Consider the following 144,179-nt stretch of genomic DNA (forward strand, 5'->3'; position numbering starts at 1 on the left):
CAATGGGTTGAATGGCCTCCTTCTGCACTGTAAATTCTATGATTCTATGATCCCAGAGGTCTGACTCATTGTTAGTGGAATCCTCCAGTTAATTAGCTTTTTAAACAATTTAGCCAGCACCCAGAAGTTCAACTAATTTTTACGTGAAATAATTTTTTCCTGTATTGTAGCAAATTGTTGGAAACTGCATCTAAAAACTAAAAACACAGCTTCAGACCAGAGTCACACTCACAATCTACTCACCCCTATAATTAACTTCCGAATTACTCTTTCTCTCTTGTTTATCTCCCAGTCAATTTGGTCACATAATCAATTTTACAAGAAATATTTCTGAAAAAGCTAGCTCTTAAAGGGACCTTCATCACAACATGAAACTTGGGCTGGATTCTCTGCAGCCCTGTGCTGAAATCGCGGCCAGCGCAGCGATGGAGAATCCACTTCCATGCCTTAATTGGGCTCTGTGTCGATTCGGCGATTCTCTGGGTCCCGAAAATCGGCCTGACCACGGAGTACGCCGCGCCGCCGGGGGGCCATTGCCAGAGGCCCACCCAGCAATCCTCTGTTCCCGACCGGCAGAGTTCTCGACGGCGTGGAACTAACCACCTATTACTGGTCGGGAAGCTGCCGTGACGGCGGCTGACTCAGTCCGCGGCCGCCCTGGTCGGGGCGGGAGGATCGGAGTCTGGGGGGGGCAATTATAGGCGGTCGGGGATTAGATCTGCGGGGTTAGATGCTCGGGCGCGCAGCTGACGGGGGTGTCTAATGTTTCTGTCTGCCATGGAGTTCGGCGCGGCCGCCATGCGTATGCACGGACTCAGAACCGGAAGTGCGGGGTCCCGTATCCGCAGCTAATGCTGCGAGATTTACTCCAGGTCCCTGCTAGCCCCTGCAGGCCATTGAATTGGGTCAACTTTTTAAATAGGAATCTCTGGAGTAAAACTCCACCGTTTCTACGCTGGCGTGGGAACATAGTCTAATTTTGGGGGAATCCAGCCCCATATGTTTTTCCCACAAAAGCACATACACCATCACATCACCTAGGATAAAACAGTTATTCTCATATGACCTCAGAACGTGCTTCGTCACTTTTTTTTTAAATACATTTTTTGGGGATGTGGACATTGTTGGTAAGCACTGCATCTGTTGCCCATCCCTACTTACCCTTGAGAAAGTGATGGTGCGCTGCCTTCTTGAACCGCTGCAGTAGATCTGCTGGAGGTACACTCACAGTGCTGTTACCGAGGGAGTTCCAAGATTTTAACCCAGCCACAGCGAAGACGATATATTTGGCAAGAATTTGTGCTCTTAGTAGATCAAACCAACCTATACACAAATACACATTAACAGTAAAATTCTGCTTGTGTTTTTATCCTCCAAATTACCTTGATCAACTCCTAGCATTTTTGCATTTTGTTACGATTGTAAACGCTTAAATTCTATCTCAGCAATACAAATATACTACTATTTCTGCTCTACTTGTACATCCCCAAGACTGGCCTCATTCACAAGAAAGGCTGGTGAGGTTATATTTTGGTGCATTTTGTGCTGTGCAGAGCATACTTTAACACTGAATGATGCTTGTCTAATTCAGATACAGATCTTAATTATTTCTAATGGATATAGATTCTAACCTAACATGTGCTACCTATCTCTTCCCCCTTATCCACCTTCCAGTTCTTCCGTATCTAGCAAGCTTTTTACAGTCTCAATCAAGTCCCTCCAGCCCACAGCTGGATAACTGTGGAAAGTCTGGAACTGTTGCAATTAATTCATGTCGAGATGATCAAAACTGACTCTGATTTTCCTGTGTAACTAGGCCATAATTGTGGTACAAGCTGCATTCTTCCAAGGACAAAAGATGTTTTATACTCGTGCAAGAAGACCTGCTGCATAAGTATTTTCTCTGAATGGGAATGAACTGTAGAACTGGAAGTAAAACAAAAATGTGCTTTTATGATTTGACAGCAAAGTGGAGATTGAACGAGGAAGCGCAGTGAATGTCATCTGCCTCGCTAGAAAAATATCTTGACTGAAATAGTGCTCGATGATATAAGTACCAAAGTGCTGAAACCTCACACAATTTAAGGGCTACATAAAGATATTGTGAGCATTCAGCAAAGTGTAAGGAAGTGTCAATAGATGCTTTGCCTCATACAGGCAATTAGAATGTTTTTTGATCAGTCTTTTTTTGACAGTAAAGGTTGAACTTATTTACTTTGCTGCACTGCTCTGCAGACATTTCCTGAACAAGGCACCATACATTTAAAACTGTGGTTTGCTATCGCAAGGGAAGGAAAGAGGGAAACTGCTAGTTCAGGAAATACTTTGATTAAATTATTTACACATGTCTGTCTGCAAGATTCACTACAAAGTTCTAAAAGATATATTTTAGGTGTTTGGCTGTAATAGAAACCAGCAGTACCTTTAGCTATTACATCTGTTTTTCTGAATATGCTTGTATGGATCATAGTTATAAAATATCAGTAGTTCTGCACACGTATCCTGATGATACCGCTGAATCCCCACGTTATGCTTCCTTAGCAAATAGCGCTGAACCAATTTACAGATGTGATATTCCACATCTGGAAATATTTTATAGTTGTAAACAATCTTTATATCTGTAAAAAAATTATGAACATAACTGAAATAAAACCTGACGAGTGAACCAACTAAAAATACTTTTTTTTTAGTTTCTGGTTTAACAGGCACATTTATTAGTCTGTGCGAGCACATGTCCAGTTGGTCAGCACATCAGCTTTTAAGGATCTACCTAACATAACAAGTGCAGGGCCAGCTCATAAAATTTCATTTTGACGTCATCCTGCCCAGCAACACAGAGCATCAAAATCCCTGAAGAAAGATAAGCTCACTTGCTTTGGTTAAGCAAAGTGATAGAACAGGAAAACAATTGAATTCTTTTTAAATATGCATAAAGCATGCCTCTACTCCAGTATTACATTGTATCATATTGACTCTTTTGTATTGTAGTATTTGAGCCATTTTGCTCAGAGCAGAGGAGACTGAGGGGGGGGGGGACATGATTGAGATGTATAAAATTATTATTGGGCAGCACGGTAGCACAAATGGATAGCACTGTGGCTTCACAGTGCCAGGGTCCCAGGTTCCATTCCCTGCTGGGTCACTGTCAGTGAGGAGTCTGCACGTTCTCCCCATGTCTGCATGGGTTTCCTCCAGGTGCTCCGGTTTCCTCCCACAGTCCAAAGATGTGCAGGTTAGGTGGATTGGCCGTGCTAAATTGCCCTTAGTGTCCAAAACGGTTAGGAAGGGTTATTGGGTTACGGGCATCGGGCTTAAATGGGTCGGTGCAGACTCGATGGGCCGAATGACCTCCTTCTGCACTGTATGTTTTATGTTCTATTAGGGGCATAGATGAAGTAGATATGATAAAACTTTTCCTCTTGGCCGAGGGATCAATGACCGTGGACCATGGGGCATATAGTTAAGGTAAGAGCAAGGGGTTTAGAGGGGATGTAAGGGAAAACCTTTTCACCCAGTGTCTGAAACTCACTGCCTGAAAGAGTGATGGAGGCAGAGACCCTATAAAATTTAAGAAGTATTTAGATGTGCACTTGCAATGCCAGGGATACAAGACGATGGGTGAAGTGCTGAAGATAGGGATTAGACTAGTTAGGTAGCTGCTTTTTACCAGTCCACACGCGATGGGCCAAAGGGCCTTTCTGTACGGTTGACCTCTATGACTCTAAAGGCTTGGGAAAAGAGGGACAAATGAATCAATAATAAATAAATGTTACAAATAAATGTGAAAGCCAAGAATGTGTTATCTCACCACATAAAGTCAAGTTATAGAGACTGAACTAAGCAAGACTGATGATAACATTATTCTGTGTATTCATTTGCTGTGAGATAAAACAGCTTAGTGGTTCAAATTATGCATACATTTGCCAAATATTTTCTCAGTTGATCTTTGGGAATATTAGAAATATGCTTCTACTTTGGCAGAGGTGCCTGATTTTCCTTCCCATTGACATAAATATTGAGATGCATTATGTAACGCCACGGGCAAGTGCACAGTCAATTCCAGCCCCGCGTGCCCTGGAGTCACAATACAAATGAATGAATCAATAATCCTGATAAAAATTCCTGAAGTCTTTGGCCTTTGGCTGACCAATAATGACATTAGAAAATAGAACATAGAACAGTACAGCACAGCCCTCGATGTTGTGCCGAGCCTTGTCCGAAACCAAGATCAAGCTATCCAGTCCCTGTCATTCTGGTGTGCTCCATGTGCCTATCCAATAACCGCATGACCAGGTTTGTAAGTAGAAGCACAATTACTGTTTATTTACAACAAGAATGATGACGGAATATGCAGTAAACACAATTGGATAACGACAAGCTAACCTACTACCCCCTTTAACTGTCCCACCCTCGACCCACACACACAAAACAAATGCAGAGGAGGGAAGGGGTAAAAATAATAAACATGAAGGTCAAAGATAAGAGTCTTTTCTTCAATTGGTGGTTCTTTAGCAAACTTTCCTCACAGCACGCTCGCTGATTAAAGTCTCTTGTTCACAGCTGGTAATAGAATCATAGAATTTACAGTGCAGAAGGAGGCCGCTCAGCCCATCGAGTCTGCACCGGCTCTTGGAAAGAGCACTAAACCCACACCTCCACCCTATCCCCGTAACCCAATAACCCACCTAACCTTTTTGAACATTGAAGGCAATTTAGCATGGCTAATCCACCTAACCTGCACGTCTTTGGACTGTGGGGGGGAAACCGGAACACCCGGAGGAAACCAGTGCAGACACGGGGCGAACATGCAGACTCCGCACAGACAGTGACCTAAGTCAGGAATTCAGCCTGGGACACTGGAGCTGTGAAGCAACTGTGCTAACCACTGTGCTGCCATGGTCTTCCTTTCAGAGTCATTTATTCAGAGTCCCAGAAGGTTAGAAAATCTAGTACTCACTGGTAGCAGTCTGGATTCTCACAAAATAAGGTTAAGTGTTGACGCTGTCGTGAAAACCGTGTTTCACGATGGCGTCATCGGTCCACAGGTGGTGCAATTCAATCGCTTCCAAGGGACTAGCACAGTGCATCGTGAAACGCACGATGGACCGGCTGGCAATTTGCCGTTTCGGTTATTGACTCGACGCTGCGGCTGTACTTAATAATTCTCAATCCCACACACAGTGTCGCAGGCAAGATGGCCACCAGGTGAGCTGCTCTGCGATTCCGGGACGCCGAACGCGAGAGCCTCCTGGACGCTGTGGAGGAGAGGAGGCTGGTGATGTATCCTGGGCTGGGACGGACGTCAGCAGGCACTATCATTCGCCATGCCTGGGCAGAGGTAGCAGCCACCGCCAGCGCCGTTGGGGTGGTGGTCTGGACTGCAGATCAGTGCAGGAAAACACTGCACGACCTCCTCAGGGCAGCCAGGGTGAGTACCCAGCACTGTGCCCCTGGCACCAAGCACCCTACCCTTCACACACATGTTTCCCGCCCACACCCCTCCCCTCCCGCCCCCCAGGGGGACGGTCCCACCCACACCATAACCGACATGGCTGCACCCACCCATGCCAGCCGCAATGGTCGTGTGCCTGTGTACCAATGCTATCAGAGACCCAACGCCTGGGCTGCATGCGTCGGACCATCTGACACTGTTGTTGTTTGTGTATGCACTCCCCCCACCCCCCAGGACACATAACTGCCGGGAGCGGGTGAAGAAGCGAGGGGGACCGGTACACCATCACCGTGCCCGAGCAGAGGGCACGAACATTGTCGGTGGGCCGGAGGAGTGGGAGGTCGCCGATGCGGAGGTCAGATGCGGAAGACACGAAGTGAGACCCCCCTGCCTGGTTGTGAGTCCTCACGTCAGATGTGTGACCACCCCACTCCCCGCATCCCAAACCCCTCACCCTGAACCCCAACCCCCTCACCCCGCACTCCAACCCCCTCACCCCACACCCCAACCCCTCTCACCCCACACCCCAACCCCCCTCCCCCAACACCCCTCACCCCACACTCCAACCCCCCTCACCCCGCACCCCAACCCCCCTCACCCCGCATCCAAACCCCCCTCACCCCAACCCCCCTAACCCCGCACCCCAACCCCCCTCACCCCGCACCCCAACCCCCCTCACCCCGCATCCCAACGCCTCTCACCCCACACCCCAACCACCCTCACCCCACACTCAAACCCCCTCACCCCACACTCCAACCCCCCTCACCCTGCTCCCCAACCCCCCTCACCCCACACCCCAACCCCCCTCACCCCGCACCCCAACCCCCCTCACCCCACACCCCAACCCCCCTCACCCCGCACGCCAACCCCCCTCACCCCACACCCCAACCCCCCTCACCCCGCACTCCACCCCCCTCACCCTGCACTCCAACCCCCCTCACCCCATACTCCAACCCCCCTCACCCCATACGCCAACACCCCTCACCCCGCACCCCAACCCCCCTCACCCCGCATCCCAACCACCCTCACCCTGCACCCCAACCACCCTCACCCCACACCCCAACCCCCCTCACCCCACACTCAAACCCCCTCACCCCACACTCCAACCCCCCTCACCCCGCTCCCCAACCCCCCTCACCCCACACCCCAACCCCCTTCACCCCGCACCCCAACCCCCCTCACCCCACACCCCAACCCCCCTCACCCCGCACGCCAACCCCCCTCACCCCACACCCCAACCCCCCTCACCCCGCACTCCACCCCCTCACCCTGCACTCCAACCCCCCTCACCCCATACTCCAACCCCCCTCACCCCATACGCCAACACCCCTCACCCCGCACCCCAACCCCCCTCACCCCGCATCCCAACCACCCTCACCCTGCACCCCAACCACCCTCACCCCACACCCCAACCCCCCTCACCCCAACCCCCCTCACCATGCCCCCAACCCCCTCACCCTGCACCCCAACCCCCCTCACCCCACACCCCAACCTCCCTCACCCCATACCCCAAAGACCTCACCACCTCAAGCCTCACCCCCATCCGGCTGTCTAACCATACACGCTGTCTTGTGTGTTACAGGACCAGCCAGCGATGGGTCTGGCCCATCCGGGGAACTTGCCCCCAGCCAGTGCCAGGGCTGGTGCCCCCAGGAACCCAAGCACCGATGGGGAGAGCAGCCGCAAGACCAGTCCACCGCCTGAGACGGGCCAGGAGACCACGACCCAGGGGACAGACACACAGGGGACAGACACACGCAGGGGACAGACACACAGGGGACTGACACACAGGGGACAGACACACGCAGGGGACAGACACACAGGGGACTGACACACAGGGGACTGACACACAGGGGATCATGTCCCAGGGGACAGACACACAGGGGACAGACACACAGGGGACAGACACACAAGGGACTAACACACAGGGGACAGACACACAGGGGACAGACACACAGGGGACAGACACACAGGGAGAGACACACAGGGGACAGACACACAGGGGATAGACACACAGGGAGAGACACACAGGGGACAGACACACAGGGGACAGACACACAGGGGACAGACACACAGGGAACAGACACACAGGGGACAGACACAGGGAACAGACACACAGGGGACTGACACACAGGGGACAGACACACAGGGAACAGACACACAGGGAGAGACACACAGGGGACTGACACACAGGGGACTAACACACAGGGGACAGACACACAGAGGACTAACACACAGGGGACAGACACACAGGGAGAGACACACAGGGGACAGACACAGGGGACAAACACACAGGGGACAGACACACAGGGAGAGACACACAGGGGACCACGTCCCAGGGGACAGACACACAGAGGACCACGTCCCAGGGGACAGACACACAGGGGACTAACACTCAGGGGACTAACACGCAGGGGACAGACACACAGGGGACTAACACGCAGGGGACTAACACGCAGGGGACTAACACACAGGGGACTGACACACACAGGGGACAGACAGACAGGGGACTGACACACAGGGGACTAACACGCAGGGGACTGACACACAGGGGACTGACACACAGGGGACTGACACACAGGGGACCACGTCCCAGGGGACAGACACACAGGGGACTAACACGCAGGGGAGAGACACACAGGGGACAGACACACAGGGGACTAACACACAGGGGACTGACACGCAGGGGACTAACACGCAGGGGACTAACACACAGGGGACTAACACACAGGGGACAGACACACAGGGGACAGACACACAGGGGACTAACACACTTGCTAAACACAAGCGGCTTCAACACTGCGTTACTCGCCCACTATATCAGCCAATGCTCGATCATCGCAAATTGCAAAATCTGTCAGTATGAATTAGGCAGGAAAAATCTAAATTGTATCAAATTAAGGGATAAATTGAATGGAGTGGAACACAGTGGTGGTTGATGGGAAATGCTCTGACTGGTGTCCAGTTACTAGTGGTGTGCCACAAGGATCTGTTTTGGGGCCGTTGCTGTTTGTCATTTTTATAAATGACCTGGAGGAGGGCGTAGAAGGATGGGTGAGTAAATTTGCAGATGGCACTAAAGTCGGTGCAGTTGTGGACAGTGCAGAAGGATGTTACAAGTTACAGAGTGTCATAGATACGCTGCAGAGCTGGGCTGACAGGTGGCAAATGGAGTTTAATGCAGAAAAGTGTGAGGTGATTCATTTTGGAAGGAATAACAGGAAGGCAGAGTACTGGGCTAATGGTAAGATTCTTGGTAGTGTGGACGAGCAGAGAGATCTCGGTGTCCATGTCCATAGATCCCTGAAAGTTGCCACCCAGGTTGAGAGGGTTGTTAAGAAGGCGTACGGTGTGTTAGCTTTTATTGGTAGAGGAATTGAGTTTTGGAGCAATGAGGTCATGTTGCAGTTGTACAAAACTCTGGTGCGGCCGCATTTGGAGTATTGCGTGCAGTTCTGATCACCACATTATAGGAAGGATGTGGTAGCATTGGAAAAGGTACAGAGGAGATTTACAAGAATGTTGCCTGGTATGGAGGGAAGATCATATGAGGAAAGGCTGAAGGACTTGAGGCTGTTTTCGTTAGAGAGAAGAAGGTTAATGGGGGACTTAATTGAGGCATACAAGATGATCAGTGGATTAGATAGGGTGGACATCGAGGGCCTTTTTCCTCGGATGGTGATGTCCAGCACGAGGGGACATAGCTTTAAATTGAGGGGAGATAGATATAGGACAGATGTCAGAGGTAGGTTCTTTACTCAGAGAGTAGTAAGGGTGTGGAATGCCCTGCCTGCAACAGTAGTGGACTCGCCAACACTAAACGCATTCAAATGGTCATTGGATAGGCATATGGACGATAAGGGAATAGTGTAGAGGGACTTTAGAAAGGTTTCACAGGACGGTGCAACATCGTGGGCCGAAGGGCCTGTACTGTGCTGTTATGTTCTATGTTCTATGTTCTATAGCTAGATATGAGAAGTATATTCGTGAAAATTCCACCCATTAAATGGGAGTTTGGTTGACACTTTGAAATTGATGGCATTGATTCATCCACATTCTTATACATAGCTCCTGAGTTTCATTTCCATTGACTCCCATGGAAATTAAAATTGAGGCAGATGTTTAATGGGTGGCTCGATTAACATAGTCCGATTTGTACGTTCGGCAAAAGTCTAAATTATCCCAACACTTTGCACTCCTACAAAGGATGATCCCTTGTGTGATCAGAAGGCCTGTTATTAGCTGAATAATGACTTTGTCCTCAATGATACAAAGATGCAATAGATATTCCAGCATTATCATGTCGTACATCAATGAACCATTATTATTGTTATTATTATAATTGAGAGATTACCAGGTGCCTGACTTTGTCTGAAAAGTCTATTGCTCTGCCCATATTTTTTCCACCCATATCTTCAACATCTGAACGACTGGTGATCTGTTTTGAATTTGCAGAGATTATAATTACTTCGATCAGGCACCAAATGCACTTGATTTCATACTACAGATTAAAGGCTATTTTAAAACATACTTTAATTACACCAGCAAGCTTCTTTTCTGATTGGGTATCAGTAATACGTTACTTCAGAATGAGTTACTTCTGTTTTCTTACCTTTTGAATATAAGGCATTTTCAAATTTATAATGTGATGTTTATGTTGAATCCTGAACTGTCTTTGTTAATTTGGAACACTTCTGACCCTTTGGGATATTAATATGTCTTGTGAGGTCTATCTTGTCTAAATGAGATTGCTCGATCATTGCAAATTGCAAAAACTGTCAGTATGAATTAGGCAGGAAAAATTTAAATTGTATCAAATTAAGGGATAAATTGAATGGAGTGGAACATAGCTAGATATGAGAAGTATATAAAGTGATAGTCATAAGAAGTTAATTAGAGGCTTTTAAAAAATTAATTTCCAGGATGTGGGCGTCACTGGTTAGGCAAGCAGGTATTGCACATCCCTAGTTGCCCGTCAGAAGGTAGTGGTGTGTTGCCTTCTTGCTGCTGCAGTCCTTCAGGTGTAGGTACACCCACTGTGCTGTTAGGGAAGGAGTTCCAGGATTTTGCCCCAGCGACAGTGAAGGGACGGCAATATATTTCCAAGTCAGGGTGGTGAGTGACTTGGAGGGGAGCCTCCAGGGGGTGGGGTTCCCAGATATCTGCTGCTCTTGTCCTTCTAGATGGTAGCGATCGTGGGTTTGGAAGGTGCTGTCTGAGGAACCTTAGTGAGTTACTGCAGTGCATCTTGTAGATGGTACACACAGCTGGCACTGTTTGTCGGTGATGGAGGGTTTGAATGTTTGTTGAAGGAGGACTAATCAAGCGGGCTGTTTTGATCTGGATGGTAACAAGCTTCTTGAGTGTTTTTGGAGCTGCACTCATCCTGGCAAGTGGAGAATATTCCATTACACCCCTTTTTTTAAAGAACTTTAGAGTACCCAATTCATTTTTTTCCAATGAAGGGGCAATTTAGCATGGCCAATCCACCTAGCCTGCACATCTTCGGGTTGTGGGGCTAAAACTCACGCAAACACAGTGAGAATGTGCAAACTCCACACGGACAGTGTCCCAGAGCCGGGACCTCGGACCTCGGCTCTGTGAGACAGCAGTGCTAACCACTGTGCCACCGTGCTGCCCTCCATTACACTCCTGACGTGCCTTGTAGGCAATGGACGGGCTTTGGGGGGTCAGGAGATTAATACTCGCTGTAGGATTCCTAGCCTTTGACCTGCCTTGGTAGCCACAGTATTAATATGGCTGGTCCAGTTCAGTTTCTGATCAATGTTGATTGTGGGAAATTCAGCGATGGTAATGTCATTGAAAATGAAGGGGCGATGGTTAGATCCTCTCCTGTAGGAGATGGTCATTGTCTGGTACTTGTGTGGCGCGAATGTAACTTGCCACTTGTCAGCCCAAGCCTGGATATTGTCCAGGTTTTGATGCATTTGGACATGGACTGCTTCATTATCTGAGGAAACGCGAATGGTGCTGAACATTGTGCAATAATCCACAAACATCCCCACTTCTGACCTTATGATAGAAGGCAGGTCATTGAAGAACCAGCTGAAGGTGGTTGGGCCTGGGACACTATTCTGAGGAACTTCTGCAATGATGTTCTGGAGCTGAGATGATTGACTTCCAACCACCACAACCATCTTTTGTGCCAGTTATTACTCCAACCAATGGAGATGTTTCCCCCTGGTTCCCATTGACTCCAGTTTTGCTAGGGCTCCTTGATGCAATACTCGGTCAAATGCTTCCTTGATGTCAAAGGCAGTCACTCTTACCTCACTCACCAGGCTACACAAATGTGTATGTATCGAAAATATAGATAAGTGGTCAACAGTGAGGTTGATTGTCTTAGGTTACAGGAAGATATAGTCGGGCTGGCCAAATGGGCAGTTAAGTGGCAGATGGAATTTAACCCTTAAATGTGTGAGTAACTTTGGAATGAGTAATTAAAAATTTTTTTTTTAAATTTTTTAATTTTTATTTTTTTATAAATTTAGAGTACCCAATTATTTCTTCCAATTAAGGGGCAATTTAACGTGGCCAATCCACCTAACCTGCACAACTTTTGGGTTGTGGGGGTGAAACCCACGCAGACACGGGGAGAATGTGCAAACTCCTCACAGACAGTGACCCAGGGCCAGGATTCGAACCCAGGTCCTCAGCGCCGTAGGCAGCAATGCTAACCACTGTGCCACCGTGCTGCCCTTGGAATGAGTAATTTGACAATGAATGGCATGACACTGGGAAGTTCTAAGGAACAAAGGGGCCTTGGCGTGATTGTCCATAGATCTCTGAAGGCGGGTAGGCAGGTTAATAAGGTGGTGAAAAAGGCACATGGGAGACTTGCTTTTATCACAGAGGCATAGTTTCCAAAAGCAGGAAAATCATGCTGGAGTTTTATAGATCTTTGATGAGGCCACAGCTGGAGTACTGTGTGCAATTCTGGTCGCCACATTATAGGAGGAATGTGATTGCACTGGAGGGAGTGCAGATGCAATTCACCAGGATATTGCCTGGGATGAACATTTAAGTTATGAAGAGAGGTTAGATAGGGTTGGATTGTTTTCGCTGGAGCAGAGAAGATTGAGGGACTACCTGATTGAGGTGTACAACATAAGGAGGGGTTTGGACAGGGTGTATTTGGAGCAATTGTTCCCTTCGTTGAAAGGTCAGTTACAAGGGGACACAAGTTCAAGGTGAGAGGCAGGAGGTTTAGGGGATTTGAGGAAAATCCTTTTTACCCAGAGGGTGATGATGATCTGGAACGTACTGCCTGGGAGGGTGGTAGAGGCAGGTTGCCTCACATCTTTTTAAAAAGTACCTGGATGAGCACTTGACACACCAAAACATTCAAGGCTATGGGCCAAGTGCTGGCAAATGGATAAGGTAGGTAGGTCAGGTGTTTTCCATGTGCTGTTGCAGACTCAATGGGCCGAAGACCCTCCTCTGCACTGTATTTTCTGTGATACTGTGATGTTCAAAGACCACCCTAATTTATAGGTCGACTTACACTCATCAACTGTAATTCTGTGCAATTAGAAATAGTATGAGCAAATTACATACAATCAGTACAACTTAGTAATGCTGGAATGTAACTAATTTTGTGGGGGACTTTAGACTTTGCAACAGTACGAAAATATTTCATTGTGTTGACATGAGGGCCAGTTCCAACAGAAGAGTGATAGTGCTCTCATACTGGTGCATTATTGCTGAAAAAAGAGTCATGCTGTTGAAGTTTTCCATCTTGCAATCATTAGGAAACATTTCAGAGGGAGCAATAATTTCTACTGCGTGAGAAAAGGGTGCTGATTGGCTGCCAGCTCTGATTGGTCATAACATTGCCGTAGAGAATGCACGAGGGAACCATTGACCCTCATGGTTTAGTTCAATTCAAAAAAGGCACAAAGCCTGGAGATGTTCCTTTCAGTCTGCAGAACAGGGTATGTGAATGAATGTCAGTGATTTGTAGCAAGGCTATGTGAGCCACGCTGCAAGCTTGACTGATAATCTTAATTTGGTTGTCACTGTAATTTTTAGCACCCTGGGATTGTTCAGCAAATCACTGAACTAGTAATCCAGATGTTATGGGGACAAATCCCTGTTGTGTTGGCTTGTGTAGGCTTGAGAGATGAACGAACACTTCCAACACAGATGAAGGTTCAACTCAATTTTATTAACTACTTCTAACTAACTAACACACGATGACTGTGGGTCTAAATAATGCTAACTTGAACGAGAGACCTAAGCCTTGTCCGAACCAGTTGATTCTCTTAGCATGTGGTATGAGTCTGTGCTGGGCTGGATGAGTTCTTGTTACATTGAGAGGCAGCACCCAGAATGAGCGGGAACCGTGGTGCCCTCTGCCTTTATAGTGTGTGTATTCTAACTGGTAATTGGCTGCGGTGTTTGTACATGTTGATTGGTCCCTGTGTGTGTCCATCAGTGTGTGTCTGCACCATGATATATTGGTATATATTATGACAATCCCAACATGGTAGCTGGTGGAATTTAAACATAGTGGGCGCGATTCAGTGGATTCAAGTCAAAGTCCACTAAATGGCCTGCGCATTTTGCCATTTTTTTTAGAGGGATTTCCTGATGGCAAGCTGGAAGCTCATCAACGGGAAAGGGTCTTTGAAGATTGGGGTGCCAATTGAAAGGCTTCTCTGATCTTTCCCACCCCATTGTTAAACCCCCCTCGTTCTTTTGATCACCCCCTTCACCCCACCCACCCGCCAACCATGGGCCACGTGGGTAGTCACTTGCGTGCACAGCAAGATGCAGTGCAGGTCAGTGCCTGTACACTCTGTTCCTGGAGGGGTCACCCCGACCCCAGGAATCTCCCCTGGTTTTCTCCCTTTAGCCCCCACTACTCGCTCCTGGCCTTGTCACCCGCCCCCAGACAGCCCTGCAAGCAGCCCCCAAGGTCACCCCTCTGAGAACATGTCCTACCTCCTCTCTCCCTCAGCAGCGAAAGCGCCGTACCCGATTTTTAAAACCACAAGCCAGTAATTCCTCCTGGCAGACGCAGAGCATTGCGGAGGCCCTGGAGAATCCTGGGGACAGGCCTGTTAGTGACATGCCTACTGCGTTTACTCTACGTGCGGATTAGAATGCATTGACTCCGCTGTTGAGGTATTGGAATATAACGGGGGCGATTCTCCAAAATGGAGACCAAGTGTTTGCGCTGTCGTTTGCGCGAAGAGGGCACGGGGACGACCGATTCTGTCCCCCACAGGGGGCCAGCACGGCGCTGGAGTGGTTCACGCCGCTCCAGCCTCCCTTCCTGGCGCCAAATGGGCGCCGTGCCAACCTGTGCATGCATGGGGGACTTCTTCAGTGCGCTGGCCCCGACTAAATATGGGGTGTTCAGGGGCCGGCCGCACAACAAAGTCGGCCGGGGGGGGGGGGGGGGGGGCCGATCAATGAGCCTCGATCGCGGGCCAGACCCCAGCGGGGGACCCCCCAGTGAAGGAGCCCTTTTCCCCGTCTCACAGGCCGCCGTCGACCCTTCGCACAGAGCTCCCGCCGGCAGCGACCAAGGTTGAACAGCGCCAGCGGGACACTGTCGTACCCACAAGGCCGCTCGGCCCATTCGGGCTGGAGAATCGGCGGCCCCGTCGATTACAGCGATTCTCAGCACCTCGGAGAATCGCGTGCCGGCATTGGGGCATCGTGGCACGGTTGCGGCGATTCTCCGGCCCAGCGTGGGGCTCGGAGAATTGCCCCCATGATTCCATCGGGCGCCCTGCGTCAGCCACAAGTTTACCTCACACGCGATTCCCCACCCAATCGGGTTTTGCAATTTCGGCGAGGCTGGACGGAGAATTTGTCAGGTTTACCGACAAGAGCCTGAGGTTCAATTTCCACTCTAACCAAAAGATAAAGAGGCACTTTTTTCAACTATGCACAGACATGCTCGCCTGATGGAAAATTCTCCTTTTCCTAAGCTGCTCAAGGGAAAAAGGGAAACTTATTGAAAAGCAGCTCCATTAATGATTCCACCATCAGCTTGGGGAAGGCACCTGGGAAAATGGGAAATATGCCACATGAAACACACCGCACGCACTGGAGAGCAGACACCACACACTGGAGAGCAGACACCACGCACTGGAGAGCAGACACCACGCACTGGAGAGCAGACACCACACACTGGAGAGCAGACACCACGCACTGGAGAGCAGACACCACGCACTGGAGAGCAGACACCACGCACTGGAGAGCAGACACCACGCACTGGAGAGCAGACACCACGCACTGGAGAGCAGACACCACGCACTGGAGAGCAGACACCACACACTGGAGAGCAGACACCACGCACTGGAGAGCAGGCACCATGCACTGGAGAGCAGACACCATGCACTGGAGAGCAGGCACCATGCACTGGAGAGCAAACACCACACACTGGAGAGCAGACACCATGCACTGGAGAGCAGACACCACGCACTGGAGAGCAGACACCACGCACTGGAGAGCAGACACCACGCACTGGAGAGCAGACACCACGCACTGGAGAGCAGACACCACACACTGGAGAGCAGGCACCACACTCTGGAGAGCAGACACCACACACTGGAGAGCAGACACCACGCACTGGAGAGCAGACACCACGCACTGGAGAGCAGACACCACGCACTGGAGAGCAGACACCACGCACTGGAGAGCAGACACCACGCACTGGAGAGCAGACACCACACACTGGAGAGCAGACACCACACACTGGAGAGCAGACACCACGCACTGGAGAGCAGACACCACACACTGGAGAGCAGACACCACACACTGGAGAGCAGACACCACGCACTGGAGAGCAGACACCACACACTGGAGAGCAGACACCACACACTGGAGAGCAGACACCACGCACTGGAGAGCAGACACCACACACTGGAGAGCAGACACCACGCACTAGAGAGCAGACACCACACACTGGAGAGCAGACACTACGCACTGGAGAGCAGACACCACACACTGGAGAGCAGACACCACACACTGGAGAGCAGACACCACGCACTGGAGAGCAGACACCACGCACTGGAGAGCAGACACCACGCACTGGAGAGCAGACACCACGCACTGGAGAGCAGACACCACGCACTGGAGAGCAGACACCACGCACTGGAGAGCAGACACCACGCACTGGAGAGCAGACACCACACACTGGAGAGCAGACACCACGCACTGGAGAGCAGACACCACACACTGGAGAGCAGGCACCACGCACTGGAGAGCAAACACCACGCACTGGAGAGCAGACACCACACACTGGAGAGCAGACACCACGCACTGGAGAGCAGACACCACACACTGGAGAGCAGGCACCACACAATTGAGAGCAGACACCACACACACACTAGAGAGCAGACACCACACACTCTGGAGAGCAGACACTACACACTAGAGAGCAGACACCACACTCTGGAGAGCAGACACCACACACTAGAGAACAGACACCACGCACTAGAGAGCAGCCACCACACACAGACTAGAGAGCAGCCACCACGCACACACTGGAGAGCAGACACCACACACTGGAGAGGAGAGACCACACACACACTGGGAGAGGTGCAACCCCACACACTGGAGAGCAGAGTCCACACACAATCACTTTCTGTACTTCACATGTAAAATAATGTCTTACTTGGAATTAGGAACATATGGGACAAGGTTACTAATCTACACAAGTATATGTTTATTAAGATATGTAGTATGAGTGCTTTTTGGTAAATTCCAAAATATATTTTAAAGGGACAGAGGCGTTGATAAAGAATTTCTTGCACAGAAACAGATTAGACACCCTAACAACTCAATGCTCCACACATGTATCCCTGCCTATCATTATCCTTCTCTTCAGGTCACCTTCATATACTTACCCATTTCAAACTTAAATACATCGATGGTACTCATCTCAGTCATGTAACACTTCATGTGTTACTCTCTGCAAATTAGATCTCTCCCACTTTCAAACTTATGTTAGCTGATATTTCTGATGAGTCTAAAAGTGCATTGAATAATCTGTTGGCCACAAATATAGTATTTTAATTTCCATTTCTTGAAGACACACCCATGTTTTACAGAAAGATTAAGATATTCAAAGCATAATTTGGAAATCAATGCTGTTTATGTATGTAAACTGCTGATTGATGGAAGTGGATTGCACTTGCCATCTAAGGGCCTTGCGCCTATTCATCAGCCCTGTTGACTAATAATCCAGAAAGGTGTAATTGACCAGCCATTGACCAATCACAATAACCGAACAGGCCTAAAGAAGCGTGACTCTTTTTATTAGAAAGCACTAGATTCAGTGAACTCTCGGGGTCGTATTTTCGGTCTGGGACCTGTAACCAGGCATAATTTGAAGGTGATGGACATATAGCGATCCATATCCTGCTATCTCGTGGGTATCTGGCCAACTTCTCCCGATCACTTTACTGGTGGTTCCAACTTTTACAATTGGTAACGAAAGGGACAATGCTGGAAAATCTCAGCAAGTCTGGCAGCATCAGTAGGGAGAGAAAAGAGCTAACGTTTCGAGTCCGATGACTCTTTGTCTCTCCCTACAGATGCTGCCAGACTTGCTGAGATTTTCCAGCATTGTCCCTTTCGTTTCAGATTCCAGCATCCGCAGTAATTTGCTTTTATTTTTTACGATTGGTAATTTGGTTACAGTTTGTCTCTGTTTGGGGAAGACCACGGGATGGCCTTAAATCACCACTCAATGGAAATAGAGGCTCTGTAATGCTGATGGTGAGTCCAAGACCCAGTCACTAGGGGCTGCATTCTCCACACCCCGGCGCTTTCAGCAACTGGGCGGAGAATACTTTTTCCCGCATGAAAGCGGGATCGGAGCCAGTTCCGCCATTCTCCGCCTCCCGAAAAGCGTCGTACTCGGTGTACATCGCGCCGAGTATCCACCGGCTCAGGCCATTTCCTGAGGCCCATCCTGCTATTCTCTGTCCCCGACCGCCCGAATTCCAACAGCGTATTTCTAATGTGCCATTCGGAAAACTCGCAAGACAGCTGCGGACTCAGTCCGGGGCCGCCACAGTCAGGGGCAGGCCGATCGGAGGGCAGGGGACGCCTCATTCGGGACTGGGGGCTATGTGTGGGGGTGATCCGGGTCGGACGAGCGGCACTATTTCGGTAGTCCAGGTCCGCTGGCTGAGTCCGCCATGGAGCACGGCGCGGCCACTGGAGGCCGCCGCCGTGCACATGCGCGGTCTCTGACCCGGAAGTGTGGGAGGCCGTATTGGCAGCTGGAGCTGCGAGCTCCACGACAGCTGCCTGCTAGCCCCCTGCAAGGCCGTGAATCTGTGGCTTTTTGACACCAGTTTTTCTGGCATTCACGATGACGTGGGGACATAGTCCTGAAAATGGAGAATCCTGCCCATGATACCTGAGCGTCTGCATGTATGCACCAAGACTTCACATGATTTTGTGCTGCAGGATGCAAACACAAATTCCAGTCTTAGATTGACCAGCTTTTACTCTGGGAATTTGTCCTATTCTCCCCTATCTGCAGGAAAAGGACAGCAATTCAAACAAATGCAACAGGTGTATCACGCAGGAATTAATTCTGAAACTGGTCATGATAAATTATAGTTAATTTGGTTAATCTGAACCAATTTTGGTTAATCTAATAGTTATGAAACCTTGCAAGATTTCTTAAATCATTGAATGGCATTCAGGTCAATCACATATTCTGGGGTAACTGGTAATCAAATGACACTTTTCATATAATTATATTGTGTCTTAGTCAACATTGGTGTTAATATTTAAACATATATGGCTGCTATGGTATCCATGTTGCTTGAAATGAATGAATAAAACCAGTATCAGATTGTTCTGTAACCTGGAAGCACTTTTGTTTTTGTTCTGCCTTATGAAGTCAAATTTTGACTGAAAAAAACCCACTGAAAGCCACAGTAAAAGTCACCTACGTGACCATTCCACTTTTTAGCTTGTACAATGGAGAAAACAATTGAGGGAGGGAGCACATTCATACATCCCTCATCTCTCATTTACAGAATAATAACATCAATTCACCATTACTGTACTTTAACCAGGATTGTGGTCATCTTTTATAGTCTCTTTTATGCTTAAATATACAATATGTAGTGAATAAATGTTGTGTGATCAGTCACCTGGCTGACTCACCAAAAACTATGCCACTTTATACTGCAGGTAAATAAAATAAAGGAAACACATTTATATTTATTGGAAAACCAGCTTTTCTGTACTCTGAGGTATATAACATGGCAGTGTAACATACAACATACTTACCCAACCTTATATTAACACTGCAATGAAGTTCCTGTGAAAAGCCCCTAGTTGCTACATTCCGACGCCTGTTCAGGAGAATTCCGAATGTCCAAATTACCCAACAGCAAGTCTTTCGGGACTTGTGGGAAGAAGGAGGAGTACATAGATTTACATAGAATTTACAGTGCAGAAGGAGGCCATTTGGCCCATCGAGTCTGCACCGGCTCTTGGAAAGAGCACCCTACCCCCTACCCAAGTACATAGAGGAAAATCCACGTAGACACAGGGAGAATGTGCAGACTCCACACAGGCAGTGACCCAAGCCGGGAATCAAACCTGGGATCCGGGGGCTGTAAAGCAACAGTGCTACCCACTGTCCTACCATGCTGCCACATAAAGATGCTTCTCGTAAGCTGAGTGTTAAAGTACCTTGTTGAGAGTAGAACGACACCGGGCTGGATTCTCTGATTTTGCGGCTATGTCCGGAGGAAACGTCTGGTCGAATGACCAAAAGGTCTGCGCCGCCCCACACCAATTCTCCGCCCGGTGGGGGGCTAGCAGCCGCGTGATGTAAAGTCCCCAGCTTTACCTGCAGATACAGATGGAGAATGACCGGGCCCGAGGGCGCGCACGCGCACGGCGGCGACCTGCGGCGGCCACGTTGTACAACATGGCGCCAGCCGCGTGCGGATCCTGCACCCCCCCCCCACCAGTCATCCCAGCCCCCGCCAAAGCCCCCCCTGCCAGCGGAGCTGCTTCCCCCTCCCAACTGTGGCGGTGCTGCACACAGTCCGCAGCCGCCATGCGAGGTCCTCGAAAATGTAGAGGACACGCGACCGACACCATCGGGAAGTCTGCCCATCGAGGGACGAGCATTGGGGGAGAACCTCAGGTGACGTCCTGAGACCGTCCGAATGGCGTGCGGCGTACTCAGCGATGACACCATTTTTGAGGGGGCGAAGCAGCCGAAGAACAGCACCGAATGCGATTTCGGCGTATAATGCGCGATCAATAACTACTGAAACGAAGGAGTAGTCCGAATTGAAGGCTTTAATCAACGAGATGTTACCCCAGCAGCTCGAGTACAGAAAGAAGGTTGGCTGCTGGGAAACACGGGTTCTTATTGGGTGGAGCTACCTTACATCCCGACCAATGAAATGCAAACACTTGGGCCAATGAACAGTGAGCCTTCTCCACCAATGGTAGCTCACACTCCCAGGTACCGTAGTACCTCTAGTCATACTACCACAGCGTAAAAATGGATTCTCCGGCCAATCGGCGAACACGAGCGCGGCGTCGTCAATCGAGAATTCAGTCCACCATCGATAAATGATCATACCCTGCCTCGGATTGGCCAGAAGCTTCGAGGTGGGACCTCCAGACCCTGAAGGGCAGGAATTCCAACTCCAGGCTATTCATAACCAAATAGCTGTGGAATGACTGGGTGGGATGGGGACCACAGTTTCCCATATAAGTCAGGATTTTCTGGGAAGTGGGTGAGTCATCATCATAAGTGGGCAGTGGGACTGTAGCGGCAATCTTTCTGGAGGACCTTCTCTAAGGCCGTTGCCAGGCTTGCCATCGCAATAAGGACAATGGTGGACAGGGTATGATCTCCAAATTGACCAACCCTAAACAGTTACCTGAAAACACCTCACACCGACAATACTGACAGCATTTTCTTCCGCTCCCCTAAGACTGAACCCTCTGTGGCTTGAAATGAATCAAAACCTTTGTTTGACGAACTGTTATTTTACTCCATTACATAAAGACAAAGGTGAAACAGAATTATTCCTTGTCAAAATACCAGTTAAAGTGTCCTTGAGACACACCTGGCGGCAGTTCAAGCTGTTCCGCTCAGCAACCGATCTAATAAAATGTGCTGATGTGTAGAGTTATGGGAAGCCCTTCAGCTAATGCTGTTCATACCTGGGCAGGGGATTACTGGAGCACAGCAATTTGTTTGAGATTTAGTCTGTCAGATCATCCAGCAAGAGCTTTGGACCACCCTAATCTTACAGAGGGAATGAAGACGCATGTTGACAGGACCAAATTTAATCTAATTTCTTCTGGATTTAATCTTCTGCACAATATAACCTGCATGCGTGTTGCTGGTAACATTTCTTCCGTTAAGGTTGTAAATATTCAGACTGTTTTTGTCATGATATTCCTGTCTCATTTCAAGTGAAATACTGAGAAAAGCTCACAAGGTAAGTTCAGATGAAAAAGGCTCTTCAGCCAAATTGATCTTACATCTTATTCTGACTATTACCTCAGAAAGGAATGGGGCCATTCAGCCCATCTAAGATCACTCCCACTAGCATTATAACTCTCCAAATTTAAAAGCAGGCGACTATTTCTCTCTTCAACACTCATTTGTAGCTGGATAGCCTTACAGAACTCCTATGCTTAGTAACTCAAGTAGCTAAGCACTTAACTTCTGACCAGAGGCTATGAGTTCAAGTCCCGGGGCTGCTTCCCACTGTTCCTCACTCGGGAATGGAAGTATTATCGGTTCAGATTTTGGTTGTTTGAATCATCAGACACGTCATATTGGAGGTAGGGATCAGGTTGCAATCATTTCGTATCACCTGAAGCAAATGTTTGATTATAGACAACCATCAACATTAATTCTGGGAAAGTCTATGGCTCAAAATACACTTTTCTCCCAGAAGATAGAGGGTGGGATTCTCCGACCCTCTGCCCCAAGGTTGCGCTCGATGCGGGGGCGGAGAATTACCCCAAATAGGCTCCCACGCTGACACGCGATCCTACAGCGACCGGGGAATCGCCGCCAGTCCCACGCGCGCGGGGGCGTAACTGCAGGGCTCCGAGGGCAGCCGGAGCAGCGGGACGCATGCCAGGGCCCTGCTGGCCCTCTTGAAGATGGAGAATCATCCCAAACTTTCCAGGAAAAAGTCCGGAGTGATTCCCTCACGTTTTCCGGCGGGCGTGGGGACTTAGTCCCCAGAAAGGAGAATCCCGCCCAAAGGGCGCGATTCTCCCGAGTTACGAAAAATCGGGAAGCTGGCGTCAAAAACGGGCGCGTTTGACGCCAGCCTCCGCCCCCCCAACCGGGAACCGATTCTGCTCCCCGGTCGGGGCTAGCATCGCGCGGCCGTGAACTCAGGCATCGCGGGCTTAACGAATTTCGTTAAGCCCGCGAGCCAAAGTTAGCGACGGCTGACGCGTCAGATGACGTCAGCCGCGCATGCGCGGATTGGACGTCTCCAACCCACGTATGCGCGGATGACGTCATCACGCATATGCGTGAAACCCGCGCATGCGCGGGCCGGTATGCCCCTCAGCCGCCCCGCGAATGGATCCAGCGGGGCAGCGGAGGGAGAAAGAGTGCGCGGGGTAAGTACCCGCTGCCCGCGATCGGTGCCCACCGATCGCGGGCCCATGGCACCACGGCCGTGCCAATCGGTGCCATGGTTCCCGAGAACTGGACTTTACGGCCGTTTTTACGAACGGTCAGAGCAGGTGTGTTTTACGCTTGTAAAAACGTCCGTAAAGACCTTGGAAATCGGCCCATCGGCCAGGAGAGAATCGCTGCTCGCCGTAAAAAAAACGGCGGGCAGCGATTCGTGTCGGGAGGCGGGCGTGGGGGGGGGGGGAGAGAATAGCGGGAGGGCGTCGGACCAGCGTGTCCGTAAAAATTTACGCCGCCCGCTATTCTCCGATTTTTCGTAAGTCGGGAGAATCGCGCCCAGAGTCTTTGTGATGTGAAAGAGGAAATGTGAGGAAGAGAAGAGGCAAACCAAAGCTTAGCAGTTTTTATTCATTACAATTTTGTTGTCGCCTAAAATTAGTGAAACTGGAAGTCTAGCTACAAAATAATCTGGTTCACACATTGCATTGGTAAGTGATAACCATCAGAAAAGCAACTCCCAGTTGCCTTTAAACAAATTATTCATTGAGCAAATGCAATGGTTTATTCATTTAACTTGTGTCAGAAGAGATCCATACCAAGTAGCCAGCCCAGCAGAGTTTCCAACATGGGATGATGATGGGCAAGGGGATCCCTGAGAGGCATCTCCCTTTGGCACTGCCTTGAATTGGCCAGAAGCTTCAAGGTGGGACCTCCAGTCCCTGAAGAGCAGGAATTCCACCTGCAGGCTATTCATAACCAAATGACTGTGGAATGATTGGGTGGGATGGGGACCACAGTGTCCCATATAAGTCAGGATTTTCTAGGAAGTGGGTAAGTCATCATCATAAGTGTGGCCTGGTCCCACAAGGTGGGCGTTGGGACTGTAGTGGCAATCTTTCTAGAGGAGACTCTCTAAGGCCGTTGCCAGGCTTGCCATTGTGTTAAGGACAATGGTGGACTGTCCACATTGCCTGAGCAGTCCCATCAGATGGCCACAAACTCCAAAGCCTCAGCAGTATTACTGGGAAAGGTGGTTGATGCTGAGGCAGTCAGGGGAATGAGAGGCTGCTTCCAATTTGCGTTGCACTCACAGGGGAGGAAGACACATCAGCGGCTGGATTCTCTGATTTTGAGACTAAGAGCTGACGCCGTTGTGGTCTTTTATACGAGGAAAACTGGCGTCAAAAGGCCACCGATTCCCCGTTTTGCTGGGGGTTAGCAGGGAGCCGTTGTAGTGCTTGCAGTTCTAGCTGCCGATTCAGCCCCCAGCACTTCCAGGTCAGAGGCCGCGCATGCGCATGGCGGCGGCCCGCAGCGGCCGCGCCGTGCTCCATGGTGGACTCAGTCCACGGACCTGGATCTCCAAAGTAGTGCCCCTCATTGGCTCCTTGCGCGCCCCTGACCGCCCACCCACATTGCCCCCAGCACCGAATGAAGCCCCTCCTGCCGCCGATCGGCCCTCCCCCGACTGTGGCAGCCTCAGACTGAGTCCGCAGCCATCATGTGAGGATCCCGGTGTGAGCACACGTAAGATACGCCATCAGGAACTTGGCCGGTCGGCAATGGAGCATCGTGGCACGGGCTTCAGGCAATGGCCTGAGACAGTGGATACTCAGTGCGGGATAATCCATGAGTACGCCGATTTTCGGGAAGCGGAGAATTGACAAAAAGGCGCCGCTGCCAATTTCGGTGCCAAAATGGATTCTCCGCTCCGTCACCGAACGCAAATTCGCCGTTGGGGAGCGGAGAATTGAGCCCCATGTTTTCTGCCAGGGATAAGCACGCAGAACCCGCCATCCAGAAGGGAGACCCCCTCCACTGTTGGCATTAGGGCCCTGGGGTGGTAATGCTGCCAACAGCCCTCTCTTTGGGCCTTATAGCCTCCAGCTCTGATGACTCCCTACCACACACCCGGTGGACTGCCGAGAGACTGTCCCATGCAGTGGGACCCGCTCTGACAGCAGCATTTGTATGTTTCTCAACATTTGCCTGCACCATCGCCTCTTCATAGCTGGGAGTCAGTAAAAGCTCACCCTACACCAGTGGAGTTTAACTAGGAAATAGTGGCCCCACCCTGGTTACAAACCTGGGAGTGAGGCCGCCTCCCAGTGGTTGGGAAGCCCCAAAACCATTTCTACAGCCAATAATTGGTTCAAAGCGAGACTTCCAACCCTAAACAAACATCTAGCAACTCTCTACTCTCAGAAGTGCCTCCTGGAGCACTGATCAGTAAAGGGACTATAGATGTTTCGAGAGCCGAATTGGAAGATGAATTAGAGGTTTTGCTGGAAGCAGGCTGGCAGGCTACATTGAGGGGGTTTTATGGGGAGGAAGAACGTGGGATAGGTAGTACTGTGCTGGTGCGGGGTGGGGTGGGGATAGGGATGGGGGGGGTGAAAGTGTGAACAAACAGGACAGACCACCTATAGCCTCCAACACGCGCCACGTGGCTTGGGGCGGGCTGCCTAACTCCTCGCCCCACCCCTACTAGTAAAGTACCAGAGGCAAAAGTCAGCCAAGTGTGTAATGCCCCTGCCGTATTGTCCAATTGGACGTCCAACACTCCCCGCCCCATCGCTGTACACTGGGCCTGGGCGCAGGTGGCAGACACCATGATACATTAAGAACAAAATTATGTAGCATTGCTGTTGGCTTTCATTTCTGCTGCTCTAGATTAAGTTGCAGTAATGTAGTGCAAACAGCATAAACATTCTAGGTAGATTCATGTGGCAGTAAATCTCCTTGTTCAAAAGATGCTGTAAAATTAATTATATTACACAAGATCGTATTGGAAATAAATGGAAGGCTGTCGATAAACTATAGGATTAGGATTAGGATTAGGGTTCTTTCTGTCCCCGAGAGTATTCAATATAACTGGAATATTAAACTGTTTAAAGCATCTTAGTTTTCAAGGGAACAGAATATTGGGAGCGTAGTAACTGTCACTAATTTAGGATATTAATTTCACATAAACCATGGACAAGAAAGCCATATTATTCTGATTCTGGACTTCCCACTGGGAGAGCAAAGCTGCATCTAATCCACAAATAATGAAACCATCATTGTGCAAGTTTACCAGCTCACTCAAAAAGAAATGTTATTAAAATAGCACAATTAGATTGACTGGTGAACAGACATTAATCTCACATTGAGTGCCTCAACTTTTGGCGACACTTAGATTTCAGAATGTCGCTTCTTTTTCAGAAACAAAAAGCATTTCAAGAATTAAACTTGATTGCTAAAGCCTCTGGGAGGGAGAGTTTCACTTTTTAAAATTTAATTTGTGTGCTTCAATGTACAACATTCATGGGAATACTCGATCAATAGATTTGTTTGCAAGCAAACGGCAAAAGAAAATTTCCTCAGTGCGAAAGGCACAATGATTTGGTAAACCATGGACAAGAAAGCCGTATTATTCTGATTCTGGTCGGCACGATGGCACAGTGGTTAGCACTGCTGCCTCACAGCTTCAGAGACCGGGTTCAATTCTGGCCTTGGGTGACTGTCCGTGTGGAGTTTGCACTTTCCCCCCGTGTCTGCGTGGCTTTTGATGTGTTGGGTAAGCTGGGTCTGCAAGGACTGCGTTTACTGCAGCAGTGAGAGAGACAGGCTTCCAACACTTGAAGAAATGCAACTTGATTTTATTGATCTCTTAACTATCATACAAACTTTAACTGTGGGTTGACATTATGCTGACTTGACTGGAGACCTGAGGCTAAGCTGACCAGACTATCTTACTACCACATGGTGGATGTTCTAGTTGCTGCTCACGGGCTCTGACTGTCTCAGAGGCTGGATCCCAAGAGAGCGGGAAAACTAGTGCCCTCTGGCTTTAAAGTGGCCGTGTTCTGTCTGGTGATTGGCTGCTGTGTTCTGTGTGCTCATTGGTCATCCTGTGTGTCAATCACTGCCTGTCTGTGCACCATCATATACCTGTGTGTATATTATGACAGGTTTCCTCTGGGTGCTCCTGTTTCCTCCCACAGTCCAAAGATGTACAGTTTAGGTGGATTGGCCATGATAAATTGCCCCTTCGTGTACAAACGGTTGGGTGGGGTTACTGGGTTACAGCGATAGGGTGGAGGTGTCGGCTTAGATAGGGTGCTCTTTCCAAGATCCGATAGGCCGAATGGCCTCCTTCTGCACTGTAAATTCTACGATTCTACGAAATGCATCTGCAATACGTTTTTTTTTGGATTTCACAACACTGAATGCACATGGAAGCTTTTCATCTAATACGATCATGTAACTTGCATCACAACATCGCATAACCTCTTTCTGCCATATTGAGCCGGGATTCTCTGTTGCGAGTCCGGCTCGCTCCTGTTACTGCGAGGACTGAGAATTTAGCATTCAGCCAAATCTCTATTCCCGGCAGCAGATCAAAGTCATTGGGCAGGATTCTCCGTTGGTCGACACCTGAATCGGGAAAGGTGATTGGGCGGAGAATCGGTCGTGAGGCCATAATCGTGGCCAGCAGAATGCCATGCTCCGGTGCCTTGACAGCAGCGTCAATGCATTCCACTCCGCGCATACAGTAAACGTCATCTGCATATCATTCGCAGGCCTGACCCAGTATTCGCCAGGTCCTCCACGATGCTCCATCTCCACCGGGAGGAATTACTGATGGCATGCTTCACTTGTGGTTTCAAAATTTGGGAAACAGGCACCGTGGCCAATGAGGGAGACAGAGTAGGTAGGACATGGAGAAGTGCGACCATGGGCTGCCGGTTCTGCCGCTGGCTGAGCAGGGGAGGGCAATGCAACATATCTGCCAGATCATGGCGCACCTGGCACCATTATGGTATGGGGAGGACCCCTACTCCTGGAGGCTGTCAAGGTGATGGTCGCCCTGAACCTTTACAACACAGCGAGTGGGGACCAATCTGGGATCTCACAGACCTCATTGCACAGGTGCATCCATACCGTCACAGAGACCCTTTATGCCCGGTCTGCTCAATACATCCACTGCAATGTGGACGGAGCCCAATGTGGTTCGCCGCCATTGCCAACATGCCCCGGATCCATGGGGTGATTAATGGGATGCAGGTCCTCTACAAGCAACAGCCCATGATGGGCTAGTCTTCACAAATCGATGAACATACAGCTGATATGTGACCATGAGATGCACATCACAAATAAAATGTTTAATCAATCAATTTTTAATTGCATCAAAGAATAACCAGGGCCACCATTCTGGTTTATTTAATGATGTCGCCATGAAGAACAGAGGAGAAGGCCATTCAGCCCAGTGAGCCTATTCCACCATTCAATAAAACATGGCGGATTATCCACTTCAATGGCTTTTCCCCACGGAGAAGATCCTACAAGAGACCTGGACTTAATTTCGGTAACAAAGCCAATCAAGTGGTTGAAGTATCAGTGAAGAAGCATTTTGCAGACAGCGATCATAACTCCATTAAATTCAAGATTGGTACGGAAAAGGAGAAGGATGGGCATGAGATCAATGTTCTAATCTGGGGGAAGGCTAATTTTAATAAGATCAGAAATGATTTGCCCAGAGTGGATTGGGAGCAGACAGTGACTGAACAGTGGGGTGTATTCAAGAAGGAAATAGGGAGAGTGCAGGGCCAACATGTTCCAATCAAGAAAAATGGGGAACATCAACTCCAGTGAACCCTGGATATCGAGGGGTATGCAGCATTGGATAAGGAGAAAAAGGGAGGCTTATAGCAGATATCGAGGGCTCAAAACAACAGAAGCCAAAAGGTGTATAGAATGTGCAAGAGGGAACTTAAAAGGGAAATTAGGAGGGCAAAAAGGGGCATAATCGGATACTGGCAGGTAAAATAAAGGAAAATCCCAAGTTGTTTTACAAGTACATTAAGGGTAAAAGGATAACTGGGGAAAAAGTAGGGCCCATTAAGGACCACAGTGGTAATTTGTGTGTGGAGCCGGGGGATGTAGGTCGGGTTCTAAATGAATACTTTGAGTCAGTGTTCAGTCTTGAGAGCGATGGTGTAGGTACAGAAATCAGGGAGAAGGACTGTGATCAAATTGAAGAGATTAACATAGATTCTGAGTGGTCTGGCAGGCTTAAAAGTAGACAAATGTACAGGGCCTATTGAAGTGTATCCCAGGCTGTTGAGTGAGGCAAGAAATCAAATAGCAGGGGCGCTGGCAATAATTTTCAGTTCATCTCTGGCCACAGGCGAGATGCTGGAGGACTGGAAGATAGCCAATGTGGTACCATTATTCAAGAAGGGAGGAAGGGATGAACTAGGAAACTACAGGCTCGCCAGTCTAACCTCAGTGCTGGAGAAACGATTGGAAGCAATTCTGAGAGACAGAATTAATCTTAATTTGGAGAGGCAGGGATTAATCAGGAAAAGTCAGCATGGTTGTTAAGGGGAAATCATGTCGGACCAACTTGATTGAATTTTTCGAGGTGTGCAGATGAGGGAAGTGCATTTGACGTAGTCTACTTGGACTTCAGCAACGCTTTTGATAATATCTCACATAGGAGGCTGAGAGAAAAAGTAAGAGCCCATGAGATCCAAGGAAATTTGGCAAATTGCCTGAGAATTGACTGAGTGACAGGAAGCAGGGGGTGATGGTCAAGGGGTGTTTTTCTGACTGGAAACTATGTCCAGTGTGGTCCTGCAAGGATGTGTTTTGGGGCTCCAGCTGTTTGTGGTTTATAGAAATAATTTTTGTGCACACACTGCTGCCACTGCATGTCAGTGATGGAGAGAATGAATAGTGAAGGAGGTGAATGAGGTGCCAATCAAGCGAGCTGCTTTGTCATGAATGGTGTGGAGCTTGTTGAGTGTTGTTGGGGCTGCACTCAACCAGGCATGTGGAGAGTATTCCATCACACTCCTAATTTGTGCTTTGTAGAGAGGCTTTTGTGAGCCAGGAAGCGAGTTACTTGCTGTAGCATTTATATGGTTGATCTCAGGATGTTGATCGTGGGGCTTCGGTGATGATAATGTGACTGAATATCAGGGGGCGATGGTTGGATTCTCTCTTGTTGATGGCCATTGCCTATCACTTGTGTGGCACAAATGTAACTAATCATGCATCTTGTGTCTTACAGGACGTGCTGGTGCTGGGGCGGGTCCATCTGGCAACCCCACCCCCAGCCAGTGCCACAGACGGACACCCCATCCCCCCCCACCCCCACACCCCCCCCGCCCCCCTGGAACCGAGCAGCTACGAGAGCAGCTCAGACACCAACTCTCTGCCCGAGACCTAGGAGACCCCGAAGCTTGAGTCGGAGGATGATAGTGATTTTTCGTTACAGCTGTCTCCAATACCCTCCACCTTCCCAGAGAATCTCACCTTAGTTGGGCACTTTAGTGAAGCGGCTCCTGTAAGACCATCCGACACAGGAGCAGAATTAGGCCACTCAGCCCATCGGGTCTGCTCCGCCATTCAATCATGGCTGATATTTTTCTCGATCTCCATTCTCCTGCTTTCTCCCCATAATCCCAGATCCCCTTATTAATCAAGAACCTATCTATCTCTGACTTAATGACACTCAGTGATTTGGCCTCCATAGCATTCTGCGGCAAAGAGTTCCACAGATTCACCACCCTCTAGCTGAAGAAATTCCTCCTCATCTCTGTTTTAAAGGATCGTCCCTTTAGTCTGAGATTGTTGTGGTGATTGTATATCAGTGAAGATGCAATACAACTGAGCAAGCACTAGAGGGAGCATGGCAGAGCTATAAATACAGAGGAACAGGAAGTGAGGACACACTTCACAGAAGAGGGAATTGGTAGCAGGACATAGGCAAGCAGCATCGAGGTAACTGTAAGTTAAGCACTGAAGACAGAACAAACTCACAATAAAGCATCTACTTCAACTTTGAGACTATGAAAGTCTGCCAAGCTCACATAATCAAGAAGAAGACAATGTAAATCTACCCACTGCATGCGAAAACAGTGACAAGGTGATCACACTCGACATACAGGAGGTGCAGGATCACAGCGAGACTGACAGTTCTCAGCTCGTCTGTACAGAAGCACAGAGTAGGGCCACCCAAGAGTCCAGAGAGACCACATCAATAGAAACCATGAAAATTTTGACTCCAGAAGAGGAGCGCCAAGAGTCCAGAGAGATCACGTCAATAGAAACCATGAAAATTTTGACTCCAGAAGAGGAGCACCAAGAGTCCAGAGAGATCACGTCAATAGAAACCATGAAGGTTTTGACTCCAGAAGAGGAGTGCCAAGAGTCCAGAGAGACCACGTCAATAGAAATCGTGAAGATTTTGACTCCAGAAGAGGAGCACCAAGACCAACAAGAAAATGAAATTGTTAAGAATTTGACTCTACAAGAGGAGCACCAAGGAAGCAAAGAGGAGGAATCAAATCCACCACAAATGACTGATGTCACCAGCATCAATGCAACATCAGATCATTCTCGAGATGAAACGTTCAATGTAACAGATTCCACAAAGGACACTCGCACCAATAACTGTGACAATGACTCAAATTATCCACACGGGACACTCATTGAGCACAACAAGAAAAACAAAAACTACAGGAAGCACAGCAGAAACAAGAACAACAACAGCAAGAACAAGAACAAAAGCTACACGAAGCGCGATAAGAACAACAAAAATCGCAAGAAGCACTGCAGAAACAAGAACAGCAAAAACAAAAACTACAAGCACAACAACAAAAACTCCAAGAAGAACAACAAAGACAACAAGAAGCATAACAAAGACAAAAACAAGCACGACAAGAACCAAGACAGAAACGACAAAAACAGCAACAAGAACGATAACGAAAACAACAAAGACAGAAACAACAACAATGAAACTACGACTTGTACAAAATGGTACAACTCTGCACAGGAAGGACAATGCCACAGCACACTGCAAAACAATGACAAGACTACAAACATGCCATGGGATGACAACAAATCTCACAAACTCACATTTGCTCCAGAACAAGCAAGCACACCAGCTTTCAAGGCAGATGACACACTAAATCGATACCACAATCACAGAACAAAGTCCATGTCAGTCAACATCAGTGGTTCGACCATTCAAACACCTCGAGATGACATATTGGTTACTTAAAATAGCAAGAACATCGACAACATTCACAACAGAGTTGCAATAGCAATATCACCACGTCAACAACGAAAAATAAAAAACCCAATGAACAAATTAATCAAGTTTGGACTCATAAATGCTTTTATGAAGATTGGACTCATAAATATAAATTGGCTTTGTAAAATATGCAATAGCACCATCACTTGTATAGATACACATATCGTAAGTCATCTAATGGTTTGGACAATTTTCTTTAACAATGTACAGAAAATATGTGAAGAAAAAAGGGGGGATGTAGTGATTGTATATCAGTGTAGATGCAATACAACTGAGCAAGCACTAGAGGGAGCACAGGATAGCTATAAATACAGAGGAACAGGAAGCGAGGACACACTTCACAGAAGGGGGAATTGGTAGCAGGACATAGGCAAGCAGCATCGAGGTAACTGTAAGTTAAGCACTGAAGACAGAACAAACTCACAATTAAGCATCTACTTCAACTTTGAGACTACAAGCTTTATTAAGACACAGGGATCAACACAATTGTGTCCTCTGGTTTTAGTTTTTCCTGCAAGTGGAAACATCCTCTCCACGTCCACTCTATCCAGGCCTCGCAGTATCCTGTACGTTTCAATAAGAACCCCTCTCATCCTTCTAAACTCCAATGAGTACAGACCCAGAGTCCTCAACCGTTCCTCACACGACAAGCTCTTCATTCCAGGGATTATTCTTGTGAACCTTCTCTGAACTCTTTCCATAGCCAGCACATCCTTCCTTTGATATGGGACACTATCTCACCTCATAGCTGATCCAGTACAGCAGGTGGAGGTAGGAGCTATGGAGGAAGCGGACGGCTGGAGGGTGGGCCAACCCCAGGGACTAGCTGCCGTCCAGATGGGTTTTGGCCTTCTGGAACGGACAGTCCCATTAATCGTGGAGGCAGGTTTTTTACACAGAGGGTGGTGAGTGCCTGGAACGCGTTGCCAGGGGACGTTGTGGAAGCAGATTCATTAATGGCATTCAAAAGGCATCTTGATAAGTACATGACACTGTGAGGCAGCAGTGCTAACCACCGTGGCATCATGCTTTATGTGTGCTTTATAAGGACAGGATGGGAATAGAGAGGTACGGCACCAAAATGCTGAGGGTTTTGGCCAAGGGTAGTATCATGACCGGCACATGCTTGGATTGGCCGGAGGGCTGTTCCTGTGCTGTATTGTTCTTTGTTCTTTGTAACTAGTTATAGAAAATACTTAAACATTTATATATTAATAGAGCTATCAACTTCAAATGTAAAAATAAGAGTAATATTTACATTTTGTTGGACGCAGAATGAGCGCACAGTTCTCACAGTCAATCTTTGTGCAACCAACACGCAACTCACTTCATAGAATCATAGAACCCCTACAGTAAAGAAGGAGGCCATTCATCCCATCGAGCCTGCACCGACCCACCTAAAGAGCATCCTACCCAGGCCAATCCTCGTAACCCCGTTTTGGAGCAATCCACCTAACTGCAATCTTTGGACTGTGGGAGGAAACCAACACCCGGAGGGAACCCACGCAGACATGGGGAGAATGTGCAAACTCCACACAGAGAGTCACCTGAGGTTGGAATTGAACCCCGGGTATCTGACGCTGTGAGGCAGCAGTGCTAACCACCGTGGCACCATGCTTTATGTGTGTATCACTCTAGTTATTCTGGTAGGAAAAAAACTACATGGACAGAAACCAGTGCAATTTGGCAAACCCTGCGCATGGGCAATGGTCATCAAAATGGCTCATGGGCCACACTCAGAACTCAGATAGGCCACATGTGGTCCTCAGGCCATAGGATACCCATAATTGCTGTAAATTATGTAATAATTCCTTCAAGATTATCTATTGCCTATGTATATTCATACCTTTTAATGTATTTTCCCAATGCACCTCAGCCAATTTGCCCCTCAGAACTTCATAACTTCCTTTGTTCACGTTTAATACCCTGGCTTCAGATTTGAACTGTCTGACTTTCAAACAGAATGGAAAATTCTATCATATGATGGCCACTCATCCTTAAAGTTTCTCCTACCACAGGATTATTAATTAGCCATTTCTTGCCACATAATACGAGAACTAATATCACCTGCACTCTGATCGGTTCCTCAAAGTGCAGCTCTAGAAACCCATCCTGAGCACATTCCTCCACAGCATTAGTGGTCATCACTTTGACCAGTCTATATGCAGATTGATACTATATTACACATGCTACATGTTTCTCTAATATCCTGGTTAATACCATGCCCCACACCACAGCTACTGTACTCCGACCAATGTTTTATTCCCCATGCTATTTCCTAGCTCCACCCAAACAGATTCCACATTTTATTCTTCCAACTGGAGATAAAAAACATAACATAAGCACATAAGAACTAGGAGCAGGAGTGAGATACGTGGCCCCTCGAGCCTGTTCCACCATTCAATAAGGCCATGGCAGATCTTTTCGTGGACTCGGCTACACTTCTCAAAAACAGCTTCGTCCCCTCAAAAACAGCGGGCGGAATTCTCCGCTCCCGGGAAAAATCGGGAGGGCCGTCGTGAATTCGGCGAGTTTCACGACGGCCTCGGAGGCCGCTCCTCACCCCCTATTCTCCCCTCCCGGTGGGGCTAGGAGCGGCGCTCCGTTACTCTCTGCCACAGGGGCCTCGCGCCAAGAATGACGAGGCCGGCATGCCTAATGACGTTAGCCGCGCATATGCAGGTTGGCCGGCTCCAACCCGCGCATGCGCGGCTGACGTCATGACGCTGACGACATGAACCCGCGCATGCGCGGTGACCGTCTTTCCCCTCAGCCGCCCCGCAAGACGTGGTGACTTGATCTTGCGGGGCGGCGGAGGGGAAATAGTGCGTCCGATTTGGACGCCGGCCCAACGATCGGTGGGCACCGATCGCGGGCCTGTCCCCTCCCGAGCACAGTCGTGGTGCTCTTTCCTTGCTAGGCCACCTACAAGCCCCAAACGGGCTTCTCACTCCCGTTTCATGACGGCAGCGACCAGGTGTGTTTGCCGCCGTCGTGAAACGGCCGCGAACGGCAGGCCGCTCGGCCCATCCGGGTCGGAGCATCGCCGTTCGCCGTGAGAAACGGTGAGCGGCGATTCTTCCGAGCCGGGGGGGGGGGGGGGGGGGGGGGGCAGAATCGCGGGGGGTGCTGGGGGGCGTGAAATTTGTTGGGGGCCCTCCGGCGATTCTCCCACCCGGCGTGGGGAGCAGAGAATCACGCCAGCTTCTTCCCCACTGTTAGCAGACTCCCAAACGACCCTCTTATGGACTGACCTGATTAACTCTACACCCCTGTATGTTTTGTCGTTACTTTAAGTACCTTGTGTTGCCCTATTATTGGTGCATTGGTGGTCATCTTCTGGGATTCTATAGATTCTGGAACTGTCCCTGCAGATTGGATGGTAGCTCACGTCACTCTGATATTCAAAAAGGAAGGTAGAGAGAAAGCAGGGAGTTATAGACCGGTAAGCTTAACATCGGTAGTGGGGAAAATGCTTGAATCCATTATCAAGAACTTTATAGCGGAACATTTAGAAAGCAGTGGCAGGATTAGTCAGAGTAAGCATAGAATTATGAAGGGAAAATCATGCTTGACAAATCTGTTGGAATTCTTTGAAAATGTAACCAGTACAGTTGACAAGGAGGAGTCAGTCGATGTGATATATTTGCACTTTCCGAAGGCGTTTGACAAAGTCCCGCATAAGAGATTATTGTGTAAATTTAAAGTGCATGGGTGTAGTAATCCACGGGAGGCAGGAGTTCCGTCACCACACCAATATTTATTTACAATAACGATATTACAGGAGCAGCTACAAACAGTGCTGCTAGCAGTCCAGTCAACTTAAGACTGGCTCACAAAGCCTACACAGGTGCTTATATGGACCCCCTCCATGAGCTATCATTGAGGGAGCTCATACTCCAATTGGCCAACCAATAAAGCCAATTGGAATTCATTACAATGGGATTGGGGGAAATGTATTGAGGTGAATAGAAAACTGGTTGGCAGAGAGGAAACAAAGAGTAGGGATTAATGGGTCCTTTTCAAATTGGCAGGCAGTAACCAGTGGGGTACCACAGGGATCGGTGCTGGGACACCAGCTATTCACAATATATATTTTTCATGATTTTGATGAAGGAACAAAATGTAATATCTCAAAGTTTCCAGATGATACCAAGTTAAGTGGGAGGCTGAATTGTGACGAGGATGCAGGGATCCTACAGCATGATCTGGACAGGTTGGGCGAGTGGGCAAACCAATGGCAGATGCAGTATAATTTGGATAAGTGTGAAGTTATTCACTTTGGAAGCAAAAACAGGAAGGCAGATCACTACCTGAATGGTTATAAATGGGAGAGGGGAGTGTGCAGTGAGACCTGGGTGTCCTTGTGCACCAGTCATTGAAGGCAAGCATGCAGGTGCAGCAGGCGGTAAAGAAGGCTAATGATATGTTGGCCTTCATTGCGAAAGGCTTTGAGTATAGAAGCTGGGATGTGTTGCTGCAATTATACAGGGCCTTGTGAGGCCACACCTGGATTATTGTATGCCGTTTTGGTCTCCTTCTCTGAGGAAGGATGTTCTTGCTCTCAAGGGAGTGCAGCGAAGGTTTACCAGATTGATTTCAGGGATGGCGGGACTGTCATATGAGGAGAGATTGACTAGGTTGATTGTTCTCGCTGGAGTTCAGAAAAATTAGACTTATAAAATTTTAACGGGACTAGACAGATTAGATGCAGGGAAGTTGTTACCAATGATGGGTGTGTCTAGAACCAGGGGTCACAGTCTGAGGATTCAGGGTAAACCATTTCGGACAGAGATAAGGAGACATTTCTTCACACTAAGAGTGGTGAGCCTGTGGAATTCATTACCACAGGAAGTAGTTGATGCTAAAACTTTGAATATATTCAAGAGGCGACTGGATATAGCGCTTGGGAAGAATGGGATCAAAGGCTATGGGGAGAAAGCATGATTAAGCTATTGAGTTGGATGATCAGCCATAATTGTGATGAATGGTGGAACAGGCTCAAAGGGCCAAAAGGTCTCTTCCTGCTCCTATCTTCTATGTATCTATTTATCTATGTATTATGGATTATGTATTTCTTTTATTTTATTTTAATGTACTTAATTATCTGTTGAGCTGCTTGCAGAAAAATTACTTTTCACTGTACATCGGTACACGTGACAATAAACAAATCCCAATCCAATCCACTTACCCGTCCGCTCACCATGACCTTTTATTCCTTTACTGTTCAAAAATCCATCTACCTTTGCCTCAAAAACATTTAACGAAGTCGCCTCAACTGCTTCACAGGACAGGGAATTCCACAGATTCACTTTGGGTGAAGAAGTTCCTCCTCGTCTCAGTCCTAAATCTGTTTCCCTTTATTTTGAGGCTATGCCCCCTACTTCTAGTTTCACCCACCAGTGGAAACAACCTCAATGCTTCTATCCTATCTATTCCCTTCATAATTTTATATGTATCGATCAGACCGTCTCTCATTCTTCAAAATTCCAATGAGTATAGCCCTAGTTTGCTCAGTCTCTCCTCATAAACTAATCCTCTCAGCTCCGGAATCAACCTAGTGAATCTACTCTGCACACCCTCCAGTGCCAGTACCTCCTTTCTCAAGTAAGGCGACTTACTGTGCACAGTACCCAGGTGTGGCCTCACCAGCACCCTATACAGCTGCAACATAACCTCTCTGCTTTTAAATTCCATCCCTCTAGTAATGAAGGATAAAATTCCATTTGCCTTCTTAATTACCTGCTGCACCTGTAAACCAACATTTTTGCGATTCATTCACAAGGACACCCGGGTCCCTCTGCACAGCAGCATGCTGCAATTATTTACCATTTAAATACTAGTCTATTTTGCTGTTATTCCTACCAAAATGGATGACCTCACATTTATCAACATTGAACTCCATCTGCCAGACCCTTGCCCACTCACTTAAACTATCCATATCCCTCGCTGACTTTCAGTGTCTTCTGCACGCACTTGGCTCTACCATTCATCTTAGTGTCATCTGTGAACTTTGACACATTACACATGGTCCAGATCATCTATGTAAATTGTAAACAATTTCAGACTCACTAGCCACTGATCAGCAACCAGGAAACCACCCATTTATCCCCTCTCTTTGCTTTCTGTCAGTTAACCAATTCTCTATCCATGCTAATACATTACCTGTAACGCCATGCACCTTTACCTTATGCAGCAACATTTGTGGGGAGCTTGTTGAATTCCTTCTGGAAATCCACATACACCACATCCCTGCTGTCCACCGCGCTCTTAATGTCCTCAAAGAATTCCACTAAATTAGTCAAACATGACCTGCCTTTCATGAACCCATGCTGCACCTGCCCAGTGGGACAATTTCTATCCAGATGTCTCACTATTTCTTCCTTGATGAAAGATTCAAGCATTTTCCCACTACAGAAGTTAAGCTAACTGGCCTATAGCTACCTGGCTTTTGTCTACTTCCTTTTTTAAACAGCGGCGTCACATTTGTTGTTTTCCAATCTGCCGGAACCATCCCAGAGTCCAGCGAAATTTGGTAAATTACCACGAGTACATTTGTTACTTGCCACCTCTTTTGGTACCCTGGGATGCATTTCATCAGGGCCAGGAGACTTGTCTACCTTTAGCCCCATTAGCTTTCCCAACACTACCTCCTGAGTGATCATGATTATTTCTAGGTCCTCACCTGCAATTATTGCCACGTTATTTCTGCCTTCCACTGTGAAGACAACACAAAATAGCTGTTCAATGCCTCAGCCACTTTTTCCTCATTTCCCATCATTAAATCCCCCTTCACATCCTTTAAAGAACCAATGTTTACCTTCGCTATTCTTTTTCATTTTATATATTTGTAGAAACTTTTGCTATCTGTTTTTATATTCTGAGTTAGTTTACTCTCATAATTTATCTAACTTTTCTTTATAGCTTTCTTCGTGGCTTTCTGTTGACCTTAAAAGATTTACCAATCCTCTAGTTTCCCACTAATCTTTGCCACTTTGTATGCCTTTTCTTTCAATTTGATACCCTCCTTTATTTCCTCAGATATGCATGGCTGATTATCCCTCTTCCTACAGTCCTTCCTTTTTACTGGTATATACCATTTTTGAGCACTGTGAAAACTCTCTTTGAAAGTCTGCCACTGTTCCTCAATTATCCCATTACAAAGTCTTTGTCTCCAATCTATCCTAGCCAACTCCTCTCTCATCCCATTGTAGACTCCCCCGTCCCCGGGGAGGTGGGGGGGGGGGGGGGCCTCCGATGTGGCCTGGCCCGCGATCGGGACCTACCGGTCGGTGGGCCGGCCTCACTATCTTCTGCCCTCCTTTCTTCCGCGCCGGCGCCTGTACTCCTGCGCCATGTTGGCTCGGGGCCGGCGCCGGACCCACTGCACATGCGCGCATCCCCTCGGCGCCCATTCCACGGACAGATCAGCAACTGGAGCGGCGTGAACCGCTCCAGCGCCCTGCTGGCCCACTGTAGGGGCCAGAATTGCTGATCCTGGGGCCGTGTTGATGCCGTCGAGAAACGCGACGGTGTTTCCAACGGCGTCAACACTTAGCCTCAGGATCAGAGAATCCCGCCCATGTCTCTGTAATGGCCACTATATAGTCATCTGCGACAATTTGTGCCGACAACTCATTTATCTTGTTTTGAATGCTACGAGCATTCAGGTAAAGTGCCTTTATGCTAGTTTTTATACCTTCCTTTTGAATCCTAACTCCTCCATTGAGAACATCTCCTGAGTTCTTCTTCTCTTTATCTTTTTTCATTACTTTCAAAGTAGTTGAACCCACCTTCCCATGTGCTAACCTCCTGCTTTGCTTCCCATTAACCATTTTCCTTCCCGTAGTGTTATTCATCCCTTACTAATGATGTACTGATCCCTGTGCTTATTGGTGCAACATCACTTTTTTTTCATTTTTGCCAGTCCTTCCTAAATGTTGAATACCGATGAATATTCAGTTTCCAATCTTGGTCACCCTGCAGCCATGTTTCCATAAAGGTAGTCAGATCACACCTCCTTTTGTGCCTTTAAATCATCCACCTCGTTGTGAATGTTTAGGTAGAGCGCCCTTAACTTTGTCTTATTGACATTATTCCACATTCTTAGCCTAGTTGATGTTCATGTTCATTTTGCCTGCCTCCCAATTTTGCTTGCTGTTTTTCTACTTCCTGTAACTAGTTCCTTCCAATTATGAGAACTCCAAAGATTCCCATGCCCGGCAGCTCTAACAAATCTTCCTGTGAGTCCCGGTCAGGTGCAATCCATCCATCTCGTACAGGTTCCACCTGCCCCAGAACCAATGCCTCAGGAATCCGATGCCCTCCCTCTGACACCAATTCTTCAAATACATGTTCAATTGTTCAGTCCTCCTATTCCTATGCTCGTTGCTTGTGGCACTGTGAGTCATCCTGAGACTATTGCTTTTGAAGTCTTGTTTTTTAAATTTCCTTCCTAACTCCCTAAAATCTACTTTTAGTCTATCATCTCTCTTCATGCGCATATCATTGGCATCAAAGTGGACAATGACCTCTGGCTGCTCATCTTCCTCCAGAAGGATGTCCTGCAGTCGTTCCGTGATGGCACCAGGAAGGCAACATATCATCTTGGAGTCACATTTGCAGCCACAGAAACACCTGTCTGATCCCCTGACTATCAAATACCCTCTGACTATTGCTTTTCCACTCTTCTTCCTTCCCTCCTGTGCAGTTGAACCGCATGTGGTGCAATGGTCTTGGCTGTGGCTGTTCACCCCTGAGGAACCATAGCCCTCACCTCTGTCCAAATGAAAATCCAATTAGCAAGCAAGATAGATTCAGAAGAGTCCTGCACTACCTGTCTCCTTCTCTTAGGCTGCCCAGCATGGACGCATGCCTACGTGCTTCTAATGTGTGGTGTGACCACCTCCCTAAACATGCTTATCCATGTAGTTCTTTGCCTGACAGATATACTAGTGACTCCAGCTATTGCTCATGTTCTGAAAACCAGAGTTCAAGCTTCTGTAGCTGGTGACACTTCCTGCAGATGTGTTTGTCCAGGGCACATGGTGCTTCCATGATATCCCACATACTTTAGGGTGTGCTTTCCATTCAGCCAAACTGATCTGCCATATCGCAACTTTATTTAATCCAATTGGAACAAGTCAAATAATTTACCAATTGCTCCCCAACCAACTTCTTCCCCTGCAGCAAAATAAGAGCCAACTGCTGGAGGCTGAAATAAATATAAAACAAAGGAGCACATCCCTCACCAAACTCCCTCACTCACTAAACTCCCAACTTGACACTGTGCAGACCCAACGGCACAGTGGAAGCTTTGTTTTTATAGTTTCTGAAAAGAAAAGTCAGCTACAGAATGAAAGTATCGCTTAGAATTCCCTCACTCACTACATCAACATCTCTCAGTACAAACAAAGCACTGAGGAAGCCCTGCTTTTATAATTTCTGAAAAACAACAGATACTTTTGAAAATCAGTTTAAACTAGCAACCTAATTAATTAACAGCAGCTGCTTTCAGAGAGCTTACCTATCATTGCTTGAAGCTGGAATAAACTTAACTTCTTTGAACTTACTTGTGACAATAAACGGTGATTATTGTTATTATTAAGGAGTCATTTTTAATCGATTGCTAAATTAAAGAAATAATATTAAACTTTAGACTGAAATTGACTTTTAAAACTCGCTCATTCACCAAACTCAGTAACTACAAAACACAGTAAATGTATAGCCTATTAACATTACATAACTTGATAAAGTTTACTTAATATTCACAATCTCACATTCTTTCAAAGTATAGAAAATAAACCTCACCTGAGGTGACATAAACATTCACCTGAGGAAGGAGCAGACTAGGGAGTTATGCTGCAATTGTATAAGGTGTTAGTGAGGCCACACCTGGAGTATTGTGTTCAGTTTTGGTCTCCTTACTTGAGAAAGGAGTTACTGGCACTGGAGGGTGTGCAGAGGAGATTCACTAGGTTAATCCCAGAGCTGAAGGGGTTGGATTATGAGGAGAGATTGAGTAGACTGGGACTGTACTCGTTGGAATTTAGAAGGATGAGGGGGGATCTTATAGAAACATTTAAAATTATGAAGGGAATAGATAGGATAGATGCGGGCAGGTTATTTCCACTGGCGGGTGAAAGCAGAACTGGGGGCATAGCCTCAAAATAAGGGGAAGTAGATTTAGGACTGAGTTTAGAAGGAACTTCTTCACCCAAAGGGTTGTGAATCTATGGAATTCCTTGCCCAGTGAAGCAGTTGAGGCTCCTTCATTACATGTTTTTAAGGTAAAGATAGATAGTTTTTTGAAGAATAAAGGGATTAAGGGTTATGGTGTTCGGGCTGGAAAGTGGAGCTGAGTCTACAAAAGATCAGCCATGATCTCATTGAATGGTGGAGCAGGCTCGAGGGGCCAGATGGCCTACTCCTGCTCCTAGTTCTTATGTTCTTATGTTCTTATGTTTGAAACAAACGTGTTGGACTTTAACCTGGTGTTGTAAGACTTCTTACTGTGCTCACCCCAGTCCAACGGCGGCATCTCCACGTCATAGAAAATAAAAGGAATGGGGCTGGATTCTTCGATCACTGACATCAAAATCGCGTTTGGCAACGCGGCGGAGAATCCCGAATGACAACAGAATCGGGGGCGGTGCCGCTTTTGTGATGCTCCGCCCCCTAAAAAGCAGCAGTATGCTGCACGTGGCATCCACGGCTTCAGGCCATTGCCTGAGGCCCGCACCGCGGTGCTCCGTCCCTGACCGGCGAGTTCCCGATGGCGTGGGACACATGTGGTCTCATCCGTCGGGAACTCAGCGTGGCTGCTGCAGACTCATTCCAACGCTGCCACAGTTGGGGAACAGCATTCCACAGGCACGGGGGGCATTATTTGGATCTGGAGGCACTGTGATGGGGGGGCGACCCAGGGCGAGCAAAATGGCCGAAGAGGGGGTCTAATTTTGCGGTCCAGGGTCCACGGGATGCGTCCGCCATGAGGCATGGCGTGACCGCTGCAGGCCACCGCCATGCGTATGCGCGGCCCCGAACCTGTCAATGCTCCAGGCCATATCGGCAGCTATAGCTGGGAGCTCTACGCAACCTGGTGGCTAGCTCCCCACCCCCCCCGCCCCCCCCGGTGTAGGGAATCGGTGGCTGTTTTGCGCCTGTTTTCCTGGCGAAAACCACCACCGTTTTCATGCCAGAATTTAAAAGAGAAGTGGTGGGTGAAATCCCGGCCAATTGGTGACGCTGGTGTAACAACTGACGCGAGCGATGCCGGCGTCAATGGGTCCCCAGGCCCAGTCATTTACCCCTTCCCTGGGGCTAGAATGGCGCCGTAGTGCTGTGCGCATGTGCGCCACGGCCGGCATGGGTCTGCGCAAGCGTGCCACGGCCGTCTCCGCAGCGGTCCCTCTCCTCCTGTGAACCTGATTGGAGTGAGATCATGAGGATCAAGCAAGGTCCCCTTCGCATTAAAGGTAAGTGAACATGGCATGGGTCCTGAAGGTCGACCGTGTGGCAAGACCATGGGCTAGATTGTCCGTTTGGGAGATTAAGGCTGGGATTCTCCAAGCCCGCGCCAGGTTGGAGAATTGCCGGGGGGGGGGGGGGGGGGGTGCGACAATCCCGCCACACCACTCCGATGCCAGCCCGCTGATTTTCCGGCGACTGGAGAATCGGCAGCAATCGCGCCAGCACGGTCGCCGCAGCGCCAGTCGGGAGCCGTTGAAAGCGGCCCCTGTGCCGATTCTCCGCGCTCGACGGGCACCATGGCGGAGCCCTACAAGGGCCCGGCGGGGAGAAACATAGGCATCCCAGAATGAGCGCACCCGCTGATTGGTAGCCCCCGATCGCGGGCCTGGCCACCGTGGAGGCCCCCACCGGAGTCGGATCACCCCGCCCCCCACCAGAACGGACTCCGCAGCCAGAAAGCCGAGGTCCGGCCGGGTAGGACTATATATAAACCACTTCGGCGGAACTCGGCGGGCACCACAGCCCGTCGAGTGTGGAGAATCTTCATCATTTTGAGAATGGAAAATCCAACTTCAAACATGTAGATCATCATGAAGGGTAATAGCAACAACATGCTTGTTTTACTCAGCAGTGGATACTCCTAGGAGATGCTACTCCAGAATGCTGACAGCCTCATGGGCTTTAAGTGGGTTTTTAATGTGCTGTCACAGATGAGGTACAGCTGTGTAGTCTTTTAATTTGGAGTCAGCTGTAAGTTATTAACTGACATTAGGGTCTCAATCCTCAAAAGGAGTTTTTCACCCACCACTTCTCTTTTAAATTCTGAAACTTCTCCTCTCATTTGTCAGTACTTCCCTTCATATAACAAATATGGGGCGGGATTCTCCGTCCCACCAGCCCCATTTTGTGGCATCGTGCGCCCCAGCCGGCAGTGGGATTTTCCGCTCTCACAGCCAGCCAATGGGGCTTCCCATGTGGCCACCCCAAGCCATCAGGAAACCCGTGATGATGGGTGCACTTTGGCAAAGTGAACTATCCTGCAGAGAATCCTGCAGATGGGCTTTCCATCCTTCGTTACATTGGCACAATTAATAAAACCATACCTCAAGAAATCATCTTTATACTACTTTGTTTCTGAGTTAAGTTTCTTCGTTGTAGGCTGCTATCCAGAGGCCCTGGAGCTCTGTACAGAGCTTCTACTAGCACTGCTCTGTCCTACTCTGGATTCTCCTGCAGGATTCTCCAGCACATTCTAATGTGAGATCCTGGCCAATAGGTGCACTGCCTATTTGTCTGTGGCCATCTCTTCCCTGTAACAAAATGATCCAACTTCACAGCTCCCTTGCCTTGCTTACTCGCAGATAGAAAATTGAAGAAGCTCTCCTCCATGAATTTGTGGTGAAAGGACATACATCCAGGATGCTTGATGTCATGTTCATGTGCAGGACGCTTAACCTGCTCACTGCTTATGGTTGGAAGACTGCACATAGCCTAATTTCAGTCTCATTCAAAAGCCAGTAGTGGCCGCCATTCTCAATTTCAATGCCAGTAGCGGCCATTGGGTGCTTCTCCCACAATTGGGACCACTGCGGGAACACTGTGATTGAGCATTCTGTGACCCAACATCCACCGCGACCCACTCGTGGGTCATGACCTGCACTTTGAAAACCCCTGGTCTAAATCGTGATCAACAGTTACTCTGGTAGTGTCATGGACATCAAAGTAAGGGTTCCTGGTGGGTACCATCAGTCAGGGCTGTAAAAAGTAGCTCTTATCTCCTTTTTTCATTCTGTCAGACTCCTCAAAGCTCTTTAATCCTACTACACTCAGGTGTGAATAATTGTCGATCTTCAAGTTTTACTTAGTTCACCTCATATGAAACTGAAGAGCAGTTCACACTCAGAAAAGTGTGTGGGTCCTGAAACATTCCACATGAAATACTGAAGACCTGTGTAACAGAACTAACCAGAACCCTAGACAAGCTACTCCTGTAGAGTTATGATAGCAGTAATGTGGATGATTATCACATAATGTTTCATTGACAAAAGACAGTATTAATTTAACCAGGACAGCTAGTGCCCTTTCAGCCTCCTTGCAGGCAATAGTGTGATGGAGGAAGATATCAGTAATGCCCACTCACCAATAACCTGCGGAGCCACCAAGTTCCACACCTGGTCACTGTTTAAAAGCAGACATGGACACAGGAAGTGTACACTAAAGGAGAGATGGGTGTAACTTTCATCAACAGCATGGCATCAATCGATAAGTATGGCTCCAAGGAGCCTGAGCAAAGTTAATGTGATTGGAAACACTCAAGTGGCTGGTGACAGCTGAATACATGGCCATGGTTACCTGAGGTCAATTTTTGCAGGACATTGAAGCAGGGATTCTTCAGAGCAGTGTCCTTGGCCCAACCACCATATGCTGCTTTATCAGTGACCTCATCAGATGTGATGCTGCTCGCTGATCATCTCACAGTGTTCAAAATCATATTCAATTTGTAATGAAGTACCTCATTATGTTATTATTATTATTCATTCTCATAAGGATATCACTGGAAAGGCACATGGTATGTTGGCCTTCGTAGCGAGAGGATTTGAGTATAGGAATAGGGATGTCTTACTGCAATTGTATAGGGCATTGGTGAGGTCACACCTGGAGTATTGTGTGCAGTTCTGCTGGTGTCCTTATCTGAGGGAAGGATGTTCTTGCTATGGAGAAAGTGCAGTGAAGGTTTACCAGGCTGATTCCTGGGATGGTGAGACTGTTACTTGAGGAGAAACTAAGTCAGTTAGGAATATATTTATTGGAGTTTAGAAGGGTGAGAGGGGATCTCGTAAAATCTTACAAATTTCTAACAGGTTTAGACAGAGGCCGGAATTCTCTGTTAGTGCGATTCTCTTTTGCTGCTGGCAATGCACCGCCGCCCAGCGGCATGGAGTTGTTACAATGGGAAACCCTACTGACAAGCGGGGGAAAGATAGAATCCCGCTGCCAGTGAACAGCCCACGGCTGAGAAATACGAGGCTGGGGAGACCGGAGTATCCTGCCCAGAGTAGATACAGAAAGAATGTTCCCAATGGTGGGGGATGTGGTGGTATGACGAGGAGGTTTACGGTACCTCAGAGTAGTGCTGCCATTGGTGCAGAGAACTCGCTGCCCATTGGCTCAGGCAGGTCATGTGATTGCTCGCCGATTGGCCGAGAGGCCGGTAGCCCCTCCTACGAGGCGGGGTATAAGAACCCGTACCATGCGGCAGTCGGCCTTTCTCTGTAAGTCGACTGCCGGGCACACAACTAGTTCATTAAAGCCTGATATTTGGAACTTTCATCACGACTCGAGTCCAATTGATGGTACATCAGGGGAGTCCAGAATTAAGGGCCATAGTTTGAGGATAAGAGGTTTCCCTTTAAGGTTTGAGGTGGGGGGAAATTTCTTCACCCTGAGAGTGGTGAATCTGTGGAATTCGCTATCGTAGAAAGTAGTTGAGGCCAAAGCGTTGTGTAATATTAAGAAGGAATTCAATATTGCTCTTGGGGCCAAAGGGATCAAAGGATATGCGAGACGGCTGGATCAACCATGATCATAATCAATGGCGGAGCAGGCTTGAAGGGCCAAATGGCCTCCTCCTGCTTCTATTTTCTATAGATGTATCTGTGTATGAAAGGCCGTTAGTTATTGCTGACCTTCTGGTTTGATGCAAGTCCATGGCTTGCTTGGTTACTTCAGAGAGCAGCTAGAGTCAACCATGCTGATGTAGAACTGGAGTCACATATAAACAAGACTGGGTAGAACTGCTGACTACATCTGCGGGAAGTGCACCCAACTCCAGCTCCTCGAGAACCGTGTTAGGGACCTGGAGCTGGAGCTGGATGAACTTTGGATCATTCGGGAGGCGGAGGGGGTTATTGAGAGGAGTTATGGGGAGGTAGTCGCACCTCAGGTAAAAGAAGAAGGTAGATGGGTTACCGTCAGGGGAGGGAGAGGGAACCGGCAGGCAGTGCAGGGATCCCCTGTGGCCGTTCCCCTCTATAACAAGTATACCGTTTTGGATACTGTTGCGGGGGACGACTTACCAGGGCTAAGCAATGGGGCACAGGTCTCTGGCACAGAGTCTGTCCCTGTTGCTCAGAAGGGAAGGGAGAAGAGGAACAGAGCACTTGTCATTGGGGACTCAATAGTTAGAGGAACAGACAGGAGGTTCTGTGGGAATGAAAGAGACTCACGGTTGGTGTGTTGCCTCCCAGGTGCCAGGGTTCGTGATGTCTCTGATCGTGTTTTTGGGATCCTTAAGGGGGAGGGGGAGCAGCCCCAAGTCGTGGTCCATGTAGCTGCCAACGACATAGGTAGGAAGAGAGATGGGGATTTCAGACAGAAATTCAGGGAGCTAGGGTGGAAGCTGAGAGCTAGAACAAACAGAGTTGTTATCTCTGGGTTGTTACCCGTGCCACGTGCTAGCGAAGTGAGAAATAAGGAGAGAGAGGAGTTGAACACGTGGCTACAGGGATGGTGCAGGAGGGAGGGTTTTGGTTTCCTGGATAATTGGGGCTCATTCTGGGGTAGGTCTGACCTCTACAAACAGGATGGTCTTCACCTGAATCAGAGGGGTACCAATATCCTGGGGGGGGAGATTTGCTAGTGATCTTCGGGGGGGGGGGGGGGGTTAAACTAATTCAGCAGGGGGTGGGAACCTAAATTGTAGTCCCAGTGTACAGGATGTTGAGAGTAGTGAGGTCAATGATAGGGTTAAAAGTTCGAAAGAGGGCACCGGCAAGCAAGACGCTGGTTTGAAGTGTGTCTACTTCAACGCCAGGAGCATCCGGAATAAGGTGGGTGAGCTTGCAGCATGGGTTGGTACCTGGGATCTCGATGTTGTGGCGATTTCGGAGACATGGGTAGAGCAGGGACAGGAATGGTTGTTGCAGGTTCCAGGATTTAGATGTTTCTGTAAGAACAGAGAAGATGGTAAAAGAGGGGGGGGGTGTGGCATTGTTAATCAAGGAAAGTATTACGGCAGTAGAAAGGACGTTTGAGGACTCGTCTACTGAGGTAGTATGGGCCGAGGTTAGGAACAGGAGAGGAGAGGTCACCCTGTTGGGAGTTGTCTATAGACCTCCGAATAGTTCCAGAGATATAGAGGAAAGGATTGCAAAGAATGACAGGTTATGGGGGACTTTAACTTTCCAAATATTGACTGGAAACACTATAGTTCGAGTACTATAGGTGGGTCAGTTTTTGTGCAGTGTGTGGAGGAGGGTTTTCTGACACAGTGTGTAGACAGGCCAACAAGGGGCGAGGCCACATTGGATTTGGTACTGGGCAATGAACCCGGCCAGGTGTTAGATTTAGATGTAGGTGAGCACTTTGGTGATAGTGATCACATTTCGGTTATGTTTACTTTAGCAATGGGCAGGGATAGGTATATACCGCAAGGCAAGAATTATAGCTGGGGGAAAGGCAATTATGATGCTATTCGGCAAGATTTAGGATGTATAGTATGGGGAAGGAAACTGCAGGGAATGGGTACAATCGAAATGTGGAGCTTTTTCAAGGAACAGCTACTGCGTGTCCTTGATAAGTATGCACCTGTCAGGCAGGGAGGACGCTGTCGAACAAGGGAACCGTGGTTTACTAAGGACGTTGAAGCACTTGTCAAGAGGAAGAAGAAGGCTTATGTTAGGATGAGACATGAAGGCTCAGTTAGGGCACTTGAGAGTTACAAGTTAGCCAGGAAGGACCTAAAGGGAGAGTTAAGAAGAGCGAGGAGAGGACACGAAATGTCGTTGGCGGATTGGATCAAGGAAAACCCTAAGGCTTTCTATAGGTATATCAGGAACAAAAGAATGACTAGAGTAAGAATAGGGCCAATCAAGGATAGTAGTGGAAAGTTGTGTGTGGAATCAGAGGAGATAGGGGAAGCGTTAAATGGATATTTTTCGTCAGTGTTTACACTGGAGAAAGACAATGTTGTCGAGGAGAATACTCAGGTTCAGTCGACCAGGCTAGATGGAATTGAGGTTCACAAGGAGGAGGTGTTAGCAATTTTGGAAAGTGTAAAAATAGATAAGTCCTCTGGGCCAGATGGGATTTATCCTAGGATTCTTTGGGAAGCCAGGGAGGAGATTGCAGAGCCTTTGTCCTTGATCTTTATGTCGTCTTTGTCGACAGGAATAGTGCCGGAAGACTGGAGGATAGAAAATGTTGTTCCCTTGTTCAAGAAGGGGTGTAGAGACAACCCTGGTAATTATAGACCCGTGAGCCTTACTTCGGTAGTGGGTAAAATGTTGGAAAAGGTTATAAGAGATAGGGTTTATAATCATCTTGAAAAGAACAAGTTGATTAGCGATAGTCAACACGGTTTTGTGAAGGGCAGGTCATGCCTCACAAACGTTATTGAGTTTTTTGAGAAGGTGACCAAACAGGTGGATGAGGGTAAAGTGGCTAATGTGGTGTATATGGATTTCAGTAAGGCGTTTGATAATGTTCTCCACGGTAGGCTATTGCAGAAAATAAGGAAATATGGGATTGAAGGTGATTTAGCGGTTTGGATCAGTAATTGGCTAGCTGAAAGAAGACAGAGGGTGGTGGTTGATGGCAAATGTTCATCCTGGAGTTCAGTTACTAGTGGTGTACGGCAAGGATCTGTTTTGGGGCCACTGCTGTTTGTCATTTTTATAAATGACCTGGAAGAGGGTGTAGAAGGATGGGTTAGTAAATTTGCAGATGACACGAAGGTCGGTGGAGTTGTGGATAGTGCTGAAGGATGTTATAGGATACAGAGGGACATAGATAAGCTGCAGAGCTGGGCTGAGAGGTGGCAGATGGAGTTTAATGCGGAAAAGTGTGAGGTGGTTCACTTTGGAAGGAGTAACAGGAATGCAGAGTACTGGGCGAATGGCAAGATTCTTGGTAGTGTAGATGAACAGAGAGATCTCGGCATCCAGGTACATAAATCCCTGAAAGTTGCCACCCAGGTTAATAGGGCTGTTAAGAAGGCATATGGTGTGCTAGCCTTTATCAGTAGGGGGATTGAGTTTCGGAGCCACAAGGTCATGCTGCAGCTGTACATAACTCTGGTGCGGCCGCTCTTGGAGTACTGCGTGCAGTTCTGGTCACCACATTATAGGAAGGATGTGGAAGCTTTGGAAAGGGTTTAGAGGAGATTTACTAGGATGTTGCCTGGTATGGAGGGAAGGTCTTACAAGGAAAGGCTCAGGGACTTGAAGTTATTTTCGTTAGCGAGGAGAAGGCTGAGAGGTGACTTAATAGAGACATATAAGATAGTCAGAGGGTTAGATAGGATGGACAGTGAGAGTCTCTTTCCTCGGGTGGTGATGATCAACACGAGGGGACATGGCTTTAAATTGAGGGGTGGTAGATATAGGACAGATGTCAGAGGCAGTTTCTTTACTCAGAGAGTAGTAGGGGTGTGGAACGACCTGCCTGCAACAGTAGTAGACTCGCCAACTTTAAGGGCATTTAAGTGGTCACTGGATAGACATATGGATGAAAATGGAATAGTGTAGGTCAGATAGGCTTCAGATGGTTTCACAGGTCGGCGCAACATCGAGGGCCGAAGGGCCCGTAGTGCGCTGTAGTGTTCTATGTTCTATGTTCTAGAACGTTCGGCCAAGATTTTGTGTTTTCATGTACCTCCTTGAAATTACACAATGTTTTGGCTTCAGCTACTTTCCATGGTTCTCTGGGTGAAGAATTTTCTCATTTCTTGTCTAAGTGTTAACTCAGGCTGCTGCACTGCCAGTTATTCACTGCCAGTATATATGTAACACTTAAGAGAAAAAAAATCAAGGCGGCAAGTCCAACACTGACTCTTGACAGATCGGGGTGCCCTTTTTAAAACGTATCCTGATGTCAGAACCATAAAAATAGATAAAAGTAACCTCCCCCAACCAGGGACACCCCACCCATCACCACAGAACCCCCCAGCCCCCCCAAATGGAACCCTCCCCAACACGGACCACCTTCCCCCATGGACAGGAAGCCCCCGGCACCTCCCCCACAGAGATCCCTGGCAATGCCCGCTGGCACTGCTCTCCGCTGCATGGAGGGACCCTGTCACAGCACTGGCTGTGAGGGTGGGGGATGGGGGCATGGAGACAATCAGGCAGGGAAACCATGCCCACCAAAAAGCCGCTTTGGGTCTTCCACTCAATTCTATGCCCCTCCTCAGCTGCAATATGTGTATTTACAAGTGTCAGATCGAGGGACCTAGCATTCATGAGTTCAAATTGAAATTTGTGAAATTGAATTCACTAAATCAGGTAAAATAAAAAACTTCCCACAAAAACTTCTGGGCACTGTTAAAAAAAGACTCAACTGATGTTCTTCATAGAAGGACTGTCCCCTCTACTTAGATAGGCCGACACTATGACTCCAGTTTCATACTGTGTGGTTGACACTTCGGAATCCTCCCAAGCTCCTGCCAATGGTTCAATGGTGGGTGGGCCGGGGTGGGGGTGGGGGTGCAGAATTTGATGAGACGTCCAATAACTGGCTTCATACCGACATGAATATACAGCAAGATCTTTTGCTGGTGCCCACCATGGCCCAGGAAACACTGATGGTCAGCGTGAGACTCATTTGCATCCCGCTAATGGATGCAGATGAAGACCTGACTACCCACCCCTGATTCTGTACAGCGTCAGCGGAAAAACACATTTTTGCAAAACAGATTTGGAACAACGTGGCTTGCAGATGTTAGGTCTCACCTGAACAATGGGTGGGGCTGAATCCGTAGTTCAGGATGGAGACCACCAGCAACCCTGAACCAGAAAAAACACAGCAATGGGCGTGGGGGTGGGGGTGGGGGAGGAGAATCTGAGGTGGAACATTCAGATTTGGTTCTGGGGGAGTTTGTTAAGTAATGGGTTAAGAGACATTCCAATTAGTTGTCTCATTTATGTTAAGTATCCAATAATTGACACTGATTATGTAAAGGGGCTTCAGGTGGCCTTTGTGTCAAGTGATGTGATGTTAGAGTTTTGTGCAGAGTCCGTTGAAGTAAATCAAAGGTGTTTGTGGAAACGGAGCAAAACATTTGACTATTTATATAACAGCAGCTAAACTTATAACAAATGGTAGCATAGGATGGTTGATGTGCAAATGTGAAGGGTTGAAAGATACAACTTTTCCAGACCAAACCAAGGAGTGGGTGAGAAGAAAAAAAACCCAAAGATATATAGCTGAACGTAGGATAAAGATGGCTGGATATGACTACCCCCCCATATTTCCTGAAAGGGGATCGTACGACCAATGGAAGGGTGCAGTAGTTATGTAGTTATGTGGACTAAGGTAACTGCTTTGGGAAAGAGAAAATAAGGTATTGTTTATTTGTACGGCTACAAACAGGTTCCAAGACTACAGGAGATCGGGACCCAGAAATTATGAAGTCAGAAACCCAGTTAGAACCTACAATAGGAAGATGAGCCCCAGAATTGCCCGGGGGTATGATAAATCAATGTTTTCGATGTGACTCTCAATACCATTATGCTTTCAACTGTCCAACACGCTGTAATAGAATGTTTGAAGCGACACATGACATGGAAGAGTCATAAGAAAAGAGATAGTGACCAGAAAGAAGGCATTGTCCTATTAACAAACAGTTTTACGCCGGTAATGAGGGTGTTGGTTGCAGAATCCATCAATTGTGCTGTATTGGACAGTGATTGCAAATCTACTGTGCGTGGAATTGACTGGTTAAAATGTTACCTGGACTACTTGAATGCTGGAAATCGTAACAAGGTTAAGGAATTTAAAAACTCCACAAGTTTCAGGTTTGGGGATGATAATACTCTGAAGTCGCTGAAAAGAGTGGTGATCCCTTGCAATATTGCCGGAGTGAATCATTTCATTCGCATGGATGTTGTGTCAAGTGAGATACCTTTGCTTCTGAGCAGACCGTCGATGAAGAAAGCGCACATGAAACTGGATATGGAACAGGATAAGGCAACAGTTTTTGGAAAGACGGTGGACTTACAATTTACACAGTTGGGACACTATTGTATTCAATTACTAACAAATAATATTTCAAGTACAGTTGTTAAGGATGTGTTAATGGCAGTTGAAAATGGGACTTGAGCTGATAAAAAGCTTGTTGTATTAAAACTGCATAGGCAATTTACGCATCCGTCTCCAAGGAGGCTGAAAAATTTATTAAAGGATGCAGGGGTAAGGGATGAACTAAGCTAATAGAACAGGTTAGTGATCGCTGTGAAGTTTGTAGGAAGTACAGAAGGACACCAGCACGACCGATAGTAACCCTACCTTTGGCCAGGGATTTTAACGACATTGTGGCCATGGACCTTAAGATCTGGGATAAAGCCAATAATATATTTATTTTGCATTTTGTAGATTTAGCAACCAGATTTAGTCAATCAACGATTGTACGAAGTAAAGAAAAGAAAGTAATTCTGGATCAAATTGTGGAAAAATGGATAGGGACAGGAATGGGCGCACCGACAAAATTCCTTATGGAGAATGGGGGAGAATTTGCTAATGTTGAGTTTAGGGATATGTGTGAAAAGATGAATATCAGAGTTCTGAATACGGCTGCAGAAAGCCCATTTAGTAATAGTGTGTGTGAAAGAAACCATGTGGTTATAGATTTTGGTAGGAAAAATTTGAATGCAGATTACAGGGTCAACGGCAGGGTACTGAGGAATGTGAAGGAACAGAGAGATCTTGGAGTTCATGTCCACAGATCTCTGAAGGTTGCCACTCAAGTGGATAGAGCCGTGAAGAAGGCTTATAGTGTGTTAGCATTTATTAACAGGGGGCTTGAGTTTAAGAGCCACGGGGTGATGCTGCATGACCCTGGTGAGACCACATTCGGAGTATTGTGCGCAGTTCTGGTCACCTCATTATCGGAAGGATGTGGAAGCATTGAAAACGGTGCCAAGGAGATTTACCAGGATGCTGCCTGGTACGCAGGATAGGTCTTATGAGGAAAGGTTGAGGGAGCTAGGAATTTTCTCTTTGGAGCGGAGGAGGATGAGAGGCGACTTAATAGAGGTGTACAAGATGATGAGGGGGATAGATAGAGTGGACGTTCAGAGACTATTTCCTCGGGTGGATGTAGCTGTTACAATGGGGCATAACTATAAGATTCAGGGTGGGAGATATAGGAGGGATATGGTAGGTTCTTTACTCAGAGAGTGGTTAGGGTGTGGCATGGACTGCCTGCTGTGATAGTGGAGTCGGACACTTTAGGAACTTGCAAGCGGTTATTGGATAGGCACATGGAGCACACCAGAATGACAGGGAGTGGGATAGATTGATCTTGGTTTTGGACAATGCTCAGCACAACATCGAGGGCCGAAGGGCCTGTTCTGTGCTGTACTGTTCTATGACATGCTCCGGAAGATTTTGGCAGTTAGACCAAACTGCAAGCTAAATTCAGCTTTAGCACGGGCGGTACATGCAAAGAATTCATTGTAGATGGTTGGGGGCTATAGTCCTTATCAATTAGTGTTTGGTAGATATCCAAAAATTCCGTCCATTTTGGATGACCAGCCTCCAGGTTGGGAAGGAACTACAATTAGCTCTGCCTTTGCTGAGCATTTAAATGCATTACATAGCAGTAGAAAAGCTTTTTTGGAAGCAGAAGTCTCCAAAAGAATTTGCAGAGCTTTGAGGCATAATGTACAGCCAACAAATACTGTTTTTCAGCAAGGAGACGTGGTATACTATCAGAGAGACAATTTTAATGAATGGAAAGGCCAAGGGAAGACCATTGGCATAGATGGCAAAACAATTATTTTGCAACATGGCAATCAAACTGTCAGGGTACATTCATCAAGGATAATGGGTACAGATTACAAATTTTCAAATTTAGACAGAGCTGACAGACATGGCGAGGAACCACGGTCATCTGGTACGCACGTGTTACAGAACTATGCGGACCAGTTAACTGATATAGACAGGGTTTCTGTAGAGGAACACAACACTTCTGATGATTTAGAACACGCTATTTTTCCGAAAGACAACTGCCAAAAGTTGGCACAAAAGTGACATATGTGCCTGAAGGGTCTAGTCAATGGAAGGATGCAACTGTTATTAGTAGAGCAGGGAAGGCCACTGGAAAGTATAAACATTGGCTGAATGTACAGCATTCAGGGGAGAGAGTCAAGACAATGGCTCTCTCCCCTGGGCTGAGAGGTGGCAAATGGAGTTTAATGTGGAGAAGTGTGAGGTGATTCACTTTGGAAAGAATAACAGGAATGCGGAATATTTGGCTAATGGTAAAATTCTTGGTAGTGTGGATGAGCAGAGGGATCTCGGTGTCCATGTACATAGATCCCTGAAAGTTGCCACCCAGGTTGATAGGGTTGTGAAGAAGGCCTAAGGCTTAGGCACTTGAAACTCATAGTTTATAGTGATGAGTCCTATGAAATTTATGTGATGAGATTTCAAGTGCAGGAGGTTTTATAATTTTCCTTTTGGGGAACAATGGTAAATGTTTCCCTCTTGTGTGGGAAACAAAGAAAATAAGGACAGTAGTCAAAAGCACTTTGGCTGCTGAGACGTTAAGCCTTGTAGAGGCGGTGGATATGGCCTTTTGTATGTCTCAGATAGTGACAGAAATTTTGTGATTAGGGGATTTGGGGTAATATACCTATTGAATGTCGCATTGACAATAAATTCCTGTGGGAAAATGTGCACTCTGCAAAAAGTGTCAATGAAAAAAGGTTAAGGATAGACATTGCAAGTTTTAAGCAAATGTTGGACAGAGGGGAAATAGCAAAAATTAAATGGGTTGACAGTAGTTATCAATTGTCAGAATGTTTTACAAAAAGAGGGGCTAGCTCACTGAAACTTTTAGATATTGTTAATGAAGGGCTATGAATGTTAATGTTTCTGTGACTGTTTTTTTCCCAAAAATGAAACAAAAAGCGGGGAAATTGCGTGTGTGTTTTTGAGTTTCTTGTAATTTTGTTTTCACCTAATTATTTTTTTTCTCCAAGGAAGGGGAGACTGTTAAGTAATGGGTTAAGAGACATTCCAATTAGTTGTCTCACTTATGTTAAGTATCCAATAATCGACACTTATTATGTAAAGGGGCTTCAGGTGGCCTTTGTGTCAGGTGATGTGACGTTAGAGCTTTGTGCAGAGTTTGCTGAAGTAAATTAAAGGTGTTTGTGGAAACAGGCCGCAACTAAACGTATAACAGAGGTCCATCTTCAAACCTCTGAAAGTTTCTGGAGATCCAACTTCTTTCTCAGGAGATCTATCTTCAGCCTCAGAGCGCTTCCGAAAAGACCCATCTTCATTTTCAGGAGGTCCACCTTCTTTTTTCAATAGTGGGTCAATGACGTTGGGCATTTTTCAATATGGTACTCGGATCAGGTGGCAGTCTCCATAGTGAGAACTCCCTGCGGGATTATCTGTCGGCGGAATCCTCTGCTTCTCCGGCAGTGCACCCTCACCCGTGGGTTTCCCAATGGCGTGGGTTGGTCACAATGGGAAATCTCATTGGCCGGCTGCCGAAATGGAAGATCCCACTGCTGGCAGGGGCACGCCGCGCCGGAAAATGGGGCTGGCGGAACGGAGAATCCTGCCCTCCATTTTTCCACCTCCACCATGGGACTTAATCCCCAGGTGGGAGAATCCACCCTTAGTGCCCTCAGATATGTGGGAAAAAATGCAATCTGATCGGTGTAACCTACACCGCAAAGACCACAATATATTATTTCTACTTATGTGTCCATGAGATCTGGCGTTGCTGACAAAGACAGCATTTATTGACCATCCACAATACATTACACATTTTGTGTTAGATTCACCCTTCACAGTGGCACTCACTGAATTCACCTAATTTTCTCAATAAATAAGAAATAATTGGGCATGGCTTCACCCTCACCCCCACATCCTTGGGCATTGCCTCGGAGAAGCATGCTTGGGGCAAGCCCAAAACATGTGGGTGTGATTGGCCAGGTCCCTCTGGTACCGTTCACATTTGTCCTCCACCTCCTGGAAGAACCTGCTCATTCGGGTTCTGGTCAGGTGCGCTCTGTGCACCACTTTGAGCTGCATTAGGCTTAGCCTTGTGCAGGAGGAGGTGGAGTTTGCCCTGCTCAGTGTTACGCTCCAGAGACCCCACCCTACCTCTGTCCCCGGTTCGTCCTCCCATTTTTGTCTGGTCTCATCCAGTGGTGTTCGAGGTCTGTCCAGTAGTTGTCCTTATATTTTCCCACATAGTCCCCCCTTCTCGCTGCTTGTGCCTTTCAGGTCCTCTAGTAGTGTGTTTTCTGGGGCCCCGGTGTATCCTACTCTCTCTTTGCGGAGGAAGTGTTTTATTTGGAGGTGTCTCAATTCCTGTCCTTTTGCTAGATTCCACTTGCTCGTCAGTTTGTCCAGTGTAGCCAGTCTGCACATGGGGAGTTACACATGGGGAAGGGGGCCAACGCCCTTGCTTTCGCTTCCCTAATCGCACGCCGGAGAATCCTGCTTGGCTAGCGATCAGCAGCACCAAGGAAGGTGAGGAAACCACTAGAAAAGAGGAAGGTTGCTGAAGCCAAAGTGGGGGGAGGGGGGGGGGGGTAATTATAAACCGATCCAGAGGGCAACGAAATGTACATAAGAGCTACTTAAATGAAGGGTAAAATAAACCTCTCTGTAAAATAAAGTTAATTAGGGTGGGTAAGAAAAATGTAATGTACATACACAAGAACTGTTTATAAATATGAGAAAAGCCAATGAAAGGATTTTCAAAAAATATAAGAAATAATTTCCTCCACTCCTATCAGTACTGTTCAAGACCCAGTTGCCATCTTTGCAAAGTTGTCGAGTTCCTGCCAAAAAGCGGCAGTGGACATATGTTAAATCAAGAACCCAACAATCTGGAAAAATGGCAACAGCACAGTTCATTTATATTGTTAAAAAGCTAACTAATAAAAAAGGTACAGTTACCATAAGTACAATCACAGATGTTAATGTGCTTGAAATTACAGCAGTAAAGATTGCCAGTATATACCCAGAATGTGCATGGATGCTGTTTGTTATTTTATGTGGTGGGGCTCTGCTCCTCTTCTAAGTGCCCAAATTGTTTCAGCTGTGCAGAACTTGGGGTCCTGCAGAGTCCGACATGGCCCTGTTTGAAACAATGGAATCTTTCAGTCTGGACATAACTTATGGGTCTCACCTGGTGGCTGGAGAACCAGCTGGCTCACCTCCATTGGGGAAGGCCTGCTGTAATTAAGTGTCCATTAGGTTTGCATTGGCCTACCACTGGATTTAGGTAGGATCCAGGGGATCAATAACCCACCCCAGTCGATAGCTGCTGGTCAATCGGAGGCTGTAACCTCTCCATTGCCCAGCAGCACCACTGGGAGCAGTGGCCCCTGCACGAGACATGGAACGACGAGGCGTGTGTGGGACCCAGGCCCCAAGCGAGTGAGAGTGGGATGAGGGTCACTGGGAGGTGATCTCTGGCAGGGGGTTGGGATAGTCGAAAAAAAGAGTGGAGCGTGGTTCTCAGCGGGCACCCACCCCCCGCCACTCCCCCTCCTGATGCTGGGTCCCTTAATCTGGCATTGAATGCCTTTGAGCAAGCATTTGCCTTTCAGGCTTCCCACATGATGATTCCCGTGCCTGCTGCTGCCACCCTTAAGTGGCCATTAATTACACACTTAAGGGCCGCAATTAGCATCTGGGCCGGAAGGCCATTCACCTGCCTTCCTGCCCCGGAAGTAATCATGCAGAAGTGGGAGGGCGCCATGCCCCCACACTGCACCTTCCCGTCCGATTGAATGTCCTACTGACTCCCACTTGTCACTGAGGTTGGGCATTAAATTCGTCCAATATTTCTACAATGCAAGCATTTTATTCACATTCCTTCAGAGGTTATGTTAAACGCTGCAGTGTTACCATTGTAATTTATTGTTCATCAGAGCAGTAAATTTTTATTTAAGAAACGCAATGGTCTTTGTTGAACATCATTTATTTATTGTTGCAACCGAAAATCTCAATAGGATTGCCACAGAATGAACAGAATACGAATGGTACAACAATGCCCTCTAATGGATAGTGACAAATAGTGACAAGGAAATTCAGGCCAGATCTAAATATTACTGCACCTGCAGTAACTTTAGCAATGAAGTCCCCTTACAGTTGTCCATTTGCGTGATCGATAGCAGTGCAGGGTGTTTGGTATGTGCTGTTACTGAGGAGAAGGTGGTGGTTATTTTATGCAATGGCAAATCACCATCAAAGTTCTGCTACATTATTTCAATGCTTGGGTCACAGTGCAAATTGTAGATCAATAAGCTCAGACGGTTCAGAAAAGACCAGTTTCAAGTCCAAAGCTGAGATGGTGACACTTGTGTGAGTGAGGCCTGAGGAGTGACAATGTGGAGAAAGTTGGTCGTGCAAACAGGTTAATGGTTTTTTCAGGCACACCGGTATTGATGCAGTGGGAACATGCTCAAAACACAGCCATAAACATTGGGCTGTATTCTCCACAGTCCTGCGCCACAATCGCGGCCGGCGCGGGGGCGGAGAATCCACTTTCACGACGTAAACGGGCAGGCGCCAGTTCGGCAATTCTCCTGGCCCCGAAAATCGGCGTGTCTGCGGAGTACTCCGCGCGGCCGGGAGCCCATTGCCAGAGGCCCGCCTGGCAATCCTCCGCTCTCGACAGGCCGAGTTCCAGCGTGGAACGAACACCTATTGCTGGTCAGGATGCTGGCGTGGTGGCTGCGGACTCAGTTCGCGGCTGTCCTGGTCGGGGGCGGGGGGATTGGATGCCAGGGGAGCCTTTTAGGCGGCTGAGGATTAGATCTGCGTGGTTAGATGCTCGGGCGAGCGGCTGATCGGCGGGGGGGCGGGGGGGAGGTCTAATTTCTCGGTGTGGCTCCACGGTTCGAGTCTGCAATCGAACTCGGTGTGGCCTCTGGAAGTCACCGCCGTTCGCATGCAGGGACTCCGAACCGGAACTGCGGGGGCCCGTATCCGCAGCTAAAGCTGCAAGATTTACTCTGGGTCCCTGCTAGCCCCCTGCAGGGCACTGAATTAGTCCAACTTTTTTCTTGGAATTTTGGGAGTCAAACTCCACCGTTTTTACTCTGGCGTGGGCGGGATTCTCCGACCCTCCGCGCCAAAATCGCGATCGGCACGGGGCGGAGAATTACCCAAAATAGGCTCGCACACCTGTACGCGATTCTCCGGCGACCGGAGAATCACCACCAGTTGTACGCATGCAATAGACACGGCGCTGGTTGGGGGCAGTTGAAAGCGGCCGAGTGCCCACCAGCGTGGGTCACATGTGGTCCCACATGGCGGGACCCCGGCGTTCTGGCCAGCTTGGTGGGGGGGCGTGGAGATCCGACTCCGGGGGGGGCCCTCCATGGTGGTCAAGCCCACGATCAATGGCTACCGATTGGCAGCCGCGCTCATTCCCGGGGGGGGGGCTATATTCCTCTGCGCCGGGCCCCTGTAGGGCTCCGGCATGTCGTGCGGGGGCCAGCGTGAAGATGGCTGCCACGCACATGCGCGGACCCGCGGCCAGCCGCCGTGCGCATGCGTGACCGCGCGGACATAACTGCAGGGCCCGCCGGCAGCTGGAGCTGCGGGACGCACACCAGGGCTCTGCTAGACCCCTTGAAGACGGAGAATAACCCCAGACTTTCTAGGAAAAAGTCCGGAGTGATTCCCGCCCGTTTTCGGCAGGCTGGGGACTTAGTCCCCAGAAGGTAGAATCCCGCCCACAGTCTCATTTTGGGAGAATCCAAATACCGTGCACGCCGAATAGTAAGAGGCCTACCCGCAGCTGGGTTAATGACAGTGATGCTGGGATGAGGTCATTATTTGGCTATCTAAGGCCTTCAATAGGCGGTTGACCGGGGGCCTTCCCGCCCTTAACTTAATTGTGCTGGGGGAACAGGAAGATGTGGAATTCCGGTACCTCACCAGCCTGCCTAATTGTATGCTCTTCCCACCTCCAAGCTCACCATATGCGAGAGCAGAAGATTCCACCCTGGGAGTCAACGTTTATCAGTAAACAGATGGGTGGTAGCTGGTCGACTCCATACTGGAGGTAGACCGTAAATACTCCGAGGCTCCGACCGTAGAGCTCCTAGCGGAGAGGAAAAAGCTACCAATGGACTTTGACCTGCTCGCCACGAGGAAGGCAGTGCACCAACTCCACCAGGCACGGGGGACCCTACACAGGCACGGGCACATCAGCTGTGAAAGCAGGCAGTCACTAGAGAGATCGCACAAATCAGAGGCATCAGAGGCACATTAGAAATAGACCCAGAAAAGGTCAAAAAAACCTTCGAGGCCTTTTACCGAGGGCCGTACTCCTCGGAACCCCCAGCAGGGGAATCGGGGATGAAACGGTTCCTCAATGGACTGGATATGCCAGTCGTGGGGGAGGACAGAAAACGGGGCTTGGGAGAGATCATGGACAGTATTAGCTTCATGCAGGCGGGGAAGGCGCCGGGACCAGACGGATTCCCGGCGGACTTCTACAAACAATTTGCGACAGCACTGGCCCCGCACCTGCTGGAGATGTTCACAGACTTGCTAGCTAGGGGCACACTGCCACCTACATTAGCATAGGCCTCAATCTCGCTGATACTTAAGAAAGACAAAGACCCAACGGAATGTGGATGATACAGACCCATCTCACTACTAAATGTAGACGCCAAAATACTGTCCAAAATCCTAGCCAAAAGGCTGGAGAGCTGCATTCCAGAGGTTGTCGCAGAGGACCAGATGGGCTTTGACAAAGGTAGACAGCTAACATCGAACACTAGGCGCCTGCTGAATGTGATAATGACTCCACCCGGGGAGAGAACACCAGAGGTGATCGTCTCCCTGGACGCAGAAAAGGCCTTCGACAGAGTCGACTGGCAGGACTTCATAGAGGTACTGGAGCATTTCAGGCTCGGATCAGGGTTCACCTCCTGGGTGAAACTCCTATACAACGCTCGCATGGCGAGCATATGGACAAACACCAACTCCCAGTACTTCCAGCTGCACTGGGGCATCAGGCAGGGATGCCCACTGTCCCCACTGTTGTTCACCCTGGTGATTGAAACACTAGTGATCATGTTCAGAACAGCAAAGAACTGGAGGGAGATCCAAAGGGGCGACAGTGAGCACAGAGTCCCGCTCCATGCAGATGACCTGCTCCTCTACATCTTGGACCCACAAAGCAGCATGGAAGGAATCATCATGCTTCTGAAAGAGTTCGGTGCCTTCTTGGGCTACAAACTCAACATGAACAAAAGTGAGATCTTCCCGGTGAACCCACAAGGGGGAGGGGCAGCACTGGTGGGACTGCCGTTTAAACAAGCTCGACGCAAATTCCGCTACCTGAGGATCTAAAACGCTCATGACTGGACAGGGATCCACAAATGGAACCTGACCAGTCTGACAGAGGAAGTCAAAAAGGACCTGGAAAGATGGAACACACACCCACTCTCCCTCATGGGGAGAGTGCAGATGATCAAAATGAACATACTGCCAAGGTACCTCTTCCTACTTAGATCCACTCTGATCTACATCCCCAAGGCCTTTTTCAAAGCACTAGACAAACTAATCATGGTGTTCATATGGGCAGAAGAATGCTAGGATCCCAAAGAAAGTCCTAAAGAAAACAAAGTTCAGGGGAGGGCTAGCCCTCCTAAACCTACAATTCTACCACTGGGCAGCGACAGCAGAATGAGTAAGGGGATGGATTAAGGAGCCAGAAGTACTTCTGGTGTTGTAAGTACTCTTTTTCGTTTAAAAAATACGGAAGAATACACAAGACATGTATACAGGAATACTGCAATTGTCTCTCCAGTACCTCGGTGTATATACACTTCCCCAGTTTTTACTCCCCCCCCCCCCCCCGTCGAAGTCAATATTTTTCCCGCTTCTGGACTGTGATAGAAAGATTCAACAACGCTCGTTAAGAAAACAAAACAAGGCTTTATTTGCAAATTACAACTGCATGCAGAAATGGCTGAAACTTGGAGTCAGGGAGCAGTCAATACAAACTGCTGTTTCCTTCCCAAGTTCCGCGCTGTTACAGAGAATAAGCTCAATATTTATACATTTTCAGAATCATGATTACGTAACTACAGCTTGGTCAGGAATTCGATCAGAAGTAAAAACATAAGCAATATCATAAAACAGGCATCACCTTGCTGACCTTTGAGGACTCGGGGTCTCATACCATTATCTTGTCTTTTGATCGCATGTTTAAGAATCAGAGGATACTTGTTTAAGAATCGGTGGAGACTAGCTCTGGTCCTATCTTGTCGTATTTAGACTGCTTTGGGTTATGACGAGTTGGTCTTATCAGAGTTTACAGAGCCCAGGCAGCTTTGGAACAACTTGACCTTCTCTGATCTTATTTGTGCTTTAGGTCATGCAAAGTCAGTTTTTATTTCATTGTACCCAGTAATTGACCTGTTTTCCCATCATGCCATTATTTACTTCGTACAACATCACACCCCCATACCTTGCTTAGTTTTTTACTTTATATTTAGGTGATTTTGCTAATTATATAGCATTGTTGTTTTTATTTATCTTGTTTGTATCATCTTCTCATTTTTTTTCTCTTCTTTGTGTGCACCACAGTATTTACATACTAAGTTCGAAAAACCCATTAAAAAACATTTATATTTTAAAAAAAGATGAATGGTGAGCACTTGTGACGTGGTCTCGAACATCGTGCAGGGAGCAGAGTATTGGATACGATTAACGTTATGGAGATGGAATATGGAAGGTTGGCAAGGTCAGTATTGAAATAGCCAAGTGTGGAGGTGGCAAAGGCGTAGATAATGGTATAAGCAACAGGTGAGCTGAGATGGGGTTAAGGAGGACAGCATTACCAAGGTGGAAATAGACTGATGGTGGTGGATATGGAAATTGCAACAAAGCTCCAAGCTAAACACAATGCTGAAATTCTAAGTAGTGTGATTCTAAGGCCGAGATTGTCAGATCTCGACCCTTGCTGCCTTGCAGCAAAAGAGGGTAGAGAATTTGGCATCCCAGCCCTTCACTTCCAGTGGGACTGGAGAATCCCAGCTGCAAACAAGGTCGGATTATCCCAGCCAAAGGTACTTTTAAGCGATTTATATTTGTATTGGTAATTTAATGTAACGTTTCTGTGTCTGTACGGGTAAAACCTATAGTTAGATTCATATTGGACAAAAGTGTTGGTGTGTGTGGGGGTTGGCTAAGTTCCAATTGTGCTTCTATTGTGCTGAGAGTGAAGAGTTAATAAACAAGCAGTGGTTGCTTAGTAACCGGGACAATTTGATTGCAATTGGAGATTTGCAGCGGGATTCTCCCTTCTGGGGACTAAGTCCCCATGCCGGCACGAGAACCGGCGCCAACCACTCCGGCATCAACAGCCCCTGAAATTGCAGAATTCTCCGCACTTTCGGGGGATAGATGCACGGCGGAGGGGCTGGCGCTGTTCTAGCCGGTGGCGAAGGGACTGCCGAGTTCGCACATGCGCCAAAGGGCCGGCTTGATCTTGTGCATGCGCGGAACCGCAGGCATGGGTCTGCGCGCCGGCCGGCGTATTTTGGCTCATGGCGGAGCCCTGAAGGAGCCGGCACGGAAGGAAGAAGTGCCCCCATGGAACAGGCCCGTCCACAGATCGGTGGGCCCTGATCACGGGCCAGGCCATGGTGGGGGCCCCCCCGGGGTTGGATTCCCCCATGTCCCTCCTGTTGCTCGTTATGCTTTCCCTTAATTTGCTCTGTTTTAATTACCTTTGCTCAAGCGTCACCAGGCATCTTTCTGATACCACCACAATGTTCAAAACCGAATACTGATCAATGACTCGATACACCAGTTAGTAAGTTTGAAACCAATACACATTTATTTATTTACATAGTCAATTATTACTCATGCATAAACTCTACTCGCTAAACTACAACTACTACTAAAAGCCTATACTTAGCTTCGAGTGGCCCACTCAGTCAGAGGAACAATGGCCGTTGTCCGGTTCTGATACTGCTGGCTTCGAACTGGTATAGAATAGTAGCTTGGAGCGCCTATCTCGTAGTGTGCGTTGACCTTAGACTTACTTGGCTGGTGCTTGGCAGCCTCTCATTGCTGAGAGCCAACTGCCAAGCTGAAGGTGACGAAGAAGAGTAAGAGAGCGAACTGACCTTGGGGGCTCTGTTTATAGCCCCCAGGGGTTTCGCGCCCTTCTGGGCGGAACCCCGGACTTGGTCCCAATTAATTGGACCATGTCCCAATAGTTTGTATCGATTCTCTCCAATAAAGGGGTCATTCCCCAATCGCTGGGCGGGCTCTAGGTAACCGTTGGCCTGCCTTTGTTTTAGCTTCCACTGGCGGCGAGAGTCTGTCCTGGTACCGATTGTTTCAATGCTTCTTTTTGTCCCCGGAGATAGCTCATTACTATGCTAATGGCTTGTAGTTTCAGTTCTATATGGGTTCTGCAAGTTCCAATCCACAGGAAACCTTGCACCTGCTTGTTTTTCTAGTGCTGTCCATTTTTCCCTGCACTCTTTGCGAGTATCCATTTTGGAATCGGGACGTGGCCACCCCAGGTGGCTACACTCCGAGGACTGCCCCCGGCGACTTACTGCCAGTTCCCGCCGTGTGAGACCATGTATAACCCACGCCAGCGAGACTGGCCAAAAACGGATGGCCGCTCGGCCCATCGGGGCCTGGAGAATTACCGGGGTGGTCGCTGACAACGGCCCTCGCTGGCGTGCATCCCGCCCGAAAAACGGCAGCGGAGAATACGGCAGCCGGTATCGGGGCGGGGGGGTGGGATTTGCGCCGCCCCCGGCGATTCTCCGACTGGTGGGGGGGTGGGGGGTCGGAGAATCCCGCCCATGTAGTCAGAGAGAAAGCATCTTTAACAGTTCTGCTAGAAGACAAATCTCTCACAGACTGAAGAAAACCATACAATGGAAGAATGGTGAAGAGAACAGATTCCAGACATCTAGGGATGGATTCTCCGATTCTGGGGCTATGCCCCCTGTCGGCTTGGGAACGGTGGCGTTTTACCCCAGGAAAACTGGTGCAAAATGGCCACCGATTCCCGTATTGCTGCCGGCTAGCAGGACGGCAGCATAGAGCACCCGGCTCTAGCTGTCGATATGCCGAGAGCCCCCGGAAAATTGCTGGGTCCGTGGCAACGCATCGCATGGCAGCGGCCGCGCTGTGCTACATGGTGGCGGCCGCTTGTCGATCCAGCCTACGAAATAGTCGTCCCGTTCGGCTGGCTTGTGCGCCCCGGACCACCCCCCCACAGTGACCCCAGCCCCAAATAATGTCCCCAATGCCCGTGGATCGGCTACCCCTCTAGCCCTCACTCCGTAGCAGGAATGGGAAGTCTATCTCACGCAGCCCTTCCTTCCCGCAGTCGATCCTTTTCCCTCAGTTGCGTCTCTTGGAGGAAGACTATGTTGGCTTTTAAACTTCTCAGCTGGGCAAAAACTCTGGATCTTTTCACTGGGCCGTTAAGTACCCTAATGTTCCAGGGAACAATGCTGGTGGGGGGGGGGGGGTTTCTGTCCCCCACTTCCTGCAGGATATTTACCTTGTGGATGTGCCCCTGCACTCTGAGATTTCCCTTTGTTAGGGGGCCATCCAAATTGACTGCGGTTGCCATTCTCACCATGAGGCCGGGCCCCTGCACTCCTGGGTTTCCCTTTGTCCTGGGATCACCCAACATGGCTGCCAACTGTGTGTATGGCACGTGGTTGAGCCCCTGTACTCTGGGGTTTCCATTCATTTAGGGACCTTCCAAAGTGGCTGCTAACAGTGCCATCTCGTTCCATCAACCCGAACCTGACCTGCTGAAGCCAGTCTAGCCCTACCCTTCCTTATCATTATGCTCCCTCCATGGTCCCCCCTTCCCCTTTCTACCCTCCTATGCCCTCTCTGTGCCCCCCATTCACCCCTACCTTTCCCACCCCTGTCCCTGTGGTTTTGTGGTCATTGTCTCAAGGTGAATCAAACGACTGTTACGATCCGAGTTGATGTTGTAACTGGATGGGAAGATCCCAGAATGGAACTCTGACTCAAAAGACTCTCCGTCCCAGACTTCCAGTGATGGCGATGTGCTGAGCAGTTGCACATCCCGGTGTCTGAGCTCCAGAATATAGTAAAATATGCACTTTTGGATGAATTACCATAGAATTTTTATCATAGAATTTTTACAGTGGGGATCTACCAGGAAGCATATATACCGTATTTGTAAATAAATCAAAGTTTTTTATTTTACTCGGTCCTTACGCCCCATGTCCTTATTAAAGTGACCCCCCAATGGGGTTGCGAGATTACATTTTGGAGTTGCAAGCTCTGAGGCTGCAATGTTTGTCATGGAGCTCCGACCAATTGTTAACCGCTGTGAGTGCTCTTTAAATATTCACAACTTTTTAAATGATAGGTGTGGCCTAACAGACCAATATTTGAGGACTGATTCCTGCTCCCAAAGAACGAGTGCAAAGGTAAGCATTTCTTATGCAGTTTAAACAGTCTCCCACTTGCACAGCAGCTCTGCCCCCACCCCACCCCCACACCTACCTCCTCCCCCCACCCAGCTCACAGTCTGGAGTCACAACCATTTTCAAGCCTCAAATTGGGAAAAGGTTTGGGAACTATGATAATCAGTCAGACTCACGACATGGCTCATTAATGCTTGCTAGAATTATCATACATTTTTATGCAGGTTCCTTATAAGAACATAAGAATTAGGAGCAGGAGTAGGCCATTGATGCACTATCAATTACGACGAGACGACAGTAGAGTGTAATCGAGGTTTATTATGCAGAGATGTGGAGCCTCCTGCAGCCGAAATGGCTGCAGCTCGGAGAGCCCACACATTTATACACCGCCTACTGGGCGGAGCCAGCAGGCAGGGATCTACCCCATACCTGTACTGCAGGGCCTTACCGTAACACACCTCATATGCGGTACATACAATACAATACAACAGTGGTGACTACCACATTCACCCCCTGTTAAAAAAGAGTCCGGCGGAGCTGGTGGAATGCTCTTTACATGTAGTCGTTTAAAATTTTAGGACCATTTCATAAATTCAGACGATAGGGTGCCTTGATCCGCCGTTGCGAGCACCATAGTCTCGGTGGTGATTCAGGCATCGGTTCGGTCGCCGGTGACTCCGGGAGCGTGTCGACCTCATCTTCATCCACGGGTGGGACCAGGGGGAGGATGGATCGTCCTGGAGTGGGGGCTGTGGTGGGGTGTTCTGAGGGGAGAGAGTGTGGCACCGGGGCAGAGGGGGCATGTGTGGGGACCCAGCTGGTGCCAGGTCCCTGAGGGAGACCGTGTCTTGGCGGCCGTCGGGGTACGGCAGGTAGGCGTACTGTGGTTTCACATGAGGAAGCTGTACCCTCTCAACCAACGGGTCCGCCTTGTGGAGCCACACGTGCTTGCGGAGGATAACAGGTCCTGGAGCTGCCGGCCACGTTGGGAGCGAAACCCCGGAGGTGAACTTCCTGGGGAAGGCAAAGAGACGTTCATGGGGGGTTTCGTTAGTCACCGTGCAAAGTAGCGACTGAATGGAGTGGAGGGCGTTGGGGAGGACCTCCTGCCAGTGGGAGGCCGGGAGATTTCTGGACCGTAGGGCCAGTTGGATGGCCTTCCAGATCGTCCCATTCTCCCGCTCAACCTGCCCATTTCCCCGGGGGTTGTAGCTGGTTGTCCAGCTCGAGGTGATGCCCTTGCTGAGCAGGTACTGGCGCAGCTCCTCGCTCATAAATGAGGATCCCCGGTTGCTGTGGATGTAGGCGGGGAAACCGAACAGACCGAAGATGGTGTTGAGGGCTTTGATGATGGTGGAAGATGAATGGGAATCTGGAATATTCGTTGATCACGTTAAGAAAGTACGTGGTGCGGTCGGTGGAGGGGAGGGGCCCTTTGAAATCCATGCTGAGGCGTTCAAAGGGGCGGGAGGCCTTCACCAGTTGTGCTCAATCTGGCGGTTTGCACTCTGCACAGACCTGCCTTTATGAAATGATAAAAACGGGTGACTCCTGGGTGATAGAGATCGTCGTGCAGGGTCCGGAGTCGGTCCACTTGTGCGCTGGCACATGTACCTCGGGATAGGGCATCGGAGGGCTCGTTGAGCTTACCGGGGCGATACAAAATCTCGTAATTGTAGGTGGAGAACTCGATCCTCCCACTCAAGATTTTATCATTTTTGATCTTACCCCGCTTTGTGTTATTGAACATGAAGGCAACCGACCGTTGGTCAGTGAGGAGAGTGAATCTCCTGCCGGCCAGGTAATGCCTCCAATGTCGGACAGCTTCTGCTATGGCCTGGGCCTCCTTCTCGACGGAGGAGTGCCGGATTTCGGAGGCATGGAGGGTGCGGGAGAAGAATGTCACGGGTCTGTCTGCCTGGTTGAGGGTGGCGGCCAGAGCGACGTCTGATGCATCGCTCTCGACTTGAAAGGGGAGGGTCTCGTCGACCGTGTGCATCGCGGCCTTGGCGATGTTGGCCTTGATACGGTCGAAGGCCTGGTGAGCCTCGGCCGTCAGTGGGAAAACAGTGGAGTGGATGAGTGGGCGGACCTTGTCCGTATGGTTAGGGACCCACTGGGAGTAGTACAAGAAGAAGCCCAGGCATCGTTTGAGGGCCTTGGGGCAGTGGGGGAGTGGGAGTTCCATGAGGGGGCACATGCGATCGGGGTGGGGCCCTAGGACTCAGTTTTGAACCACATAGCCGAGGATGGCTAATCGGTTCATGCTGAACAAGCACTTCTCCTTGTTGTAGATTAGGTTGAGGAGTTTGGCGATGTGGAGGAATTTGGAAAGGTTAGCGTCGTGGTCCTGCTGGTCGTGGCCACAGATGGTGACGTTATCCAGGTACAGGAAAGTGGCCCGCAGTCCGTACCGGTCAACCATTCGGTCCATCTCTCATTGGAAGACCGAGACCCCGTTAGTGACGCCGAAGGGAACTCGAAGGAAATGGTAAAGGCGACCGTCCGCTTCAAACGCGGTGTACGGGTGGTCCGCATTGCAAACGGGGAGCTGGTGTTAGGCAGATTTCGGGTCCACTGTCGAGAAGACCCGGTACTGTGCAATCTGATTGACCGTATCAGATATGCATGGGAGGGGGTACACGTCGAGCTGCGTGTACTGATTGATGGTCTGACTGCAGTCGACGACCATCCTGTTTTTCTCCCCAGTTTTCACAACTACCACTTGGGCTCTCCAGGTGCTGTTCCTGGCCTTGATGATACCTTCCCGCAGCAGCCGCTGGACCTCAGACCTGATGAAGGTCCTGTCCTGGGGACTGTACCGTCTGCTCCTGATAGCGACAGGTTTGCAATCCGAGGTGAGGTTTGCAAAAAGGGAAGGCGGGTCGACCTTAAGGGTCGTGAGACCGCAGACAGTAAGGGGTGGTAGGTGCCTGCCAAATTTCAGGGTTCGGCTCTGGAGGTTGCATTGGAAGTCCAGGTCGAATAGCAGGTCAGCGCAGAGGTTGGGGAGGACGTAGAGCCGGAAGCCACTGAACTCTACGTCCTGGATGGTGAGGGTAGCAGTGCAGTACCCCCGGATCGCCACGGAGTGGGATCCGGAGGCCAGGGTGATCTTTTGGTTAATGGGGTGTACCGCGAGGGAGCAGTGCCTTACCGTATCAGGGTGGATGAAGCTCTCAGTGCTCCCGGAGTCCGGAAGGCAGGATGTCTTGTGCTCGTCAACATGTACTGTCGTCAACGCGGTCGCGAGGTTGCGTGGTCGGGACTGGTCAATCGTGATGGAGACGAGACGCGGCTGATCGGCGGTGGTTGCAGGCAATGATCGGCCAGATGAGGTGCCTGACGATCAGGGGTCCTGAGGTGGGGAAGATGGCAGCACCCACGGGCCGCACGTGTCATGAGGGGGGCAAGTTGGCGGCGCCCACAGGCCGCACGTGTTGTGAGGCGAGGAAAATGGCGGCGCCCACGGAACATACGGGGGGGGGGCCGGTGCAGGAACAATAGAGGCGACACAGCAGCAAAATGTCCTTTCTTCCCGCAGGCTTTGCAGAGCGCGCTCCGTGCTGGGCAGCGCTGTCGGGGGTGTTTTATCTGTCCACAGAAGTAGCACCTGGGTCCCCCAGGGTTGGTTGTCTGCCGCGCAGTGCAGGCCTGGGGTTGGCTGGGAGCGGCTGCTGGTGGGATCCACGATGGGAATCATTATCATTTTTGATCTTACTACACGATGGGGTGTCCACAATGCACAGGAGGGGTGGGCCGAGCGATCGGGGGCTTGTGCCTGGACATTGCGGGAGGCGACTGTCAGTGAAATCGCTAGCTTCTTGGTTGCCGTGAGTTTGAGGGTAGCCCCTTCTAAGAGGCGCTGGCGGATGTAAGCGGAACCAATGCCAGTGACGAATGCATCTTGAATTAAAAGTTCAGAATGTTCAACGGCCAAACGGCAGAAATCTTCCACAGACTCACAGGGGAATTGATGCCGTGTGGAGAGGAGGTGCCTGGCATCGAGCTTGTTGGTCTGCTGAGTGTAGTTCACCTTCAGTAGCGCCATGGCCTCAGTGTAGGTCGGTGCATCCCGGATGAGGGGAAAGATGTCGGAGCTCAGCCGCGTGTAAAGGATCTGGATCTTCTGTGCCTCTGTGGGTGGTTCAGTCGCAGATACAATGTATGCCTCAAAGCAAGCTAGCCAATGTGCGAAGGCCAACTTGGCATTGTCTGCTTGATGGTGCAGCTGCAGGCGATCAGGCTTTATGCGGAGATCCATCGTTTTAAATTTTCTGCGTAAAAAATGGATCCACTATCAATTACGCTGAGAGTAGAGAGTAATCGAGGGTTATTACGCAGAGATGTGTAGCCTCCCACAGCTGCTGCCGAAATGGCTGCAGCTCGGAGAGCCCACAAATTTATACTCCGCCCATATAGATATTGTTTCTCTGTCGGGCAATTGTGTTGGGATTGTTTTCCATTTGAATATGTATGTATGAGCGGAGGGGAGGGTGGGGAGGGAACAATAGGTGGGAGAATGTCTGGCACCAGGGGCGAGGGCCACCAAGCTAGCTGGGCGGGCTAGCTTACGGATGCGTAGTGGGGGGTGAGCAGATGTTAGGCTTATCAAAGGGGTTGACTTATATTGTGCTGTTACTGGCGGGACTTTTGCTGAGGGACAGAGAGGAGGTCAGGGGCGAAGGCTGCCTGGGGGCGGGCTGGTGGAGGCGTGGGGTGTGGGCTGGAGGCTGGCCCAAGAGAAGGGATGGCTGATCGGCAAAAGGGGGGGTGGGGCGATGAGCCCCCCAAACTAGACTGATCACCTGGAATGTACGAGGGCTAAATGGGCCGGTCAAGGGGGCACGCGTGTTCGAGCATTTGAGAGGACTGAAGGCGGATGTGGTAATGCTGCAGGAGATGCACCTCAGAGTAGTTGACTAGATTAGATTACGGAAAGGTTGGGTCGGACATGTTTTTCACTCGGGACTGGACTCGAAGACTAGAGGGGTCATGATTCTGATCAACAAGTGAGTGGTGTTTGAAGTGGGAAGAATAGTTCGGATGTGGGAGGCCGGTACATTATGGTCAGTGGGAAATTGAAGGGGGTGCAAGTAGTGCTAGTAAAATTGGGTTGATGATGAGTTTATAAAAAGGATGCAGGGGAAGATACCGGACCTGGATTTGCATAAGCTGGTCATGGGAGGGGACTTCAACACAGTTATTGACAATGGTTTAGACCGGTCAAGCTCAAAAACGGGCAGGGTGTCAGCAATGGCAAGAGAACTAAAAGGGTTCATGGAGCAGATAGGGGGGGTGGACCCATGGAGATTTGGGCAGCCGAGAGTGAAGGAGTTCTCCTACTCACACGTGCATAAAGTGTACTCCCGGATTGATTTCTTTATTCTGAGCAGGGCCTTACTGACGGGGGTGGTGGACACGGGGTACTCGGCGATCACAATCTCAGACCAGGCTCCGCATTGGGTTGACCTACAGGTTAGTAAAGACAGTAACCGGCGCCCAAACTGGAGGTTAGACGTGGGACTTTTAGCGGACGAGGAGGTGTAGGGCGGTTGAGGAAATGTATTCAGAACTACCTGGAGGTCAATGACACGGGAGAAATTACGGCAGCGGTGGTCTGGGAGGCATTGAAGGTCTAAGTTTAGCTTAGAGTAGGGGGTTAATAAAGGTGGGACATGTAAGGGAGGAAGCAGGCTTTTGCACTATGTTTATAGATTCATTGTTTATTCTGTTGTTGTAAAACCAAAAATACTTCAATAAAATATTTCTTAAAAAAATGTTTTTAAAAAAGGACATAAAGAAGCTTCCATTAGATAAGTAATGAAGAGAAGGAAGATTATTTTGTGATGCTATTTAAGGTTTTTTTTAAAAACGTGACACAAACAACATAGAGCTGGTCAGTCAGCTGTCAGAATGGCAGATGACCTCAGCATAAGACAAGATGGATAGGAGACTCGCTCGAGGCATAATGGAAGCAGTCCCCTTTCATGACTTGCAAATCCCTCATGTAACTGACAGGCCTGTAAAAGAGACGGCAAGAGCGGGTTTAATCTAATCTAATTCCAGCAAATCCTGCTTGACCTGTCATGCTTATTCCCTCTGAGGGGAGCACAGGTGCACTTTGTGCCTATCAAGGTGTGGATACCTGTGGTTGCAGTTTTAGAAAATCCTCCTTTAATGAAGAGAGCAGTGGGTCAGGGAAGGAAAGCACATTCTTCTACTGCTTTGCTTCAACAAGTGCAAATGTTAATACCTCAAGTCTATGGCACCCGCTTAATAATTCTATCAACAATGAATAACAACCTGACGGCTTTTCACAAACTTTGTTCAAATTCCTTGATTAATGTCAATGTATTTAACTGTAAAGTTTCATTCAACTTATTTTGAAAAAGGGAAGCAATGGATTCATCACATATCCTAGCCACGGTAAATTCCTCTTCGCCTCAATGATCCCTTTGCCACAAAACCTTGTTTCCAATACTGAGCAGGAATTTGCACTGACATGCATGGGCTCTGTCACAAAGCCTCTGCAACATGTTTAACTACCCTGTAAAGTTTGAGAAGAAGTAACCTACGTAAAGTTCTTTAATTTTTCTTTTTTAAACTTTGTTTATTCAAAATTAAAATTACACACTGCTATATCTTGGGGACTGAATTGGCTCTGACAAAGCGCATAGCAAAGTTCAATTTAAATACCTCAATTACATCAATGTTAACACAGCTTACTGTAACAACAAACTAAGCAAGCGAGCTGAGGACTGGGGTATTTAAAGTTAATGATCTAAGTTAACCAATTCAAGCACAATGCAATCATGCGTTTTGACCAGTGAAATTGCAAGACACCAGGTCAGCTGATGAGCTCTTGGCCACATTAAATTGCATGTGTAATGAAGATGTTATTTTACATTCTAATATGTAAAAACTCAATAATCTAATTGGAATTGTGAAAGGATGGAGACCCAACATGGACTGTGTCCATGAGTATATTGTGATGACCAGTATACAGGAGGTGACGTGTTGGTAGTGCAGGAGTTCGCCCTGCAAGGCTACACACTCAGCTATGAAAGAGCTGCTAAAGAACTTTAAGTAAACCATTTTAAATTAATAGTCCTTGGTCGAGGGGCTGGTTTAGCACAGGGCTAAATCGCTGGCTTTTAAAGCAGGCCAATGCAAGCCAGCAGCACGGTTCAATTCCTGTCCAAGCCTCCCTGAACAGGCGCCGGAATGTGGTGACTAGGGTCTGTGTGACAGTCCGCCTGGTGAGGCTCACTGTGCTGAGCACCTTGGCCATCTCTGCCCAGGCCCCGTTGACCTCCATGGGTGGTAGCCTCCTGTCCACCCTGGGGAAGAGGTTGTCCTGCCTCCCCTGCACCTCATCCAACATCCTCTCAAGCTCCATGTCTGCAAAGCATGGTGCTGCCCTTCGTGGAGCCACCTTCTTGGCTGTAAACAGAGTGCATGGGGAGTAGAATGCTTTTTAGCAGCTCCAGCTTGTCAAGCTTGCCAGTGCCAATTCTGCCCTCAGCGAATCCAATGCCGATGGGAATTAGAATTGCTCTAGATTCATGTGGGCAGAGTGCTGGCCCATTAGCATGTCCTGAGTTGCTCCAGAAACAGTGCTCAGTCCCGGCATCAACACTTACTCTCCCAAACTGAGGGCGCGATTCTCCGCACTCACGACGGGTCGGAGAATAGCGGGCGTCGCAATTTTTTACGGCGACGCTGGTCCGACGCCCTCCCGCTATTCTCCGAACCCCGCACAAAATCCGAGTCGCCATTCCCGCCAAACGCCTCCATTACGCCCCCGACACGACCAGAATCGCTACAAATTGCCCCCCCCCCCGCTATTCACCGGCCTGGATGGGCCAAAGTCCCGACTTAATCGCGCACTGTTTACACGGCTTCAAACACACCTACTTTTTAAGTTCGTCAACCAGTCGTGCTGGCTGACGACTGCTTCCAGGAGGTTAGCGCACCGCTCAGTGCACCGCTCAGCGTACCGCTCAGCGCACCGCTCAGCGCACCGCTCGAGTCTGGCCACAACGGGGAAGGCATCCCTGAGAATGGGGAGGGGGGGTCCAGAGCGGGGGAGAGTGGGGGAGATGGAGGAGGGAGTGGGGGAGACGGAGAGGGCAGTGGGGGAGACGGAGAGGGTTGTGGGGGAGACGGAGAGGGGGGGGAGGGGGGAGATGGAGGGGGGGGGAGTGGGGGAGATGGAGGGGGGGAGTGGGGGAGACGGAGGGGGGGAAGTGGGGGAGACGGAGGGGGGGGAGTGGGGGAGATGGAGGGGGGGGAGTGGGGGAGACGGAGAGGGGAGTGGGGGAGATGGAGGGGGGGAGTGGGGGAGACGGAGGGGGGAGTGGGGGAGACGGAGGGGGGGGAGTGGGGGAGATGGAGGGGGGGGGAGTGGGGGATGCGGGGTGAGAGGGGGGAGGTGGGGGAGATGGAGAGGGCAGTGGGGGAGATGGAGGGGGGGAGTGGGAGTGGGAGTGGGGGGGGGGTTAGGTAGAGAGTGAGCGAGTGAGCCGTCCAACACCGTAACAAAATGTCTGCCAGCATGCCATGGCGTGCCAGTCACGAGGACACGGCCGCTGGTTCCCCTGTGGCTTACGGCCACAGGCCACTGACGCACCCGTGAGGAGGACATAGTTTACTGGCCGTTGGATGCAGAAAGTGACCAGGGGTTAGGCTGCCCGCGTGTCAGCAGCGCGTCCAGGCCACCGGGACACACAGGTATCCCGTGGCTGGCGGCTGCCGAGTTGTCGACTAACCTCCGTCTAACATGTCCCGTTTCTCTGCCCCCACCACCCTTCTGTAGGTTAGCACAATGTATGTGAACAGAACGGCTATGTTCTGCGCAGTGGTTGGGGCCGCTGCACTGCATTTGGAGATGCAGCAGCATCCACACCCACAACCCACAGTGGATGCAGGGCCAGCTGCAGCAACAGAGGGAAGGGCCGAGGAGTTGCCAGTCGTCGAGCAGCATGGGGGGGGGGGAGGAGGAGGAAGAGGAGACAGTGAGGGTGCAGCCACGGTGCCAGAGGCGACGACCAAGGCCGAGGGTGTACCGTGCCCGGATCTCTTTCCTAACAATGACGGACATCACCTGCTGGAGGAGACTCCGGCTGCGTAGGCGGACGGTGATACATATCTGTCACCTCATGGCGCACCTCGCCCCACGTGGAACGGGGGGAGGACACGTGATTCCGGTTGCCATCAAGGTGACGGTCGCTCTTAAACTCTATGCTACCGGCTCCTTCCAGTCTCCGAGCGGGAACGTCTCTGGGATCTCCCAGTCATCGGTGCACAGGTGTATCCGGGATGTGACCGACGCCCTCTATGCCATCGCGGACCACTACATCACCTTTCCCGAGGACCAAGCAAGTCAAGACTCACGAGCTTGTGGATTTGCCAGCGTGGCCGGGATACCGAGGGTGCAGGGGGCAATCGATTGTGTTCACGTCCCCATGCACCCGCCTGCAGGGGACAGGGACGTGTTCACAAACAGAAGGGGACATACTCCATGAATATCCAGGTGGTATGCGACCCCCACATGAGGATCATGAATGTCTGTGCAAGGTTCCCAGGGAGTGTGCATGACTCCTACATACTGGCGCAGTTGTTCATCCCTGCGATGTTTGAGCGACGTCCCCCTCGGCTGAGGGGCTGGTTGCTAGGCGACAGGGGTTATCCGCTGAGGTCTTGGCTGATGATGCCTATACGGAGGCCTCAGACCAATGCGGAAACACGATACAACGAGGCCCATGCAGCAACCAGGGGTGTGGTGGAGCACTGCCTTGGCCTCCTGAAGATGAGATTCAGGTGCGTGGACCGCTCCGGAGGGGCCCTGCAGTACCAGGCCGACAGGGTCGCTCGCATTGTTGTGGTCTGCTGTGCGCTGCGCAACATCGCGATGCAGAGGGGAGATGACCTGCTGCAGGAGGCGGAGGGAGAAGCCAGTGGCGGAGGGAGAAGCCAGTGGCAGTGGTGTCAGCACAGAGGAGGAGGAGGAGAGGGAGGAGGAGGAGGAGGAGGAGGCTGGCGGAGTGGCAGGCGCAGCACGCAGACACGACCCAGGTGCTGGTGATGTCCAGGAGGCGGCACGACAGACCCGGCGAGGACGGCGGGCACGCGACGCCTTGGTGGCAGCACGGTTCACGCGTCGCATGCGACGTCCCCGCTGAACACCAAACCACCACCTGCATCGCTAGTCGTGCAGAGGGTCAACACACAACTGCCACCACCACAACCCCCCCCCCCCCCCCCCCCCCCCCCCCCCCCCCCCTCAGTGTACACTGCTCCACTTAGACATCACCCTTACCACTGGGTCCAGACGGTATGGCACAACATTGATGGCTGTGTCAGCGGGTGTGATCAGTGCCATGTGGAATGATGACAGCCCGCTCTGCGAAGAGCTGTGAGCTCAGAATCGTTAGAGAGAGTCTGACCCATGGCAATAGCTGAACCATCCACCTTGGTGGCCGCTGAGATCGTCACTGACACTCCATCACGTGCCCGCGTGGGCTAGCTGTGGGAGGGGTTGGGGGGGGAGGAGGGGCAGGGACTGCACACCCGGCACCGAAGTTTCGCCGCTCGTCAACCCCAGCGACACTCGGTCACCATCACAAATCCTGTGGCTGTGGAACAATCACACGGTATTACAAGTAAGGTGGAACAGTGCGTTTAATGTTAACAATTATTTACAGGTGCCCTAGCCCCTACAACTAAACTGTGCCCTTCACCCGTGCCAACTTACTCAGTGTCTATCTTAGTTGCCTTACGGGCCCTAACACCACGTCTACGTGACTCCCCAGATGATACAGCAGGAGTGGAGGAGGATTGCTGCGAATCGCCCCCCTCGACTAGTTTCTCCTTGGCTAAGCGTTTCCTGGGGCGACCCGGCCTTGATGGGCCAGGCTGCTCTGCGGGCATCTCGGGTGACATTGTGCCACCCTGCTCTGCCTGCTGCCCACCCGATGCACCAGGGATGGGACGGGGGGAGGCCGAGAATTCCGGGACGTCCCGTGATGGACTTAATGGGACGGGCCCCGAAACCTCCTCCTCCCTTGGGGAGCCCGGTGGCCCCCGGGCCTCACTTTGGGACAGAGGTGCGAGCGGGGAGGTGCCCCGTCGCACCACCGACACCTGACGCTGCCAGTCCTGGAGGCCTGCAACGGTATCGACCAGGATCCGAAGGTTTGCAGACACGGAGTCCAGGGAGTTAGACATTCCCGCCAGGGACTGTGCGACCTCAACCTGTGTGTGCACGACGCCATCCAGCACATGTGTCAGGCGGTTGATGCTCTCGGCGATTGACTGCTGCGACTGGGCAATGACCTGGTGAGACTGGGCCAAAGCCTGCAGGGCGCCAGCAATGTCGTTTTGCCTCTGGCACATTGCTGCCTGTGAGAGGGCAACCCTGTCCAGGGCCGAGGATGACGTGTGCACATTAACCCCAACGCCTTGCATCACCTGACCCATTGCCTCCACCGCGGATGCCATCCGTGCGGTGTCGGACTGGGTCACTGCCAAGAGCGGCACCACTCCCTGCTCGTGGACGCGGTTCGACTCCTCTAACAGCGTCTGCAGAGTCTGGAAGACAGCCCTCATCCCATCATTGTTTCCCTGGGTTTTTTAGAATTAGAACAGTACAGTACAGAACAGGCCCTTCGGCCTTCGATGTTGTGCCGAGCAATGATCACCCTACTCAAGCCCACGTATCCACCCTATACCAGTAACCCACCAACCCCCATTAACCTTATTTTTTAGGACACTAAGGGCAATTTAGCCTGGCCAATCCACCTAACCCGCGCATCTTTGGACTGTGGGAGGAAACCGGAGCACCCGGAGGAAACCCACGCACACACGGGGAGGACGTGCAGACTCCGCACAGACAGTGACCCAGCCGGGAACCGAACCTGGGACCCTGGAGCTGTGAAGCATTGATGTTAACCACCATGCTACCGTGCTGCCCTCTGTCGTGCGGTTTCTTGAGGCATCGGCTGTGCGGGTGGGTTGAGAAACTCCAGGAACTCCGAAAACGTCTGGGAGCCAGCTGCATGCTGGGCCTGGTCTGGCCTCCGCGAGTCCGGGCCCTCGGTTGCTCCAACCTCCACCTGCTGTACCTGCTCAGCTGTGATGTGCGAACCAGACTGTGACCCAGGAGACTCATCACTAAATAGGCCCACCGGGGTGAGTGTCTCTGGGATGGTGGATGGTGTGGGAGATAGCTGTGCCGCAAGCCCGATGTTGTCGCAATTTAGCGCCTCCTCTATGGTGTGGGGCCGCTCAGAGTCCGGAGGGTTATCGCTGGCCATTTCCGTGGCTTGTGGTATCTCCACCCTCTGGGCGTCCTGATCCGCAGATTGGGTTGGGGAGGACGGGACTCCCCGCTGATCGGGCACCCTCTGTCGTGCGGCCCCGGGTGAGGTGGCGGCAGATGCCTGGGTCCGTCTGCAGCCAGACGGCCCTGGTCGTTCAGCATCACGTCCTAGGGAAGAGAATGAGACGGGTTATTTAGATTTGCTCGGCAGGCCGCTGGACGGTCCCAGTGGGCAGCGTGTGAAGGGACAGAGGATGGGGGAGGTATCCCAGTGGGCAGGGTGTGTGAAGGGACAGAGGATGGGGGAGGTGTCCCAGTGGGCAGGGTGTGTGAAGGGACAGAGGATGGGGGAGGTATCCCAGTGGGCAGGGTGTGTGAAGGGACAGAGGATGGGGGAGGTGTCCAAGTGGGCAGGGTGTGTGAAGGGACAGAGGATGGGGGAGGTGTCCAAGTGGGCAGGGTGTGTGAAGGGACAGAGGATGGGGGAGGGGTGGGTGTTTGTCAAGGAGGGTTGTCTCACTTGTTGCAGCTCCGCCAACCTCGCATAGCGTGACATCCCTGGTGGCAGATCCCCCAACAAGGTCCAGTGCCCTCTGCTCAAAGGTGGTGAGGGGGTGCAGGTTGGGCGAACCCCCTCCAGTCTGGTGCCGCTCATGGGTGTTGTGAGCGGACTTGGCCTGTTGGGGGAGGGTACATAGGTAGATCATTACAATACGGCAGGTATCAGCAGTCCGTTCAGATACTGGCACAGTTTGGGGGTTAAGTTGTCATTAGATGATTGCATCTCTCCACGGGGGCCAGAGCGCTGTGTCTGTGACAACTTTGTGAACCACCCTCAAATAACTCTGCCCCAATCCCCCTCCACCTCCCCCCCCCCCATGCCAGGGGGGGAGGTGGGTGATTAAGTAAAGGGGGGGGGAGGGATGGTTGTGACCAGGGGGCACCTTCTTGGCACTTACCCTGGCAGCCCTGGTGAGGTCGTGAAGCTTTTTTCGGCACTGCTCTGCAGAGCGAGGGGTCTGCCCCACAGCACTGACGGCAGCAGCCACCTCACTGGCAGGTTGGCGATGCCCTCTCCGCGGGCGGATGATGCCCCCCTCTGCTCGACAGCATCGAGCAGCGTATCCACATCGGCCTCCACATAACGAGGTGCAGCTCTCCTGGGCTCCGACATCATGGCCGACAGATTCTGTGCTCGCCCGCGCCTTTTTACGGCGTTGGGCGGTGTCACGTGGGCGTGATCGTGTCATCGCCGCGTTCCGTCGTCATCGCGCACGTGATTGACGCGGCCGCGTTACTAGCCCATTTCCCGGAAGTGAATACGTCGGGAAATGGATCCTTCCTGACCGTTGTAAAACGCGCCCGTTTTTTACGACAATTTCGCGATTTTTCGCGGGTGCGGAGAATCGCCCCCCTGAGAATTTCACCCTTTGCGTGTGGACCTGCAACATATGCGTACAACCCTCAATGAATACATTGTGTTGGTCTTCTTAATGCACAATGCAGGTGTGGACATCAGGGTGGAGGACTGTGAAGTATTAAAGATAATTAAAAGAGAGTGAGAGAGGGAGAGGGAGATATCAGCAGTTTTAGCAGCCTTAAAAGTGGGTAAATCCACAGGTCTGGATGATGTGTATCCTCGGTTGTTGAGGGATCAAGGGCAGGATCAGGAGCAGTAATTTTCAGATTTTCTCTGGCTACAGGTGAAATGCCAGAGGACTGGAGGGCTGCTAGCATTGCCCCGTTATTATAAAAAGGAAGTAGAGATAGACCAGGAAATTATAGAGCAGTCAGTCTAATCTTGGTGGTGATGAAGGTATGAAAAAGAATTCTGAGGGACTGAATATATCTGCAGTTGGATACATACGGATTAACCAGGGATGGTCAGCAGGGATTTGTCAAGGGAAGGTTATATTTGACAAATTTAATGGATGTTTTTGAGGAGGTAATCAGGAGTGTTGATGAGGGTAATGCATTTGATGTGGCTAATATCGACTTTACAAAGAACAAAGAAAAGTACAGCACAGGAACAGGCCCTTCGGCCCTCCAAGCCCGTGCCGACCATGCTGCCCGACTAAACTACAATCTTCTACACTTCCTGGGTCCGTATCCCTCTATTCCCATCCTATTCATGTATTTATCAAGATGCCCCTTAAATGTCACCATCGTCCCTGCTTCCACCACCTCATCCGGCAGCGAGTTCCAGGCACCCACTACCCTCTGTGTAAAAAACTTGCCTCGTACATCTACTCTAAACCTTGCCCCTTGCACCTTAAACCTATGCCCCCTTGTAATTGACCCCTCTATCATCGGGAAAAGCCTCTGACGATCCACTCTGTCTATGCCCCTCATAATTTTGTAGACTGTCTACATATTGTTTTAAGAAGCCCTCCTGGATGCTCCTTACAAACTCTACCCTGTCTAAGCCCCCAGCACTAATGAGTCCCAGTTAATATTGGGGAAGTTGAAATCTCCCATCACTACAACCCTGTTGTTTTTACTCTTTTCCAAAATCTGTCTGCCTATCTGCTCCTCTATCTCCCGCTGGCTGTTGGGAGGCCTGTAATAAACCCCCAACATTGTGACTGCACCCTTCTTATTCCTGATCTCTACCCATATAGACTCGCTGCCCTCTGAGGTGTCTTCCCGTAGTACAGCTGTGATATTCTCCCTAACCAGTAGAGCAACTCCGCCACCCCTTTTACATCCCCCTCTATCCCGCCTGTTATTCATCTGTTGTTTTGTATATATTTGACTCACAGTTAATGTTAATAAATTGTTGATAGCTTTAGCTACAAATGTTCTTGTAATATAAATCAGACCATCCAACAAGAACATTACAGGGTCATGAGCTGAGGATGAAGCGGTCCATCCAGACCATGTGTGCCACCATCGTGCAGGTCTACACAGGCATGAGCTCATCCATAAAAAGAATAGTCACCCTCAGGCAGAGTGGTTTCATCAGCAGCAGAAATCCAAGATGCATTTAAGGGGGCCAAATCAAACCCTGAGTCCAGTAAAGATTTCAGAGAAACAGTTAGTTGGTGTGGCCACTGTATGGAGTGAAAATGTCCAGTCTTGCACCAGGAGACCTAAATTGCATAGATTTCCAAAATATGGCTGCCATAATGGCCAGTTTCCAGCAAGTTACCTCAGACAGTGAACGTTACAGGATACTGCAAGGCCTGGATAGAGTGGATGTGGAGATTATGTTTCCACTTGTAGGAAAAACTAGAACCAGAGGACACAATCACAGACTAAAGGGACGATCCTTTAAAACAGAGATAAGGAGAAATTTCTTCAGCCAGAGGGTGGTGAATCTGTGGAACTATTTGCTGAAGTTCAAGATTCCTGAAGGAATTTATGTTTTTGTCCGTGACAATGGTTGGATTGATGGGAATAGAATGAAGTTTTGGAACAATCATGGGTGCGATTTATCGGCTAGGTTGCTCCTCACTTGGTGTCAAGACGAGGCTGTCGAATCTCGCAGGAAGCCACTGGCGAGATTTGCAACGTTCGAAATGACTCGCCAGATTTAACGGAGTCTTGCGAAACGTCATGGTCTGAATTTCGCCCTCACTGAAGCATATCTGATGGTTCATTTAAATATGCGTTAGTGGGATTCTCACGGTGCCTGTGACCTAACAGCCACAACTGGGAGACGCTGCCGGGGTGCCATTTAGTACTCGTTTCCACAAGCATGGATCAGTTGTAATGGCATCTCGGGGGTCTCAGAAGACATTAGAGACCCCCGGGTGGTTGGGGACAGGGTAGGGTGAACCCTGGCACTCCCTCTGGCACCCGGGCACCATGGCACTGCCGGTCTGGCACCCTGGCAGTGTCAGCTGGGCACCCTGGAATTGCCAGCCTGGGACTGTCAGGCTGGAATAGGCATTGCCAAGCTGGCAGGGGCATTGTCAGGGTGCTAGGGCGGCAGTGCCAGGGTGCCTGAGTGTTATGTTGGCACAGCCAGGGATCAGGCCCGGGGAGCCTTACCAGGTGGAGGGGAAGGTGAGGCGTTGTTCCGAGGGGGTGATCATAAATGGGTTGGGGTGAGGGTTGCAGCCAGACAAAACGGCATTCATTCTGGGAGGCGCATTTCCTGCTGGCGAGCTTCAGCGCACCAGTAGGAAATGACTCTAATTGCAGCCTGGGAGGCCAAAGAAAATGGCTAAATGCCGTTAAATAGCAAGATGTTTCTCGACCGTGCAGCCGTCGAGTAACACCCCGCTAAACATGTCCACAACTGGACACAGATTTCTTTTTTCCGGTTAAATCGAGGCCGTTGTGTGTGATAGATGTCCTCATGGCCTTTGTAAAGAAAGCAGCTTACAAATGTGGGATATGCTCAGATCCCAAAGGGAAGAACAATAGCAACACAATGGCAGAGTAGACCCTGAAGGAGATGTTTAATAACACTCACTAAAGCTACATTAAAGTGAGAAAATAATACTCTAGGATAAGGAAGCACCATCTAAAGAAGTTAAAGATGGGTATAAAATTTATCGACAAAGTATTTTCGTATTCTTGGCTGAGTGCTCAAACACCGAACAGGCAGAATATACACTTTCTGTGCCATAAATGAAAAAGATGGCGCCGAAATTTAAAGCCAACAAAAATGACGGAAGAATAATGAGGAAGAACTTAGAATTTGAGGGAAAGCTAGCAAAACAGATCGTAACAGTTTTGACGAGTATTTGAAATGTGAAAAGAGAAACTAAAGTGAGCATTGGCTCTTTAGAGAGTGAGTAAGCAGAATTAATAACAGGAAATAAGGAAATTACAGAAGCATTGAACATTTTGGCTGAGATTCTCTGTTGTGCATCCTCCCCCTGTCACAAGAACTTAGAATTTGACGCTCAACCAGATCTCCCATGCACTGCAGTGGAACCAGATTATTCTGCTGCTGTAAATGGACGGAGAATCCTCCCCCTTTATCTGTAGAAGACACAAATAACACCCGATGGCCTTAAAACAAGTGGCTACTGAGATAGTAAATGCGTTTGTTGTAATTTTCCAAAATTCCCTAAATCTGAAAGGGTCCCATTTGCTTGAAAAATAGTTAATGTAACTCCTTTCTTCAAATTAGTAGGGAGACTGAAAGCGGGAAACTACAGGCCAGTTAGCTAACATCTGTTATAGAGAAAATGCTAGAATATATTATTAAAGAGGTTAGACCAGGATACCTAGACAACTTAATAAAATCAGGCAGAGACAACTTAGTTTCGGGAAAAGGACTCATACTTGACTAATTTATTAGACATCTTTAAGGAAGTAATAAGCAAGGTGGACAAAGGGGAACCTGTAGATTTGCTGTACTTAGATTTCCAAAATGCATCTCCAAGAGCTCATGGTGCAAGGGGTAACATATTAGCATGGATAGAGGCTTGATGAGCCACCAGGAAGCAGTGAGTAGGCATAAGTGGAACATTTTAAGGTTGGCAAGCCGTAACTAGTATACTGCCACAGGGATTAGTGCCGGTGCCTCAACGATGAACATATACCAATGACTTAGGTGAAAGGATTAGATGTATGATTACTGAATTTGCTGATGACACAAAGATAGGCAGGAGAGTAAGTTGTGAAAAGGACATAAGGAATCTAAAAATTGATATAATTTAGACGAGGTTAAAAATTGGGTAGATGGAGTATGATGTGAACTTGTGCACTTTGGCGATATAGAAACGCAGTAAACTATTGAAATGGAGAGAGATTGCAGAACACAGGGACCTGGGTGTCTTGGTACATGAATCACAAAAATTGATATGTGGGCACATCAAGTGATTAGGAAGGCAAATAGAATGCTGGCATTTATTGTAAGAGGAATAAAATATAAAAGTAGAGAGGTTTCACTGTGGTTGTAAAGAGCATTGGTCAGAATACATCTGGAGTATTGTGTACAGCTTTCACAGATCACAGAATTTACAGTGCAGAAAGAGGCCATTCGGCCCATTGAGTCTGCACCGGCCCTTGGAAAGAGCACCCTACCTAAGCCAACACATCCACCCTATGCCTGTAACCCAGTAACCCCACCCAACCTTTTTGAACACTAAGGGAAATTTAGCATGGCCAATCCACCTAACCTGCACATCTTTGGACTGTGGGAGGAAACCGGAACACCTGGAGGAAACCCACGCAGACACGGGGAGGAAGTGCAAACTCCACACAGACACCCATGTAACTACCAGCTGAAAAGACGCAGCAATGTAACAGCATACTATCCAGAGCCTAACCCAGTTTCGAATTATCTGGATAACAAAACCACAATAGAGTCTAACAAATGTAATTAGATGAAAAGTATGAACGAGTGTGTATGTGTTATTTTTAATTTTCTTAACATTTGGATGTTGTGTAATTCATATTTCATTTCCCGTGAGGTGGAGGTGTCATGATGATGTGACATATGCATGTGGAATATTAATCTTTAATTTCATTATGTGGAGATGCCGGTTGGCTGGTGATTGTCTGGTCAAGTATATATCTAACTTGTTTAAAAGGGATTTATAAATGCAAATATGGCTGCCATAGATCACCTGACATATCTGCCTTTTCAGGTTGGCCAGTTCCTGGAATTTTACAATTTGGATTACAATTAGCACAAGCCAAGACAACCTCTCATGGAATTTCTCACCTGTCGTGTTGTTGATAGTGAGAAAGAAAATTGTAGACTGCAGGAAGATATCTATGGACAAGTTGTCAGAAAATTATAAATGTAATTCAGCCTGACTATGTGTGAGGTGATGCATTTGGTGGGACAAGGAAGGCAATGGAATACACAATAAATGGAATATGCTGAGATGTGTAGAATAACAATAGAGGTGCACGTCCACAGATCTCTGAATGTGTTCAACAGGTAGATAAGGTGATTAGGAAGACACACACATACCATCTTTTGGTTAATTTAGAACGGTGTCAAGCACAAGTTCGATCATAGCTATAACATTGCATATAGTTCTGCTCACCACATTATAGGAAGGATAATATTCCACTGGAGTGGGGACAGATGATATTAATTATGCATTTTAGCTATGGTGAAATATTGGATAGACTAGGTTGCTTGCTTTGGAATATAGACCACTGATGCCAAGTTTTATTGAGGTTAAATTATCCAAGACCTAAATCTAGTGGATAGGAATGACTTAGCTAAGGGGTGACTAAATAGGGGCATAAATTTAAAATAACTGATAAAAGATGAAAGGGGAGTTGAGGAGACTCTTCCTCATCCAGAGGATGGTGGACATCTGGAGCTCAATTTTTGATAGGGTGTTTGGGACATAAATCCTTATTACATTTTTAAAAAATACTTGGAAATGCACTTGAAGTCGGCAGGCTATGGGCCAAGATTTAGAAACAGGGGTTAGGCTGGATAATTCCTTTTTGACCGGTGTAGACACAGTGGGGATGGGATCTTTACTAAATTGTCTGGGCTAAAGATTCATTAGTGATGTTAATTGGATATGCGGGTTTGATTCATGACCTGGCTGCTAGTTCCGTCACCTCATTGCCATGTAACTCCTACACTCTATGCTGCTGGCTGAGTCTGTGCTCAGCAGGGGGTTGGGTAACATTGTACATGGTGCCACCAGACCTCTGTTTTTAAAGATGGCCTGTCCCTCTTAGTGTATGGAATAAGCGTGTTGTGATTTGAAACATACAAAATAGAACACCAGGTCAGAGGGAGAGTTCCCTTGTGGCCAACATGGCAATGAAGGCATCTGTGGTGAAAGGCACCCGTGGACAGGAGAAGATTGTTTTTAGTGTCACTGTACACCAGGAGAGCCTCAAGGACCAACCACAGAAGGGAATGGGAGCAATCAGCCAGGGAGATCAATTCATAGTATCTGGTCCTATTGAGCTGATAACAATGAAACAAACAGTCCAATACTTCATGCTCAATGTCAGGAAATGCATTTTAACATGGTATTTCCATGTAAACCAGTGGGGCTGGTTTGGCTCAGTAGGCTAGATAGCTGGTTTGTGATTCAGGACAAGGCCAGCAGCATGGGTTCAATTCCCATACCTGCTGAGAATTCTGAATTCTCCCTCTGTCATAATATCCACTCATGTATATAATGAGGTGCAGACAGGCAGTGATTGACCAGTAAGAATACAACAAAGTACAGCCAATCACCAGACAGGACACAACCACTATAAAGCCAGAGGACACTAGGTTTCCCGCTCTCTCTGGACCCAGCCACTGAGACAGTCAGAGTCCACGAGCTAGCAAGTGCAAACACCATGCAGTAGCTAGTAAGTCTGGTCAGGCTACTACAAGGTTCCCCGTCAGTTCAGTATAGTGTCGACCCACAGCTGAATATGTTAATCAGTTCTTTCATTGAATAAAACAGTATTGGATCTTCTCCAGTGTTAGACGTCTGTTTCTAGCTTCCCTGCATCGAGTCCACATCGTCCACATCGGACCAACCTGCCTAACATATCACCCTCCATGTCCCCAAACAGGCGCCAGAATGTGGCAACTAGGGGCTTTTCACAGTAACTTCATTGCAGTATTAATGTAAGCCTACTTGTGACAATAAAGATTATTTTCTTTTCTTTTTCCTGCACACAATACAACCAGCATCACTTTTTCTGTTTCTAAATTAATGGGTAGCATTTGTAACAAAATTCTTGCCCACCCACTGCCAATGTTATTGCAGCCATCAGAAATCCGAGGATCAGAATATTGAAAATGTTTTTTGTGGGTACTTGTGCATGTCTAGATCCACTCAGCGCCTGTGCAGAGAGTAAGTTTCCAGTGCTGCTTTGCTATTGCGATCTTCAAAGACCTCCAGGAAAAAGAACAAAAGCCAGTTTCCTCCTTCCATCCATGTCAGCAATAGAATCCATTGCCATGATCAGTTACATAGAACATAGAACATACAGTGCAGAAGGAGGCCATTCGGCCCATCAAGTCTGCACTGACCCACATTAAACCCTCACTTCTACCCTATCTCTGTAACCCAATAACCCCTCCTAACCTTTTTTGGACACTAAGGGCAATTTATCATGGCCAATCCACCTAACCTGCACGTCTTTGGACTGTGGGAGGAAACCGGAGCACCCCAAGGAAACCCATGCACACATGGGGAGACCGTGCAGACTCTTCACAGACAGTGACCCAGCGGGGAATCAAACATAGACAAACCCAGCTGCTGAATATTTAAATACTCCCTTCTCCTCCCTCCATATCACCAGTAATGTTGAACGTCGTGGTCTTACAGGCATCCAGTATGCTTTGGGCATTATTAAGCCAAATACACAAGGCGCGATTCTCCGCTCCCCACGCCGGGTGGGAGAATTGCGGGAGGGCCCCCCGACTAATTTCACGACCCCATGGCGCCCCCCGCGATTCTCCCACCCCCCGCTCGGAAGAATCGGCGCTCGCCGTTTTTCACGGCGACCGGCGATTCTCCGACCCGGATGGGCCGAGCGGCCTGCCGTTCGCGACCGTTTCACGACGGTGGCAACCACACCTGGTCGCTGCCATCATGAAATCGCCGTGAGATGCCCATTATGGGGCTTGTAGGGGGCCTGGTGGGGAATGAGCACCACGACTGTGCTCGGGAGCGGACAGGCCCGCGATCGGTGCCCACCGATCGTCGGGCAGGCGTCTCAATCGGACACACTATTTCCCCTCCGCCGCCTCGCAAGATCAAGCTGCCACGTCTTGTGGGGTTGCTGAGGGGAAAGACGGCCATCGCGCACGCGCGGGTTCGAGCTGTCAGCCGTCGTGACGTCAGACGTGCATGCGCGGGTTGGAGCCGGCCAACCTGTGCATGCGCGGCTGACGTCACTTAGGCGCTGCCGTCGCGTCATTCTCGGCGCGCCACCCGGCGGCCGGAAGTTACGGAGCGCCGCTCCTAGCCCCGTCGGGAGGGGAGAAAGGGGGTGAGGAGCGGCCTCCGAGGCCGTCGTGAAACTCGACCGAGTTCACGACCGCCTTCTCGATTTTTCCCGGGAGCGGAGAATTCCGCCCAGTACTGTTTCACATACTCTGTGATACTACGTACCTTGATATTAAGTAAAATGCTTATTTATTCTCTGCGAAGATTCTGTGGGAACCAAATCAGTTGAAGCTAATCTGGTATTTGCAACTCTGGAAAACTGATAGTTTGCTTTCGATCTTAAAGAGGTTATCCAAAGGTTATTCTCCTCTCCCCTTTGTCACCTGACTATTCCCGGCTACCAGACCATTCCTGCTTTTGGCTAACACTGCAGGAAACTATTCATTAATCTAGTGCTGATGGCAATGTGAATGTGTAACTCCTTATCTAAATCCTGTGACATCCCTCAAGCACTGGATATGAATCCTTTGGCAGGTAGATTTTGGTGACAGCTTCAATAACTGTAATTCATCTTGTCATACAGCCAAATGGTACATTTGATATTAGTTGCAAATACTGACAAAAGGCCTCTTGGATGAAGACCAAGTGATGGTTGGAGCCAACTGATGTTTTTGTGAGCAGGGTAAATCGTTCAATTCCAGATCAAAATAGGCATTATCTCTAGTTGGAGAATCAGCTAACTGTTTATGACTCTTAAGAACAGTGAAGAAGCATTGTTTGTGATGGGGCCTATGGTTTCAGAGTTTATATATTTTTTGAGACAGTTCCTAACATAGGAAATGAAACTGGCCCTTCCAGTTTCTCTGGAAACTAAGATTGAAATTGAGATTGCAAATCAAAACTTCTGGGGGTACTGAAACTGGTTGAAACCAGATAAAAGGGCAGCGAGCCATCAAGATCAAATGATGATTTTAGCAGGCAGGCAGGCTGAAGAAGAGAGAGGCTGCAGGTCCACAAGCATGTATGTATGTGTGTGTGTGTATATATTATATATATATGTTAGGTGGATTGGCCATGCCAAATTGCCCATAGTGTCCTAAAAAGTAAGGTTTGGGGGGGGGGGGGGTTTGTTGGGTTACGGTATAGGGTGGATACGTGGGTTTGAGTAGGGTGATCATTGCTCGGCACAACATTGAGGGCCGAAGGGCCTGTTCTGTGCTGTACTGTTCTATGTTCTATGTTCTATGTGTATCTGTGCCATCAAGACTGCTGTAGGCAGAGTTGAAGAGGTTCTGCAGACATGTGCCATTTTGGTGAAAATGGAACTCGGGTTGGGAGTGTGCTGCTGTCGTTTGGAGACCAGGCTGAATCATGGACGAAGATGAGCTGGATTTTTTTGTGAGAGTTTGAAGGATTTGGGGGCTGAGATTGGAAACATTGGGTGGGATTCACCCGTACCCGCAGGGCGGGGGGTCCCGGCGGGACGGAGTGGCGTGAACCACTCCGGCGTCGGGACACCCCAAAGGTGCGGAATCCACTGCACCTTCAGGGGCTAGGCCAGCCCCGGAGTGGTTGGCGCCCCGCCGGCCGGCGGAGTAGGGACTTGGCGCCACACCAACCAGCGCCAAAGGGCCTCAGCCGGCCGGCGCGAGTCGGCGCATGCGCGGGAGCGCCAGGGTGTGCTAGCGTCATCCCATGCATGCGTGGGAGGGTTTGCCTCCACATCGGCCATCGCGGAGGACCACAGCGGCTGATGTGGAGGAATAGAGTGCCCCCATGGCACAGGCCCGCCTGAAGATTGGTGAGCCCCGACCATGGGCCAGGCCACCATGGGGGCACCTCCCGGGGCCAGATCCCCCTGCGACCCCCCAGGATCCCCGAAGCCCGCCCGCGCCACCAGGTCCCGCCGGTAAGGGACCTACTCTGATTTACGCCGGAAGGACCGGCTACAGGCGGGCGGGACTTCGGCCCATCATGGGCCGATTTTTGGGGGGCGGGAGTATTGGGAGGACGGTGGGGGCGGGATTCATGCCGACCCCCGGCGATTCTCTCACCCGGCAGGGGGGGTCGGAGAAGCCTGTCCATTATATGAGTGGACTGCCAAGTAAACTCACAAGATCTGTCTTAGCTGTACCTGCCATTTAAGCTGCAATTTATAGTTTTGAACCAACCACAGTTTTCCTGTTAATTCATGTTTAATTTATCTTGATTTTGGGTGGAGTAAATTATTTAAAAAGTGACATTTTTCCATCTGTTTTGTCCATTGGGGTCATTTTGGAAATTAGATTCTTTCACACGATTGGTCTCCAGGGTGACCATAACACCTAGAATGACCAAAGGTTTTTCTTTTTACTCCATAACTAATCATCATTGAGCTAACAGAAGTCACCAGTGAGGTGAATACTGTGTTTTAGGGTATTTATTAAATATTACTGGCAACATCCAAAGAACACAAAAATGAACAGTGAAACATCGCGAAGAGCAACACTTACGCCTTGAAGAAGAATCACCTGAAGTGTTTCAAAGCTATTGAGTTATGTCTTACCATCAGGAGGTATAAGCCCAAGTTGGCTGTGAGGTTTTAAACTTTTTGTCACACTCTAGGTTAGCTGGACCTGGACGTGTTCCACGTTGCTTGCAAGGAGAGAGGATAGATTGTGTTTTCCAAAAGACAGGTAGGGTATGCTACTCACCTGTAATCTGACATCTGCGGTCGCTTCCTACTGCCTCACTTTCATCAATCAAACACTGAGTGATACATGCATTCACTGTGTTACTGCCGGCAGTGCATATGGATGCATATTCACATCACAGCAACATGCTGTTACAACGTATTGTTTCGTACAAACCAAAACTATGAATCAAAAATAGAACAATATATTTTGAGATTTACCTGTATTGCGATCGAGTGGAAACTATACCATGTTGTTAAAGGAATAAATTCCAAACTCTGGATACTGTTTTCACATTTAATATGGTTAATAGTCAAGAGATATTCTAAATTTTGTACTGAAGTGAAATAGCTCAGATTGCCAGTTTGCCAGAAATGTCAGCTATTCTTACTGTGACACTCTTCACATGAAAAGTTCTGGGAAGTAATTGAAACCACCTGCACAGTCTTGGATATTTTCCATTCTGTGGCACAGATGAAATGGTACTTTGTTAAATCTTAGTGTGCTTAAACTGCTAAATTATATTTTTCTTGCAATTATAATCAGATATGTGGTGTAGAGAAACCACTACACTTCACAATTTGATTGCCATATTATGTAAATAGGAGCAAGCTTTAGAGAGTTTAGATAATTGTATGCTTTCTCAGTTGATAAAGATAATTTGCCTAAGTGCATGTAGTTTAACAAGGGCTTATTTCTACATTAACCCATGCATTTTTCCTGGTAACGGTTGAGTGCTCAATTCAGGGAACGGGTAGCAAAGTGGTTTGGAGGAAATAAGCCTGATCTAAATGTTTGTGAGGTATCGATAAGATAGGTGACACTCATCAAGGTGATATCATCGTTTGATACACGAACTAACCACCGTAATGAAAATATTAGCTAAACCTTCCTCGAGGCCAATTTCAATCTTGCAAGTTATTTACTGTAATCTGCTCTATGTAAATATTTAAATAGTTTCTTGTTGTACACCATCAAAATTTTGCAAAACAACTTTGTCACTTCAATGTATTTTAAATATTTTCATTGTAGCTGAAAAATCCTTACTGTTGCAAATTAAAACAAAATATACTCATTCATGGGATGTGGGCATCATCGGCTATGCCACATTTATTACTCATCCCTAATTGCCCTTGAGAATGTGGTGCTGAGTTGCCTTCTTGAACTACTGTAATCTATGTGTTGTGGAACACCCATGGTGCTGGTAGGAAGCAAGTTCCAAATGTTTGGCACAGCGACAGTGAAGGACCAACAATTTGGCTCCTATAGAATATAGAATCAGAAGTATATGGTGAGAATTCCCGCAGACTGCACAGAATCAGAATTTTTAAAGTGCAGAGGAGGCTATTCGGCCCATTTAGTCAGCATTGGGTCTCTTAAAGAGTATTCAGCCTATAGTCCCACTCTCCTGCTTTGTCCCCATAACCTTGCACATTCTTTATATTAAAGAAAGATAGAAACATAGAAAATGTTTGCACTTATGGTCTTCAAACCTGCTGCGCCATTCATTATCATCCTGGCTGATCATCAAGTTCAATACCCTGATCCCACCTTCCCCCCATATCCATTGATTCCATTAGCCCCAAGAGCTATGAAAATGAAATGAAAATCGCTTATTGTCACGAGTAGGCTTCAATGAAGTTACTGTGAAAAGCTCCTAGTCGCCACATTCCGGCACCTGTCCGGGGAGTCTGGTACGGGAATTGAACCGTGCTGCTGGCCTGCCTTGGTCTGCTTTAAAAACCAGCGATTTAGCCCAGTGTGCTAAACCAGTCCCTATATCTAATTCCTTCATGAAATTACACAGTGTTTTGGCCTCAACGACCTTTTGTGGTAGTGAATTCCACAGATTCACCACTCTCTGGGTGAAGAAATGTAACCTCATCTCAGTCCTAAAAGATATACCCCTTATCCTCAAACTATGACCCCTAGTTCTCGACTTCCCCACCATCGGGAACTATTTTTGAGTCTATCCTGTCTAATCATGTTCAGATATTCAGATAGCAATCTAATTTCCCTTTGAATATCTTGATCAAACCTGCCTCCACCACCCTCTCAGGAAGGTTTTTCCAGACTTCAACCATCCGCTGGGTTAAAAAAAGTTTCCCTCACATCACTTCCGCTCTCTTTGCCTTTTATTTTGAATGTGTGCCCTTTAGTTCTTGACTCTCTTGAGATGGAATGGTTTCTCATTACTTACTCCATCCATGTCCCTGTGGACCTTGAATACCTCCATCAAGTCTTCTCTCAGCCTTCTTTTCTCCAAGGAAAACAGATCCAACCTCTCCAATCTACCCTCATCGCTACAGTTTTTTATCCCTGGAATTATTCTTGTGAATCTCCTCTGTACTCCCTCCAATGCCTTCACGCCCTTCCTCAAGTGTGGCACCCAAACTGGACACAGTACACAGATGAGGCCTAACTAGTGTCTTTTACAAGTTCAACATGACCTCCTTACTCTTGTATTTAATGCCCTCATTAATAAACCTAGGGTACCACCTGCTTTATTAACTGTCCCCTCATCATTATACTGCGACCATATGACATTTGTATATGCACACGGTCCCTTTGTTCCTGCACCTCCTTTAGAATTTCTCCCTTTATTTGTCTCTGTCCCTCCACATTCTTTCTGCAAAAATGAATCACCTCACATTTCTCTACATTGAACTTCATCTGCCACTTATCTGCCTAAAATACAATTAAAAAAAAAGTAATTTAGAGTATCCAATTCATTTTTTCCAATTAAGGGGCAATTTAGCGTGGCCAATTCACCTACCCTGCACATCTTTTGGGTTGTGGGGGCGAAACCCACGCAGACACGGGGAGAATGTGCAAACTCCACACTGACAGTGACCCAGAGCCGGGATCAAACCTGGGACCTTGGCGCCGTGAGGCAACCGTGCTAACCACTTGCTGCCCTCTAATCTATAAATACGTCGGTCAAAGTACATTACTGTGGATGCTGGAATCTGAAAAAATAAGTCAGAAAATACTGGACAATCTTAGCAGGTCTGACAGCATCTGTGGAGAGAGAAGCGAGCTAACATTTCCAATCTGGATTTCCAGCCCCGCTGCCGCCGGCCTAGTCCCTGAAGGTGTGGAGGATTCCGCACCTTCCGGGCAGCCTGACACCGGAGTGGTGCACGGCACTACTCAGGACAATCCCGGCTTTAATTTCCCAATTTTCCACACCCCTCACTGATGACGTAGATTCAAACCCACAAAGGGTGAGAACATCATTTTAATAGATCTACATGCATCTTAATCTCATCAACCAGTCCCCTTCCACATGGTCCCCCTCACTGAATATTCAAATATCGCCAATGTGACGACACATCGGTAAGGGTTACAACAGATTTGAAAAAGATGAATCAGCCAAGGGGATTCATGGTGGCACATAGGTAAATATAGCCCCCGGTGTGGTTTATAGCTGCCTGGGCAGTGCCCTGGAGCTGCTCCTGGCTCAGGTTGGCATTGCCAGGTTGGCAGTGCTAACCTGTGCCAGGACAGTGACAAAGTGGATCCGCTGGGGTCCCTATTTGGGGTGGGGTTTGCATTATGTTTGTTGGGACGGAGGAGCCCCTAATGCTGTACTCATGATGGGAGCAGGACTAGGGGCGCTAGGAGGAGCCCAGATGTTTGCGGAGGTTGGGGGTGTGGTGGGGGAGTCCATCATGTACATGATGCTGCCTAACCTGGTTAGCATTCCCACTGTTTCCTATCTTTAATTGTGCTCTCAATTATTTTGTTCTATTACATTACCACTGATCAATATGAAACTAATCAGTCTAATCAGTTCTTCGAGAAGGTGACAAAACAGGTGGATGAGGGTAAAGCAGTTGATGTGGTGTATATGGATTTCAGTAAAGCGTTTGATAAGGTTCCCCACGGTAGGCTATTGCAGAAAATACAGAGGCATGGGATTCAGGGTGATTTAGCAGTTTGGATCAGAAATTGGCTAGCTGATAGAAGACAAAGAGTGGTGGTTGATGGGAAATGCTCTGACTGGTGTCCAGTTACTAGTGGTGTGCCACAAGCATCTGTTTTGGGGCCGTTGCTGTTTGTCATTTTTATAAATGACCTGGAGGAGGGCGTAGAAGGATGGGTGAGTAAATTTGCAGATGACACTAAAGTCGGTGGAGTTGTGGACAGTGCAGAAGGATGTTACAAGTTACAGAGGGACATAGATAAGCTGCAGAGCTGGGCTGACAGGTGGCAAATGGAGTTTAATGCAGAAAAGTGTGAGGTGATTCATTTTGGAAGGAATAACAGGAAGGCAGAGTACTGGGCTAATGGTAAGATTCTTGGTAGTGTGGACGAGCAGAGAGATCTCGGTGTCCATGTCCATAGATCCCTGAAAGTTGCCACCCAGGTTGAGAGGGTTGTTAAGAAGGCGTACAGTGTGTTAGCTTTTATTGGTAGAGGAATTGAGTTTCGGAGCCATGAGGTCATGTTGCAGTTGTACAAAACTCTGGTGCGGCCGCATTTGGAGTATTGCGTGCAGTTCTGGTCACCACATTATAGGAAGGATGTGGAAGCATTGGAAAGGGTACAGAGGAGATTTACAAGAATGTTGCCTGGTATGGAGGGAAGATCATATGAGGAAAGGCTGAAGGACTTGAGGCTGTTTTCATTAGAGAGAAGAAGGTTAAGAGGGGACTTAATTGAGGCATACAAGATGATCAGAGGATTAGATAGGGTGGACATCGAGAGTCTTTTTCCTCGGATGGTGATGTCCAGCACGAGGGGACATAGCTTTAAATTAAGGGGAGATAGATATAGGACAGATTTCAGAGGTAGGTTCTTTACTCAGAGAGTAGTAAGGGCGTGGAATGCCCTGCCTACAACAGTAGTGGACTCGCCAACACTAAACGCATTCAAATGGTCATTGGATAGGCATATGGACAATAAGGGAATAGTGTAGAGGGACTTTAGAAGGGTTTCACAGGACGGTGCAACATCGTGGGCCAAAGGGCCTGTACTGCGCTGTAATGTTCTATATTCTATGTAATGTTCAGTCTGTTGTATTTTTTGAAAAGGGGTTTCCAACCAACTTTGTAGCTTGGGCGGGATTCTCCCGTCTCCCAGCCACGTGTTCCTCGATGGCGTGCCTTGCCGGCAATGGGATTCTCCATTCCCACCACCTGCCAATGGGATTTCCCCATTTTAGCCATGCCACACCGCCTGGAACCTTTGAGCATGAGTGCGCTGCTGGTGGAATGCCTCATCCCTGAGACCATTCTGGAAAATCTCCTCCCCAACCTCTCAAGGAACCTCGCATCAGTTTTAAATTGTGGTGAACAAACGGGAGGCAATACACAAGTAGTGACTTAGCAAGATCTTTATCCAAGTTCAGCATAACTTCCCTGCTTTGCCGAAGAATAAATTTGGTTTGCGAACAACTCTCTCGTATGCCTTGTCACCTACAAAGATCCCTTGCACATGAAACGTTGGGACATTCTCCTGCACAGTATTTAAAACTGTGCCATTGATTTTATATTGCCTCTCCCTATCAGTTCTGCCAAAATGTATTACCTCATATTTCCGGCTCGATGTTTGCTGGTTTTTAGCTCTTCAAGCCTCTGAGCCAAGTAAAATCAAATTTACTGGGGCTGATCATAATTTCGATCAGTGATTGGAGTACACTCCACCGCCCACCAACAATTGCTATCTCTTTTTTTTTAATTTAGAGTACCCAATTCATTTTTTCCAATTAAGGGGCAATTTATTGTGGCCAATCCACCCAGCCTGCATATCTTTGGGTTGTGGGGGCGAAACCCACGCAAACATGGGGAGAATGTGCAAACTCCACATGGACAGTGACCCAGAGCCGGGATCGAACCTGGGACCTCGGCGCCGTGAGGCAACAAGGCTAACCCACAGCGCCACCATGCTGCCCCTAACAATTGTTATCTCTTTGTGACTACAGACAATGTAAGATGCTAGCCTTAAGTACACGCTGTTCAGCCTGATATGCCAGTTTTGACGATAAATTGGTCAACTGCAGCGCAGAACTAACCAACAAATCTGAGCATGAGACAGGGAACTGGAGTATTTTTTTAAAACACAGAAAGATACTCCAAATGTGCCTGGGTGTGCACCTATTCCAGGAATCCATAGAAGGGCAATTTGGGGTGTGATAAGTCAGTGAACGGCGTGATTTGTATGTATACCAATAACCACCATTATAAGTCCAGATTTTGCAGTTACTATCCGTTTATTATTGAGTTTTGCTGAGTGAGGCATGGAAAGAAGCTGCAAATACAAATTTGCCTGAACTTTATTACCTTTAGGCAGAACAAGTTCAACTGAGCATTTTTTGATTGAGATTCAAATTTTTTTTTCTAACCTATAAAATAAAGTCAGAAACGGAGGCTTATTTTCATATTGCCCATAAGCCAGAGTGGGCCTCTCCTATCAGGAGCAGTTTGGATTTTGTAGGGTTGGACCAAATGAAATAAAGACATTAATTGAAAGCTGTTTGCACACCTCTCATGCCAATACAGTTCTGGGCATCTGGAGTTTAGAGTTCAATTTTCCTATTGACGGCAGTTGGAAGTAGTTATTTGGCAGAAATTATTCAAATTAGCTTTCACCGAGAGTGATAAAACTGGAAAGACAGATATTATAAATGTCATATTCTCTACAGCAGAAGTGATCAAGATCTGTCAATGGAGTTCCACAACAATTGGCCTGAAGACACATGGTGAGTTAATAGTAAAACCAACGAACCTCCAGGTTTCCTTGCACTGTAGCAGTACTGCCAGTGGGGAATATAAAGTCTGTTTTATTTTTGCTGTTGAACTTGACTTCCTTGAGTGATACAACTGCCATGACAGCCGGCAATCTTCATAGGATCAGAGAATTCCTACAGTGCAGAAGGAGGCCATTTGGCCCATCAAGTCTGCACCAACCCCTGGAAAGAGCAGCCTACCTAGGCTCACGCTCTCACCCTATCCCCATAACCCAGTAACCCCATTTAACCTTTGGATACCAAGGGGCAATCCGCCTAACCTGCACATCCTTTACTTAGAGAGAGATGGATTTTAATTGCATTCAGAATAAAGTGAAAACAATTGAAAAGAACTCACCTTAACAAAGAGGCGGAATTACTTGGTGTCAATATTATGGATGTAATTTTGTGGCCACTTTGCAGCCAGGGCAGGACAGGACAGTAAAATACAGCGAGTTGTACAAACGTTCCTTTGCTTTGGTGGAACTGTAAATTCCCACTGGTGGGCGGGGCCATAACATTCTGCCCCATGTGTGCAGTTGGATTGAGAAAACTGGCCATGGTAATATGTAAAGTAGGTACATTAGAATATTTAATATATCAATACAATTTCAGGATAGTGGTTTTATACATATATCAACAGAGTTGGCAGATTACTCATAGCTAGCTCCCAGGGAAAATTAAATCCATGGATTGTCTTTTTCCCATTGTAAATTACACTTTGCCATGTTCTTAGCAGCCTGACCCTGCAATGGATTGGTAAAGGCATGCCCCTCTTTCTATGCTGATCAGTTGTTTGTGACAGGAAGATAGATTTAATTTATTTAGCGCCTTTCATGACCTCAGGAGATTACAAAATGCTTTACAACCAATGAGGGGTCTTGGAAGTACTGTGGGTGTTGTAATATAGGAAATTTTCAGTCAGAATTTTGAGATCCCATAAATAGTGGCAAGATAACCAGACCATCTGTATTAATGATGCTGATTGAAGGATACTATACCAATATTTTTCAAAGAGTCCAGTGTGGTCTTTTACATCCATCTGAGTGGGCAGGTAGAGTCTCAACTTAATATCTTATCTGCAGGACTGCATCACCAACAGTGCCATAATCCCTCAGCGCTGCACGGAAGTGTAAACCTAGCTTTTATCCTCAAGTATCTTGGGTGATACCTGAACTCATAGCCCTCTCATTCAGTGGTGGGAGTGCTGTCACAGAGCTAAAAGCACAATACCAGGGCTTCAGCTTTTAGGGGCATGTAAGTGAAATAACCCCATTTTTCATTCATTTAAATTAATCAACATAAAACTGGTTGCATTCCACCAAACGCATGTATTCTCTCTGCCTAATTTTCCTCTATGTGCTCTACCTTTATTTAGACAAACAACAAGGATAACAAAGAAAGTTATTTCCCACAACATAGGCTGACAGATGTGAAGATGAGTATCAGGATTGTTTTGCTGTATTTTTGCATGGTGTCTTCCATTATTCTGGTCGGCGGAGGTGGAAAATTAGGTTGTGAGAATTGAGAAAAGCATCATGAACATCTAATAGTGAAATTACTCTCCGCATTTCTAATGGTTCCCTTATTGTATAAATTCCCTGCCTATATTTGATCTGGGCATGTTTTCAGGCTTAAGGATGCTTGTCAGCTCAAATGTAACTAAGAGGATAATGATGTGTTTGTTGTCCAATTCTACACCGTTATCATGTCTGGTATGCCATTATTGTCGGCAGTACACTTCAACGATGCAAATTGATCCGGCAGCACAAAATTCATCAATTGCTTCAGCAGCTAAACCAGTCTGCTTATTCCAATTGTTCAGGTGGCTATTAAAGAACTCATGGCACCATTTCAAAAAATGCCGGGAGTTCTCCTGCTGGTTATCCCTTCCACAACCGTCGCTCTCAGAAAATAGATAAACTGTTCATTCATCTAATTGCTATTTGTGGGTGCTGTAGCTTTCAAATCATTGTTGAGTTTGCCGAAGTAAAAAATTGCCACTGTTCCAAAAGAGTAATTTACATTTATGTTTAAGAACTATAGAAGTGGAAGTTTTAATATACATTAATTCGATTAGATTTTTTAAAATGCCAGTTTATTTGGTAATCTAATGTTATCATTGTGTGTCTTTAGGGATAACAGAATCATTCCTATTCTGTGAAGTGCGAATTTCCACAATGTGTTCTTGCAAAAATTATACTACAAGGCCCACTGTAATGTTACTTGACTAGTAGTTCAGGCTAATTCTCTGGGGACATGAGTTCAGGTTTGACCATGGCAACTGGTGTAATTTAAATTCAATTAATAAAACCGGGAATGGAAAACTATTCTCAGTAAAGGTGACCATGAAACTTTACATTGATTGTCCTAAAAACCATCTGGTTCACTAATGTCCTTTAGGGGAGAAAATCTGGCTCCTTGCAGACCCATGACAATGTGGTTGACTCTTAACTGATCTCTCAAATAGTATAGCAAGCCACTCAGTTCAAGGGATAGGCAAGAAATGCTGGCCCAGCCAGCTACACCCACATCTCATGAAAGAATAACAAAACTAAAATAGTGTGTTAAGAATTGGGGAAACTTAAGACTATAAAGTTAAATTGGAATAAAATAAAATAAAAAAGGAATTGAAGGGCAAATATCTGCAGGGTTTTTGAAATGTGAATTAGCATATCAGTGAGAAAAGCAAGTGACTAGGGGCAAACAATGGGGTATAGAAGAGGTAACTTCAAAGTGGAGTGATAGAAAATTGGCACCTATATGCTAAAAGCCAGGTCCACAGGGTGTGTAACATCAAGGCGAAAGAGTGATATATATGTAGCACAATAACTGGAGAAAGACACAGTAGCACCTGGAATCACAGCAACACCCAGCTGCAGAAACATAGGGGGCGATTCTCCCAAATGGAGCCCAAGTGTTTGTGCCGTCGTGAACGCCGTCGCGTGTCACGACGACGCAAAACGGGCCATGGGATGATCGATTCTGTCCCCCACAGTGGGCTAGAACGGCACTGGAGTGCTTCACGCCGCTCCAGCCTCCCTTCCCGGTGCCAAATTCGCACCGTGCCAACCCACGCATGCGTAGTTGGGCCACGCCAACCTGCGCATGCGCGGGGGACCTTTTAGCGCACCGGCCCCGACTCTACATGGCGTTGGTGTTCAGGGCCGGCCGCGCCAGAAAGTAGGTCCGGGGGTGGGGGGGGGGGGGTAGAGGCTGCCCCCCCCCGGGGACGGAGCCCTCCTTCCCCCCCCCCACAGGCCGCCACACCCCCCCCCCCCCCCCCCCCCCCCCCCACCGACCAGGGGTGAATGGCGGCGGCGGGACTCTCTCGCATCTGAACGCCTGCTCGGCCCATCAGGGCTGGAGAATCGGCGGCCTCGAACGCGCCGCCGCAAATGGCGGCGATTCTCCGCAACTCGGAGAATTGGACACCGGCGTTGGGGCATCGTGGAACGGTTGTGCCGATTCTCCAGCCCGGCGTGGGGCTCGGAGAATTGCCTCCATATTCTCAAAACAAGTTATTGCTAAACGGATAGCCAGTTAAGATCCAAAACTCGAACTAACAAGATTTCGCCTTCACTGAAATTGAAGACAGTTTTCCCAAACGTGGCCAAATAACCTGTGCATAGAACATAGAACATTACAGCGCAGTACAGGCCCTTCGGCCCTCGATGTTGCACCGTCCTGTGAAACCACTCTAAAGCCCATCTACACTATTCCCTTATTGTCCATATGTCTATCCAATGACCATTTGAATGCCCTTAGTGTTGGCGAGTCCACTACTGTTGCAGGCAGGGCATTCCACGCCCTTACTATTCTCTGAGTAAAGAACCTACCTCTGACATCTGTCCAATATCTATCTCCCCTCAATTTAAAGCTATGTCCCCTCTTGCTGGACATCATCGACCGAGGAAAAAGGCTCTCAATGTCCACCCTATCTAATCCTCTGATCATCTTGTATGGTAATTATCTACTGGTTTTGATTTGTAGAGCTATTTAATCATAGAAAATCATAGAAACGTTACAGCACAAGAAGGAAGCCATTCGACCCATCTTGTCCATGCCAATCCTAGAACACCCAAATGCCCTTTCTAATCCCACCTTCCTGCACCCAGTCCATAGCCCTGTAACTTACAGCACTTAACGTGCAGATCCAGGTACATTTTGAAAGAGTTTAGGGTCTCTGCCTCCACCACCAACTCGAGTAGTGAATTCCAGACTCCCACTACCCTCTGCGTATAAAAACCTCCTCATGTCCCCTCTACACCTTCTTGAATCTATGTCCCCTGGTTTTGGAATTCTCCACCCAGGGGAAACAATTTATTTTATCCTGTTCACCCTATCTCTTCCCCTCATAATTTTGTACATCTCAATCAGCCTTCTTTGTTCCTAAGAAAATAACCCCAACCTATCCGATTTCTTCGTGGGAGAGGTAGGGACTTTGCTGGAAGCAGTTTGCAAGGAGACTGGTCAAGGGTCGTTTTTTTGAGCAGAACGGTGATATTGAAGTTTTGAAGGAGAGTGGGTCAGAACCTGAAGAAAGAGAGAGAACTGGTAACAGTATCAGATAACATGAGAAACTGACTGCTCAGAAGTTTAGCGGGAGGAGGGTTGAGGGAGAAGAGGGGCACATCTCACAGATGAGATCATTATGGATGTTGGTTGGGAATATAGGGCCATCTCATAGTTCAGGAAATGTAGGTAGTTGGGAACCGAGGAGTAACTTCATGCCATATTGTGTGTGCATAGCCATCAGTGTAATTAAGTGTTCGAGCGTATTTTTTTTGGGGGTTAACAATATTAATTGATCACCCCAAAGTCTGGACTATTCCTTCCTGGTTCACATACCTTTTCTCATAATGTACCAAATTGAAAATATGCACCACTAAGAACTGGGCCGGGATTCTCCGACTCCCCCGCTGGGTCAGAGAATCCCTGGGAAGAGGCGTGAATCCCACCCCGCTGCCCCGACACCAGCTGCCCTATTCTCCAGCACCTTGTTTCGGGCGGCGCCGGGATTCCCGCCACACTGGTCGGGGGCAGTTGACAGCGGCCCCCCCATCGATTCCCCAGGCCCCGATGGGCCGAGCGGCTGTCTATTTTTGGCCTGTCCTGCCGGTGTTAATTACTCACGTCACGCACGGCGGGACCTGGCAGGTGACTGTGCGGGGGTGGTCCTCGGGAGGGCGTGGGGGGATCCACCCCCACTGTGGCCTGGCCCGCGATTGGGGCCTACCAATCTGCGGGTGGCCTTGTTCTGTGGGGGTCTTCTGTCTTCCACGCCGGGCCCCTGTAGGGCTCCGCCATATTGCCCAGGGGCCGGCGTAGAGAAGAGAACCCCCCGCGCATTTGTGAAAATACGCAGGCCGGTTGGAATTGCGCCGGCCGTTCCGTGCATGTACGAGATCATGCCGGACGTCCCACGCATGTGCGAACTCGAGCCGGCTCTTCGCCGCTGGCTGGAGCGGTGCAAACGTCTCTGACGTCCACTTAGCCCCCGAAAATGCGGAGAATTCCGTACTTTCGAGGGCTGTTGACTCAGGAGTGGTTGTTCCCAGAAGGGAGAATCCCGCACTAAGTGGGCGGGACTTGACTGCACACTAGCCCAGGGTGTCGTAACAGCATAATAATGAGATTGTGGTTGGAAGATTTATCAGTTTTTCCGTAGGCCTCCGCAGTTGGAAACACTCCACCTTCCCACCCTATCATGGCACTTAGTTCCAGGATGGGAGAAATCCACCCATCAAAGAAGAATCATTGAATATCTACAGTGCCAAACAAGGCCATTTGGCCCATCGAGTCTGCACCGATCCTCTTAAAGAGCACTCTACCCAGCCCACTCACCTGCCCTATCCCCATCTAACCTGCACATCCCTAGACATTAAGGGGCAATTTAGTATGGCCAATCCACCTAACCTGCACATCTTTGGACTGTGGGGGGAAACTGGAGCACCCGGAGAAAACCCACACAGATACGGGGAGAATGTGCAAACTCCACACAGTCACCCAAAGCATGAATTGAACCCGGGTCCCTGGCGCTGTGAGGCAGCAGTGCCACCATTTCGCCCTAGTGTCTATTACCATCATATCATAGCCTCTGAATCTTTTCCCCTGATGACTCATTGCTTTTTATAAAAGATCTCTAGGATGCATAATATCAGAGCCATAAAATTATGTTAATTTGGAAGGAAAATCTGGCAACACTCAGTTTAGATTGGGTCATCACAAAATTGTTGAGTCATGGTTAATCTCGACAGGGCAGCCAATAACATTGTGTGAATAGTTTCTTTATGATTTGAAAGTCATGGATCATAAACTGGCCTATTTACATGTTAAGAATGATAGGCATGGTTATAGAACATAGAACATAGAACAGTACAGCACAGAACAGGCCCTTCGGCCCTCAATGTTGTGCCGAGCCATGATCACCCTACTCAAACCCACGTATCCACCCTATACCCGTAACCCAACAACCCCCCCTTAACCTTACTTTTATTAGGACACTACGGGCAATTTAGCATGGCCAATCCACCTAACCTGCACATCTTTGGACTGTGGGAGGAAACCGGAGCACCCGGAGGAAACCCACGCACACACGGGGAGGACGTGCAGACTCCACACAGACAGTGACCCAGCCGGGAATCGAACCTGGGACCCTGGAGCTGTGAAGCATTTATGCTAACCACCATGCTACCCTGCTGCCCTGGAATTATTAGGGAATATTAGGGAAACAAGTGTGAAAGGTGTGCAAAAACAGGAATAACTACAAGAAGCCACAGATTATGCCAGGACGCGTGGATAATTTTCAGCAATATATATTGCTGTCTTGGAGACGGGATTTGGGTTGTGTTACTATTCTGACAGGCTCCTTGGGAGGCACCTCTATTCTGCCATAAGCCCTTTATTGTCTTTCGATGGGATCTGGTTATTTAGCTAATTCCCATTCAATGAGCACAGTGTAAGAATGACTCCTTGCAAGCAATATTTTCTTCTGGTGTCATTTATTGGGTATCACCATTGTACCATTATATACAAATATGCTCATAAATTGTGCTTTGGTATGTACAGCAGTGTTATTGGATATACAGACATATGCTTTGATACTTTTCTTCCGAGTGCATAGATACCTTTGGATTAATGTTATAGGTATGGTGGAATGTTATTCCTGGAGGTATTTATGTGCTTCTTTTACTTTTTATGTCATTTTTTATATATTCTTCTTCCTTTACAAATTGGTTCCAACTGCATTAATCTTCATTAATATTGCTATGCCTCCAATGCATTAACCTTTACAATTTTACATGGCCAAGGTTTTATGTCTGTTGCGCTGCATTGACTAACATATCTGTATAAAGGGCTGATTCTGCCATGTGGTTCTCCCTGTGGGATGTGGGTCGAACCTGGATCATATCGTAGGGTCACATGTTCCATCCATCAATTTTAGTGGACAGAAAATCAAGGTGGTGTGTGCCTGTTCTTTCTCAAGATCTACTGTCCAGTCACTGTTGCTCCCCACTGGTAGTATGGACAATGAAATGACTGCTGAATTTCCTTTGCTTTATCTGAAAAACCTATCTAATTTAAATTGATATGAAAGATTTTTAGGTTTGAATCCATAGTAGAATGCTCAGGAAGCAGATGGGTGTTGTTATGATGGCGTTGCTTTCCACCTCCACCTCGTTAGATCTAAGCTATATTTTCCAGGTCCTCTCTGCCTGTTTCACTCCTGTGCCTTTGTGATTGGAAAATATACCATTGTGCCATCCTGAGACTTATAAAATTTAAATTGTAAGTGACACTGATGTAAAGTGGGGTGCCCATTTGTTGCTTGTTGTTCTAGTAAAATTCCTGTAATTTTTTTCTATTCATTCATGGTGTGTGGGCATCGCTGGCTGGGCCAGCGTTTATTGCCCATCCCTAATTGCCCTTGAAATGTGTGGCATTTCAGTGGGCATTTAAGAGTCAACCTCATTGCTGGGGATCTGGAGTCATGTGCGAGCCAGACCAGGTAAGGATGGCAGGTTCCTTTCTCGAAAGGTCATTAGTGAAACAATGGGGTTTCTTTTTACAACAATTGACAATGGGCATTATTTGATTATTAATTCCGGAGTTTAAAAAAATTTAATTCAAGTTTTACCAATTGCCATGGTGGGATTATGAACCTGCCTCCCTGGATTACTAGTCCTGTGATAATACCACTATACCACTGCCTCACCAGTGAATTGGCTTCACCTATGTATAATTTGCTTCTCTGAATTATAACACATGAAAACATAGGTGGGGGTATAACTTGTTACGATCAGTCCCCAGGCGAAGATCCCCAAATTTGTTAACCTGGATGAGATCCCTCAATTTGTTAGGATGCTCTGTCCGTCTGTGGGAACTATCTCATCACATGCCCCCAATTTGTTAACTTCAAGATGGGATACCCCCAAATTGTTATGCCCCCGGTGAGGAGGGATGAACTGGCTTGGTAGCAAAAAGATCCCTCCTTTTGCAGATACCATTTTCTAGTCCGAATATTTATGGTGTAAAAGGAACTAATTTAACTGGACTTTCTTGAGTTAAATAAAGGGTGAGTTTATTAATTACTGAATGCAAGAAAATGATAAAAACACTTACAGTTTCAATATCCCAGTGTTGTGTGTTTTGTTGCTGGGAAGCTGCTCTGTTTCTTTTCCAGCTGTGGCTTTGAACACAGAACATACAGTGCAGAAGGAGGCCATTCGGCCCATTGCGTCTGCACCATCCCACTTAAGCCCTCACTTCCACCCTATCCCCTGAACCCAATAACCCCTCCGAACCTTTTTGGACACAAAGGGCTATTTAGCATGGCCAATCCACCTGACCTGCACGTCCTTTAACTGTGGGAGGAAACCGGAGCACACGGAGGAAACCCACGCAGACACGGGGAGCACGAACCCCGTTTGCTGACTTGGCTTGCCACAGAAATCAGAGAGAAAGAGCTACCGACAAAAAAACATTTGCAGAGGTGTCTGCTGCTAGCTGGCCTTTTGCTTCTGTGTCACACACACTCTGATACCCCACCACTAGTCTGCACTTGACCAAGCTTTGCACCTTACTTTTATTCCGGTCTTTATATATTCTTTGCAGACTAAATCCACAACCCAGTCTGAGATATGGCTCACAGTATGGTTCTTGCTGAGATGATAATTATCTCAACAGGAGATGGCCATTATTTTCTGTATGGCTTGCTTTCCCGCATGAGGTAGATATCCTTGACTGGAAACAGGATGTGATTCCATTGTCCATCTCTTTGTATCACTCACCAGCAACTCAGCCAGAATTTTGATCATCGGTTATCTTTGCTTGTCTGTCCACTTTTTAAACCGACAGGTCTTATTTATAGTCCAATATTTCCTTACGTTGTTCAATATTTTTCCTCCACCATTCTGACAGACGAATACAGATGATTTTATGGTAAGCCGTAAAACTATGAAAATTAAGGCAAAGAAAATGCTTGGCTTCCTCAATTAGAAATGTTATGAAAAACCTGGGGGCGGGATACTCCGACCCCCTGCCGGGTCAAAGAATCGCTGGGGGGCAGCGTGAATCCCACCCCGCCGCTCCGACGCTGGCTGCCGAATTCTCCGGCACCAGTTTTTTGGCGGGGGGGGGGGGGATCACGCTGCACCGGCCAGGGGCCGATGGCAGTGCCCCCCCCCCCGGTGATTCTCCGGTCCCTGATGGGCCGAGCGGCTGCCCGTTTTCAGCCAATCCCGCCGGCGTGGATTAGACCAGGTTTGTACCGGTGGGACCTGGCGCTAAGGGCGGCCTGCGGAGTCCTCAGGGAAGGGGAAGGCGAGGGGGATCAAGCCCCAGGGGGGAGGGCCCCAACGGTGGCCTGGCCTGCGATCGGGGCCCACCGATCTGCAGGTGGGCCTGTGCCGTGGGTGTCTTTTTCCCTCTGCACCGGCCTGTGTAAAGCTCCACCATTGCCGGCGTGGAGAAGAAACCCCCTGTGCATGCACAGGAAACACGCCAGCGGTTCTGCGCATGCGCCAGAACACGCTGGTGCTCCTGCGTATGCGCCAATTCACACAGGCCGGCAGAGGCCCTTCGGCACCGGATGGCATGGCGCCAACCACTTCAGTGCCGGCCTAGCCCCCGAAGGTGCGGAGGATTCCGCACCTTCCCGGCGGCCCGACGCGGAGTTCTTCACGCCACTCCTTGCCGACAGTATGGCGTGCCCTGCCGGATACCGGAGAACCCGGCCCTGTTACATTTTGTACAGAGGAATACAGAGCAGAATTTTTCCAAAAAATGGCAAAGTGTCAGTTCCAGTGAGAAAAACGTGCGAATCCCAGCGACGTTGTTGGCAGGAAATCTCACGTAATTTTCACCTTCTCAATCAAAAGTTTTTTCTTCACATGAATTACGCTGAACTCTTGGCTGGCTCGTGCTGATTTGCTCGCCCCGGAACTACTACTAATAATAATCTTTATTGTCACAAGTAGGCATACATTAACACTACAATGAAATTACTGTGAAAAGCCCCTAGTCGCCACATTCCGGCACCTGTTCGGGTACACTGAAGGAAAATTCAGAATATCCAAATTACCAAACAGCACGTCTTTCAGGACTTGTGGCAGGAAACCGGAGCACCCGGAGGAAACCCACACACACATGGGGAGAACGCGCAGACTCCGCACAGACAGTGACCCAAGCCGGGAATGGAACCTGGGACCCTGGTGCTGTGAAGCCACAGCGCTAGCCACTGTGCTACCATGCTGCCCCTTAAAATTGTAATCAGTGAGGAACTCCATATAAATGCGTCCCCAGCACTCTCAAGCATTTGTTCCAGCTCCATTAGAGGGGATGCAGCCAGAAAGCCAGTGCGGAAGGAACCCTGACCAGACCATTGGATAGACTCCAGCAGAGGCAGGACCTCCTGCACCCTCATACCAGAAGGTGTTCCTCCAGCAAGGTGACCACCCCCGCCTGGGAGGCTGTGGCTGCTTTTGTAATGCCAGCACCCTCCAGAAGACGGCAGGGCAGCAGTGTTGGAAAAAACTTAATGCCCTTCTTTGAGCAGCCAAGGTAAGTCTGCCAACTACAGTCTTTTGTTGCATCCACTCACCCACCCCTCACACCTTCAAGGTGATCTTTCACCTCACGGGTTTCCCACCTGTCACGTGGTCCCCTTCCCCCACCCCAATCTCTATGGTGCCCCCAGTTCTACTCTAGTTCCTCCCATCCCCACTCCCACCTCAATCCTATGCATGTCACTCTTCAACTATCGAACTGGCTGGACTACTGCCTAGGGCAATCAGATGAGCAGGCCGGACCATCCTCGCAGACCCTGAATACCATCAACCTGAGCAGCTCAGACAATGAATTATCAGACATTAGTACTGAAGAGGTATCACAACTGTCACCTGCAACCTCCACCAGTGCAGATACTCACACCTCAGGGGGATTACTGAGGCTGGCTTCTGTGTCACTTACTCATGAACACCTCACTGCTGATGATCCACAGCAGATAGTAGCAGGGATGTCACAGGGACGTCACAGTGATGTCACATGGATCCGGCACTTGGAGGGTTGCTGGAGTCCAGGACACTGCTGAACCCCGGTGCAATGACACGACCTTGGGTCCTGTCGTCCCAGAGCTGATGGAACTGTAAACATCAGGAAGTGACGGCAGTGACCCTCCTTGGTCTGCAAGGCTGACTGGTGGAGTCCCATTCTCTTCTGTTCAAGGAGATGGTGCCATGAATGCAACGCACGAGACCAACACTATGAGGGTGGCGTATGAAGTGGAGACTTTGGTGCAGAATGAGCACTCCATGACGGGCGATGCCCACTCCATGGCTCAGCTCATGAACTCCATGGCTGAGAGCATGAGTTTCATGGTGCAGGGCTTCAACTGTATGGTGCAGGCACTGGTGGGAACCCAGATTGTCTGCACCAGAGCAGCCAAGGCTTCTGGATCTCATTCGAGCTGACCCTCTATCCCGTGGTGAAGCACAGGGGCCCCTGAGCACCCAACGGGAAGACATCAGCAGGAATGCAGCCCGAGGTCCTCCAGCCAAGGACAGGGGCAAGGGACTCTCGGGGTGTCCAGCACATCTGATATCCCCCCCCCACCTCACCCTTTGAGGAACACAGCACCAGCCCAGCACACGGTGGAGGGTAGCACTGCAATAGCAGTGCTGTCTGAAAATAGGCCATCAAGGTCCAGGCCCTGCAGGGGATGCCGGCCAAGGCCATCTCAGTGTGGAAAGCAGCAAACCACCTCAACCTCAGCTGTGGATCCTGGGAATACACCTAATAGGAGGGTGAGGAAGAGTAAGGAACAGTCGGCACCTATTAAGAATGGGTTCAGATAGGTTACCAATGTAGCTCTTGTATTAAACATCACTTTGAACTCCAGCAGATCCTCCACCCTGCCATTTCATAATAGTCCTCCGCGCATACTTGGCACGTCACCCCTGTGCAGTGTGAGTATGGGAGCGCTACGTCTCTCTCACCTCCCACACTGATGATTCAGTAAAGACACACTGCTGCTGGCAGCCCCACCCCCACACTCCAGCCCCCCATACCCGCCCGACTCACTCCCCCCAATCCCCCTATTCCCCCCCCAGAATCAACACTCAGGCCTCTCATTTCTTCCACTCTTCTCCAGTGACAGTGATGAGGAGGCCATGGGCTGACAATGTGCAGAGAGATTGACCCACCCCGGATGTTAGTTGGGGGAACACACCACGTTCCCTCGAATGGGAATGAGAGCTCATCCAGCATTTCTAAACTCCATGATAAGCCCTTTCCTTGTCCGGACGCGTTCAGCTCGGTGTCAGGCAGGAGTCTGACATATTGCCGAGGATCATAGATCATGGAATTTACAGTGCAAAAGGAGGCCACTGGGCCCATCGAGTCTGCACCAGCCCTTATGACGAGCACTGTGGGAGGAAACCGGAGCACCCGGAGAAAACGGGGAGAACATGCAGACTCCATGTGATTTGGACAAGTTGAGTGACTGGGCAAATGAATGGCAGACACAATATAATGTGGATAAATGCAAGGTTATCCACTTTGGTAGCAAAAACGAGAAGGCAGACTATTATCTGAATGGCCATAAATTAGGAGAGGGGAATATGCAACTAGATCTGGGTGTCATCATACACCAGTCACTGAAGGTAAGCATGAAGGTACAGCAGGTGGTAAAGAGGGCAAATGCTATGTTGATCTTCCTTGCAAGAGGATTCGAGTACAGGAGCAGGGATATCTTGCCGCAATTATACAGGGTCTTGGTGAGGCCACAACTGGAATATTGTCTGCAGCTTTGGTCTCCTTATCTTAGGAAGAAAGTTCTTGCTCTTGAGGGAGTGCAGCGAAGGTTTAGAACATAGAACATAGAACGATACAGCGCAGTACAGGCCCTTCAGCCCTCGATGTTGCACCGACATAGAAAAAATCTAAAGGCCATCTAACCTACACTATGCCCTTATCATCCATATGCTTATCCAATAAATTTTTAAATGCCCTCAATGTTGGCGAAGTCACTACTGTTGCAGGTAGGGCATTCCACGGCCTCACCACTCTTTGCGTAAAAAACCCACCTCTGGCGTCTGTCCTATATCTATTACCCCTCAATTTAAGGCTATGTCCCCTCGTGCTAGCCACCTCCATCCGCGGGAGAAGGCTCTCGCTGTCCACCCTATCTAACCCTCTGATCATTTTGTATGCCTCTATTAAGTCACCTCTTAACCTTCTTCTCTCTAACGAAAACAACCTCAAGTCCATCAGCCTTTCCTCATAAGATTTTCCCTCCATACCAGGCAACATCCTGGTAAATCTCCTCTGCACCCGTTCCAAAGCTTCCACGTCCTTCCTATAATGAGGCGACCAGAACTGTACGCAATACTCCAAATGCGGCCGTACTAGAGTTTTGTACAACTGCAACATGACCTCATGGCTCCGGAACTCAATCCCTCTACCAATAAAGGCCAACACACCATAGGCCTTCTTCACAACCCTATCAACCTGGGTGGCAACTTTCAGGGATCTATGTACATGGACACCGAGATCCCTCTGCTCATCCACACTACCAAGAATTTTACCATTAGCCAAATATTCCGCATTTCTGTTATTCTTTCCAAAGTGAATCACCTCACACTTCTCCACATTAAACTCCATTTGCCACCTCTCAGCCCAGCTCTGCAGCTTACCAGACTGATTCCTGAGATGACAGGACTGATGTATGAGAAGAGATTGAATTGGTTAGGATTGTATTCGCTGGACTTCAGAAGAATGAGGGGGGAATCTCATAGAAACCTATAAGATTCTAACAGGACTAGACAGGATAGATGCAGGATGGATGTTCCCGATGGTTGGTGTGTCCAGAACCAGGGGCACAGTCTGATGATATGGGGTAAACTACTTAGGACAGAGATGAAGAGAAATTTCTTCACTTGTAGAGTGGCGTGTTTTGTTATCTGTAGAGATGGTAACTCAGTTACAGTAGACGCTCTGGAAAGAATGGTAGAAGTCGCCCAGAAGTTTGATGGTAGGTTGATTGAGCAACACAACTTAAATAACTGCGTGAGCTCTTACTTAAAGAACTGCACTTGTAAATGAGGTTACAACTTTTCTATGCTCTGCAACTAGGCCTGACCACACTAGCAGCAGTGAGCTAAATTTCCGTTCCTGTTCCCCTCACAGTCTGTTCAGCCAAAGTGAGGGGGAGGGCCGTTGGCGTTACTTTAATACATGCCCGTGCTGCCCCCTGGTGGTCTTTCCATTACCCATCAGCCCCTTCTGTACACACTCAGGTAAGGATCACTAGCCTGTGGAATTCATTACCACAGGATGTAGTTGAGTCCAAAACATTGTGGGAGGGATTCTCTGAGCCCACGCCGTGCCGGAGAATAGAAGGCCGGACGTGAATTGCGCGATGCCGCCCCGACACCGATCAGCCGATTCTCCACAGAGCGGAGAATTGCGCCATTGACGCCGCCGTGGCCGGGGCGGCGCTGGTTGGGGCCTCCCCCAGCGGTTCTCTGCCCAGATTGGGCCAAGCGGCCACACAAAAAAAATCTGATACCCGCAGGTGCCGTCCACGTGTAGTCTTACCCGGCGGGACCACGGCATGCATCCATCCGGGGGCGGCCTGGTGGGGAGGCAGGGGGGGGGAGGAGGGGTCCGACGCTGGAGCCGGGGCCTCCTCTGTGGCTTGGCCCGCGATCGGGACCTACCGATCGGTGAGCCAGCCTCTCGGGCTGGGGGTCACTTTTGCTCCGCACCGGCCCCTGTAGTTCTACGCCATGTTGCGTTGTGGCCGGTGCGGAGAAGGGAGCCACTGCGCATGTGCGCATTTGCGCCGATCGCACTGCGCATGCACAGACCCACGGTGCCCATCTGATGCCGGTATCGGCAGCTGGAGCATCGTGGGTCACTCCAGTGCCATGCTGGCCCCCTGTAGGGGTCAGAATTGCTGCTCCTGAGGCCATGTTGAATCTCACGTGAAACATGACGGTGTTTACGACGGTGTCAACACTTCGCCTCAGGGTCGGAGAATCCCACCCACTATGTTTTCAAGAAGCACAGTACGAGGGGGATCAAAGGAGCTGGGGGAAAGCGAGATCAGACTATTGAATTGGATGATTAAGCATAATAATGAATGGCAGAGCAAGCTCAAAGGGCTGAATGGCCTCCTCCTGCTCTTATTTTCTATGTTTCTATGTAAATTGGTCGCAACGTTTAAAAATCTGTGATGCACGATCAATTGTACAAAGACAAAGGTTGGATACAACTGTGGCTTTATTGCAGTGAGATGTGTGGCCTCCCACAGCAGCTGGCAAAATGGCTGCTGAATAGAGGACATGCATATTTATACTCCTCCTCTGAGCTGAGCCAGCAGGCAGGGGCTACTGGCGAACCTGTAGTACATCACCTAATACAGGTGTAACAGTGGTTTACCACATTCACCCCCTGTTAAAAATGAGTCCGGCGGGGGTGGTGGAGAACTATATACAGTAGTGAATTTATTTACAGTGTTTTATCAGGGAAAAGAAAAAAATGTACTTTGAAAGTCTGGTGCCAGTTAGATTCAACCGGTCTGGTGCCTTGATGTTCTGCTGGGAGCGACATAGCGATGGCAGTGATGTCGATGCTGGCGATGTCAATGCTGGCATGATGTTGGATGAAAATGAAAATCGCTTATTGTCACGAGTAGGCTTCAATGAAGTTACTGTGAAAAGCCCCTAGTCGCCACATTCCGGCGCCTGTCCGGGGAGGCTGGTACGGGAATGGCTCCCGTATGGCTCACTCCGGGAGTGTGCCAAAATCCTCTTCATCCTCTGGCGTGGGCAGGGAAAGGAGGGATGATCCTGGTGGGGTTAATGTTGGGAGCGCCGGGGAAGGGGAGGGTGGCGCCAGGCCAGAGAAGTGTGTCTGGGTGGAACCTGCTGGTGCCAGGTCCCTGAGGGAGACAGTATCTTGGCGGCCGCGGGGTACGTCACATAGGCATACTGGGGGTTGGCATGGAGCAAGTGCACCCTATCCACCAACGGGTCCGCCTTGTGGATTCGGATGTTCCGACGGAGCAGAACCGGTCCCGGAGCTGCAAGCCAAGTCGGGAGCGACACCCGGATGTGGACTTCCTGGGGAAGGCAAAAAGACGTTCATGGGGTGTGTATTTCGTAGTGGTGCACAGTAGTGACCGGATGGAGTGTAGTGCATCAGATGAAGAGCGTGGGGGGCCCAGGTCGTGGAATGCTGTCGGCGTCCATGCCCCGTGGGGAAGACAAGATGGCGGCGCCTGAAGATTCTGCGGGGGACAAAATGGCAGCGCCCATGGGCCGCACATTGCAGGGCTGGACAAGATGGCAGCGCCCATGGGCCGCACGTTTCATGGGCTGCTAGCGGCCCCGGGAGGTGAAGATAGCAGCGACACGCATATTTATACTCCTCCTCTGGGCGGAGCCAGCAGGCAGGGGCTACCGGTGAACCTGTAGTACCAGGTCCTACCTTACATCACCTAATACAGGGGTAACAGTGGTTTACCACAATCTGCAACTCATGGATAATCAAAGGACCATTAACAGTATATTATTTTAACTGTTTTTATTGGACTTTAACTTGCCTTATTTCTGATGCCTGTGATTGTGATAGTTCTATAATTTTTCTCGGATTTAGTGGTTAATAAATTGACTCATTCTTTGGCTCAGGAAAACATTGTTTGATTGGCTCCTTATTGCTCACAGCTTAAATAGTGAAATACATTCTGATATGGAACAGGCATATTCTCGTGAAAAAAAAATTAAACCTTTGTTGTGACCAACCAAAAAGGCTATATAGAGAGGGAGCCTTCTAACCTGGTCATAACCTGTGTGCTGGGCACAGTGAGCTCAAGAAATCCAGTGAGGAGGATTCACATCTATTTGCTGTGAAGTACTGGACACCCAGGCGGTTTGTGATGTTGATGTGCATGGACCTCATTAAAAGAATGTTAATTTTCAGAATCACATCTTTTAAGATTGCCTATCTCCTTTTTACACAGATGAGTGATATCAAAAGGCTGTTCATCTGAATAACACATCATTCTAGCTTCGACTTGTTGCACTTTTTCGAGTTGCAGACACACAATTCAATTTTTTTCTCACTTAATAAAAAAGAAATCAACTCAAAGCAATACATTAATCATTTTATAAAGAGTAATTATTAAAACAGACAATTAAAAAGTGATTTAGTGGTTAACAGCAAAGTTAACCAACAAAACTGTTTTCCCTTTTTTGCTTCAGAAGCAGAACTAGAGAGAGACTGACTAGGCCCATGTCCTGATCATTGGGAAGGGGGTGGGGACCAGATCTGAGCTAAGGCATTGGGTTTAACTAATCTTGACCTTGAATTTTCATCTGCTGGCACACACTCCGCGCTGGCCTCAGCAGAATTCATACACAATTTACGGTAAGGCTCCTGCATTAAATGTACAGGGGTAGATCCCTGCCTGCTGGCTCTGCCCAGTAGTCGTAGTATAAATATGCGTGCTCCCCGTACAGCAGCCATTTTGTCAGCTGCTGTAGGAGGCCACACATCTCAGTGTAATAAAGCCTCGATTACATCCTACTCTCGTCTTTGCGTAATTGATAGTGCATCACTGTGCATCACTGTGAAAAGACACATTTCCACACTCAGCCCTGTTGGAGGCTCAGCTGCACCAGGTAGGTGGTGGGCCGGGTGGGAAGGCACTATTTTGTTCCTCATGGCCTCCCTAGTCTGCTTTACCTTCATAGCCTCTTTGTTGCTTCAGCGGACGGCGCCCGTGTGGGAAATCAAGAGATAAAGAGCGCAGCCAAAGGCAGGGACAGCACACACTCAGAAAACAAAGAGAAGACACTCATCCTCCCACTGCTCCTCCAATCATAGACTGTGGGCGGGATTCTCCGACCCCCTGCCGGGTCGGAGAATCCCCGTGGGGCGGCGTGAATCCTGCTCCGTCGCCCTGACGCCGGCTGCCGTATTCACTGATGCCATTTTTCTCCTGGGGGCAGGATTCCCACAATGACGGTCGGGGGCCATTGGCTGCAGCCCCCCGTCAATTCTCCGGACCTGATAGGCCGTGCGGCCGTCTATTTTTGGCCAGTCCCGCCGGCATGAATCACTCACCTCACGTACCAGCGGGACCTGGCAGGTAAGTCGGCGGGGGCGGTCCTCGGGGGAGGGGGGGGGGGGGAGGCCCCAGGGTGGCCTGGCCCGAGATCGGGGCCCACCGATCTGCAGGCAGGCTTCTTCCGTGGGGCACTTCTTCCTTCCGCGCCGGCACCTGTAGGGCTCCGCCATGGCCAGCACGGAGAAGAGAACCCCCCGCGCAAGCGCCAAAATACGCTGGCAGATCTGTACATGCGCGGAACCACGCCGGCTATTCCGCGCATGCGGGAGATCATGCTGGCACTTCGGTGCATACGCGGACTCGCTCCGGCCCTTCGGCACCAGCTAGAGGCCAACCCCTCCGACATCCACCTAGCCCCCTAGACAGGTGAGAATTCCTCACTTTGGAGGGCCGTTGTCGCCGGAGTCTTTGGCGCTGGTTTTCCCACCGGCCTGGGGACTTAGTCCCCAGAAGAGAGAATCCCGGCCTGTTACTCTCCCAAATGTCCTGCTCTTGGCCTGTGATTGGAGGAGAAACTCCTCGCAGACTCTTTCTTTGGACTTACCCATGCTTTGATGCAGGCCGAGTACAGAGGCTTGGCAGACTCCATCTGGCCCACAGGTTGGGGGTTGGACAAAACCTCTTGTGACTGAATTTCCTGTTGACTGAAATAATACATCATTGTTTCTTTAATTGACAATACTGTAACATGCACCACCTGCAATAATAGCATTTGACCTTATGGTAGCTACCAAAACTAAGCAGTCATTATATAAATTGTTGATATAAAACCTTTTACAATATTGGTGAAGCAGCTTGCCCTTTCATTTGATAAACTGTTAATAAAAGTAAGTTAGTGGTCCCCGTGAGTTTGTATTAATGAGGTTTGACTGAGCTCAAATTTACAGTTGCTTTCAGCTATTGGTCCTAATTCATCGCTTGAAAAGGAAATTGATGGAGAGCTGCACACAGACTATGTACTGCACACAGATGTGTATTACCACATCTGCCAATTTAAGTTTCAGGGGTCATTTTTTACAAGGAGATATTTATTAGTTGCATATTCTGGAACAGCTGACAAAAATTAGTGTAATCTATTCTTGTTGGCACGGTCCCTGACTCGCACTATTTGTCTTTTGAGAATGTTTATATATTTTTTTAAATGGTGTGCAAGTCCATAGTTCTATTTAAGGTAGATTTTGTTTTGTACGAGAAAGCTGCCATGTTCTCTAAATTCTCTCCAGAAACCCAGTGTTTTTGTTTTGTTGCATATTTAAAGCGTATTGATTATCAGACAGGATAATTATTCTGTGCTTATTATCTCTTATGCTCATGATCACTGCAAGCTCAGTTAAAGCTATCTTTAGGAGTCTTAATAAGCATCGGACCATGTTAATTCTGGTCCCAGCCCATAAATGAACATGTGTGCCAATTTTATGATTTCCACTCCAAGTGCAGAACTTTACACAGCAGGATAGCTTATCAGGACTTAAGGTACAAAGATTAATTAATGAATTACAAATTGTATGAAACATAAATTGGGAGGTCTTGCACCTCCATCTAGCTCGCCTTGGCATGGCATTTTATTCATTATTACCATAATTTACATAGATGATTTAGAGTTGGGGACCAAGGGCAATGTGTCCAAGTTTACAGATGACACTAAGATGAGTGGTAAAGTGAAAAGTGCAGAGGATACTGAAAGTCTGCAGAGGGATTTGGATAGGTTAAGTGAATGTGCTAGGGACTGGCAGATGGAATACAATGTTGACAAATGTGAGGTTATCCGTTTTGGAAGGAATAACAGCAAACGGGATTATTACTTCAACGATAAAATATTAAAGCATGCCGCTGTGCAGAGAGACTTGGGTGTGCTAGTGCATGAGTGACAGAAAGTTGGTTTACAGGTGCAACAGGTGATTAAGAAGGCAAATGGAATTTTGTCCTTCATTGCTAGAGGGATGGAGTTTAAGACTAGGGAGGTTATGTTGCAATTGTATAAGGTGTTAGTGAGGCCACACCTGGAGTATTGTGTTCAGTTTTGGTCTCCTTACTTGAGAAAGGACATACTGGCACTGGAGGGTGTGCAGAGGAGATTCACTAGGTTAATCCCAGAGCTGAAGGGGTTGGATTATGAGGAGAGGTTGAGTAGACTGGGACTGTACTCGTTGGAATTTAGAAGGATGAGGGGGTATCTTATAGAAACATTTAAAATTATGAAGGGAATAGATAGGATAGATGTGGGCAGGTTGTTTCCACTGGCGGGTGAAAGCAGAACTAGGGGACATAGCCTTAAAATAAGGGGAAGTAGATTTAGGACTGCGTTTAGGAGGAACTTCTTCAACCAAAGGGTTGTGAATCTATGGAATTCCTTGCCCAGTGAAGAAGTTGAGGCTCCTTCATTAAATGTTTTTAAGGTAAAGATAGATAGTTTTTTGAAGAATAAAGGGATTAAGGGTTATGGTGTTCGAGCCGGAAAGTGGAGCTGAGTCCACAAAAGGTCAGCCATGATCTCATTGAATGGTGGAGCAGGCTCGAGGGGCCAGATGGCCTACTCCTGCTCCTAGTTCTTATGTTCTTATCACTCAGGTCATCAACAGCATGCCCATCTTTCTGCCCATAACAGGGGCAAGGTTGTGAAAGCAGCTATGCCACCTTTCTATTCTGACTCGTGTGAAGCCCATAAGACCATAAGAAATAAGCGCAGAATTAGGCCACTTGGCCCATCAAGTCTGCTCCATCATTCAATCATGGCTGATATTTTTATCATCCCCATTCTCTTGTTTTCTCCCCATAACCCCTGATCACCTTATAATCCAGAACCTATCTATCTCTGTCTTAAAGACACTCAGTGATTTGGCGTCCACAACCTTCTTCAGCAAATATTTCCACAGATTCACGGCCCTCTAGCTGAAGAAATTCCTCCACATCTCTGTTTCAAAGGATTGTCCCTTTAGTCTGAGATTGTGTCCTCTGCTTCTAGTTTTCCCTACCAGTGGAAACATCCTCTCCACGCCCACTCTATGCAGGCCTTGCAATATCATAAGATCCACCCTCATCCTTCTAAACTCCAACGAGTACAGACCCAGAGTCCTCAACCATTCCTCATATGACAAGTTCTTCATTTGAGGGACCATTCTTGTGAACCTCCTCTGGACCCTTTCCAAGGCCAGCACATCCTTCCTTAGATATGGGGCCCAAAACTGCTCACAGTACTCCAAATGGGGTCTGACCAGAGCCTGAAAGCCTCAGAAGTACTCTGATCTTGAATTCTAGCCTAAACCAGCTTTAGGCCCAGCCTTCATTGAAATTCAAATTCCAAATGAGCAGCCTGATTTAGCTCTCTATTTATGTGACGGCAGGAAACTTGACAAGACCATGCTAACGTGGGTGGGGGGTGGGGAGACACAGGGGGATGGTGGGTGCTGGGGTTTGTTGTAGTGAACACAGTCCTTGAATGGGTTAGGGAAGGTGGCTTTCTGCATGAGCACCAGTTGAGTGTCTTTAATTTATTTGACCTCCTGAGTTCTATATACGCGCTGTCCTTGGAGACAAATAAAATAAAATTAAAAACTTGGTAGGTTTTCAAACTTGCTGGAATGGCAATCCCAGTTTTTTGAAGTTGCTGGGGGAAAATTGTATTTTTCAGAGTGTTCAATTGCCTATCTCGGTATTTCTCTTTATTATTCTCAAAAGTATTGTTAATAGGTGGTGGAGGAAGGAGCTTTGGTCTTGGTACTATCTTTTATTTTTACAAAGAGAGGGTGCAGGACATCACAACATGCTCACAATACACCTCCTTCCCCCAGCACTTCCTGCAAATATTTATCCAGCTTTTTAAAAGCTAGTCATTGATACAGTAGGAGATTCGTTTGCAGTGGGAAATGGTACTGGTGGAGGTACTGACACTGAATTTAAATTTAATTAATTATTCTCTTGTCACGTTGCACTCAAGTGAGAGCACAATGTGGCCGGATAATCTCGGGAGAAGCCTCCAGCGAGCGTCCTGACAGCCTCCGTGCCTCGTGAGATTCACCGAAGTCTCGTGAGACGTTGGAGTCAGAACTCCGCCCAAAATGGGCAGGACCAAATGACGCTTGTGAAAGTAGGTTATAAACCTACTTCCGACCTACCTGTCCAGGATCCACTGGCCTCCTCAAGGAGACTGCAGCCGGCACCAATCTGTACTGGTCCACACAAACGTGGGACAGATGGAATGGCACCCAGGGGGTCTCCCGGGCCACTGGAGACCCCTGGGTGGTCAGGGTAAGTGCAGGGTGGCGCCCTGGAACGTGAGCACCTTGACACCCCAGATGGTGGCCCGATAGCCGGATTCCCTGGAAATCCCTTGTACTTCACACCATCGAATTACATGGCGTGGAACATTGAATTGCCTCCCACCCATCAAACATAAGGGGATCGTAAAACCAGTGCTATTCAGCTCCTGTGGGAGCGATGGGCAGGTGAGGTTTTTTTCATGCGTCAGTTCAGACTCGATGGATCGAAACATCTCTTCTACACTGTAGTATTCTGTGATTCATCAGACTATTCTGCTGATGTCTCGCTCTGCTGCCTTGTTCTGCATTACAAGCCAGCTGTTTCGGCCACTGTGCTAAACAAGCCCCTAACCAGACCTCAAATGACTTTCACAGATCATAGAATCTCTACTGCGCAGAAAGAGGCCATTTGGCCCATCGCTTCTGCACCAACCCTCTGAGAGAGCACCCCGTCTCTATCCCCGTAAGCCCACCTAACCTTCCCCTATGCACCAAGGGGCAATTTTATCAAAATCAATCCATCTAACCTGTGTCGAAGTATTACAAGGCTGACATAGGAGCTCTTTAATCAAACTTTATTGACATGTGCACATGGAGAGCAAAACCAGTGTTCTGCACTGCCTTACTCTAAATTATTCCAGTAAGCAGAAACATTTATAGCTTGATTTAACCAATAGAATTGACAGATACATTTTAAGCCTTTAATTGATTGTCACATATGCCAATAATATCAGTTCAACTTTAATTTTAGACCAATGAAAGTACAGTAATTCTAGCCAATAAAAAGCGATAGAAAACAGGGCAGTTGGACCAATAGAAACACTAGGGCCGGGATTCTCCGATCCCGCATCCAAGTTCTGACGTCGGAGTCAAAAGCGGCGCGAGCGACTCCGGTATCAAAGGGCCTCCAAGCCGAGGTATTCACCCTTCCTAGGGGGCTAGTACGGCACCGGAGTGATGTCTGCTGCTCAGGAGATCGAAAGCCGGCACACCATGGCCGGCGCAGGTCCATGCATGCCGGTGCGGCGGTGACCCTGCGGGCGCGATTGCCGCCAGTCAGTGGAGAATCAGCGGCCCGGCGTCAGAGCGACGTGGCTCTATTCTCGCGCCCCCTGGCGATTCGCCGACCCTGCGCAGGATCGGAGAATCCCGACCTAGCTCTTTCTATCCCCCTCTTGCTTCCTTTCTTCCTGATGTACCATCAATTGAACGCGAGACGAGTTGCTGAACAAAAGTATGGCTTTAATATACTAGATGTTAAGCCCTGCGGTCGATTACAGTAGAAGGACAACCGCCGGGAGTACTGGGTATTTATATCCCGCCCTGGAAGCGGGGTTAACTCAACCTCTCGACCAATCGGGGAGCCGTCACATGACTGGTCTCAACCAATCGGTCGAGAGGCACATGACCGACCAGGGCCAATGGTAAGCCGGTGTTCTGCACCAATGGCAGGCAGCTATTATAATCATACCACCACGTTCACCCCTTGCGGAGAAAGAAGCCGGGGGGGGGGGGGGGGTGGTTGTCAACGAGAGCTTGTGGGCGGGGGGGGGGGAGAACTGGTGGTATGAGTAGTAAGGAGAAAAAAAAATTATCCTTGGCTTCCCACTGGACCAGACATTTAGCAACAGTACATAGTGTCCATACAAGGTCCATGGTGGTGTTGAAGTTAAATGGACTCGATCAGCCTTTTCGTTGCCCGTGACGTCCTGACAGACCGCCGCAGGGGAGTTGGTGACATTGGTTCAGCCAATGGTGGTGTTTCAGCTGATGTCCTGGACTCCGGGAGCGATGGTCCTTGAACTGTCTCCGTACCCCGGGCTGGTGGTGGAGACGCCATGGATGGGGAAGGGGTGGCCTGGGTGGGGCGCTGGGAGAAAAGGGGCGGGGGGGGGTCTGTGGTGAAGGGAGGGAAGGCCGCACGCCGGCGGGTGCCAGATCCCGGAGGGAGACCGTGTCCTGCCGACCGTCAGGGTACTCCATGTACGCATACTGCGGGTTAGCGTGGAGTAACTGGACATGCTCCACCAACGGGTCGGACTTGTGCACCTGCACATGCTTCCGGAGCAAGATGGGTCCGGGGGCGGCCAGCCACGTCGGGAGAGGGGATCCGGAGGATGACTTCGTGGGGAAAACCAGAAGACGTTCATGAAGTGTTTGATTAGTTGTTGTACACAGGAGGGAGCGGATAGAATGTAGGGCATCGGGGATAACCTCTTGCCATCGGGAAATAGGGAGATCTCTGGACTGGAGGGCCAGTAGGATGGTCTTCCAGATGGTACCATTCTCCCGCTCGACCTGTCCGTTACCCCAGGGGTTATAGCTGGTCGTCCTGCTAGAGGCAATGCCCCTGCTGAGCAGGAATTGACGCAGCTCGTCGCTCATAAATGAGGACCCCCGATCGCTGTGTATGTACGCGGGGTAGCCGAACAGGGAGAAGATGAAGAGGAGGGCCTTAATGACGGTCGATGTGGTCATGTAGGGGCAGGGAATGGTGAAGGGGAAGCGGGAGTATTCATCGATCACCGTTAGGAAGTAAATGTTGCGGCTGCTAGAGGGAAGGAGCCCCTTGAAGTCTCTGCTGAGACGTTCGAAGGGGCGGGATGCTTTGATCAGATGCGCGCTTGGGGCGGTAGAAGTGCGGTTTGCACTCTGCGCAGATGTGGCAGTCACGGGTTACTGTCCTGACTTCCTCGATGGAGTAGGGCAGGTTGCGGGTCTTTATGAAATGATAGAAATGGGTCATCCCTGGATGGCAGAGGTCTGCGTGGAGGGAGCGGAGGCAGCCTATCTGCGTGCTGGCACAGGTATCGCGGGACAGGGCATCAGGAGGCTCATTGAACTTCCCAGGACGATACAAGATATCGTAGTTGTACGTGGACAACTCGATCTGCCACCGCAAGATCTTGTCGTTTTTAATCTTGCCCCTCTGTGCCTTATCGAACATGAAGGCTACTGACCATTGGTCTGTGAGGAGGGTAAACTTCCTGCCGGCCAAATAGTGCCTCCAATATCGCACAGCTTCGACTATGGCCTGGGCTTCCTTTTCCACTGAGGAGTGGCGGAGTTCGGAAGCCTGGAGGGTTCTGGAGAAGAAGGCCACGGGTCTGCCCGCTTGGTTCAGGGTGGCCGCCAGAGCTACTTCTGATGCGTCGCTCTCGACCTGGAAGGGGAGGGACTCGTCGATGGCGCGCATCATGGCCTTTGCGATGTCCGCTTTGATGCGGCTAAAGGCCTGGCAGGCCTCTGTCGACAGTGGAAAGGTCGTGGACTGAATGAGGGGACGGGCCTTGTCGGCGTAATTGGAACCCATTGGGCGTAGTAAGCGAAGAAACCCAGGCAGCGTTTGAGGGATTTGAGGGTATTGGGGAGAGGGAGTTCCATCAGGGGGCGCATGCGTTCGGGGTCGGGGCCTATCACTCCGTTACGCACTACGTAGCCGAGGATGGCTAGACGGTCGGTGCTAAACACGCATTTATCCTTATTGTAAGTTAGGTTAAGGAGTTTTGCGGTTTGGAGGAATTTTCGGAGGTTGGCGTCATGGTCCTGCTGGTCGTGGCCGCAGATGGTGACATTATCGAGATACGGGAAGGTAGCCCGTAATCCGTGCTTGTCGACCATTCGGTCCATCTTCCGTTGGAAGACCGAGACCCCATTTGTGACACCGAATGGAACCCTGAGGAAGTGGTAGAGGCGCCCATCTGCCTCGAACGCGGTGTACTTGCGATCACTCGCGCGGTTGGGGAGCTGGTGATAAGCGGACTTGAGGTCCACGTGGAGAAGACTTTGTATTTCGTAATCTTGTTTACCATGGCGGAAATACGGGGGAGAGGATACGCGTCCAGTTGCGTAAACCGGTTGATGGTCTGGCTATAGTCGATGACCATCCGGTTTTTCTCCCCAGTCCGGACCACCAGCACTTGGGCTCGCCAGGGACTGTTGCTGGCCTCGATGACCCCTTCCTTCAGCAACCTATGGACCTCGGACCTGATGAAGGTCCGGTCCTGGGTGCTGTACCGTCTGCTCCGTGTGGCGACAGGTTTGCAATCGGGGGTGAGGTTAGCAAACAGGGAGGGAGGGTCCACTTTGAGGGACGCGAGGCTGCAGACAGTGAGGGGGGGTATAGGGCCGCCGAATTGAAAGGTCAAGCTCTGCAGGTTGCACTGGAAGTCCAGTCCTAGGAGTGCCGGTGCGCAAAGGTCGGGATGATAAGGAGTTTATAATTTTTAAAAACCTTCCCTTGGACCGTGAGGTCCGCGATGCAGCACCCGGTGATGCGGACGGAGTGTGAACCTGAGGCTAACCCGATTTTGTGTTTTACAGGGTGGACAGGGAGCGCGTGGCGTCTTACCGTGTCAGGGTGTACGAAGCTTTCCGTGCTCCCGGAGTCCAGCAGGCAGTCCGTCTCGAGCCCGTTGAGGTGGATTTGCGTCGTTGTCTTGGCGAGCGTGCGTGGACGTGACTGGTCGAGTTGAATGGCCGCGAGCCTTGGGGAAGATCCATAGTCGCCGTCGTCGGCCGAGTGAGTGCTCGCAGGTCCTTGTGTGCCAGTCCAGGATGGCGGCGCCCAGGACCCGCACGTGGAGTCGGGGCCCCAAGATGGCGGCGCCCAGGACCCGCACGTGGCGTCCGGGGTCCAAGATGGCGGCGCCCGCATGACCCTCGTGGTTGCTGGGGGCAGGGTTAGCGGTGCCGGCCGGCCGATCGGAGCGGCTGAGAGCGGGGGTAGAGAGGCGCGCAGGCTGGACGCAGGGGCCTGGGCACGGGGGGGGAGGAGATTGACACGGTGCGCTGGAAGGGCCCGGAAGGGCTCGGAGGAGGAGATCCCCGGTCGCTGTGCGGCACAGCAGCGACCGATTTGGCCTGACAGACCGACGAAAAATGGCCCTTCTTCCTGCAACTCTTACAAAGGGCGGAGAGGGCCGGGTAGCGCGGGCGGGGGTGTTTGGCAAGCCCACAGAAATAGCAGCGGGGCCCCACGGACTTGTCAGGGTGTCCCGTGGCGCAGGCCTGAGGGGGGTCTGGAGCGGCGGATGGCATGGGGAAGCATGCCAGGAGGCCCAGGGCGCTGCAGCGCGGCTGGGGACATAGGCGCGGGCGTTTAAGTCGGCGACCTCCAGGGAGGTGGAGAGAGTCCGTGCCTCAGTTAGGCTGAGGTCGTCTTTTTCCAGCAGCCGCTGGCGGATAGCAGCGGACTGCATCCCAGCCACGTTAGCACCTCTGATTAAAAGTTCCATGTGCTCAGTGGCTGAAACTTCGAGGCAGGCGCAATTCCTGCCCAGGACAGCGAGGGCCCGGTAAAAATCATCTAAGGACTCACCGGGGAACTGTTGTCTGGTAGCCAGCAGATGTCGGGCGTGCACTCGGTTTACCGGCTTAAGAAATTGTCCTTTTAGCGTATCCATGGCCACGTCATATTCCTTTTCTTCCTCTATCATCGCGTAGGCTGCCATGCCCACGCTGGAATGGAGAATCTGAAGTTTCTGTGCCATGGTGGGGGGGCTGCCTGCGGTCGCCAGATAGCTATCGAAACACGCCAGCCAATGCTTGAAGATTGCCGATGCGTTCGGAGTTTGCGGGCTGATGCGGAGGCAGTCGGGCTTGATCCAGAGCTCCATCTTCAAATTTCTAGTATATTAAATTGATGTACCATCAATTGAACGCGAGCTGAATTGCTGAACAAAAGTATGGCTTTAATATACTAGATGTTAAGCCCTGCGGTCGATTACAGTAGAAGGACGACCGCCGGGAGTACTGGGTATTTATACCCCGCCCTGGAGGCGGGGTTAACTCAGCCTCTCGACCAATCGGGGAGCCGTCACATGACTGGTCTCAACCAACCGGTCGAGAGGCACATGACCGACCAGGGCCAATGGTAAGCCGGTGTTCTGCACCAGTGGCAGGCAGCTATGCTAATCATACCACCACACTTCCCTCTGACCTGAAAACAATGATGATTTGCAGAAAAAGACATCCTTGTTACGATTACTTTAATCTTTCTGTTCCCGCTGCTGACAATGGGAGTTCCTATTGAAACCACCCCACGCCGTGCGTTGCCAGAGGGACCATGGAATCCCACCCCCAATGTACGACCGGAGAATTACGGGCCTCATGTTGAATTACACGGGACTCAAAGCATTTGTTCAAAGCTTTCAAAATCTCTGCCGTCTGTTTTCTTTGTTCCTCGGTTAGATTGAGAGTGGTTTATATTTTATGACAGTCACCCCCCAGCAGTGGCTATTGTCATTGGTTCTGGCCAATGCAAGTAGAAAAGCTGTCAATTCTGCCATGTATTCTTTTATTGAAATGAAAAATGAAAATCGCTTATTGTCACGAATAGGCTTCAATGAAGTTACTGTGAAAAGCCCCTAGTCGCCACATTCCGGCGCCTGTCCGGGGAGGCTGGTACGGGAATCGAACCGTGCTGCTGGCCTGCTTGGTTTGCTGTAAAAGCCAGCGATTTAGCCAAGTGAGCTAAACCAGCCCAGTATTTCTACTGGAACTGAGATTGTAAAATTTATAAAGTTTGCCGTGTACACTCACCCACTATGTATTTGCAGCCTTCAGCATGTGTTTGATTTGCAAAGTCCTTTTTCAGCAACTTGTTTCCAGATTTAAAATTTCCGTGTGCCTTTCCGAGCCGTGTCTTCTCTGTGAGCTTTCCAGGGTTCAAGAATCTGTTTTATCTCCATTTCATGTTCATGTTGAAGACTGCAGAGCTTTACCTGTGTCTTCTTAGTGCGAGATCTTTATTGAACTGATTCTAAGATGGCAGGTAAAAGAGATTGTCTCATGGCAGAGGTCACCTGACTACAGAATGTCAGATAGGACATTTTGAGTTTCAAACCCACACAGAGTGCCTGTTGCATTCCCACTTCCATGCCATCCTGTCAGCAATGGGGACGTAAACCTCTCCTCCCAGAAACCAGTTGAACTACTTAAGTCACCAATTGAGGGCCTCTTCCTTCTTCTGCTGGCATTTTATTAGTGATGGGGTGCCTCTGTCACATAAGGAAATCGCCAGGTAAGTTCCAGGCAGTCTCTCAGTTGGCTCTGGAGGGATGGGCCTCTTTTTAGGTAATCTTTATCACATGGAGGCAATGGCCATCCTTACGGCAATACCCCCTCACTCACCCCATTTCTGGGGCGTGCCTAAATGGCCCTGGCACCCCTGATTCTTTTACCTGGTTGTGAGTGCACCATCTATTCATGACGTCCTCTTTCTCCCAGTGCAGTTGCAGCAGTGGCCATTGCTCCAGGTGATGCTGCTGAGCTGCCAGCTCTCTGATTGGTTGGCAGTTCCTGAGAACTGGTAAATGTCCCTTATTGGCTGCTGCTAACCAGATACGTACCCAGGTCCCACTGGGGCCTTACGGGGCAGAGCCTTCCCACCACATTTGGGTCCATTAATGGGATCCCCACGGCCTTTAGTAATTTCCCACCCATGTATCAATGCAGGCAAAAGTTAATGGTAGCTGTGAAGTTCAATCATTTGGTCAAAACAATATTATCAAACATAAGGAACTGCAGGGTGGCACAATGGTTAGGCCTGCTGCTTTACAGTGCCAGGGACCTGGGTTCGATTCCGACCTTGGAGGATGGCTGAATGGAGTTTGCACATTTCTTTCAGGTGCTCTGATTTCCTCCCATAGTCCAAACATGTGCAGGTTAGGCGGATTGGCCATGTTAAATTGCCGCTTAGTGTCCAGAGGTTCAATGGGGTTACGAGGATCGGGCGGGGAGTGGTGTTGGGTCGGGTGCTCTTTTGGAGGGTTAGTGCAGACTTCGAATGACCTCATTTTTCACTATAGGGATCTATGATTCTAGAATGACAATCATGGCGTTCATTAATCATGTTTTGAGACTTCCGGTTGCGGCTATGCGGAGCTAAGTCGCACGTTTGGCGGCTCCCGCTAGGAACGGACTTTTGGGCTCTTTTTAGGGGCCCCAGCGGAACTTTTCCGATGTCTCCCAGTGTGGGAAGGAGTCATCAACATTTCCCCAGCGGTGTATGGCCTGGACCAGGAGTGGGGCGAGTAAAAACGTGGTAGCTAAGCCAAAGCAGAAGCGAGGGAAGAAACACAAGATGGCGGCGGGCGGAGACCAGGCGGTATGGATGCAGTGGGCGCAGGGGCAGCAGGAGGCTCTTCAGCGCTGCTTCAGGGAGTGCAATGGAGGGAGCAATGCAGCTCGGGGGGGTCCTGGCTGGAGTGGGGAGGGGGGTTACTGGGTTGCTGCTGTAATGGCCAAGAGGGATCTGGAGCAGGTAGAGGAGGTCGGGATGGGGGTCTGCCGCTGTGGGAAACGGACCGAGCGAGGGGTGCGGGCACGTGGCGGGCTGAGGAAGGGTAATGGCTAGTTGGCGGGGGAGGTAGGTAACCCCTGATCCGGCTGATAACCTGGAATGTAAGGGGATTGAATGAGCCGGTAAAACGGGCCCGCGTGTTTGCGCACCTGAAGGGGCTGAAGGTGGATATGGTCATGCTTCAGGAGACGCACCTGAAGGTGGCGGATCAGGTTAGATTGCGGAAAAGATGGGTAGGCCAGGTGTTTCATTTGGGGCTAGATGCAAAGAATCGGGGGGGGTGGCGATCCTGGAGGGAAAGAGGGTGTCGTTCGAGGTGTCGAACGTTGTGGCAGACAGTGGCGGGAGGTACGTGATGGTAAGCGGCAAGCTGCGGGGGAAGCGGGTGGTGCTGGTCAATGTATATGCCCCGAATTGGGATGATGCGGGTTTCATGCGGCGCATGTTGGGCCGGATTCCAGATTTGGAGGTGGGGGGCCTGATAATGGGGGGGGGGGGGATTTCAACACAGTGCTGGACCCGGCACTGGATCGATCCAGATCCAGGACGGGTAGGAGGCCAGCGGCGGCTAAGGTGCTGAGGGGGTTTATGGACCAGATGGGGGGGGGGGCGTTGACCCATGGACGTTTGCGAGACCGAGGGCCAGGGAATTTTCATTCTTCTCCCATGTGCATAAAGCCTATTCCCGGATTGATTTTTTTGTTATGAGTAGGGCGCTGATTGCGAGAGTGGTGGATACTGAGTACTCGGCGATAGCCATTTCTGACCATGCCCCGCATTGGGTGGACCTCGAGCTGGGGGAGGAGAGGGACCAGCGCCCGCTTTGGCGATTAGAGGTGGGGTTTCTGGCGGACGAGGAGGTAGGCGGGCGGGTCGTATTGAGAGGCACCTGGAGGCCAATGACAATGGGGAGGTCCGAGTGGGGACGGTCTGAGAGGCGCTGAAGGCGGTGGTTAGGGGAGAGTTGATCTCCATTCGCGCCCACAGGAAGAGGAGAGAGCAGAGAGAGAGGGAGAGGTTGGTGGGGGAGATGGTGCAAGTGGACAGGAGGTAAGCGGAGGCTCCGGAGGAGGGATTGCTTAGGGAGCGGCGTAGTCTCCAGGCCGAATTCGACCTATTGACCACCAGGAAGGCGGAAGTTCAGTGGAGGAAGGCACAGGGGGCGGTGTATGAATATGGGGAAAAGGTGAGCCGGATGCTGGCGCACCAGCTTCGGAAGCGAGACGCGGCCAGGGAGATCGGTGGAGTTAAGGACAGGGTTAGGGTTAGGGTTAGGGTTAGGGTTAGGGAGGGAATGTGGTGCGAAGTGGGGTTGGCATCAATGGGATCTTCAGGGACTTCTATGAGGAACTGTATCGGTCCGAACCCCCACTGGAGGGGGGGGATGGGGCGTTTTCTGGACCGGCTGAGATTCCCGAAGGTGGAGGAGGGACAGGTGGAGGGACTGGGGGCGCCGGTTGGGCTGGAGGAGCTGGTCAAAGGGATAGGGAGCATGCAGTCGGGTAAGGCGCCGGGGCCGGATGGGTTCCCGGCTGAATTCTACAAGACGTATGCCGACCTGCTGGGTCCTCTGTTGGTTGGGACCTTCAACGAGGCAAGGGAAGGAGGGGCTTTGCCTCCGACGATGTCTCGGGCGCTGATTTCCTTCATCCTTAAGCGGGACAAGGATCCCCTGCAGTGTGGGTCATACAGGCCAATCTCACTCTTAAATGTAGACGCCAAGTTGTTGGCAAAGATCTTAGCCACGAGGATAGAGGATTGTGCGCCGCAGATTATTCACAAGGATCAAACGGGGTTCGTGAATGGGAGGCAGTTGAGTACTAACATACGGAGGCTCTTGAATGTTATAATGATGCCGGCGGTAGAAGGGGAGGCGGAGATAGTGGTGGCGATGGACGCGGAGAAGGCCTTCGATAGGGTAGAGTGGGGGTACTTGTGGGAGGTGCTGGAAAGGTTTGGGTTTGGGGAGGGGTTTGTCAGGTGGGTGAGGCTGTTATATGAGGCCCCGGTGGCGCGTGTGGCCACGAATAGGAGGAGGTCGGAGTATTTTCGGCTATACCGAGGAACGAGGTAGGGGTGTCCCCTGTCCCCCCTGCTTTTTGCGTTGGCAATTGAACCCCTGGCCATGGCGTTCAGGGAGTCGAGGAACTGGAGGGGGCTGGTGTGAGGTGGGGAGGAACACCAAGTGTCGCTCTATGCGGATGACCTGTTGTTGTATGTGGCGGACCCGGTGGGGGGGATGCGGAGGTGATGAGGATTCTCAGGGAGTTTGGGGATTTCTCAGGGTACAAGCTCAACATGGGGAAGAGCGAGCTGTTCGTTGTTCACCCAGGGGACCAGGAGGGGGGGATTGGTAAGCTCCCATTAAAAAGGGTGGAGAGGAGCTTTAGGTACTTAGGGGTCCAGGTGGCCAGGAGCTGGGGGGCCTTGCACAAGCTTAACCTCAGGAGGCTGGTGGAGCAAATGGAGGAGGAGTTTAAGAGGTGGAACATGCTGCCGCTGTCTTTGGCGGGTAGGGTGCAGTCAGTCAAGATGACGATGCTCCCAAGATTTCTGTTCCTGTTCGAGTGCCTCCCCATCCTTATCCCAAAGGCCTTCTTCAGGCAGGTTAATAGGAGCATTACCGGTTTGTCCCGGGGAGAATTGACGGCGGGTTCCTGAGTTGGCACAGGGCAGGTATTAGGAAGATGGGGGACCTGTTTGTGGACGGGAAGTTCGCGAGCCTGGGCGAGTTGGAGGAGACGTTCAGGCTCCCCCCGGGGAACACCTTTAGGTACATGCAGGTAAGGGCGTTTGTCAGGCGGCAAGTGGCGGAGTTCCCACTGTTGCCGCCGCGCGGGGTCCAGGACAGGGTGCTCTCGGGGGTGTGGGTTGGAGAGGGGAGGATCTCGGCAACGTACCAAGTGATGCAGGAGGCGGACGACGCCTCGGTGGAGGAGCTGAAGGGTAAATGGGAGGAGGAGCTGGGGGAGGAGATCGAGGAGGGACGTGGGCGGACGCTCTGGGGAGGGTGAACTCCTCCTCTTCTTGCGCGAGGCTCAGCCTCATACAATTTAAGGTGCTGCATTGGGCTCACATGACCGGGACAAGGATGAGCCGGTTTTTTGGGAGTGAGGTCATGTGTGTTAGGTGCTCAGGGAGCCCAGCAAACCATGCCCATATGTTCTGGGCATGCCCAGCGCTGGAGGAATTTTGGAAGGGCGTAGCAAGGACGGTGTCGAGGGTGGTAGGATCCAGGGTCAAACAGGGCTGGGGGCTCGCAATATTTGGGGTTGCAGAGGAGCCGGGAGTGCAGGAGGCGAAAGAGGCCAGTATTCTGGCCTTTGCGTCCCTGGTCGCCCAGCGGAGGATTCTTCTTCAGTGGAAGGATGCGAGACCCCCAAGCGTGGAGGCCTGGGTCAACGATATGGCGGGGTACATTAAACTGGAGAGGGTGAAATTTTCACTAAGGGGATCGGTTCAGGGTTTCTTCAGGAGGTGGCAACTATTCCTAGATCTCCTGGCAGAGCGGTAGAAAAAGGCCAGCAGCAGCAGTAACCCGGTGGGGGGGGGGGTTTCCGTCACTGAGGGGGTGTGTAAATCTGTTCAGTGTTGATGACGGGTGTTAATTTATTTCTTTTGTTTTGTATATATGGTGGGGGGGGGGGGGGGGGGGGGGGGGGTTGTTTCCTCTTTTCTTTTTGTATTTTGTTATTGAAAATTTGAATAAAAATTTTGTTTTTTTTAAATTAATCATGTTTTGAACATTGAAAAGATATGAACCAGTTCTACTTTTGGCACAATTCAACAATGTTATACATATTACAGAAGATTCAATTGGCATCACAAGTTAATTAACTGCATATTAATGGAAATTCTGCAATAATGAGTATTTCAAAATATTTCAGAATATGAGGACAATTGGATCAAAGCATACCCATGATTTATTTTAGCGATCAACACCGTCTCCTTCAACATATCCTTCTATTCCTTCTCACTAGAAATCCATCCAATATCCATTAGCGATTCTAAAACATTCTCATTCAACAGGTTTCTGTGGTAATCCATTCTGTAACTTTGCTCCTTTGTTTGGTGAAAATGTTCTCCCTGACCTCTCCCTCTATTTCTAAAGTTCTAATTTTTGTGAGTCTCTTGGTATTAGTATCCACCATAATGAACTATTTGTCTGCATCATTTGCCAATTTCATTCATAATGCTGAAAGCTTCAATAAAGCCACCACAAGATGTCTTTTCCAAAGAAAACAAATCTGACTTCCTTAACTTTTCCTTATAAGTTAAAATTTAGATTTTTGTTGCTTGCCTCTGACCTCTCCCAAGGGCAATATTATTCTGCTTATGATATGTAATAGTGCAGCCACTTGATCTAGCAATGGAAAAGCAATATGGAATTCCGTAAATACTCAAGTTTTGAACTTCTTGAAATCTCATACATCCAGTTATTTTTTTCTCCGACACTCCCACTCATTTATCTCTTGCATGAATTCCCATGAGGAAAGGTGTTGCTTTACACATTGTTATGGTTCTCCCCACACCCAAAATCTTTAATTGTTCTTCCCAGTAAGGATAGTGACGGAGTAGGGCTAATGTTACAAGTTCATGGTCTCGGCAGGAAGCTTCGCCTACTGGAGGCTGGACTCAGTGGAAGTGACAAATTATTTGGGGCAACTTTCTAACTTTTTGCCTTCTGTGGGGAAAGGTTGAAAAGGTGCATGCCACGGTGCATGAATATTTGGTCTGGGTTCTGGCCAGCACAAAGTCAGAAGTCTGCTCCGATTGTGCTCATTTTTCTTCCAAAGCTCATCATTCACGAAGTGTGTAATGAATTAGCCGTTGACTAAGTTTGCTGAGGTCAACAATCTCCTAGTCAAACCAATTAGCTGAGAACTGGCTGGTCCAGTGGATACCAAGAATGGTATAATCTTTTGATCATATGATAACTATGTTCTTCTTTCTGTACGTAAGGATCTTTATAACATTGCCAAATAAAACATTCCAATCCACCAGTATACAAGAAGATGCCTGTAGCTTGTCCAAGTCCTGTTGTGGAAAAGTCCTTAGTGGTTACAGCAAGACAAAGCTGTACCCCCCACCTAAAACATTTATATATTTTAACATCAAATCCTAGAGCAAACTGAAGGATTTGGAGAGGTCAGATCATTCAGTTTATTGCAATGATACAGCTAATGCGGGTGGAGAGGGCAACAGGAAAATACTTGATTTATTGACATTTTTACACAGATGTTCTTGGATCTGATATGTCATATTTCTAACAGACAGTGTTAATGAATAATGGTGCCAAAATAGTACTTTGGCTCATGCACTCTAACTCTGTGTGGCTCCTAAAAATTTGCAGCCATTCATAACTGCATTTTGGATCATTCTTGTGTTAAATTCCAGTTTCGCAATACTGCATGTTACTAACACAGTTGGAAAATAAAAGTGGAACAATAGATCCCTTCTAAATGACCCACATTTGACAAAGAAAATTGCCACGAGACATGGAGATTCCACCAACCTTCCACTTAATCCCTGCTGGACCACCAGGCAGACAAAGAAACCCATGAGGCTACTCAAATAAAATATGATAACAACAAAGGACCACCCTTCGCTCGTCCATGAAATAGTCTGTAACAATTTGTGTACGATTAATAGATAAACCATCCACACAGTACATCTGGAAGAATTGAGTGCAAAAGGAAAGAGACAGAGCAAACATGGATTTGTGTAATGCATTCTGTATATTTCTGAAAAGGGGACAATGCTATTTCCTGCTTTGCCGCCCACCGGTGCCCTTCACAAACCTGGTTGGGCCAGAGACCTTACTACAGAGATGTTTCTCAGTTACAGACTGTTGGTATTAAGTGGCTTGGTAACACTTTAGTTCCACATACAAAACATGAGTAAGCAGAATTTGGAATGTTCAGTGCCCAAATGTTACTGAATGTTCCAAAATACTGTGGATGTTGGGAATCTGAAAACAGAAAATGGTGGAAGCATACAGCAGGCCTCGCAGCATCTATGGAGAGGTAAACAGAGTTAACGTTTTATGTTTCAGGTGAAAGGTCAATGATGTTCCTGACTGGGAAGTGAGGAGCGTGGAGAGTTACATAGGAATACACAAATTGCTAATGATAAAAGACTGGGCTGCATTGAGTTCACCCTCTACAATCCCGACAGTCTTGTGATAGAATGAGAATGGAGCCCTTTGCTGCTGGAGTTCTACAGCTGAGAGATGGAACCTTCCAGCACACTTGTCATAGCGATGGTAAATGGCGCAGATTGGTTGATCATGGTCGATGCTCTAACAATTGCACACAAAGACTCAAATCGGTACAAGAGAGGCTTTATTACCGTGAGATGTTTATCCTTCGACTGCAGCTGGTAGAATGGCAGCTCAGGAGAACTCATGAATATTTATACTGCTCCCTGTGGGTGGAGCTAGCCGGCAGGGGCTACCGACAAACCTGTAATACAGGTACAGCTGTACATCCCCTAATACAGGCACACACATATTTACACAGTGGTGGATCACCACATTCACCCCCTGTTAAGAATGAGTCCGGCGGGGGTGACGTGGAACTATATACATAATCCGTGATTTATTTACAGAGGGGAGGGGAAAAAAATTAAGTGTCCATCTTGCAACCCGGTACCCGTCATAGGTTGAGTCTGTCCGTTGGTCTGACGGTTTGTTGAGAGCGACGCAGCTGTGGTGGCGACATCTGCACAGACGGTGTCGGCGTCGACGGCATCGGTGCTGGCGGTGTTGGTGCTGGCGGTGTTGGTGCTGGCCAGTGGCTGGACGACTCCGGGAGTGTGCTGAAATCTTCCATGTCCTCTAGTGTAGGCAAGGGAACAAGGGATGGACCTGGTGGGGCTGATGCTGGGAGAGCCGGGGGAGGGGAGGGTGGCGCGTGGGTGGGGAGGTGTGTGGGAGTGGGATCGGCACCCGAGGGAGCCAGGTCCTTGAGCGAGACTGTATCCTGGCGGCCGTCGGGGAACTCCACGTTGGCATACTGGGGGTTTGTGTGGAGCAGGCATACCCTGTCCACTAGAGGGTCCTCCTTGTAGAGTCTGACATGCCTACGCAGTAGGACCGGCCCTGGAGCTGTGAGCCAAGTCGGGAGCGAGACCCCAGATGTAGACTTCCTGGGGAAGGCAAAGAGACGTGGGGGTGCGTTGTTAGTAGCGGTGCACAGCAATGACCGATTGGAGTGGAGTGCATCAGGGAGGACCTGCTGCCAGCGAGCGGCTGGGAGGTTCCTGGACCGTAGGTCCAGCTGGACAGCCCTCCAAACCGTCCCGTTCTCCCTCTCTACCTGCCCGTTTCCCCGGGGGTTGTAGCTGGACGTCCTGCTGGAGGTGATACCCCTGCTGAGCAGGAACTGACGCAGCTCATCGCTCATGAATGAGGATCCCCTGTCACTGTGGATGTAGTCGGGGAAACCGAACAGAGCGAATATGGAATCAAGGGCCTTGATGACGGTGGCAGACGTCATATCTGGGCATGGGATGGCGAAGGGGAACCTAGAGAATTCATCGACCACACTAAGGATATAGGTGTTGCGGTCGGTGGAGGGGAGGGGCCCTTTGAAATCCACGCTGAGGCGTTCAAAGGGGCGGGACACTTTCACCAGGCGCGCGCGGTCTGGCCGGTAGAAGTGCGGCTTGCTCTCCGCACAGAACTGGCAGTCTCTGGTGACTGTCCATACTTCCTCGACGGAGTAGGGCAGATTGCGGGCTTTGACTAGGTGGTACAACCGAGTGACCCCCGGAGGCAAAGGCTATCGTACAGGGCACGGAGCTGGTTCACTTGTGCGCTGGCACATATACCTCGGGAGAGGGCATCTGGGGGCTCATTGAGCTTGCCAGGGCGATACAAGATCTCGTAATTATAGGTGGAGAACTCGATTCTCCACCGCAAGATTTTGTCGTTTTTGATCTTGCCCCGCTGCGTGTTGTTAAACATGAAGGCTACCGACCATTGGTCAGTGAGGAGAGTGAACCTCCTGCCGGCCAGATAGTGCCTCCAGTGCCGCACCCCCTCAACGATAGCCTGGGCCTCCTTTTCAACAGACGAATGTCGAATTTCGGAGGCATGGAGGGTGCGGGAAAAAAATGCCACGGGTCTGCCTGCCTGATTTAGAGTGGTGGCAAGGGCGACATCTGAAGCGTCGCTCTGTACTTGGAAGGGCAGTGTCTCGTCTACTGCGTGCATCCCGGCCTTAGCTATGTCTGAGCGAATACGGGCGAAGGCCTGTTGTGCCTCGGCCGTGAGGGGAAATTGCGTGAACTGGATCAGTGGGCGGGCCTTGTCCGCGTATTGTGGGACCCACTGGGCGTAGTAAGAAAAGAACCCCAGGCATCGTTTGAGAGCCTTGGGGCAGTGGGGGAGGGGAAGTTCCATGAGGGGGCGCATGCGGTCGGGATCAGGCCCAGTAGTCCATTTTGATTTTGGACTACGTAGCCGAGGATGGCTAAGCGGGCTTTGCTGAATACGCACTTCTCCTTGTTATAAGTTTAAAAAAAATAATAATTTAGAGTACCCAATTCATTTTTTCCAATTAAGGGGCAATTTAGCGTGGCCAATCCACCAACCCTGCACATCTTTGGGTTGTGGGGGCGAAACCCATGCAAACACGGGGAGAATGTGCAAACTCCACACAGACAGTGACCCAGAGCCGGGATCGAACCTGGGACCTCGGCGCCGTGAGGCTGCAGGGCTAACCCACTGCGCTACCGTGCTGCTTCTCCTTTGAGGTTGAGGAGAGATGCGGTGTGGAGAAATTTGGCAAGGTTGGCGACATGGTCCTGCTGGCCATGGCCGCAGATGGTGACATTGTCTAAGTATGGAAACGTGGCCCGCAGTCCGTACCTGTCAACTCTTTGGAATACCGAGGCCCCGTTAGTGACGCCGAAGGGAACCCTAAGAAATTGATAGAGGTGACCGTCCGCCACGAAGGCAGTGTAGGGACGGTCTGATTTATGGATGGGAAGCAGGTGGTAGGCGGATTTCAGGTAAATCGTCGAGAAGATCCGGTAATGTGCAATCTGATTGACCATATCAGAAATGCGGGGGAGGGGGTACGCGTCGAGCTGCGTGTACCGGTTGATGGTCTGGCTGTCGTCCACGACCATCCGGTGTTTCTCCCCAGTTTTAACCACCACCACTTGGGCTCTCCAGGAGGGAACACAGGTTCATGATTCAACCAGAATGTTTTCACAGGCACAATGGGCGGGATTCTCTGACCCCCTGCCGGAGTGGGTCTGCCACATCATTGTGGTCTGCTGCGTCCTGCAAAATGTAGCCCAGCAGAGGGGCGATGTGCTGGAGGCAGAAGAAGGGGCGGGGGAGAGGGAGGAGGAACACGATGAAGGGCAGGCCTCCCCAGATGAAGAGGATGGGGGCAATGTACAGGACAGACGGGCTAAACGTGAACGGGAGGCTGCCTACCGTTACTGGCTGGGCCAGCGGGCACGGGACGGGTTGATAGCCACCCAGTTCACAGACTAGGGGGGTATGGTAAACGCCGGGTATGGGCACAGACAGCACAGTATGGCACCAGCCCACCACCCTCACCCCACCCATCCACCACCAACCACCCTCACCCCACCCACCCACCACCAACCACCCTCACCCCGCTCACCACCAACCACCCTCACCCCGCCCACCATTGCATCACCCGCATGCACACCACCCCTCCATTACACATCCACCTGCGGCACAACGGGCAGGACTCACACGGTCGGCAGTGGAAGCGGGTCTATTGCATGTCATGGAGGATGATGACAACTTGCTCTGCGATGAGCTCCGGGCTCTACATCGTTAGACAATGTCTGACTCAGGGCCACAGTAACACCCTCCACCCGGACCGTCCCTGCATGCGGCCTTGATACTGCAGCGCACAGTCCCGTCGTCTGCTCAGGGGCGGGATGGGGAGGGCAACGCGGAGAGGGAGGGGGGGCACACTAACCTGAGCTCGACGTCCTATCACCTCTCACACACACACACTGGCACTCACCTCAAACCCCACCCTCGCACTCATCGGACAGAGCACAGAGGCAGCTTCTGGAGGTGAGAAAGTGATTTTAATGACAAACAGTTCATACACGTGCCCTAGCCCTTATAACTAGTCTGTGCCCTGCACCTGTACCAACTTACTCAGTGTCTAATTTTATGGCCTTACTGGCCCTTTGACTACGTCTAGTTGGTTCCCCAAACGGTACAGCAGAACTGGAGGTGGACTCCTGTGATTCCTGCCCTGTGACTAGGGACCCCTTTGGCGGCCGTTTCCTGGGGTGGCTCAGCTAGGATGGGCCAGGCTGCGGCTCAGGCGACTGGGATGGTGAGCTGCCAGCTTGTTCTGCCCATTGCGCACTGGGACGGAAGGGGGGGTGGTCAAAGGTGTCGCGATGTTCCAGGACCTCCCCTGTGGGGGAACCCGGAACGGGCCCCAGCACCTCCCCCTCCCTCGGGGTGCTCGATGGCCCATGGGGCTCTCCATGGGTCGGGGGTGCGAACGGATCAAGTACCCGAGGCACCCCCGGCACCTGGCACTGCCAGTCCTGGAGGCCCACCCTGGTATCAACAAGGGTCTGCAAGTTTTCAGCCATGGAGCTCAGGGAGTTGGCCATTCCTGTCTGTGTCTGGGCGACGCTGGCCAGCTGTCGCAATCGCACTGATGCTCTCAGCGGTGGCCTGCTGAAACTGGGCTATGGCCTGCTGAGACTGGGCTATGGGCTGCTGAGACTGGCCCATTGCCTGCTGAGGCTGGGCTATGGCCTGCTGAGACTGGGCTATGGGCTGCTGAGAATGGGCCATGTCCTGCTGAGACTGGGCCATGACCTGCAGAGAATGGGCCATGGCCTGCTGAGAATGGGCCATGGCCTGCAGACACTGGGACATTGCCTGCTGAGACTGGGCCATGGCCTGCTGAGACTGGACTATGACCTGCAGAGACTGGGCCATTGCCTGCTGAGACTGGGCCATGACCTGCAGAGACTGGGCCATGGCCTGCTGAGAATGGGCCATGGCCTGCAGAGACTGGGCCATTGCCTGCTGAGACTGGGCTATGGCCTGCTGAGAATGGGCCATGGCCTGCAGAGACTGGGCTATTGCTTGCTGAGAATGGGCCCTTCCCTGCTGAGACTGGGCTATGGGCTGCCGAGAATGGGCCATGGCCTGCAGAGACTGGGACATTGCCTGCTGAGACTGGGCCACGGCCTGCTGAGAATGGGCCATGGCCTGCAGAGACTGGGCCATGACCTGCAGAGACTGGGCCATGACCTGCTGAGAATGGGAAAGGCCTGCAGAGACTGGGCCATTGCCTGCTGAGACTGGGCTATGGCCTGCTGAGAGTAGGCCATTGCCTGCTGAGACTGGGCTATGGGCTGCTGAGAATGGGCCATGGCCTGCAGAGACTGGGCCATTGCCTGCAGAGACTGGGCCATTGCCTGCAGAGACTGGGCCATTGCCTGCTGGGAATGGGCCATTCCCTGCTGAGACTGGGCCATGACCTGCAGAGACTGGGCCATGATCTGCAGAGACTGGGCCATTGCCTGCTGAGACTGGGCCATGACCTGCAGAGACTGGGCCATGACCTGCAGAGACTGGGCCATGACCTGCTGAGACTGGGCTATGGGCTGCTGAGAATGGGCCATGGCCTGCAGAGACTGGGCCATGGCCTGCAGAGACTGGGCCATGACCTGCTGAGACTGGGCTATGGGCTGCTGAGAATGGGCTATTGCTTGCTGAGAATGGGCCATTCCCTGCTGAGACTGGGCTATGGGCTGCCGTGAATGGGCCATGGCCTGCAGAGACTGGGCCATTGCTTGCTGAGAATGGGCCATTCCCTGCTGAGACTGGGCTATGGGCTGCCGAGAATGGGCCATGGCCTGCAGAGACTGGGCCATTGCCTGCTGAGACTGGGCCACGGCCTGCTGAGAATGGGCCATGGCCTGCAGAGACTGGGCCATGACCTGCAGAGACTGGGCCATGACCTGCAGAGACTGGGCCATGACCTGCAGAGACTGGGCCATGGCCTGCTGAGAATGGGCCATGGCCTGCAGAGACTGGGCCATGACCTGCAGAGACTGGACCATTGCCTGCTGAGAATGGGCCATATCCTGCAGAGGCTGGGCCATTGCCTGCTAAGAATGGGCCATGGCCTGCAGAGACTGGGCCATGACCTGCTGAGACTGGGCTATGGGCTGCTGAGAATGGGCCATGACCTGCAGAGACTGGGCCATTGCCTGCTGAGAATGGGCCATGGCCTGCAGAGACTGGGCCATTGCCTGCTGAGAATGGGCCATGGCCTGCAGAGACTGGGCCATTGCCTGCTGAGAATGGGCCATGGCCTGCAGAGACTGGGCCATGACCTGCTGAGACTGGGCTATGGGCTGCTGAGAATGGGCCATGACCTGCTGAGAATGGGCCATGGCCTGCAGAGACTGGGCCATTGCCTGCTGAGACTGGGCCATTGCCTGCTGAGAATGGGCCATGGCCTGCAGAGACTGGGCTATGAGCTGCTGAGAATGGACCATGACCTGCTGAGAATGGGCCATGGCCTGCAGAGACTGGGCCATTGCCTGCTGAGACTGGACCATTGCCTGCTGAGACTGGGCCACGGCCTGCTGAGAATGGGCCATTGCCTGCTGAGACTGGGCCATTGCCTGCTGAGACTGGGCCATGGCCTGCTGAGACTGGGCCATTGCCTGCTGAGACTGGGCCAGGCCTGCAGAGACTGGGCCATTGCCTGCTGAGAATGGGCCATGGCCTGCAGAGACTGGGCCATTGCCTGCTGAGACTGGGCCATTGCCTGCTGAGGATGTGCCATGGCCTGCTGAGACTGGGCCATTGCCTGCTGAGAATGTGCCATGGCCTGCAGAGACTGGGCTATGGGCTGCTGAGAATGGGCCATGACCTGCTGAGAATGGGCCATGGCCTGCAGAGACTGGGCCATTGCCTGCTGAGAATGGGCCATGGCCTGCTGAGAATGGGCCATGGCCTGCTGAGAATGGGCCATTGCCTGCTGAGACTGGGTCACGGTGTTGAGCGCCTGTGCGATCTGCAGCTGGCTCTGGCTCATAGCTGCCTGTGAGAGGGCAGCCATGTCCAGGGCCACGGATGCTGTCTGCACGCAAAAGCCCCAGGCCTTGCATACGGCTCCCCGTCGCACCTATTGCCTCCACCGCGGATGCCATCCGTGCAGGTCGGCCTGGATGGCACGCATGGCCGGCACCACTCCCTGCTCCTGGACGCGGGGATGGGGGCGGGGGGATGAGGGGAAGGGGGCAGGCAGTGGGGGGTCTCACTTGGTGCTGCGTCCCCTATCTCTGCATCCACA

Source organism: Scyliorhinus canicula, chromosome 6 (assembly GCF_902713615.1).
Source record: "Scyliorhinus canicula chromosome 6, sScyCan1.1, whole genome shotgun sequence".
Taxonomy (NCBI): domain Eukaryota; kingdom Metazoa; phylum Chordata; class Chondrichthyes; order Carcharhiniformes; family Scyliorhinidae; genus Scyliorhinus; species Scyliorhinus canicula.